Raw genomic sequence first — 109,049 nt, forward strand, 5'->3', positions numbered from 1 at the left:
GCTTCAAGTCCTTGGAGGACAGGGGCCAAGTCTTTATATGGTACGTGTTGTTGGTTGAACGGATTAATTCCTTCTCCAAGTGTCTGATACCCTTAGTTTGTTTAGTGATGTTAGTGAAATGTGATGACATACTTCAAATATAAGAAATGTTTCCCTCCTTGCATTTACAACTTTTCTTTAAATTGATCATTTTCGCCAAATGTTACAGAAGCAACATTAGCTTTGGGACCTCCAGAGCATCTTAGCTGCAGGGGGTCTCAGCAGTTAATCGGCCCATTTGGTTTTCGTACATGGGCTGGGAAGGGGCAGGCTGCTCCTCTGACTTCCAAATGCTGCCCATCCAGGGTGGATGCCAGTCACCTCTCCAGCAACCCTTCCCCTTCCCCGTGCCACTCGGACCTGGGATGGAGACAGCACCAGGACTCTTGCTACCTGAGGTGAGAAGCATCCCTGTTTAGCAGCTAGAGTAAGAGATACAAGCAAGAATTAGGCCTCTTATGCTGATAGAGAAAACAAGAACACAGTTCTTTGGAGAACTGGTATGAGAAGGCAGGAGAAGCGGTAACTCATGGTGCTCATTTACTGTCACAAAACACAGAGTCAAGAATTTCAGCATAGGGTCAGGTTTTGAAGGTGTATTCACTAAAGAGATGAAAAACTGGGTCTTGATTTCTGATTGATTCCAATTCTGGTGCTAAATGCTCAAGGACAGTCTCTTAGGAAGCAGGCTGGAAGATACTCAAATGCTTGACTCTAGGCATGTAGATTTGTCCCAGTTTTATAAAAGATTTTTCTCTGCTACTTTGTATGTGGCAACATCTTAACCCAGCTTGCTTAGAGAGAACCCTGTGACAGCAGGCCTTGCTCAGTATTTTCAGATAGACTGAATGAGACATCCATCTAGAGCTGGATTATGATCATTAAGACAAATGAGGCTGATTACCCTAAGGATTTATTTCTGGCTGAGGTGCTCCGAGTGTGACAGACAGGCGAAGGCTTAAAGACACGCCTCAGTTCTAGGAAGGTATTTCGGTACCGAAGATATTCCTTTTCCTCGTCTGTTTCCTTTGCTTCTTGTCTCAGAGGATCTTTTGCTGGTAGGACTCTTGGTTTCCCGAAAATTTTGTATGGAAACTCGGGCATTTTGCAAATGCGCGTTGATTCTATTCCTGAAATGTAAACAGAAAAACCCTTAGTAGGCCAAAGCTTCTGTAAACTGAGCTGTATTGGTTAAACTGGTTACAACAGTCTGGATGCTTCTTAACCCATTTATAGAAGTTCCTTTGTTTTGGGTCTTCTATTTTAAATGCACTTCTTGGTCTGCTCAGAGGATACATGGAATATATGTAATAAACAAGGAAAATTTCTAGGGTATCAACAAATCTAACCCATAGGAATTTTATTGCCTTTGCTTTCCTCTGTCACATAATGTACCAAGCACTTTAAATACATTATCCCTTTGAATTAAGTACCCTCATGAAGTGGGAACTCTTATTTTCACAATATCACAGATGAAGAAACTGATGTCCAGAGAGCCCAAAAACTTGCCCAAATTCACCCAGCTAGAAAGAGGCAAACCAGAATTTGAACAGCTCCATTTGATTCTGAAGATAGTGTTTTGAATCACCATGCTATAGGCCTATCTTTTTTTAATATGACCTAAAAAATTATAAACTGTAAGCCTTGTTGATTGTTATCATAGAAAATATGATGTGAAAAAGAAAAGATGATATATTTGTCTGGTACAGGGTAAATTTATGAGCCTGCTTTGTATGTGAAAGTGACTAACCCTGGAACTTGAAATGCCAGCTCAGGGGGCTGCCGGAATGCTGAGGAGTTCTGTTTTTTTATTGCCTGTAAAACATTTGTGGCACATTTTTGGGAATCTCTACTATATATCATAGTATGTACCAAACTCGAATGGAGAAACTTGCCTTTGGATTTACCATATTTTATCATTAGTCAAGAACTGAAGCTGTGATGGGCTCTGTAATCAAACATCAGCTGTGACCTGGCATTTCAATAGCATGTTCTCATGTGAAGACAGGCCCCTTCTCAACACAGCCGGGGAAGAGAAGACATTGGCAAGGATTGAGGCATTGGTGGGGGAGGTTGAGGGGTGGTGGTTGAGGGGTGAGAGTAGCTTCTGATCTGAAAAATGAATAGGGAAGCACTGCCCTTTGTAGAAATTGCAGAAGTGGCATTTTCCTTTCTCTTCTCCGAAAAGAGAAAAGAAATAAAATTAAGGTCAGCTTCTTCTCTTTTCCTGCTAAGACCAAACTCAGCACACTGTGGAAAATTTGGAAGGAAAAAGCAATTAAATTTTGGTCCTGAGTGATGGGAAGGGGTTATGTGGAGTGAGCAATGGGTTACAAAACTGACCAAAGGCAAATCTGTAGTGATCCAGCCAGTGAAGCAGAATGAGCTTGATCTTTCTCTGCAGGTTTCTTAATTTGATACTTGCTGCAACATCACTCATAAGGCTTATGTCCATTGTAGCAGATATATCCAGAGGGTCTGTTAAACTTGAAGGCTTTAAAACAGGAAATTCCGTATATATATAACAAATATAATATATATGTAATGTTATACACAAACACCTAGAGGTATGCATACAAACACACATAAACAGAGAATCTCCTTACTACATGATTGTTAAATATCAAGCAATTCCTTATTAACTCACTCATTTATCCATTCAGTAGGTCAACAAAGAAATTTTTGGGTACACAGGCACTAGCACTAAGGAGATATATGAAAGTCATGTTTCCTAACTCATAGTCAGTGGAAAAAATGGATGGCTAAACAATTACAGTACAACACAAGGACTATGTTAATGTAAGTACAGGGTATTGTTACAAAAGTAAAAATAGAAAATTTAGTGTTTGGCAAGTTGAGTTCCTATTTAGCAGAAAAGAAGTAGTACATCATGAGGACATTAGATATATAGCTATAGTAAATACGTGTCATCTAGTCACAATAAGTTGGGTACATAGAATAGTTATTTAGGTTTGGATGAGATACATATTATATATTTATTAAGTATACATAAGTATATACATATTTACATATAAAATATAGGTATAACTGCATACTTAATTCCTTGACTAGGTGTTATTTGCATGATTTTAGTGTACAGATAAAGATAGGAAAGGCATACAGGATACAGTAAAAATGTGAAGAGAATAGAGAATTCAATGAGCCATGAAGAAATTCATAAGTTTGTGTGTGTGTGTGGGGGGGGGGGGGTTGAGAAATTTGGTGTACAGAAACCAGGCAATAAAAAGTTGAGGTTTAAAAATAATTATATAGCACTGTAACTTAAATCCAGAAAAAAAACCAAACCCACCTGAAGGGCATGGGCTTGAAGTCACTTGTCGCAACGACTCTAAGTGACCCATCTGTGACACTAATAAAAATCACTGGTGGCAGTTTGAAATTATTTTGTGAATCCCAAAAAGCAAAAGATTTGTATTTTATACTAATCTATTCGTATGGGTGTAATGCCCTCTGATTGTACTCAGTTTGGTTAGAGGACATTCAATTAGATTGCTTGATAAGATTGCTTTAGGGCTTTTTAAAAAAGATTTATTTATTTATTTGTTTGTTTTCATTCTCCTCCTGCAGAGATGTCTCCCTTGTCTGTCTGCTTGCTGTGTCTGCTCATCTCTCTTGGAGGCACCAGGAACTGAACCTGGGGCCTCCTATGTGGGAGGCAGGCACCCAACTGCTTGAGCCACATCTGCTACCCGCTTTAGGGCTTTGCACTGGACTATGTCACTGAGGCATGAGCCAGCTTGAGTCTCTGCCCTCTTTCTGGGTCTGATATAAAGGGAGAGACAGACACACTGGAAAAGGGAGCTGCTGTGTTTGATGCTGCCATGTGAGAGAGGTTTCACCCACAGCCAAGCTGCCAAGAGAGAAGCCCTAATAGACAAGCTCTATGCCCAGTGAGAAACAGAAGATTCCTTAAGCACAAAGCTACCAAGGGGCCGGGCCCACAGAGCAGCTAGAGAGACAAGGCCTGCTATATGCCTGATAGCTTATGGCTGAATTCGGGAAGATAGTGGAACACCCTTGACTGATACTGGGGACCCAGAAAGAGATAAGCCCTCTGCCTGGTTGCCCTCAGCTGGGCTCAAAACCTTGCCAGAGATTGGTGGCCATCTTGCTTCAACACATGGCAACTGACTTTGGTGAGAAAGCACCTCTCATGGTGCCTTGAGTTGGACTTTTCATGACCTTGGAACTGTAAGCTTTTGCCCCAAATAAATCCCCTTTATAAAAACTAATCCATTTCTGGTACTTTGCATCAACAGTCCTTTGGCAGACCAAAAACTACCTGAAAATGTGTTAGGTCCTAAGTCTTAGCATCAAAACTGCGGTGGACACATAAATCTCAGAAAAACGGAATTTAAGTAGAGAGATAAAGTAAATTAATCTCACTGTAATGTTTATGAGTGAATTTGAATCACTAGGATAATCTTGCATATTTATTAGGTTTGAAATAGTAAAGAAATTTTGGTAAATTAGAGAATCTGACATTACCTATTGTATTAGTCAGCCAAAAGGGTACTGATGCAAATTACCAGAACTCTGTTGGCTTTGATAAAGATTTTTTATTTGGGGTAGAAGCTTACAGTCACAAGGCTGTAAAGAGTCCAACTCATGGACTCAAAAGAGGTACTTTCTCACCCAAAGTCTGTGACCATGTGTTGAAGCAAGATGGCAGGCGATGTCCATAAGGGCTCAGCTTTCCTCCTTTCTCTCTCTTTTTAAAAATATTTATTTATTTATTTATTTATTTAATTTCTCTCCCCATCCCCCACTCCCCAGTTGTCTGCCCTCTGTGTCCATTCACTGCATGTTTTGCCGTGTCCGCTTCCATTCTTTTCAGCGGTCTGGGAATCTGTGTTTCTTTTTGTTGCGTCATCTTGTTGTGTCAGCTCTCTGTGTGTGTGGCACCATTCCTGGGCAGGCTGGACTTTCTTTCACGCTGGGTGGCTCTCTTTACGGGGTGCACTTCTTGCATGTGGGGCTCCCCTATGTGAGGGACACCCCTGCATGGCATGGCACTCCTTGCGCGCATCAGCACTGCACGTGGGCCAGCTCCATGAGGGTCAAGGAAGTCCTGAGTTTGAACCTCGGGCCTCCCATGTGGTAGGCGGACACTCTATCCGTTGAGCCAAGTCAGCTTCCCCCTCCTTTCTCTTAAGGCTCCATGGTACCAGCCTCTTCTGATCTCAGCTGTAGGCTGGCATAAGACTTGTCACTTTCCCCAGCTGCTCTGGGCTCTCCACAAGGTCAGCTGTAGACTATCAGGCTCATCTCTCTTCCTGAGGCTGTATTTATGGAGCACTCTCTCTTCCTGCATATCTGATTCTGTGTTCTCCTTCTCCATGTATTTTTCCTGAATATCTGACCATCAAAGGTGTGGGGACTCAACATCCTATTGCCATGGCCAAATCAATGCCCCAATCTTAATTTAATCAACTAAAGGTGAAACCTCTAGAATCTAATAACAATTTAGTATGCCCAGATGAACAGACCAGATTACAAACATAATTCAGTATCTATTTTTGTAATTCAAAAATACCAAACAGCCATACCCATCACCTCTCAATTTAAATTGAGTAAACTGATTTTAGACTTGTAATTTTTTAAGTTTAAAAGTTTAAGGTCATTTAGCTCTGGTTGACCAAGATGGCAGCATAAGATGCCCCAGAGTGCTGTTCCCCTAAAGAATTTTTTAATAACTAGCAAAAACTGTCAAAGCCATCTTCCTCAAAACTCTGGAATACAATTAAATGATTGCAATAATTGGGCAGATGCTGAATCAAGAAAACACAGCTTTAAAAATGATAGGAGGCCCATGCACAGTGCTGATGCATGCAAGGAGCCCCACGCTCCTGAGTAGGGGAGCCCCACGCGCAAGGAGTGTGCCCCATAAGGAGAGCCACCCAGCACAAAAGAAAGTGCAGCCTGCCCAGGAATGGCGCCACACGTACCTCCGTGTGACACAACAAGACGATGCAACAAAAAGAAACACAGATTGCCGTGCCGCTGACAAAACAACAGAAGCAGACAAAGAAGATGCAGCAAATAGACACAGAGAACAGACAACTGGGGTGGGCGGGAAGGGGAGAGAAATAATCAAATAAATAAAATAAAATAAAATGATAGGAGGGAGCAGATGTGGCTTAAGCAGTTGAGCACCTGCTTCTCACATGGGAGGACCCAAGTTTGGTCCCTGGTGTCTCCTAAAAACAAAAAACAAAACAACAAGCAAAACAAATGAAAAAAATCAGGTTGAGCTGATGTGGCTTCGTGGTTGAATGCCGACTTCCCACATATGATGTTCCTGGTTCAATTCCCTGCCCTGGTACCTCAAAAAAAGAAAAAATGATAAGAAAAGCCCTTGGATCCCTTGCTGGCCCCTCACCACCCCCTCACCAGTCCACAAGGTGGAGCCAACCTGTGCTCATATATTGGGTCCCTGGCCCTGTTCTGGAGGGAGCAGAGTAACCCCTATGTGCATACTGGGGTGCCTATATGTTGGTGTCAATCTATAGGGCGGCAACCTGAAATACTGAACTGGGAAACTCCTCTCTGGATTATCCTCCCAGGATTTGCCTTGCAGGTGGAAGCAGCTTTCAGACAAGTATAGAAAACAATTAAGTCAATATGGCCAGGGGCAAAGGATTACTTGCTTTACGGAATAAAATATAGCGCAAGGAAAAAGCAGAAAGTCTATTTCATAGGGAGTAGAGGGGGTATTGGAATTCCTATAAATGGAGGACTTCCTAAGGCCATGAGTCAACAAAACCCAGGAAAGGAAACAGGTTCAGGATGTTGTATGTCCTCCCCTGGCCCACTGGATGGAACGTGGGAGAGTGTGGGCTATGGTGTGGAACACGGGACATGGGGTGCAGCGATGCCTGGAGATGTGCTCACCAGATGCAATGGATGTGACATGATGATGGGGGAGAGTGTTACTGTGGGGGGAGTGGTGGGGTGAATGGGGACCTCATATTTTTTTAATGTAATATCTTTTAAAAAATGAATAAATTGAGTAGAATTTGGGGAAAAAAATAAATAGAAAAAAAGAAGCAGGTTCAAAAGAGAGGGAGAGAAGCAGTGAACTTCCCTTTTACCTCAGGCTGATTTTGATAGGAAGGCTAAATTCTAAAGGAGAGCATCAACTAATGCAGGGCCGATTTGCAAGAATTTGAAAAGTACTTTTTGACTTGGGTTCTTTGTTTCTGTTAGCTTCTGGCACTCAAGGGAATTTCGTATTTCTAGCTGGATGGTAATTTAAAGAACAGAAAGCTGAGGGACTAAACTTCATAGTGAACACTCTAAAACATTAAAATGTATAGTGTGCAACATTATAAGACAAAGAATTCTTATAGGTATTCAAGGGAACAAGATAAAAATCTAGGTATCATCAATGAAGAAGATTGTACTTTCGACATACCCCCCAAAAATACTTCTAAAAAGTGATGCTCAAAAATAAATAAAATTTAAAAATAAAGAACAAAAAAAGAACTAAATAGACAAAAAATGATCCTTAATATGCATAATAAGATAAAAGGAAACAGAGAGAGAACTAAAGGACATCAGGAAAATGATGAATGAACAATGTGTGAACTCAGTAAAGAGATGAAAATTGTTAGAAAGATCCAAACAGAACTACTGGAGTTGAAGACTAAATTAAATGAAATGAAAAATTTCCTAAAGGGTTTCAACAGTAGATTGAGCTGGCAGAAGAAAGAATCAATGAGCACAAAGTCAAGACAATTAAAATGATTCAGGTTAAGTAGCAGAAAGAAAAGAGAGAGAAAAAAAGGGAACAGACCCTCAGAGACTTGTGGGACACCTTCAAGCATATTAATATATGCATCGTGGGAGTCCCAGAAGGAAGAATGAAAGAAAGAAAGGAGCAAAAGGAATATGCGAAGAAATAATGGGAGAAAACTTCCTAATTTTCATAAGACATGGATATACACATTCAAGAATCCCAATGACCCACAAACAGGATAAACTTGAAGAAAACCATGTTGAGACAAATAGTAGTAAAACTGTTGAAAGCCATGTGCAAGGAGAGAGTTCTGAAAGATGGAAGAGAAAAGCAGCATGTTCTGTACAAGGAATTCTCAATAAGATTAAGTGCTTATTTCTCATCAGAAATCATGGAGACAAGAAGATAGTGGGATGAAATATTTAATTATGACAGAACAAAATTGTCAACTAATAATTTTATACCCCTCAAGACCATCTTTTGAAAGTGAGGAAGAGATTGGGATGTTCCCAGATGTACGAAAGCTGAAGGAATTCATTACCACTGAATTTTCCCTACAGGCAACCCTAAAGGGAGTTCTTCAGATTGAAAGGAAAGAATACTGCACAGTGGACTGAAGTGGCATAAAGTAATAAAGATCTCCAGTAAAGGTATCCATAAAGGTAATTATAAATGCCAGAACTATCGTATTTTACTTTTGGTATGTAACTCCACTTATTACTTCTTATGGGTTCTACAGTGCAAATGCATAAAGAGCTATGTTAAATCTATGGTTGGTTTGGAGCACTTTATTTATATATGATTTGTAAACAAGAACAACAAAAGTGTGGGGGTGAGGAGGGTACAGGAACAATGTATGCATATGCTATTGAAGTTAAATTGGTATCAAATCAAACATAACTGTTAGAGATTTAGAATGTTAAGATTAAGCCCATGTTTACCACAAAGAATATACCTGAAAAATATATAAATAAGGAAATGAGAAGGGACTAAACATAGGGCACTACAAAAAATCAAATAAATATGAAAATAGACATCAATGGAGGAATTGAGGGACAAAAAAGGTTTTAAGACTTACAAAGACCAAAGAGCAAAATGTCAGAAGAAAGTCCTGCATTATTAGTAGTCACTTTAAATGTATATAGATTAAGCTCTCTAGCAAAAACACAGAGATTGGCAGAATGGATAAGAAAACTATATGCTGTTTACATAGGATTCACCCTAAATTCAAAGACACAAGTAGGTTGAGAGTAAAAGGAAAAAAATATATACCATGCAAAGATAGCTGAGGAAGATATACTAATATGTGATAAAATAGACTTTAAGTCAAAAGCCTTTACAAGGGACAAAGAAGTCATTATGTGTTGATAAAGGGGTCAATTCAAGAAGAAGACAACCCTGATAAATATTTATGCACCTAGAAGCAGAGCCTCAAAATATGTGAAGCAAATATTGAAAGATTGCAAGTGAGAGAGAGACTGTTCTACATTAAAAACAGGAGACTTTAATATATCACTTTCAATAATGGATAAAGCATCTAGATAGATTATCAATAAGGAATTTAACAGTACTATACACCTATATAGTCTTAACAGACATGCTTAAAACACTTCACCCAACAGCAGCAGGATATACATTCCTCTCTAGTACACATGGATCATTCTCCAGGACAGACAATATGTTTGGTCACAAAACTAGTCTCAGTAAACTTTAAAATATTGAAATCATAACATGTATCTTCTCTGACAACGATGGAATGAAGCAAGAAACCAAAGAAGTGCTGATATAAAATACCAGAAACTGTTGGCTTTTATGAAAGGTGTTTATATGGGGTAGAAACTCACAGTTACCATGCCATAAAGCATAAGTTACTCCCCTCACCAAAGTCTGTTGCCACATGTTAGAGCAAGATGGCTGCCGACATCTGTAAGGGTTCAGCCTCCCTCTTCCTCCTAAGGCTCTGTGGTCCCAGCTTCTTCCAATGTCAGCTGTAGGCTGGGCTAAGTCTCTTCTCTTTCCTGGGACTTGTTTTTCTCTGGGTTCAGTTGCTCTGCTTTCTCCACAAGGCCAGCTGTAGACTATCAGGCTAATGACTCTCTTCCTGGAGCCTCTGCTGTGTCTAATGGAGCCTTCTCCCTTTCCTCACATATCTGCTTCTCTATGTGCTTACTTTCCAGGATTCCAATATCAAAAAACTCCAACTCTCTTCTCTGTCGTGTGGTTTTCTCTGTGAGTCCCTGCCCACCAAGGGAGTGGGGACTCAACATTGTACTGACATGGCCCAATCAAAGCCCTAATCATAATTTAATCACGCTCAAGAGAACAGACCAGTTTATAAACATAATCCAATATCTATTTTTGGAATTCATAAACAATATGAAACTACTACACCGTGGCAGTGTGAAGCTGGCTGATGCTCCCTTTTTGGGTCCCTCCCCTCCTTCTGGTTGGGAAAGACTGACCTAGGAAACTTCTCTCTGGCTTAACCACACCTCCCAGAATTTGCTTTTCAGGCAAAATCAGCTTGGGACAGTTAAAGCAGGGAAGAAATAATTGATTTGGAAAGCCTGGGGCAAAGGCTTACCTGCTTTAAGTCCTGTAGTAGTGCACTAAGCAGAGGCTGGATGTCTATTTCTTAAGTAGTAGAGAGTACATTCAAACACCTGTATACAGGGACCTCTAAGGCCACTAGCAAGTACAAGCCCAGGATAAGACACAGATTCAAAAAAGTCAGGGAGGACCCTGCACTTTTTTTTATCCCCTCCTTGTGGCTGTTTATTTTTTTGCATGCTGTCTGCTCTCTGTGTCCATTTGCTGTGCATTCTTCTGTGTCTGTATTTATTTATTTCCCTTCCCCCCTTGTGGCTGCTTGCTGTCTGCTCTCTGTGTCTATTTGCTGCATGCTCTTCTGTGTTTTTTGCTTGTCTTCCCTTTCTGTTGCATCACCTTGCTGAGTCGGCTCACTGTGGTGCTTGCAGGCTGGGCAGTGCTCCGTGGCGCCTGAGGGCCGGGCACTTGTGGGCTGGGTGGTGCTCCGCATCATGTGGGTGAACTTGCCTTCACAGGAGGCCCTGGGACATCAACCCAGGGCCTCCCATATGGTGGACAGGGGCCCAACTGATTGAGCCACAGCCACTTTCTGGACCCTGCACTTTTTATTTGCCTGGACTTACCTTCTTGATAGGAGGACTGAACTCTGAAGGAGAACAGTGGCCAACACAAAGCCAATTTGCAAAGACTGTGAAAAGTGTTTTTTACATTTGTTTCGTTTTGTTAGCTCCTGACACTCAAGAAAATCTGTGTTATATCAGTAGGTAGATAAAAACCCAAGAAATAGAAAATCAGGGACTAACTCTCAGAGTTAACAATTTAAAACATTAAAATGTACAGTGTGCAACAGAGTACAAGACAAACAAAAAAACAGGAAATGAGGGCCCACCCAAAGGAAGAGGATAAAAGTCCACAAACATCACTGGAGACCAGACTGGAGATATACTGGATGAAAACTGAAAAATGATCTTCATTATGTTCAAGAAGATGAGGTAACATATATAGAAAGAACTAAAGGTTATCAGGAAAACAATGAATGAACAATATGAGAACTTAACAAAGAGAGAGAAATTATAAAAAGGAACTAAACAGAACTATTGGATTTGAAGAACACAAAAACTGAAATGAAAAATTCCCTCCAGGACTTCAATAACAGACTGGAGTGGCAGAAGAAAGAATCAGTTAGTTCAAAGACATGACAATTGAAATGAGCCAGGCTGAGGAACAAAAAGAAAAAAGAATTAGAAAAGGTGAAAATAGCCTAAGAGACTTCAGGGACACCATCAAGCATACCAATATATGCATTATGGAGGACCCAGAAGGAAAAGAAAAGGAGAAGAGGACAGAAGGAATATGCAAAGAAATAATGGGAGAAAAACTTCCAAAACTTAGCAAAAGACATGAATGTGAAAATCCAAGAGTCTCAAAGAATACCAAATAAGAAAAAATTGAAAAGAAATATGCCCAGACTCATAGGAGACAAACTATTGAAAGCCATGGACAAGGAGAGGGTTCTGAAAGCTGGAAGAGAAAAGCAATGTGCTCTGTACAAGGGAGTCCCAATTAGATTAAGAGTCAATTTCTCATCAGAAACCATGGAGGCAAGAAGGCAGTATGATGAAATACTTTGAGTGCTGAGGAAGAACAACTTCCAAACCAAGAACTTTATATCGGTGAGACTTCTTTCAAAATGAGGAAAAGATTGGGATATTCCCAAATGGATAAAAGCTGAGGAAGTTCACTTCCACTGGCCCTGCTCTATAGGCAGTGCTAAAGGTTCATTAGACTGAAAGGAAGAGACATTAGAGTGTGGATCAAAGAAGCATGAAGGAATGGGGACATCTGATAAAGGTGACCATTTAGATAAATGCCAGTATTAATGTATAATATTTTTTTATATGTAACTCCATTACTTATTCCCTACAGGTGCTAACATGCAAATTCATAAAAAGTGATTTTTTGGGGGACATACAATGCACAAAGGTGTAATCTGTAACAAGTACAAAAAAAAGCAGGGGGACTGAAGGGTGTAGGAATAGTGTGGCATAAATGATGAAAGAACATCATCATAATATTACTGCTATCTATAGTCCATAGCTTATATTTGGTGTATTTTTCCCACAAACTATCTGTGGTAATTTGGTATTGTTTATGAATTCCAAAAATCAATATTGGATTGTGTTTGTAAACTGATCTGTTCATCTGGGCATATTAGATCGTATTAAATTCAGAGTTTTCACTTTTACTTGGTTAAATTATGATTAGGGTTTTGATTCAACCAAGTCAGTAGGACTTTGAGTCCCTGTCCCCTTGGGGTAGCAAAGGAGGGAGTTTTAGTTTTTTTGCTGGAGTCCCAAAAAGTAAAGGCACAGAGAAGAAGAACACAGGCCCAGGGAAGAGAAATGAGCATGATAGTCTACAGCTGACCTTGTGAAAAGACCAAAGCAACTGAGTCTGGAAAGAAAAAAGCCCCAGGGAGAGAGATGAGCCTTATACCAGCCTACTGGAAAAAGCTGGGACCATGGAACCTTAAGAGGAAAAGGGAAGGCTGACTCACACAGACATTGCCCGCCATCTTGCTCCAACACATGGCCAATGACTTTGGGTGAGAAAGTACCTTTAATGGTACCTTGAGTTGGACTCTTTAGGGCCTTGTAACTGTAAATTTCTAACACAAATAAATACCCTTTATAAAAGTCAACAGAATTCTGGTACTTTGCATCAGCACCCTTTTGGCTAACTAATACACAATTTGGTACCAAGGCGTGGGGTAGTGCTTTTGCGATTACCAAAATGCTGGAATGGTTTTATAAATGGGAAAGGGGTATTTTTTTGAGGAATTGTGAGATGCTTGATGGAAAAGACCTAGATTGCTTTCAAGAGACTGCTGGGTGTGGAAGGGAAAGGTTTTGTGGTGGATGTATGGGAGTGCTGTATACTATATATATGCATTGCTGTGGTCTAGGGCTCCTGTGAAGAGAAGCTCAATAATTAGGGGGGGGAAAGATAGGATGTAGAATTTTTTCCAAGTCAACACGTATTCTTTATATAACCTTTAAACCCATAGCTATATGCCATTTCCTAGTAAGGGACCCTGACATTATATTGGGCTTCAAATTTCAGGGAGTTCTGGACCACAGAGTGGTTCAACAAAGGCAATGGAGGAATACTGGTATGGGATACCATTGACAGGGGATATATGGCTGACAGGGAGCTGTACAGAACATATGTCCAGGGTGCATGGCAATGTTTGGATATACTCATAGTGGCAACAATTAAAAACCACATCAGGGGGGGTACTGGGTTCCTGGCCAGTGGTGCTCTGTCGTGGTCCCTAGGGGAGCAGCGACAGTCTCCCAGGTGCAGCGGCGGGGACCGGGAGGGAGTGAGGGTTCAACAGTGAGCCCATGACGCTAATGACTATGCTTGGGAGCTGATAAGCCTAAAATAAGAACAAGGCCTAGAGCAGCATTGTGCCTGGGAATTTCCTCCTGTCAGCCTTCATGTTACTCAAATGTGGCCAGTCTCGAAGCCAAACTCAGCATGTGAATGCAATGCCTTCCCCCCAGCGTGGGACATGACACCCGGGGATGAGCCTCCCTGGCACTGAGGGACCACTATCAACTACCAACTGATGATGCAACTGGAAAATGACCTCATACGGAAGGTTCAACGCAGATCAGCGGAATATCCCTGTCTACATAAAATAACATGACTTTAAAATGCTGTTTGACCTAATGTAAGGGGGAAATGGAAAGGAGAAATGAGTTTATATGGCTACGAGTCTCTAAAAAAGAGTCTGGAGGCTGTCAGAAGGATTGCCCTTATGCACAACTGAGCAGAGTCAGAGAGACAGATAAAGCAGATACAACCCCCAGATATCGGTTCCTTCGAGGGCTAAAGAGACCCATGGGAGTTATGGTCATGGCCGATGGGGTTAACTACCAGGTCAGATGGCCCCTCTTTGGAACTGGTGTTTATGTGCGACGAATCTGGACTCAGATGGGATCTCTCTTCATAAGACTTTCATGCTAATGTGCTGGAGGTGCAGTTAGTGTTGGGGTTTAAGATATATTTAGGGGATTTGAATCTCTGGACTGACAATGTGATAGCCAGGTCCTGAGCCTCAACAGACTCCAGCACCTACAATCTGACTTATTGGGCTCACCACACTCAGCTAAGATGGAGTTGAAGAAGGACAACCACCACACCATGGAGCCTAGAGTGATTACAACTGAAAGTGGGAGGATTGCATCCAGCATCCAGGTGGAATCTGAGCCTCCTCTTGACATAGAGGTGCAACAGACACAACCAATCCAATGTCCACATAGAAAAGGTGGCATTGGATTGAGAAAAGTGGACATGATGGCTGATGGGTATGGGGAAAGGCAGGAAGAGATGAGAGGTGGAGGCGTCTTTGGGACATGGAGCTGCCCTGGATGGTGCTTCAGGGGCAATCACCGGACATTGTAAATCCTCACAGGGCCCACTGGATGGAATGGGGGAGAGTGTGGGCCATGGTGTGAACTGTTGACCATGGGGTGCGGGGGTGCCCAGAGATATACTTGCCAAATGCAATGGCTGTGTCATGATGATGGGAGGGAGTGTTGCTGAGGGCGGGGAGAGGTGGGGTGGGGGAGGTAGGGTTCAATGGGACCTCATATATATATTTTTTTAATGTAATATTATTACAAAGTAAATAAAAAAAAATGGGTCATAAAAAAAAAAAAAAGAGACTGCTGGTAGGAATATGGAGCCTAAAGTTATATTTGATAAGGTCTTAGATGGAAATAACTGTGAGATGTTTGACAGAAAAGGCCTAGAGTGCTTTGAAGAGACTGTTGGTAGGAATATGAACACTAAAGAGACTTTTTATGAGGCCTTAAAAGTAAATGATGGTGCTTGCTTCAGCAGCACATATACTAAAATTGGAATGATACAGAGAAGATTAGCATGATCCCTGTGCAAGATGACATGCAAATTCTTGAAGCATTCCATATTTTTCCAAGAAACTTGTATCTTTGGGCTGTCCATGTGCCAGCTAGGCCCTGAGCCTCAGCAGAGATGCAACACCTACTCTTCAGTTCTTTGGACTCATCCAGGACAACTAACAAGGAGGTAAGGATGGATATCCACCACACCAAGGAACTGAGAGAGTCTACAACTGCAAGCAAGAGAGTCCCATCCATCAGCCATATGGGATCGAGAGCCCCTCTCAATTAGAGGTGGAGTGGGCATCACCATCCCAGAATCCTCAGGATTGAGGAATAAAATATGGACTAGAGTGGACTTACTGGCATTCGACTATAGACTTATTGTGATTCTAGTAATAGAAGAAATTATATCATTGGTGTGGAGACAGTGGCCACTGGAGGTGCTGAAGGCAGGGAGAGGGGGCATTTTTGGGACTTGGAATTGTCCTGAATGACATTGCAACAAGCCATTATATATTCTGCCATGACCTACAGAACTGAGTGGGAGAGAGTGTAAACTGCAATGTAAACTATAATCCAAGCTTAGTGGCAGTGGTCCAAATGTGTTCATCAATTGCAATGAATGTACCACACTAAAGAAAGAAGTTGTTAATGTGGGGAAGGGTGGGAGGTGTAGGGATTGGGGCATATGGGAATCCTTATAGTTTTTTATGTAACATTTTGTGTAACCTAAGTATCTTTTTAAAAAATTAAAAAATAAATTAAAAAAAGGTAAACAATGAAACTGTTATTGGAAACTGGGGGAAAGGTGATCTGTGTTTAAAAATTGCAGCAAACTTAGCAAGATTGACTCCTCATGTTTTATGGAAGACAGAATTTGAAAATGGCAAGCCTGTGCATTTAGCTGACGAACTTTACAAAGTAAACATGGAGAATGTGACTTGGGTTCTCCTTGTAGCTTATAATAAATGCTAGATGAGGTAAGTTGAGCCCAGAAACAGATGAGTCCCAGCAAGAGAGACAAGCCTTATGCTAGCCTACAGCTGAGATCAGAAGGAGCGGGACTCAAGGAGCCTTAAGAGGAAGAGGAAGGCTGAACCCTTGCAGAAACTGACAGCCATTTTGCTCCAACACTTGGCAACAGACTTTGGTGAGGGAAGTAACTTACTCTTTATAGCCTTGTGACTGTAAGCTTCTACCCCAAATAAATACCCTTTATGAAAGCCAACAGATTTCTGGTACTTTACATCAGCACCCCTTTGGCTGACTGATACACCATCCTATTATTAACATCATGGATAAGTATTGTACATTTGTTAGAGTTCACGAGAGAATGTTCTCAGATTTGTACTATTAACCACAGTCCATCATTCACCATGGGGTTTGCAGTGTTATACAGTCCCCTGCCTTGTATAATTCTTTCAAATTGTACACTCAGTGGCTCTCAGTTTCATCACAGAGTTGGGCTGTCATCAGTTTCATTACTCCAAAAGGAAAAATCCCATACCTCCTTATATCCCCCCATTATTGACCCTTAGCACTGATATAGTACCTTCTTTGCAATTGCTGTAAAAAATTACAATATTACTGTTAACTATAGTCTATATGTTACATTAGCTGTATTTTCCCCATGTATCCCCACATTCTTAATACCTTGTAGTAGAGGAACCTTCTTGTATTTGTACTATTAACCACAATCATCATCCACCACTAAGATCACTATGTTATGCACTCCCTAGGTTATCCTCTACTTTCATTTTAACCATTTTTAAGTGTACAATTCAGTGATATTAATTACATTCACAATATTTTATTACCATCATGACCATTCATTACCAAAACTTTTTCATCACCCCAATCAGAAACCCTTTACCCATTAAGCAATAACTCTCCATTTCTCTTCCTTCTGGCCCCTGGTAATCTATAAAATACTTTGTCTCTATGGATTGGCTTATTATAGGTATTTCATATAAGTGGAATCATACAATATTTGTCCTATTGTGTTCAGTTTATTTTGTGCTGAAGGTTGTCTTTTCACTTTCTTGATGATGTCCTTTAATATAAAAACATTTTAATTAGGATGAAGCCCAGTGTATATTTTTCCCTTTATTGCTCAGGCATGGATTGTTTTTTTTTTTCTTTCCCCTTCCCTGCCTCCCCCGCCCCTGTTGTCTGCCCTCTATGTCCATTCACTGTGTGTTCTTCTGTGTCCGCCCACATTCTTGTCAGCAGCACCTGGAATCTGTGTCTCATTTTGTTGCATCATCTTGCTGCATCAGCTCTCTGTGTGTTCAGTGCCATTCCTGGGCAGGCTGCCCTTTTTTCCCCCCTGGGTGGCTCTCCTTATGGGGTATACTCCTTGTGCATGAGGCTCCCCTATGCGGGGGACACCCCTGAGTGGCACGGCACTTCCCATGCACATCAGCACTGCGTGTGGGCCAGCTCACCACATGGGTCAGGAGGCCCTGGGTTTGAGCCCTGGACCTCCCATGTGGTAGGTGGACGCCCTATCCATTGGGCCAAATCCGCTTCCCTGGGCATTTTTGAGTGATGACACAACTGGTATCCAGTTCATGGGGACTAGGGATGCATTATGCAACATTCAAGATAGTCCTTGATGATTAAGAATTATCCTGCCCTAAATGCTAATACTTCTCCCTTGAAAAACTTCTCCCTTGAAAAGTGGCATTAAACAAGGATTCTCTGCTTTGGGATTTCATTGACCACTAAATTTTTAAAATGTTGGTTACCAAAGCAAATTATCAACATTTAATTTCATTAAGCAAAATTACTACCATTTTCTACTATTAATGTTTTTTTTTTAAAAAAGATATTTTAATCCAAAACATCTTGTGCAATAATGTTCATAGCAGCTTTTTTCACAAAAGGAAAGGCTGGAAATCAAGTGATGAGTAGATAAAAAAAGTATGGCATGTCCATAACAGTGAAATGCCATCGACCCATAAAAAAGAAACTAGAGGTACATGCAATAAATGAATGATTTTCAAAGCCATTATGCTAAGCAAAAGCAGCCAGAGAGAAGAGAATAAGTATTGATTCTACTTATGTCAATGATTCTACTTATGTGAAACACTTGATAATACAAATCTAATTAATAGTGCCAAAAATCAGGTTTGTGGTTGCCTGGGGTGGGGAGTAAGGGGTTTGACTGGGAAGGGACACAAAGGAAACTTTTGGTGTAATGGAGATATCTATATCTTGATTGTGGTGGTAGTTACACAGGTACACATTTGTCAAAACTTATCAGGCTGGGAAATGGATTTGGCTCAACTGATAGAGCGTCTGTCTGCCACATGGGAGGTCCAGGGTTCAAACCCAGGGTCTCCTGACCCATGTGGTGAGCTGGCCCACATGCAGTGCTGATGTGCACAAGGAGTGCCGTGCCACTCAGGGGTGTCCCCTGCATAGGGGAACCCCCATACACAAGGAATGTGCCCTGCAAGAAGAGCTGCCCCATGTGAAAAAAGCACAGCCTGCCCAGGTGTGGCACCACCCACATGGAGAGCTGATGCAGCAAGATGACGCAACAAAAAGAGACACAGATTCCCAGTGTTGCTGACAGGAATGCAAGTGGACACAGAAGAACATACAGCAAATGGACACAGAGAGCAGAAAATGGGGGGGGTGGGGGGGTGGGGGGGTGGGAGAGAGAGAAATAAAGAAAAAATAAATGTTTAAAAAAAAAACAAAACTTATCAGACTGTACACTTAAAATGGGCATATTTTACCGTTTGTAAGTCATACTTCAATGAAGTTAATTTTTAAAAATATTAAATATTTTTTAAAAGTAATAAATTTCAGCTTATGCTCCTTCCAGTAATCATATAAATGGGCCTACATCTTGAAAAACTCTTTATGGAAAAGCATCATTTATTTGTGTTTAAAAGGCTGACATTTGACTCTCTTAAACAAGCCCAGTTTATGTATGGAGAGAAGAATAATTTAAAAATAACATGAAAACTAAAATCTGCCCTTACCTTACAATATCAAAATAATAACTATTTCTCACTTACGTCTTTTTTCTGGGTTGTGAATCCCATATGTTTATTCTTCATTTTATAGGCAGTGAATAGCTTTCTGGCTTCTCTGGATATGGGATTGACATCAGGGAATGACTGAGAAAGATGACATGGGACACAAGAAAGCTTGACACAAATATACTAAATATAGCAAAAAATTACTAACTTTAACCTATGTGAAACTACGGCGGTAATTCTAAAGAGTAACACTGTTTTGATGCCTGTCCATAAAACCAAAGATCTTTTTATATGTAATCATATACTCTCTGTAATATGTGTTCCATTCATGTAAGTGCGTTCCAAATATTAAATGCTTTGGAAATTTGCAAGCTAACTCACTATGGAACTACAGGAAAGTAGAGATACTAATGTATTCATGTCTTGTTTCTTGACAAACAAAAGGTTTTAACCTAGGATTCCTCAGTAGAGATTTAGTGAAAGTGTGAAATGATTATTTAGAGATGTTAATCTGACCCATAGTTTTCACAATGTTCTACAATCTTCAAGTTTCTTTGGGGTGTTATGTATGCCTTAAAAAGAGGAAGTTTAAGTTGATTTTCTTTCACTGTGGTTTAAAATATACATAGAAGACATACTTCCTTTATTTTTTTAAAGGAGGTACTGGGGATCAAACCCTGGACCTCATACATGGGAAGCAGGCACTCAACCACTTGAGCTACATCCACTCCCACCCTACTTCATTTTTAAGAGATCATAGATGACACAAGTTCATAGGAAATTAATTTTCCAAAGCTTAGGAATCAATGCCTTAGAAGAAATCAAGTATTCATTTTTCTCCCAACTCCACTTTCATCTTCTAATTTCTCATTGTTACAAATTTTCAGGCATTTCACAGGTAAAGTCCATAAATGGTCATTGCATTTAATTAGCCAAGATTCCAGCATCCTCACTGAAGAAATTACCAGAAGATGCAGAATGTTAAAAACCTGATACTGATCAACATTGCTCTTGCTTTGTCCCTGGTGAGGTGGTGCCATGAAGAAACTTCTGCACATACCGCCTCAGGTAAGCATGGAGGAAGAAGACTGCATTTGACAGGTGCCAGAGATAGCTTCAGGCTTTGGGGTTGCTGTTTGTAAATCAAGGTGATGGCAAAGCGCCCAGAAATCTTCACAGTGATGAACTTATTCACCTGGGACAATAGAAAGGATTGTCATTTCCTGCACGGAGTACTCATTTTCATGATTCACATGGAAGTCATAGACATTTGCATGATGCATGGAGGATATGTGAAACCAACATTTACAGGGTGCTTCAGTCTCTTGGGTTAAATTGGGAATGTTTTGGGTTTCGTGCTGCAGATTCTCATGTTGATATAATTTATTGAGGGTAGGGGAACGAGTAGGGAGAAACTATTTTGCAAATTAATGTGGCCATGTCTTAAAAAGAAAGTCAAATCCATTATAGATTGAGAAAATGTTATGTTGACTTGAAGGTACTTCTGAGCCCTAATTCTACCCTGAGACAGTCGCTCCTGTAAAATATGGTTGATAACATCTGTTTCCCATGGTGTGGAGGAAAGGTATTAAAAGCTGTCAAGTGCTTGGAGTTTAAAAACTATAGCATTACTATGACGTTCATTAAAGTTGGAGAGATTTGGTAAATGACAAGGAGAAAGGAAAGATAAACAACCTCAGTTGCTGAACTGAACAGACTGAATGTTGGCAGATTTGTAAAGCATATGTTAAAAGCTCTCTGTCGTTATAGCCTCTCATTAACTTAGCTGCTCTGAACACTCAAGGACTATTGTTTTGATCACAAATTACCCGTCCTTTCTTCCTGCAGGCTGCCATCTGAGGAATCTGAACTGAATAATCTACCCTATTAGTGATCCTGATGCTTCTAGATAAAGGGTGAAGAAACTGACTTCTGAGTGTCAGAAAATCAGCAAAGCTTTCCTGGTACAGTTTCTTTTGCCTACTATTTACTTCCCTAATCCTTCTGAGCAAAATTCTTTAAAAGAAAGAGCATCAGTAGGGCCCAAGGTCACCACCAATGACTTTATAACTTGTATAGAACACAGACCTAGAAGTTGTCTGTAACAGCCAACAGAACTATGTGAGCCACAAAAGCGAACCACTTTTAAATTTTCTAAGCCACATTAAAAAAAAGCAGATGAAACTAAATTTAATGAGATGTTTTATAACCAAATTTTAACATTTGAATAGGTAATGAGTATAAAACTTATTCATAAGATATTTTACACTTTCTTTTCATACTTAGTCTTCAAAATCTGGGCTGTATTTTATACTCACAACACATCTCAAGTGCTCAATAGCCACATGTGGCTAATGGGTGCTGTATTGGACTGTTGTAACCCTATAAAAATGGTGCCCCTAAAGTTGGTTGTGCATACACTGTCCACACAGTCATATACAATGAGGCCCTGCACAAGTGCAGCGCACAGATCACACATACACTTAAAGTCACTATATCTGAATTGAGAAAATAAGAAAGTCTAGCACAAAGGTTACGCACTGGTGGTAGCTCAGAAGTGTTTGGTTTAGTCTTACTTGAGTTTGAATTAATTGCAAACTTTTAAATATCATAACAATCTGAATTCCTGGCTTTAAAAAAATTCATAAAGTACAGCAACCCCAGGCCCATATTCTCATGAAAACAGTCTTCTGACCCTGAGTAGAGGCAGCCCCTTCAGGTGAGGCGCACTCTGCCGTTCACCCCAGACCCCACCTGATAAGCTCAGTCTTATGTATCTGTATTTGTGATACTTCATCCTATAGACATACCTACCAAACTATTAATGAGTAATTCTGCAGAGTGAGACTGAAAGGGAGGAGACTCTCCCTTTAAACATTGTATACTTGACTATTTAAAAATTTTTATAGTAGGCATGAGTGCTTTTCTAATATATATTTTTAAAATAATTGTTTAAAGCAAATGCTTCCATCAAGGAAGGATAATTTTCCAAGTGAAATGGAGGATTGAAATTAAATTGATCAGAACAATTAACTAGTATAAACAGCCAAATCAAATAATTCAGTCTTCTCTATCCTCTTTTCCTGTAATAGTATGTTTTAGAGAATCCAAAGTAAGTTATTGTTGCAACATAAGAAACAATCATAAAAATGATAAATGGTAAAGCAATACCCAAATTTCAACTGGGACATCAAGTTTCCCTTTTGAAGACCACATCCATTCCCTTATGATGTGTCCACTTTTGCTGGTCACCATGCCTCCGTCCTGATTAAACATCACTGCTATTATTTGCCTACAAAAAAAATAGAAACAGCTCATTTAGAACAAGAAAAATTCACAGACTCATGGATTTGGCTGAGGTGATGGAAGTCACTAATAACAGCCTTTAGGAGTGCAGGGATTACTCCTGTACACTCCTGGTGATGGTCATCCTGCCTCTGTCTGAACACCTTCCTATAAAAGAAGGGTGGTACATATACTCCCAGCTGACCAAGACAATCCTCTGAGAATGTCCTGCCCAATCCATAGGTTCATAGGAATGAGCCTTGTTGGCCATGATTATCATACCAAGTGGCCCTGCTACCTTGGCCATGGCTGATTTAATCAGGGATGGACATTTAACCCAAGGATGTATTCCAAATGGATGGAACAATATGTGCAAAAGGTTGTAAGGAAGGAGGAGAGCAAGGAGTATTCAAGGGACTGAAGAAGGTCAGAGAGGTTAGAGTCCAGAGTGGTGCAAATGAGGCTGGAGTGATTGGCAGGCAGGGGCCAGCTGTGCAGGCCTTCCTAGGCCATATCATGAATTTTGTCTTCGTTTACGAGCAACTTAAAGCCATAGAAGGGTTTTAAAAACACATCAAGGAGGTGACCTGATCCAATGGGTTGACAAGGGATCAGAGTGGATGCTAGGAGACCAGTTAAGAAGTCATGACAGTGGCCAAGGAGAAGATTGGACTAGGGTATGGGTGAGGGAGATGGAGACACATGCTTGGATTCAAGAACCATCTAGGACACAAAAATCAATCAGATTTGGATGGATGGGATTTGGGTAGTGAAGAATAGAGAGGTGTCAATTTTATCTTCCCTATATTTTATATGTCCATTAAAGCAGCCTAGAATTGCATTAGCTTCTCTGGAGCAGTAGCATCACTCTATGGGTTCATGTGCTCATCATCTTTGTCTTCTTCCTTCTTGGCAAGATCCTGGCACAGAGAAGGGGCTTTCACAGAATGGATTCAATACAACAATTACATACTTATTATTTGATGCACTCTAGGGATGCCCAAAGTGAGGTGGTCTCCCTGCTCCCAGGACACTTTGAGCCTTGTGATAATAGTTACTTTGATAGCTTACATTTATTGAGTGCCTGCTATGTGCCAAGCACTGTGCTAGTGCCAGAAAGGCATGCTCTAAATAGGCACTATGACTTTATGGTTACAAACACAGACAGTAGAGCCAGATTATTATTGTATTGCCCCTCCCATTTCCTCATTGTGTGAACTTGAACATATTTCTTTATCTTTCTGTGGCTCAGCATCCTTTTTTTTTTTTTTAAAGATTGATTTATTTATTTACTTCCCCCCCTCCCCCAGTTGTCTGTTCTCTGTGTCTATTGCTGCGTCTTGTTTATTTGTCCACTTCTGTTGTTGTCAGCGGCACGGGAAGTGTGGGCGGCGCCATTCCTGGGCAGGCTGCACTTTATATTGTGCTGGGCGGCTCTCCTTACGGGTGCACACCTTGCGCTTGGGCTCCCCTATGCGGGGGACACCCCTGCGTGGCAGGGCACACCTTGTGCGCATCAGCACTGCGCATGGGCCAGCTCCACACGGGTCAAGGAGGCCCGGGGTTTGAACCGCGGACCTCCCATGTGGTAGACGGACGCCCTAACCACTGGGCCAAGTCCGTTTCCCCCAGTGGCTCAGTATCCTTGTCTTAAAAAATAGTGATAACAACAGTTCAAACTCACAGGGTTGTTGTGAGGACTAAATGAGTTAATAAATGTAAAGTACTTAAAACAGAGCCAGGCACCTATTAAGTGCTATAAAAAAAGTTGGCTTTTAAATACAATTCCATCCATAGGTATTGTGAGTCGCATTCCACAGATCAGAAATGAAAATCAGGACAGGTTAGTTAATAGGGTAACCACCAACCTAATGTAAAGTTCAATAGAGTTTCATAGTCTAATGGAAGAATAGTGGCCTACAGCATAAAATGGGCACTTTTGGCTTATCCCGAGAATTTAGTCTACCATAACGACAAGTCAGTGAAAAGAGCAGACAGAAGTCCCAAGCTTTGACACTTGCAGGGCATTCCTTTTTAAACACCCTTTCACTCACCCTGGGCAGTACAGCTTCAGCTGTTCTCATTTCTGCAAGAAGCCCCAGGGAAGACTCCAATTATCCACTCAGGATTCCAGTAGGAGCTTTGGCTAAAACAGCTGTTTTCCTTGCCAGCACAATGTTACTCTCTACATTGGATCCTGGCAACAGGGGTCCCAATCCACGCCCTCTTTTATTGATCTTCCTACTGGCATGAGCCTTCTCACCATGGCTACCTTTGGTGGGATGGCAGATGCACAAAAGGAGGACAGTTTTAAAAGATCATCCACAGTTAAATAATGAAATTGTTTTGGAGGCAGCATTTTATTTCTGCCTTCTCTCTTTCAAAGTTTCAGTTCCTCTACCACAGAATGGTCTGTGGTGCCCCGGATGAAATTACAAAGGGGCAGGACTTTAGGGAGTGAGGTTGAGCATTTGAGGCTTCTGCAAAGTGTCCAAAATACTATCAACAGATGGTGAACCATTTATAAGTTTAGTTACTATTATCAAGGACAACGGGGGAAGGTGAGGAAGATATCACCCGAGGCAAATGGCGGGGTGTGTGGCAGGGATTTGTCACTTCCTATTTGTTTCATGGATATAATGCTTATTTTGGACATTTGATTTTACATAACAAATAATCAAGGGGACAATTTCCCAGGATAAACTTAAATTTGCAGCAGTATTATATAGTCTGACCAGGGCACTGAATATTCTGGCTTCTACTGAGTAGTAAAAGTTGGGGACGTACTTTTACTTCAATTTTGTTGAATTATAATTCAATAAATTTGTTGAATAGCAATTTTCTTTTTCTTTTTTTTAAAGGCATCTGAAAAATGTACTTCTTTTTTTTTTTTTAAGATTTATTTATTTATTTATTCCTCCCCACTTCCCCCCTCCCCAGTTGTCTGTTCTCTGTGTCTGTTCGCTGCGTCTTCTTTGTCCGCTTCTGTTGTTGACAGCGGCACGAGAATCTGTGTTTCTTTTTGCTGCGTCATCTTGTTGTGTCATTTCTCCGTGTGTGCGGTGCCATTCCTGGGCAGGCTGCACTTTGTTTGGCGCTGGGCGGCTCTCCTTACGGAGCTCACTCCTTACACGTGGGTGTCCCCTACACGGGGGACACCCCTGCGTGGAATGGCTCTCCTTGTGCACATCAGCACTGTGCATGGGCCAGCTCCACATGGGTCAAGGAGGCCCGGGGTTTGAACCATGGACCTCCCATGTGGTAGACAGATGCCCTAACCACTAGGCCAAGTCTGCCACCGAATAACAATTTTCTAAGTCTGTCTTTAAATTTCTATTTTTGGAGATATCAAGGATCATGTTGCCTGACCATTGCATCAGCTACCATTTATTATTACTTTTATATATAGCTTTTATTTTTAATTTAATATTGTTTCGATGGCAAGAGAAATTTTATAAATTTTCTTAACTTGTAGGGAACAAAGAATAACAGGTTAAAGCGCAATTTTCACATATGTAAAAGGGAAATAGCAATCCAACTTCAATCATGCAATACAGTACAGCAAATTATATACCAATGTCCCTCTCCTCCAGCTTTCTTTTTATATAACAGCTTTATTGAGATACAATTCACATGCCATTCATTCATTTAAAGTATACAATTTAATGGATTCTAGTATATTCACAGAGTTGTGCAACTATTACCACAGTCAATTTTAGAAGATTCTTACCACCCCAAAAAGAAATCTCATACCCATTAGCAGTCATTTGCCACTCCCCAACCCTACCCCCAGGCCTAAGCAACGACTAATTGACTTTCTGTCATAGAGATTTGTCTATTCTGGAAATTTCATATAAATGGAATTCTACAATATATGGTGTTTTGTGTTTGGTTTCTTTCTCTTATAATGCATTCAAGCTTCATTCATGTTGTAGCATGTATCAGGACTTCATTCCTTTTTATTACTGAATAATATTCCATCATATGGCTATATACCACATTTTATTTATTCATTCATCAGTTAAGCTTTCTTTTTGAAAATGTATTCATGCAACAGAATTATAGTGGAGTCTCACAAATGAGGGCTCTGTTTTTACTCAGACTCCAGGAAAGAAGTGATTTTTTTTTCACTAGAAATTTAAAATGCTATCTTATAAAAACAAAGAAAAGGAACACTTCCTAAGTCATTCTAAGAGGCCAACATCATCCTACTACCAAAGCCAGATAAAGTTACCACAAAACTAAAGACCAATATCTCTTATGAATTTAGACACAAGTATCCTCAGCAAAATACTAGCAAGCCGAATCCAAAAGCATATGAAAAAGAATCACACATCATGATCAAGTGGGATTTATCCATGGTATGCAAGTGTGGTTCAACATAAGAAAATCATTAATGTAATACACCACATTAACAGAATGAAGGGGAAAAAAAGCACAATCATCTCAATCAATGCAGAAAAGGCATTTGACAAAATACAGCACTCTTTCTTAATAAAAACACTTAGAACACCAGGAATAGAAGGAAACTTCCTCAACATGATGACAGGCATATATGAAAAACCCACAGCTCACATCCTACTTAATAGTGAAAGACTGAAAGCTTTCCCTCTAACATCTAAGACAAGGATGCCTACTGTTACCACTGTTATTCAGCATTGTACGGGAAGTTCTTGGCAGAGCAAATTAGGAAAGAAAAAAGAAATAAAAGGCACCCAAACTGCAAAGGAAGAAGTAAAACTTTCCCTATTTGCAGATGATAGGATCCTATATACAGAAAATCCTGAAAAATCTACAACATAGCTATTAGAGCTAATGAATGAATTCATCAAAGAGGTAGGGTACAAGGTCAACACACTAAAATCAGTAGTGTTTTTGTACACAAGCAATGAAAATCTGAAGAGGGAATCAAGAAAAAAGTTCTATTTTTAATAGTAACTGAAAGACTCAAATACATAGGAAAAAACTAACCAAGGATGTAAAAAACTTGTACATAGAAAACTACAAAACATTGCTAAAAGAAATTAAAGGGGAGCTCAATAAACAGGATATTCTGTGTTTATGGATTGGAAAATGAAATATCATTAAGATGTAATACTATCCTGGGTGGTGCCCCAGGGACAATTGCTGGATGTTGTATGTCCTCCCATGGCCCACTGGATGAAATGTGGGAAAGTGTGGGTTATGGTGTGGAACACGGGACATGGGGTGCAGCGATGCCCGGAGATGTACTCACCAGACGCAATGGATGTGACATGATGATGGGGGAGAGTGTTATTGTGAGGGGAGTGGTGGGGTGGGGTGGGGGGGCGAATGGAGACCTCATATTTTTTTAATGTAATATCTTTTTAAAAAATGAATTGAGTAAAATTTGAAAAAAAATAATGTGAAATAAAAGTAAAACATTGGGTGTAAAAAAAAAAAGTTGCTTATTCTATGTATTTACTATAAGAAAAAAAAAAAAAGATGTAATACTACCCAAAGCAATCTATAGTTTCAATGCAAATCCAATCAAATTTTCAACAACTTTCTGTGTAGAAATGGGAAAACCAATCATCAAATTTATATAGAACGGTTAAGGGGCCCCAAATAACTAAAGCCATCTTGAAAAACAAGAATGAAGTTGGAAGACTCACACTTCTGGATCTTAAAACTTATTACCAAGCCACAGTAATCAAAATTAGCATGTAATGACATAAAGGCAGACATATAGGCCAATGGAATAGAATTGATAATTCATCAATCAACCCTCACATTCATGGCCAAATAATTTTGACAAGGTGGAAAAGACCTCTCTGGGAAAGAATAGTGTCTTCAACAAGGTGCTGGGAAACCTGGATCTCCATTTGAAAATCCTACCTCACACCATATACAAAAATCAATGCAAAATAAACAAAGACCTAGAACTATCAAATTCCCAGAAGAAAACATAGGAAGGAATTTTGAGGACCTTGTTTTAGGCAATGGTTTCTTAGACTTTACACACAAAGCACAAGCAACAAAAGAAAAAATAGATAAATGGGACCACATCAAAATCACAAACTTTTGTTCCTCAAAGTACTTTTTCTAAAAAGTAAATGGGACAACCAGCAAGATGGTGGCAGAGTAAGATGCTCCTAGAGTCAGTTTTTGCTACAGGGCAGTTAGTAAATACCCAGAGCTATCTGGAACTAGCTGAAGCACCTGCTTGGGGGCTCCAGGAGACTAGAAGAGCATCCTGCAACATCCTTGAAGGAATGGAAGGAGAAAACTGCCCATCTACAGAGAAGATTCATAAGTAGAGTGCTCCATGCACTGGAGGCCAGTGCCCATCCTCCACTGGAGACACAAACCATTGGGAGCTGTTCTGTGGCTGAAATTGAAAGCTCCACTTCCCAAAAATGGGGGAGGAAGAGACGGTTGGGCACCAACTTCAAATACTGATGAGTAAATTCAGTAGGTTAAAGTACAATCCTAAAAACAGGCGAAGTTTGAACCTGACCAAGCCAGAAAGAGGCCAGTAGCTGCCATCTTAACTCCATGCCTGGCATGAGGGGAAGTGGGGCACACTGAAAATCACAGTGCTGGTGGGGATGGGGTTCTTTCCATCCAGGTCAGATTGCAGCTCTTGCCTAAACCCCAGCCCCACCTCTGGGAGGGATAAAGCTGGGGGAACCTGCCAGCCTCTCTGGGAAATTACTGGCCAAGCCACTGAGGCGGGTGATTGTCCTACTTTGGCAGTGCAAGCAACCCCAGGAGCTATTCTGTGGCTGGAATTGGAAGCTTCATTTCCCAAAAGCAGGGAAGGAAGAAACAGTTGGCCACTGATTTCAGCTATTGATTAGTAAATTTGGCTGGCTAAAGTATAACCCTAAGAACAGCTAAAGTTTGAACCTGTCCAAGTCAGGCCAGTGGCTGCCATTTTGACTCTGCCCCTAGCATGAGGGGATGCCCAGTCAACTGAAAATCACAGTGACAGTAGCAACTGGTTTCTTTCACCCAGATCAGCCTGCAGCCCTAGTCTAGGCTTCAGCCCTACTTCTGACAGGAAGGAGGCTGGTGGGCCCTGCACCAGCCTATCCAGGTAACTGTGGTACCTTTGGCTGGCACAGACTGAATAATCAGAAGTCTACTGGGGCAACTGTGGTCATTCACTGCATAGATTGTTGTCCATGCCTGCAGCTCTATCCCTGCCCCAGGCAGGGAAGAAAAGGGTTTGAAGTTTAATCAGTCTCTCTGGGCATCTATAGTCTAGGCCTACATGACTTGGATTATTACACACAGCTGTGACTCTGTCCCTACCCCTGACAAAGGAGAAAGTTGGGAGAAGTTTCATTGGTCCCTGGGGCAATGAGGGCAGCTTGAACCTCCACAGTTTATAGCACCAACTACATCCTTGGCTCTACTGTACAACCAGAAGGGAGGAAGGGCAGGAAGCCCTAAATTAAAGAGAAAAACTGCACCCAGAATAAATACTCTAGTAAGCCAGATGCCAAGATACCAACAAAAAATTAAAACCCACACCAAGAAATAGGAAGCTATGGCCCAGTTAAAGGAACGAGATAAGTCTCCAGATGTCATAAAAGAGTTGAGACAACTAATCATAGATGTTCAAATAAATCTTAATAAATTCAAGGAAATGGCTAAAGAGCTTAAGGATGTTAAGAAGACAATGGATGAGCACAAAGAAGAATTTGAAAGCATACATAGAAAATAGATCTTACAGGAATGAAAGGTGCAATAAATGAAATAAAAAATCATTGGAGTCATATAATAGCAGATTTCAGGAGGCAGAATAAAGGATTGGTGAGCTTGAAGAAATGGCCTCTGAAAGTGAACCTACAAAAGAACAGATGAAAAAAAGAATGGAAAAAATTGAGCAAGGTCTCAGAGAACTAAATGACACCAAAAAAACATGCAAACATACATGTCATAGGTGTTCCAGAAAAAGAAGAGGAGGAAAAAGAGGCAGAAGGAATATTTGAAGAAATAGTGGTAGAAAATTTCCCAACCCTACTGAAGGACATAGATATCCATGTCCAAGAAGCACAAAGTTCACCCATCTGAAAAAATTCAAATAGACCAACTTTGAGACACATACTAATCAGAATGTCAAATGCCAAAGACAAAGAGAGATTTCTGAGAACAGCAAGAGAGAAGCAATGCATAACATACAAGGGATATCCAATAAGATTAAGTGCTGATTTCTCACCAGAAACCATGGAGGCAAGAAGACAGTAGTCTGATATATTTAAGATACTATAAGAGAAAAACTTCCAGCCAAGAACTTTGTATCTGGCAAGGTTGTCTTTAAAAAATGAGGGCGAGTTTAGAATATTCACGGATAAACAGAAACTGAGAGAATTTCTAAGCAAAAGACCAGATTTTCAGGAAGTACTAAAGGGTGTGCCAGAGCCTGAAAAGAAAAGACAGGAGAGAGAGGCCTGGAAGAGAGTTTAGAAATGAAGATTATATCAATAAAAGTAACAAAGTATCAAAAGAGTGGTGAAAATAAAATATGACAGATAAAACTGAAATAGTCAGGAATAAACTTAACTGATGACATAAAGCACTTGTATTTAGAAAACCGCAACTCAATGTGAGAAGAAATAAAAAAGGACCTAAGTAAACTGGAAGAATGGTCTATGCTGATGGACTGGAAGACTAAATATCATTAAGATGTCAATTCTACTCAAGTTGATATACAGACGCAGTGCAATCCCAATAAAAATTCCACCAGCATTTTTTTAAAAAATTGAAAACACAATTATCAAATTTATTGGAAGGGTAAGTGTCCTGAATAGCCAGAAACATTTATAAAGGAAAAGTGAAATCTCATCTCCAGACTTTAAATCATATTACCTAGCTATAGTGGTAAAAACAGCATGATACCAGCATAAAAACAGACATGTAGACCAATGGAACCAAATTAATGGTTCAGAAACAGACCCTCACATGTATGGTCAAATGATTTTGATATCCATAGCCAAAAGAAGGAGAGAGGACCCCTATCTCACACCTTATCTAAAAATTAACTCAAAATGGATCAAAAACCAAAAAATAAAAGCATAAACCATAAAGCTTCTAGAAGAAGTTGTAGGAAAATATATTCAAGACCTGGTGGTAGGTGGTGGATTTTTAAAGGAGATAAGAGGTGGATTGAGATGGACTACTGAAGAAGTTTTATTAGTGTGTAGAAGTTTTAATTAGCTTTACTGTAAAAGTGTAGAAATGTATAGATTGCATGGTAACAAATAGTGAGTAACAGCTAGTTTATAAATGGAGATGTGGCTGGAAATGGCAGTCTACGTATGTAAATGCCAGTTGACAGAATGCTAGAGAATAATCTAGGAACTGAATAGCACCATAAACCAACAGGAGGATGAGAATTGTGGTTGATGGTACAGATGCAAGAGCAGCCTTTGTTAGCTAGAGCAAATGTACATCACTATTGCAGGGTTGTGGGAATGTGGAAAAGCATGGGAAAAATACAACTATGGACAATGGTTAGTAGTAATAATATAATATTCTTGCATCTATGCCAAAGAGGTACTGTGTTGATAATATAGCAGTATGGAAAATGTGTCATAAGTACACTATGGATATGGTAACAATCAGATAATGATATCTCATCTGTAAAAAATGTTCCACCACAACGTGGTATGTTGATAGAAGACTTTTGTTTGGGAATTCTGCACATGTGCATAATTGTTTTATAAGTTTACAATTTCTGTCATTAAAACATATTTAAAAAATAATAGAATGGGTTGGGGGAAAATATACCAAATGGAAGATAAGGACTATAGTTAGTAGTAATATTTTGACAATATTCTTTCATAATTGTAACAAATGTCTCATGACAGTACAAGGTGTTGGTGGAGGGTTAATGTATGGGACCCCTGTATGATGTTATGAATGTTTGCTTTGTAAGTTCACAACTTTTACTATACACTTATTGTTTATGTATTGTCATATATAAATGATATAAAGGTGATGATAATAGAGTGGGTGGGGGAAAATACTTTGGTTAGTAGTAATATTTTGACAATGCTTTTTAATAATCAGTTAAAATTGTTTAACAACAATGTAAGGAATTGGTGATAGGGTGAGTATGAGAGTCCTGTATGATGTTATATACATTTGTTTTGTAAGTTCACAACTATTACTATATACCTATTGTTTATGTATGTTTATGTATGAGTGATATATTTTAATAAAATTTTTTTAAAAAGAAAATGGGAGAAAATATTTGAAAACTATATATCCAAAAAAGGAATAATATCTTGTATATAGGAAGAAATCCTTCAACTTAACAACAAAAGGACAAATAACCCAGTTAAAAAATGGGCAAAAGACTTAAACAGACCTCTCTTGAAAGCAGATATACAAATGGCCAGAAAGCACATGAAAGTTGCTCAACATTATAGCTATCAGGGAAATGCAAGTCAAAGCCACAGTGATGATCCTGGGGCTGAGGGAATTAAAAACAGTAAGCCTCCCTCTTTACTCCCTATTACATGAAAATACCTGCTTATTTATCAGATTTATCAAGGTCCTTTTCCCGTCTCTTTCCCAAGAGTTCAAAATACAGCGTTTGTTTTAGAAGCCCCATTTGCCCAGGTTTTCAGTGACTTGGAAAGTTCTACTGCCCTTTCTTTAAGAATGGATTGAAATACACTTCTGTGAAATATCCCTTCTTCCCTCACAATTCCTGCTTGTGTTTGTGTGGATCCTCAATCCCCAAAACCACATTGTTGAGATGGACACACTCTCTGTAAAAACCCCTGGGTGACTGTCAAATCATGTTGCAGACTTCAGGTTGTTCTGTATAGAATGCAAAATAAATGTTTTTATTAACAAAAACTAAACAAAGCAACCCACAATGAGATATAATTTCACACACACTAGAAAGGTTGCTATTTTTAAAAAGTTGAAAATAACAAGAGTTGAAGAGGATGCAGAGAAATAGGAATATTCATTCATTGCTGGTGGCAAGGTATTACTAAAATGGGGCAGTTGCTGAGGAAGACAGTTTGGAGGTTCCTCAGAAAGCTAAATAAAGGACTACCATATGACTCAGCAATCCCGTTATTAGGTATAGTAATTGAAAGTAGGGACTCTTAACAGATATTTGCTCGTCAATGTTCATAGTGGCATTATTCACAATTGCCAAAAGATATGGTATACACATACAATGGAATTTATTCAGCCATAAAAGGAATGAAGTCCTGATATATGGAACAACATATATGAACCTTGAAGACATCATGTTGAGTGAAATAAACTAGGCACAAAAGGGCAAATACTGAATGATCTCACTGATATGAAACAATTAGAATAACAAACTCATAGAGTCAGGATCAAGAATATAGGCACCAGGAGATGGGATGGGGATAAGGAATGGGAAGTTAAGTCTCAAATATACAGAGTTCCATGGTCATGGCAGATGGGGTTTACTGCCATATCAGATGGCCCTTCTTTGGAGCTGGTGTTTCTGTGTGATGGAGCTGGACTCAGATGGGATCTCTTTGCACAAGACTTTCTTGCGACTTTACTGGAATTGTAGTTGGTGCTGGGGTTTAAGATATATCTAGGGGATTTGAATCTCTGGACTGACAACATGATAGCCAGGCCCTGAGCCCCAACAGACTTCAGCTCCTACAATCTGATTTATTGGACTCACCTCACTCAGCTAAGATGGAGTTGAAGAAGGACAACCACCACACCATGGAGTCTAGAGGGCCTACAACTGAAAGCAAGAGGATTGCATCCAGTATCCATGTGGAATCTGAGCCTCCTCTTGACATAGAGGTGCAACAGACACAACCAATCCAAGGTCCACAGAGAAAAGGTGGCATTGGAGTGGGAAAAGTGGACATGGTGGCTGATGGGTATGGGGAATGGCAGGAAGAGATGAGAGGTGGAGGCGCCTTTGGGACTTAGAGTTGCCCTGGATGGTGCTTCAGGGGCAATCACCGGACATTGTAAATCCTCCCAGGGCCCACTGGATGGAATGTGGGAGAGTATGGGCCATGATGTGGACCATTGACCATGGGGTGCAGAGATGCCCAGAGATGTACTTACCAGGTGCAATGGATATGTCATGATGATGGGAGTGAGGGTTGCTGGGGGGGGGGAGTGGTGGGGTGGGGGTGGTAGGGTTGAATGGGACCTCATATTTTTTTAATGTAATATTTTTACAAAATCAATAAAAAATATATATATACAGAGTTCCTATTTGGAATGATGGAAATGTTTAGACAATGGATGGTTGTGATGGTAGCACAACATTGTGAATATAATTACTGTACTCAAATATAATCTGAATGTGATTAAAAGGAGAAATGTTACATTGTATATATAGTAGCAATAAATTTTTTTTTAAATCCATGGAACTATACTACACAAAGAGTGAATCCTAAGTTAAACCATGGACTCTAATCAATAGTACAATTATAAACAAGTGTTATCATCAATTGTAACATATTCACACTAATGCAAAGTGTTGGTGGTGGGGTGGTATATGAGAATCCTGCATTTTATGCATGATTGTTCTGTAAATCCATAACTTCTCTAATAAAGAAAAAAAATTCAAAGGAAAGAAAGAAAGAAAGAAAGAAAGAAAGAAAGAAAGAAAGAAAGAAAGAAAGAAAGAAAGAAAGAAAGAAAGAAAGAAAGAAAGAAAGAAAGAAAGAAAGAAAAGAAAACTTGTGTATGGCTGTGTGTATGGATGGATGTAAACTCCACTGTATTTTGAAGAATATGCAAAACACTCTTTAATGTGGGTACATTCAGAAAAAGGAAAAGAGATTGAGAGGAAGGGAAGATTTAAGTTTCCATGTTATACTTCACAGTTTAATTGTTTTTACCATCTGCATGAATTACTTTTATTTAAGCAATGATACAAACATCAAAATACCCACACTCCTACATAATAGCAGGCAGCATCATTGAGAAGCTCAAAATAGTAAATGCTCTGCTTAGCAATGCAGAGAGCTAAGTAATCCTCAACCAAAGCCACATTTGTATCCTGTGTTGGAAGAAAGTGGAAACTTCCATAGGAATAGATCAAGAGGGCCTCCACACTAATAAATGGCACTTAAGCAAATACTCAGACCCATAAGGGTGTTGAAGGAAGAAGCGGGTAACTTAGTAGAGACCAGTACTCCAGAATCTGAGGTAGTATGATCCAGCTGCACAGAACTCGGACCTCAGTTCTGCCAGGTAGACATTTTCACCTTATTTCTTAGTGGGCTGAAACCAAACACCAATCTCAGATGCCTGTGAACATCTTTGGCAGTTCATTTTATATTAGTACATAGTAGATGATTATATGGAGTTTATCACTATTGATTGTGGGACTGTCTCAACAAATCCTTTGCTATTTCAACACTGTCCCAAGTGTCACTGATACCTGATACTGATACCTCAATTAGGTGGATGCTACCATACCATTAGAATTAAGATTCAGGCAGCGGACTTGGCCCAGTGGTTAGGGCGTCCGTCTGCCACATGGGAGGTCTGCGGTTCAAACCCTGGGCCTCCTTGACCCGAGTGCAGCTGGCCCATGCGCAGTGCTGATGCACACAAGGAGTGCTGTGCCACTCAGGAGTGTCCCTGCATAGGGGAGCCCCACGCGCAAGGAGTGTACCCCATAAGGACAGCCGCCAGTGCGAAAGAAAGTTCAGCCTGCCCAGGAATGGCGCTGCACACATGGATAGCTGACACACAAGATGACGCAACAAAAAGAAACACAGATTCCTGTGCTGCTGAGAACAACAGAAGCGGCCAAAGAAGAACATGAAGCAAATGGACACAGAGCAGACAATGGGGGGAGCTGGGGAGAAGGGGAGAGAAATAAATAAATAAATAAATAAATAAATAAATAAATAAATAAATAAATAAAAGAATTAAGATTCAGAGCCAAGATAGTTCTGTTATAGGTTGAATTGTGTTCCACATAAAGACATGTTCAAGTCCTAACCCTTAATATGACTGGCGTCCATACAAGAAGAGGAAATGTGGACAGAGAATCAGATGGACACAAGGGAGAAGGCCAGTTACTAGGGAGACAGAAATTGGAGTTCTGCTGCCACAAACCAAGGAACATCAAAGATTACTGGTAACCACCAGAAGCTAAGAAGAGCCAGGAAAGGGCTCTATAGTTTCAGAGGTAGCATGGTCCTGGTGGCACTTTGATTTTAGACTTCTAGCCTCCAAAACTGTGAAACAATAAATTTCTGTTGCTTCACGCCACCTGGCTTGTGGTATTGTTATATCAGCCTTAAGAAACTAAGACAGGCTCCCAGGAGAGAATTCTCACTTAAAAGGGTTTTTTGTCTGTGCAGGTTATACTTTACATTACTTCACATTGGCAAAATTAAATAAGATGGACTTACGGAACTGAGGAGATCAGAACCCAGATTTGTTGCAATATATTATCTAAAACATCCAGTTTTCAACAAAAAAATGTGAGAGATGCAAAGAAACAGGAAAGTATGATCCATACACAGGTGGGAATAAGCAGGAAGTAGAATTCTCTTTAAGGAGGCCCAGATGTTGAAATTACTAGACAAAAACTTAAAACTTCTACTATAAATATGTTTTAAAAAAACTACAGGAAATCATTTTTTAAAAATTAAAGGAAAGTATAGTAATGATTCATCAAATAGAGATTATCAATAAAGGGAGAGAAATTTTAAAAAATCAAATGGATATTCTGAAATTTAAAAGTACAATGGAAATGAAATATCAACAGTAGCTTTGAGCTGGCAGAGGAAAGAATCAGTGAACTTGAAGATAGCTCAGTAGAGATGATCCAATCTGAAGAACAAAAAGATAAAAGAACAAAGAAAATTGATTGGAGCTTCAGAAACCTGAGGGGCATCAAGTACACCAACATACATATGATGGGAGTTCCAGAAGAAGAGGAGAGAAAGAGACAAAACATATTTAAAGAAATAATGGCCTAAAACTCCCCAAATTTGATGAAAAACATTAATATATGTATGAAAGATCAATAAACTCCAAGCAGAAAAATTTCAGAGATCCATGCCTACACATATTATAGTTCAAACTGTTGAAAAACAGAAAATCTTGAAATCAAGAAGAGAAAATTAGATTAAAAAACATAAATGCAAATGAGCTTGACATATAGTAGGTGCTCAATAAATGTTAGTTATTTGTGAATTGAGCCTGCATACTTAGACTATAGTAGAACAACGTGGCAGTTTGAAATTATTTTATGAATCCCCAAAATAAAAATATTGTTTGTAAACTAATTATTTCTCTGGGTGTGATACCCTTTGATTGCATCAAAGTCAGTTGTGGGGTCTTTGATTAGATTATTTGATAAGATTGATTTAGGGCTTTTGATTGGTCTATGCCAGTGAGGCATGACTCAGGTTGAGTCTCTGCTCCCTTGATGGTCCTTGCATAAAAGGAAAAACAGAAGGACTCACTCAAATAGACACAGGAAATGGAAGTCACTATGTTTGATCCTGTCATATAAGAGCAAGGACTACAGGATCACTTAAGCATGAAGTTGCAAGAGGCTGGGCCCATGGAGTAACTCAAGCATTGACGGTGGGAAGTGGATGTGGCTCAGGAGACTGGGCCCCTTCCTACCATATGCTGGTTCGGATCCTGGTGCCTCCTAAAGAAGACAGTGAACTGATGGGCAGGCATAGCAAGCTAACACAACAAGAGACACAAGAAGAAAAAACATAATGAAAGACACAACAAAGCAGGAAGCAGAGGTTCCTGGTGCCTCCTAAAGAAGACAGTGAGCTGACATGACCAGCAGGCATGGTGAGCTGACACAACAAGATGACACATCAAGAGATGCAGGGAGGGAAAACATCATGAGAAACACAACAAAGCAAGGAGCAGAGGTGGCTCAAGTGATTAGGCACCTCCTTCCCACATCAGAGGTCCCAGGTATGGCTCCCAGTGCCTCCTAAAGAAACAAAGACAAACAGACACACAAATTTTTTAAAAAAAGGGGGGGTGGGGTGGGGTGAGGAGAAATAAATAAAATAAATCTTAGAAAAAAAGATATCAAGACTCATGAGGTAAAAATAAAAGATGGTGAGGGGAGCAGATGTAGCTCAAGAGGTTGAGCACCTACTTCCCTTGAACAGGATCTCAGTTTTGATACCCAGTACCTCCTTAAAACAAACAAACAAAAAACCATTTTCATTGAAGAGTGGATATAGCTCAGTGGTTGAGTGCCTGCTTCCCATGTACAAGGTCCTGGGTTCAATACCTGGTACTTCCCCCCAACTACCCCAAAAAACAAAGAGGAGATAGTGAGCATAGAGAGGAAGGCTGAAACCTTGGCAGAGATCGGTGGCCATCTTGCTTCACCATGTGGCAGCACACTGGAATCAACAGTAGCTGACTTTGGTGAGAAAGCATCTCTGATGGTGCCTTGGTTTGGACTTTTCACAGTCTTGGAACTGTAAGCTTTTAGCCCAGATGAAGTCCCTTTATAAAAGCCATCCCATTTCTGGTACTTTGCATGGGCACCCCTTTTGCAAACTAAAACAACCAATAGGTGGGTGGATGTGGCTTGAGCAGTAGAATGCCTACATCCTGCATTGGTGGTCCTGGGTTCAGTTCCCAGTGTCTCCTAAGAACAAAAACAAACAATAAGCAAACAAACGTAAAAACCAATTCAGGGAAACCAATATGGCTCAGTGGTTGAGCCCTGGCTTCCCACTTACGAGGTCCCCAGTACCTCAACAAACAAACAAGCAAGCAAACACCAATATCCCAGGATACAAGGATATATACAAGAATGAAAATGCTTCAGGAAAGCATGGTTTCTGAGCTGCTTTCCAACAGTGAGAGTAACTATGTGATATTAGTCATATTCTAGGACAGATAGGCAAACTGCGACCTGTAGGCCAAGCCCAGCCTGTTGTCTGTTTCTGTAAATAAAGTTGTCTTCATTAGTATACATTTTGGCAACGGCTGCTTTCTTGCCGCAATGCAGAGTTGAGTAGTTACAAGGGAGATTGTCCAGCCTATTAAGCCTAAAATATTTACTATCTGACCCTTCACAGAAATAGTTTGCTGGCTTTCATCTAGGTGCTTCACCTTCATTCCCACCACTGACTCTCACAACAGTTTCAGAAATCCTGCTACCACCAAGCCCCCACCTACCTGAATTCGTTGTTGGTTTTTTTGGTGATTTGAAGCTGTATACACCCCAGAAAAACATATTTTTACATTTAGTCCATTCCTTTGGGTGTGAGTCCATTGTAAGTGGGACCTTTTAATGAAGCTGCTTCAGTTAAGGCATGTGTGGCCCAGTCCAATTAGGATGGGTCTTAATCCTATTATTAGAGTCTTTTATAAATGGGATGAATTCAGACATGAGCGAGAGAAAGCCACAGGAAACAAGACATTACACCAATGGAACCCAGAAGAGAAGGGAGAGATGAAGAGACACTGCCATGTGCCTTGTGATGTGACCAAGGAACTAAGGATGGCCAGCAGCCCGCCCCAGAACGCAGCAGTCTGCAGGGAGAAAACATTGCCTTGATGATGCCTTGATTTGGACTTTCTTTTAGCCTCAAAACCGTAAGCTAATAAACCACCATTGTTTAAGCCAACCAATAAATCAATCTTTTAAAAAAATACTAAATATATTAAAAACCATTGAATTGTATACTTTAAATAAGTACATTTTATGGAATATCAATTATACCCCAATAAAGCAGTTTAAAACAAAAATAAAATGAAAAGAAAAGGTTTCTTTGAGGAAGTGATATTTAAACTGAGACCTGAAAGATAAGAAGAAGTCAGTCATGCCAAGAGTTCGGATAAGAACTTTCAGTCACAGGGAGCAATATGTGCGAAAGCCACCAAGGAGGACATAAGGCCAGTGTGGTCGGAGCACAGTAAACAAGGGAGTGAGTCATAAGAAATGAGGCTGGAAAGAGACCAGAGTTGGCAGGGCCTTTGGAGACTCACAAAGTCACCAAGCTCCATTTGTATGTACTCTCTCACCAAGCAGTATAATCTATATGAAAATAGGCATGAAATATTTAACAGCTAAACTCCAGTAAGGCCGTAAGTGGAGAGCTGTTAACCCCAAAAGCTACAGCTGTAAAAGACCTGATTGTGGAGAAAAAAAGAAGCTTCAACAAGTTTTAAAAGGTAAAAGTCTTAGAGGCAACACTTAGCCCATACCTGAGCAAGTCCATTAAATTACTTCTACCATGCCAGGAAGATCAATTTCTAGGAAATGTTTACAGACATTCTGGAGAACATGTGAAGAGTTCCTATCTACAGCAGGTTCAGAACGTGTAGGAACAGAAATCACTAAGGCAATATAAATGCAGATTTCATAGTGTCTGAACATTGTGAGCAATCGTAGGAGACATGCCCTAGCTTTGAGATGGAAAGAAGTGACTAATCCAGGTTGGACTAGCACAGGATGTAGAAAAGAATCAGAGGATGACAGAGAATTCCAAGTGAGAATATAAGACTATCTGAACCAGGAGAGCAGGTATGGGTCAAGCAGTTGAGCACCTGCTTCCCACATATGAGGTCTCAGGATCAATCCCTGGTAACTCAAAAGAAAAAAAGAATATCTGAACCAGAATCGGGAGGGAGAAGATGATAAAAGTCTTGTAAGCTTTCTTCAATACCTTTGAGAGAAAGACTTGGTGGTTAACAGATTAACACTAGCCTGATCATCCATAATGTTTGTATTTAAATGTCTCAAATTCATATTACATGATCAATCAAAATAAAATTGGGGGTGGAAAGAGAGAGATAGACAATAAGTAGTAATTTAGATTCAGTGGTTGTCCCTGTGGTCAACTGCAAAAAATGGCTACAATATTTTGCAGTTTCTCCCAAGAAGAGACGGAATCTATTTATCTGTTTTAAGTTTGGCCATGTGACCTGCTTTGATCAATGAGAGATTAGCAAACTTGATTCGAGCAGAGGTTTGAAGAGCACTTGTGCACTGGGTTTCCCCTTCTCTCTTGCAGCTTTTGGAACCCAGGCACAGTGTGAAGAAACCTGAGTTAGCCAGCTAGATATTGGAGACAAATATCCCAGTAGCCCTGTTGCTTCAGCCAACTGCCAGGCATGTGAGTGAGTTGTCTAGTCCCAAGACCCCTATTCATAACCACATTATTATTAGTATCACATACTTTTATTTTTTTAAGATTTATTTTATTTATTTCTCTCTCCCATCCCCCCGTTGTCTGTTCCCTGTGTCCATTTGCTGTGTGTTCTTCTGTGTCTGCTTGTTTTCTCATTAGGTGGCTCTGGGAACCAATCCTGGGATCTTCCAGAGTGGGAGAGAGGCAATTATCCTCTTGCACCACCTCAGCTCCCTGTTCTGTTACATCTTCTTATTTTCTCTCCTCTGTGTCTCTTGTTGCATCATCTTGCTGCACCAGCTCTCTGCGTTGGCTGGCACTCCTGCACGGGGAGGCTTTCCTGCACTGGGTGGCTTTCCCACACAGGGCGGCACTCCTGCACAGGGCGGCACTCCACCTGGGCCAGCTCGCTGCGTGGGCCAGCTTGTCCTCACTGGGAAGCCCTGGGCATCAAATTCTGGACCTCCTATAAGGTAGATAGGAGCCCAGTGGTTGAGTCACATCTATTTGCCAACTTGTACTTTTATTATTACTCATTTACTGTGTACTTAGCTCTAGACCTTTCTTTCTCTCAACATAATAAGGGTTTGAAAGGGAAAGAAGCATTGGAATTAGAGTCTGAAAACTTAGTTCAATGCTTTTCTCTACCATGCTTAAGTCAAGTGTCTTTGGAAAGACATCTATTTTCTCTGAGCCTCAGTTTTCTCAGTTGGGAATTACACCTTATCATAGGGTTCCTGGAAAAATTAAATAACACGTAAAAATGCTCTGTCAACTTACAGTGATATATATTAGCAATTAATAGGGGTGGTATATTTTAATCAAACACACCAGAAACCATTTTCAAAGAGCCTAGCTTTAGCAACCAAGAGAAAATCAAGTGAAAATCCTAGTTCTTCATGAAAGAAATGGTTATTTTTTCCACCTTGTTTGTGTCACACAATAAGATGTTCAATTAAAATAGCATAGAATTTTATAGTATTTCCTAATCTTACTTTCAAAACTGTTGAACAACTAGGGTTGGGAGATGAAAAGACTTTGGAAGTAAATGCTTTCTCAACCTTTGGAAGGCTTCCAGATTCTGTCATCTTCTTTTCATCTCAACATCAAAGTTGGGAAAATGTCTTCCACACATGGCTCACCCAGGTACTTTGCTACTCCTATTAATCTTTCTCTCTATTTGCATCTTGAGAATCAAGCATTAGTCTTTTATATCTTTGGGTTTTTGCTGACCTGTTCTCTTTTTGCTGGCAAGCTGCTGGTTCATTTAGACAGGTGACTCCACTCATAAAAACAGCCAGGGAAGGGATGTGGTGAGTCAGCACCTATGAAATGCTGAACACGACAGCATACAAAAGCATGTTTATAAGCCTAGTTTTTAAAAAATGGATCTTGCTCTCTGGATGACCTAATTCTTAACTCCCATCATCTTGAAGTCCAAAGTAAAAATACATTATTGATAAAAATCATGACTGGGGATCATTGAAAAAATTCTGATTTAGCAAATCTGGAGGTTGAGTTGTAGTTTACCCATAGGGTGCCTTAATTCACTGAGAGGCTGCCTTATGAATAATCTGGATCGCTTCTCAGCCTTTTGGCTAAGATCAATTGTAGCATGAGTAATCTGGAACAATACCAATCTCTTCTGAAAGTTCCAAGGTCCATAAAATATTTCCTAAGCTCACATTTCCCACCTTTTTATTTGCTGCATTTATATACTTGAGATGCCTTTGTTCCAAAGTTTCTTTCTGTGGTGCTTTAAATATGAGTCACCAATTTAATTGAAATTGAGCACATGGAAGAAAAGTAGAGAGAGGTGTGGGGATAAATAATATCTCCAAATAATGGTAAATACAGAGGAACAGTAATGTAACACCTGCTGCAGAAGGCTATCTAGATTTCTGACTCTGTCAAGCCCATCTCTGGCCTAACCCCAATCCTCTTGGACACTTAATGCCATCCCTTACACTCCTCTTTCTGAGGCTCTGAGGTGTGAGATGGGGAGGAATTAGAGTTGGGAAGGCTGCAGGTAAATCAGGAGGAACTTTCGATCAGGCATGGGTTAGGTTCTATGCTGGTACTGGGATAGGGGGTTGCGGTCAAGCACTGGGCAAGGAAGTCTGAGCACACATTAGTTGGTAATTTTGTTTAAAGCCAAAAGTTTAATGATAATAAGGGCATTCTTTGAAGCATAGTCATCTAATTGTCCTCATTTGTAGTGTCAGGTAGGCAGAATAATGGCTCCCAAAGATGTCCATTTTCTAATTTCCATAATCCATTAATATTTTACCTTATATGGCCAAAGGGACTTTGCAGATGTGATTAAGTAAAAGATATTAAGGTGGGGAGAGTATCCTGGATAATCTGGGTGGGCCTAATATAATCACAAGAGTTCTTAAAGGGGGAGGCAGAAGAGTCAGAATCAGAGGAGGAGATGTGATGATGGGCACAGAAAAAGAGAAATTTGAAGATGTTATGCTGCTGGCTTTGAGATGGAGGAAAGGCCCACAAATCAAGGAATGTGGGCCCAGAAACTAGAAAAAGTAAGGGTACACATTTTTCCCTAGAGCCTCCAGAAGGAACACAGCCTTGCCAATGTCTCTATTTTAGCCCAGTGAGACCCATTTTGGACCCTTGACCTCCAGCAATTGGAAACTTATACACTTGGCTTCTTTGGGGCCATCACTGCTTCGCTTGTGGGAGGGGGCTGCTCACTGTTTCTTAGGCTTCACTTCCAGAAAGATGCCTGTGGGTAATTCCCAAAGACGGACAGAAACTACTGGTGTTGTAGAGAATAGGACAGGTCTCTCTGGTTAGTCTTCACCCTTGGGCACGTAACCATCTCTGGCTTCACGGAGAAACTTTTATGTTGTGGCATGTTTCCTAATGCAGTGTAGAGCCACAGAACTTTAAAATACCAATTTTCATGCTCCCTATGGCAGTGTCTCTCAATCTTGTTCCTATCCCTACAGATCACTTTACAACATTCTCAGCCTAGCTGTTACACTTACGCATTTTCCAATCTTCCCTATTCTGCATGCCCTCCTCCCCTTTTTCCTGCCACTCAGAATTATTGCTTCATGAACTCTAGAAATCTTTACCTAACTATCATCTCCACATCTATCTATCTCTATCTTACCCTATCTCTCAATCTTAGAACACGCAAAAACCTTCCATGGTAATTTGTCTCATTCAGGTCTCACAATTATACTATGGGATAGGTACAACAAATATATGTGGACTTTAAAAATAATATTTAAGCCCTAGATGGCTCAAGAGTAATGGAAAAGATAGTTGGGTGAGGTTTCTATGCAGATGGGGGGGGGCAGTCTCACTGAGTTTCCCCACATTTGGCAAAGCACAGGAACAGACAAATGTTTCCCATGTGCCCAGGAAGGATGCAGAAGCCCTCAAGAGAGAGCCTGACCTGGAGGCCTTGAAGCAGGTGCATCAGAGACCAATGTCTGCAGCCCATTCGGAATGAGGGCAGACAACTATAACCTAGGACCAGATGACATTCCCCTCAGTTCCAATGCTTTGGCATTTCATCAGCTCATAGAACTGAGAGGAAGGATAGCAGGGCTGAAGGTTTCTGCCACCCAGTGAAAGGATCTTTGCCTAGAAATCAGATTGAATTATAGAAAATTAGAAAAAGTTGTATTTCCTGCTCATCTGAATGTGTGTACTGATACGTTTCCCTGATAATAGCACCCTGCAGCTCACTCAATCATTCCTCAAACACTGGGTGCTCTAAGAAGATAGGTCAAGGTGGTGCTCTCCCTTTCCTTGGTCAGGATAAAATAAACTTTGTCTTATCAATGGATGATTTTGGTGATCTTCTCAGGAGCCGGCATTCCAGAAATCATTGTTTTGTTTGGCTATATCAAGCATGCTCCTACCCAGGGGCCCGTGCTCTGGCTTTTTCCTCTATTTAGAACACTTTCTTCCATGACAGCATGGTTTGCCCTTCACTTTTTAAAGTTTTGGCACAAATGTCATGTTATCTAAGTGGCCTTCCTTGGCCATCCAACAACAAATAGCAACTCCCAATTTCCACCACTCTCTAATCCCCCTTTCCTACTTTATTTTCCTTTTCAGCACTTTTCACCACCTAATAGTACATATATTTGTTTATTCAGTCTCACTCCACAAAAATGGAAGCTATACAAGGGCAAGGACTTTGTTTAGTTCTCTGCTGTGGATAGGTTTTGTTTCAACTTCCTCTATTTTTTCTTTTTTGGTATTGCCTTTAAGGTTCCCTGTAACATAAGCTCCTGACATGCAGGAACCATATTTTATATTACTCCTTATTCTGGTGTCTGTCATGTAATAGATACATACTAAAGGAAGGAAGGAAAGAGAATAGAAGCAAATGAATAAAAAACTGCCACAGCAATGGCATGGATGAAGGCAGTGTGAGGGAGAAAGTGAACTGCACTCCCTTTCCTTGATCTCTCACCTCTGTCCTCCACCTAGGATATCTCATCCAAACCGTGGGCAAAGTATTTGGATACACAAAAGTCAGCTGACTGGGGCAGTTGGATTTCTCTTCCACAAGAAAATGGAAGGATTTGGGGAGGACAGGAGGAGAGGGCCTCCTAAGACAGCAAGGGAGAGAAAAGAAAGAAAATCCAGAAGAGGAAAATGTGAAATACTGGGCAACACTGTAAGGCAGTTGAAGCACTTTTAAGGACACTCTAACCCATTTTCCCTTCCATTTAGGTTGTTTGCATTACTATGCAGTAAACTTCTCATCAGCCAAACCTTCAGGAAATTCTTCTGTCTTCACGGAGGCCTCAGATAAGTTGCTTTTCATGCATGAAACTCAAGAAAAAGGAACAAATTCCCTAATTGGTTCAAATTTAAAATAAAGCCAAAAATGAAGATGCAAAGTATAGAACAAGATTCAGAGGAGGGAAGATGTCAGAGCCAGGGGATGCCACAAGATGGTTAACCCTTAAAACTTCCAGAAATCTTGAGGAGAATGTGAAGCTTTCCACAGGCATGCAGTGGAGGTCCTGCAAATGTTATCTAGTTCTTAAGGGGAGGAGACGCAGCTGACATGTGGCTCACCTAAATAGCAGCCTTCCTATTTCAGTCCCCCCAGGTGTGCATTCCTGGGGCTTTGTAGCAGTTTGATATGATTATGAATTCCAAAAATAGATATTGGATTATGTTTGTAACCTGGTCTTTATCTGGGCGTGACTGAGTTATGATTGGGGCTTTGATAGGGCCACATCATTAGGGCATTGAACCTTCCCCCTTGGTGGGTGGAGACTCACAGATAAAAGGCATGGCCTAGGACAGAGTGGGGGGGTTCTTAATGTTGGAGTTTTGATGTTGGAGTCTGATGCTGAAGTCTTAAGCTGGAGCCCTGGGGAAAGAGACAGAGCCTGATAGTCTATAGCTGACCTTGTGGAAAAAACAGAGGAGCTGAGCCCTGAGGAACCCAGGAAGCCTGAATCGTTGCAGATGTCAGCAGCCATCTTACTCCAACACGTGAAAATAGACTTCGGTGAGGGAAGTAACTTATGCTTTATGGCCTGGCATCTGTCTTCTCCTACCTCAAATAAATACCCTTTATTTATTTATTTATTTATATATTTTTTAAAGATTTATTTTTATTTATTTAATTCCCCTCCCCTCCCCCGGTTGTCTGTTTTCTGTGTCTTTTTGCTGCGTCTTGTTTCTTTGTCCGCTTCTGTTGTCGTCAGCAGCACGGGAAGTGTGAGCGGAGCCATTCCTGGGCAGGCTGCTCCCTCCTTCGCGCTCAGCGGCTCTCCTTATGGGTGCACTCCTTGCGTGTGGGGCTCCCCTACACGGGGGACACCCCTGTGTAGCACGGCACTCTTTGCGCGCATCAGCACTGCACATGGGCCAGCTCCACCCGGGTCAAGGAGGCCCGGGGCTTGAACCACGGACCTCCCTTGTGGTAGACGGACGCCCTAACCACTGGGCCAAAGTCCGTTTCCCTAAATACCCTTTATAAGAACCAACCGATTTCTGGTGCATCACCACAGGAATGGTGCAATCTGATTCTTTGAGATCTGCGGTCTCATGGACTGTGCTAATTTGCAAGTCTGTATAAGGAACAACCATGATTGCATGTATATGCTCCATTTTCTTTACCTGCTTTTCCAATTAGATTGACACTTAAAAAGATTCTTTCCTCTGCTTCCCTGTTGAGAGTTAGCTCTTCCCCCACTCCAAAAGTAACCCCCAAGTTCTAGTTTGTCTGGATTCTCACAAACCTGTTAGGAATAGAAATGCTACCACATCCAAAAGGTGTAAAGGTTCCAAGGATTACTGCCTTTGGCAGGTCACTGAATATGTTGGTGTACACACCACCCCAAGGGAGGTCAGAATAGCTTTGGCAGATGGCTAGGCGGCCAGAGGGATAGATAAAATTCAGGTTAAGGAACTGATTTGACAAAAACAACAATAATGTTAATAATTATTCTTATATAGAATGATGCCAGCTCTCACACACTTATCCTATTGTATTTTATTTTTATTCAGTTATTTACAGATAAGGCATTGGAGTTCCAGAGAGGGTGACTCAATTTCCCAGTCACTGAGCATGATAATGGCAGTGCCAGAACAGCACATGGGTTCCCTGACTCCTGGCTGCATATTTTTGCCATCTATTCACTTTACCTGCACCCTCATTTCAGCCCCAAGTTCATTGAAACCAATCTTGTGACTAATAACATGAATGTCTGGCCAGACTGTCCTCTTAATGGAAACCAAAGCTGCCCAGTGGTGACTAGCATTGCTCAACAAGATCATTCCAGCACAGAGCAGGAGGATCAGGTCTCCCCACCAACATCTGTGGGATGGATATACCAGGGGTGAAGGAGGGCTGATGGATAATTAAGGATATGTGAACAATTTCACATAACTTATCTGTTCCAATCTCTACAGAATGACTTTGATAGACTTTTGTGGCTTTTTCCATTTTGGATTTGTAGAAATTTATCATAAAACCCCTCTCTTCTCTTAACTAAACTCTCTAGATGCTAAATGCCCTTGTAGTTCTCTCCAATAATCAGGAAAATGAATCAAGGAGAACACATTTTCTCAGAAATACATGAGCCTTCAGGTACTTAATATTGGCTACAGTGGTTCCTTCAAATAAATGTGAGGTATGTAAACCAAAGGACTTGCCCCAACCCCTTTTTCAGACTTCTGCCTCCAAAATGAGGGAATGTGAACCTTTCAGAGAAAGGGGTTAAACAGAAGGCATCGAACCTCCTCAGAGCTGGTGCATTTTCCCAGTGTTTCCTGGGATTTACTGCTGAAATAGAAATGCCCTACCTGTCAGCCCCTTCCATCACTCCCTACTTCCTCCATTTTCCTTTCCCCTTGAGAATTTCACAAGGATATTAGGTCAGAGAGGAACCATCCATCAGGGCGTAATGGAATTTTTTCATTGCGGGGTCAGCCTCTTGGGTCTTTGGCATCTGAGGCTTCCTCTTCAGCAGCTCAAACCAGAAACACTGGGACCCATGCCCATCCGTGCTCACCTCTTCAGGGTCGTTATAGTGGCGTAGGATAAGTTGTTTATTGAATCCCTCCTTTTTTAGCTTAGCTTCTTCTGTTTTTCTGTTCAAATAAAAGAATTCAAGATTTGGATAATTTCTTGGTCTTTGACAATTGGAAGACAGTCAATGGCTCTGTCTGAGTTCTTTGTAGCCCCCTCTTCACCACTGATCTAATAAACTTCCTTTAAATTGCAAGAACCATTATTCTGAAACCCTCCAGTCGTTAGCCAAGCCTTTACTAAGTGCATACCATTGTTTGAAACCATTACTGAGCACCTCCTGCGTGTGAAGCCCTATACCAGGGGCTGTAGGAAATGTAACAATTAGTGAAGGAACAGCATGATGTATGACAGGTTTTGGATGAGATCCAAGTTTGGATCCTCTGCTACTTGCTAACTAGAAATTAGGCAAATTGATAAACTCTCCTGAGTCTTGGTTTCTTTATTGGCAAAATGGGTAAATCAATACCTCACAGAAGTGTTGGAAGGATTCTCTGATTCATGCACATGAAGCTCAGAGCTTGGTACCAGTATGCACTCTATAAATACTGGAGATTACTGTTACAGTTTGGTGGAAACATTAATAATAAGGTGGGAAAGTGTAGGTAAATATGAAAGTCCCTAGTTTCTAGGTTTCAGACTGAGATCCTGATATCGAGGTAGCCTCTTAGAACATTCATTTACTCATTCATAAATATTCATTATTCATTCCACAGGTAAAATTCATAGCCTTTTTGTAAGAAAGGTACTATTTATCCTCATTCAAAAGAAAAGGTTTGAGTTTTAGGTTACAGGGTAAAGCCAGGATTCAACCCCAGGCATACCAACTCCAAACTCCCACCTTGACTGTCTCCACTCCACAGTACTGCTTCTTAGGTGCTGTATCAGGTGCTACAGGAGCAGTGGGCATAGTTTTGATAGAATACAAACTTACCAGGGCTCTGTATCTCAGGATCAGCCAATGGAGGAGAACTTCCTGGTTCTTGTCCATCTTCCTACCTGCCCTGCCCCCACTCAGGCACACATTCATGTACCAAGCATGCCAGGCAGTGGCTGTTAGGATATGCTATTAGAAGACTCCACCAGTAGTCAGGCTGGCAAGCAGAGATAGTATCCCGAGGACTCATCCTTAGCTTTCTAGGAGACTACCACCACCTGTTTGATGTCCATATAGATTTGCTGGCTTGCCTCTAAATTCATGGTTCCAGTCACCAAAGGTGGGCTGTTGGGTTTCTTGGTTATTAATACAGAATTGGGGATGGAACTGGATCAATGACCAGCATTTGAGAATAATCAGAAATGCCTGGACTCTCATTAGGAGAAACAGGAGCCACTTACTCTGAGCAGAGTCAGCAATTTGGGCATTTCCAACTTGGACATTTTTGGGGGCTCAAAAAACAACAAAAACAACACCCCCCCCCAAAAAAAAAAAAAAACACAAAAATCCTCAGCACCAACCTGAAAGAATGCCTAAGGTGACCCTCAGCAAGTCCATAATTCACAGCAGATTCGAAAAGGAATCCCCAAAGTTTTTCATTTTAAGTTGCATTTGAAAATTCCTAAATTTGAGCTTGCATCTCTCTAGGAGGGTCTTGGCGTGTTTGGAGAAATGGGTTGTCTGTGTGCATGTGTGTAGTATGTGTGTGTGCGTGTGTGTGTACATGTATTGGTTTGTTGAGGGGCATGGGGAATAAGAAGAGCTGTGCTGAAAAGATTAGAAAATTATTAAAAATAAGTAATTGGAGATTATATATTATATAGACGATTACTGGATGAAGGAAGGAGAGGTACAATAGTCACACCACTGTTGGATGGGAGTACTGGGGATGGAGACCCTGGCAATAAGGCAAGGGTCATGAGGTCTTTTTGGAGAAGAGGGGGGAGATGCTTATCAGTAAGTCCTGTGGGGAAGGAGCCAGAGCCAGAAGGGTGGGCAAGGGCCAGTAGTAGCTGGAAAATGGAAACGTTCTATTAAAACAATGCCTTTCTCTCTCTTCCCCTTTGTCTCTTCAGTGGCTTACTCTTCTGCCTCTCCCTCCTTCTTTCCTCATTCTTATGTAAATGTACCCCACTGTCAAAAATGAGGTGAGAGGGCAGGATTTTTAAACAATACAACAAAAGCACAGCACTCATAGATTTCCACTCTTCCCCACACAACACACCCGTGCCACTCCATTTATAAACACTGAAGGCTGGCAGAATGTCAGCTTAACAATACACATTTATAAACCCAGCAGGAAACCTAAGTCTAATTATCATTCTCCAAGTTCATACCTCAGCCCTTTCATTCAATGCCTAGACATGGCTCTATTTTTCTGTGACTTGCACAAATGGACCTTTTGGATTATTCTTAAAAGAAAGCTTTAAAAAAAAAGAAAGAAAGAAAAGAAAGAAAGAAAAAAAAAGCTAAATATGCCTATAAAGTGTAAATACCTATAATCATTGGGAGAAAAAAAGCACTCTCCTTACAAAAGCTCTATTGCAAAAACTCCAACATATCTCTTAACATTATATAAATGCCACTTTAATCAAGAGTAGTCAGCTATAATTCAGAAAAGTTTCCCCATGACTCTTTTAAAAGCCATGCTTCCTTTTCTAACCCCTGTAGCAGGACCCTAGAGAAACAGACTTTTCATGAATGTATAAAGACCAATCTACCTCACACGCCAATATCTGCCTTTTCTCCAAGTGTTGGCAGCAACTGGACTTGCTCTTCTCCTGCCTGAGGACCAGAAGTTGACCTCTGATTCTCCAGCAGGTGATAAATATTACCTAGTAGATTCATTCAACAAAAAGGACCTAATAATTGCACGGAACATTTCAACAAGTTTCAACTCGTTGGTCATTCCCAGGAAAAATCATTGTCAGGACTGAGGAAACAGTTCTTCTCCAAGTCATAAACTGAACTATCCCAGAGCTTCGGTCAGCTGGACCACTCCAAGAAAGAGGATGGAATAGGAGAGGAACAACATCTCAAATCATATTGGCCTAAGAATTTATAGTAAGCAAAATTCAAAAGGTGGGGGGCATTCATTGAATATAAGACCAGAAGGATGCTTGGAAAATATCTCATTTCATTTTACGGACAAGGGAGCCAAAGTACAGAGAAGGAAACAATACATGCTAATCAATAATTATTCTTTATTGGGTGTTTATGATATCCTACAGACTATGTAAATTATTTGGTTGCATTATTTTAATATTTTCAACAACTCTATAAGATTGATTCTATTAGGATCCACATTTTCCATGAGGAAAGCAAGACTTTGAGAAGTACCCCAAATTCCATGGTTGACAAATGGGAGCATGAGAGTCATGTAGAACTCCGCAGCCTGGCCTCTAAATTTTTACATTATAAAAGACCATTTTTACATTATAAGGACCATTGTACTCCTCAACATTCAACTAGGAAATGGCAGTGTCAGGACTAGAAGCTACCCTGGAGATCCCAGAAGAGCACTTTTCTTGCACCACCATATTGTAACAGCAAATATTAATAAAATCAGAGGAACAGCTCTTTATCAGCTACAGTACAGAGATCTGATTCAGGCCTAGACAACAGACACAGGTGGACCCTGTTGGGGAATTTGCTCTACTGGATGGAGCACCTTGGGGTCTGGCCTGGGATAGGAGGGTTCACTATTTTTCTAAGACCAGCCTCCAGTGATAAATCCACAGAGTTTATTCCAGTTTGGACTTGTCATTATGGTTAGAGAAGACTGAGTTTCTTCCTGCTCTTAAATTCTCTGGGTCTAATTCAATATTAAACTTCTATGCTGTTCTATGTTGAGCCAAATGCAAGGGAATTTGGTAGGATAAAGAGGCTGATTTGTCTAAAATTGGATTTCATAAAGCAAGCATTCATTTAATCCCCATGGTGTCTCTAACACCAATAACCAGGGAAGTTAGGATTTTTTCTGCTTTTCTTGCCGAAATATTTGTAGTAACGTATTTTTTAAATTGCCGGTCTTCTTATTTAAGCTTTGGTTCTGCATATGACAAATCTCTTGGAAACAAATCCTAGCAACTTTAGCAATTCCCATTGTTAAAAAACCACTCCCTTGACACAGTTTATTATGATGGGTCATGTATAATAGCACCTTACTCATCTCTGCTGCATGTCAGCTAAATTGCTCTCCTCCACCTTCTCTGCCAAACCATTTCTTCTTGGTTCTAAACTCACTCTGATGGTGCTGAGTTATTATTAAAAAAGCTTTTTATTTGCTTAGCGCTTTAGTGCCTACAAAGCATTCATACATATTGTGCTGATTTCAGCTTCACAACAACCTGCTGTGATAAGTAGAAGCCGTGTTATTTTCCCAAAATGACTGAAGAAGCTGAGGAGCAGGGAGTCTGAATGATTTGCGCAAGATCCCATACCCATTTACTAATGAACCCGGGAGTTCTGGCTCCAAGTTTTGTTTTGTTTTCATTAAAATATATTACCTGGTCCACATCACTGTGAGGACATTTTTCAACTTTAAAAACAGATTCTATTTTTACCTGGATGAATAAATTAGTGAGATTAAGATGCTTTAAAGTAGACAGAGTAACCAGAGGCTATTTGCTGTGCCAGATATTAAGAAATAATAACTAGCTTTACTGAATGCTTACTTGTATTAGGAATCTTTTATAATAACTCTATAAGGTAGTTATTATTATTATCCCCATTTTACAGATGAGGAAAACGAGGCACAGGGAAATTAGGTGATGTTCCCTAGTTCACATGAATGGATGGAACTGGGGCATGGATTTTAATCCACCAGCTGGGCTCCAAGGTCTCTTTCTTAACCACCATACTCTAACTACCTCTCTCATATTATATAATCTAAATAATTAAAATAGCTAAAGACCTAACAGGCAGATCAGTGGAACAGAATAGACAGTTCAAAAGCAGATTCTGATGTATGCAAGAATGCAGATAGGATTAAATTAAGAATTCAAATCAGTGGATAATAGTAAGTGTATTCAGAAATGGTGCCAGAGAGATAAAAAAGGGTTGTAGTTAAATACACAGGGGAAGGAGACTTGGCCCAGTGGTTAGGGCATCTGTCTACCACATGGGAGGTCCACAGTTCTAAACCCCGGGCCTCCTTGACCCGTGTGGAGCCGACCCATGTGCGGTGCTGATGTGCGCAAGGAGTGCCCTGCCACACAGGGGTGTCCCCACATAGGGAAACCCCACGTGCAAGGAGTGCGCCCCGTAAGGAGAGCCACCCAGCACGAAAGAAAGTTCAGCCTGCCCAGGAATGGTGCCGCACACACGGAGATGACGCAACAAAAAGAAACACAGATTTCCGTGCCGCTGACAACAGAAGCAGACAAAGAAAAACACGCAGCAAATAGACACAGAGAACAGACAGCTGGGGTGGGGTGGGGGGGAAAAGGTGGGGGAGGAAGGGTGGGGGCGGAGGGGAAGTGAAGAGAAAAAAAAAAAATTTTAAAAATAAATAAAATAAATACACAGGCTTTGGTACCAAACAGAGCTAAATTTGTACTTATTATCTCCCTGACCTTGGCATAGCAACAGTAACTAACTCATGGAAGTATATAACGTGTTTCACATAGTTACTTACACAAAAGAAGCATTCAATAAGTATTAGCTATCATTATTATTGGAGTGGCATGAATAAAGCTAGAATCTCACTGTCTTACATGACATACAACAAAATTTTTAGTTAAATGTAGAAGAAAGAAAAAGAAAGGTGATGAGTCTAATTAATCTCAGAAAGAGGCAAGATTTTTCCAGTTATAAAAACAATAGAAGAGATCTTAAAACATGGATAGTTGGGTAATAATAAAAGCTAAAACACCTAGGTCTTAATTATAAAATTAAAAAGCAAACAGGAAAATGAAGAGGTAAATATTTACCACAAATAATAAAGGATTAATGGCTTTAATACATAGAAAGATGAATAGATAGAAAGACACTAAAACTCACAGGAAAAAATGGGGATCTTCTTATCCTTTCATCCAGTGGTTCCAATTCTAGGAATCTAGCCTTAGAAAGGTATCAAGGAAACAAAAAAATGACTATAGGGTTGTTATTTACAATAGAGAAAAATTGGAAAAATGTAAATGTTTATTAATAGGAGAATGGTGCAAAAAAACCTCATGGAACATCCATGTAATGGAATTCAGAGTTTGTTTCCAAAGAATGCAAAGGCATGGAAGCTGTTACTGGCACAAGGGCAGACATATAGACCAACAGAATTGAATTGAGAGTTCAGAAATAAACCTTCACACCTTTGGCCAACTGATCTTCGACAAAGGTGCCAAGTCTACTCAGTGGGGAAAGAATATTCTCTCCAACAAATGATGTTTAGAGAACTGGATAGCCATATGCTAAAGACTGAAGGTGGACCCCTACATCACACCATATAAAAATTTAACTCAAATGGATCAAAAACCTAAATATAAGGACTAAAACTATAAAGTTCTTAGAATAAAACATAAGGAAACATCTTCAGGAACTTGTGTTAGATGACGATTGCTTAGCATGAGCCTCAAAAGAAAAATTAGATAAATAGGACTGAATCAAAATTTAAAACTTTTGTACATCAAAGAACTTTATCAAGAAAGCAAAAGGGCAACCTATAAAATGGGAGAAATATTTGGAAACTGATAAGGGTTTAATATCTAGAATTTATAAAGAACTCCTACAATTCAATAACAAAAAAGATACATGAGTGAGCTTAGAAAGGGATGGTGTGAAGATGTCAGGTTAGGAAACGCCAGGAATCAGGCTCTCCACCAAAACAACTATTGAACTGCCAAGAATTTTCTGAATAAACTATTTTGCATCTCTGGTGTCTAGTGGAACACTGTGCAGCATCCAGGGAGGAGCAGGAGGAAGAGGCTGGCAAATTGTGTTAAATACTGCTGAGTTCCTTCAGCAACTGTGATTTTCCCTGCCCCAGCCTCAGGGCATGTAGCAGTGGGGACTGCACTTCCGGCCCCTGGTGCAGCTTACTGGCAACAGGGTGGGACATGAAGACTGGTCTTGAAACTCCAGGGGTGTGTACTCGCTCTGATCACTGATCTTGGTTTTTTTTTAATTATTTTTTTTTATTCCTCCCCTTCCCCCCCCACCCCACCCCCGGTTGTCTGCTTTCTGTGTCCGTTTGCTGTGCGTCCTTCTGTGACTGCTTCTATCCTTATCAGCGGCACCAGGGAATCTGTGTTTCTTTTTGTTGTGTCAGCTCTCCATGTGTGCGGCGCCATCCTTGGGCAGGTTGCACTTTCTTTCTCCTTACAGGGTGCACTCCTTGCGCGTGGGGCTTCCCTACGCAGGGGACACCCCTGTGTGGCACGTTACTCCGTGCATCAGCACTGTGCATGGGCCAGCTCCACACAGGTCAAGGAGGCCCGGGGTTTGAACCACGGACCTCCCATGTGGTAGACGGATGCCCTATCCATTGAGCCAAGTCTGCTTCCCCTGATCACTGCTTTTGATTAGCTATTTCAGATCATTGGGAGCTGGCTCTGAGGGCAGCCATTGTTCCAACCCTCCTTGGGCAAGGCAGCAAAGGAATTTTAAAGACAGTAGCTTCCCTTAAAACTGAGAAAAACAATTAAAGGGCTATATTAATTTGGCAAGTGCTCAATCAATAAATTGCAATTGCAGAGTCACATCATCAATATGGAGACTTAAGAAGACATCCCCTGGAAAAGACTCCCTTCAGAATCAACTAATAAATGGACAAAGACCACTTGCTTGGATCTCTCAAGTATGATAGAGCCAGAGAAGGATCCCACAAATGCTGAACTGAAAGAAAAGAAAAACAAACACCAAAAGCAGATAGGAGATTTCCATCCCAGATCTGCCAGTACTGACCCTTCTCTCTCTCAGTCCCACACAACTTGGGAGTAGCACAAGGCAAAATGGCCCATTCCCTCCTGCCACACAAACCATAGAGCCATTCACAGCAGTGAGTTAGAACCCAAGCATATCAAGGAACAGGGACCCAACTCTGCAGAGTTCCAGGGTAGAACACAAAAGGCTGAGAAGTACTACATACAAAAGTACCCCCCAGGGAAAAAAGAGACCATGGCAGAACTGTTGGCCGAGGTGCACGCTCTTAATCCAGTCTCTGTTTGCTGGAACACCTAAACACAAAACAGACTTTTCTGGATTGGCCTTATCTGGTTCCCCAGGGTGCAATACTCCAATTGGGGGGGGGGGGGGTCGGTAGGCAGGAAGGTCAGGGAAGACTGAATTGCTGTAAGACAGAATGGGTCCCCAAATGAAAAAGTGTAAGGAGAATGGGAAACTGAGTAAGGGAGAGAATTTAAACAAATAATAAGAGTTGGGGAGAAATTTCTGCACAAAAACAAACAGTAGATCAAGAGTCCCAGAGCAGGGATAGAGGAAAGGAAGCTTTCTCCTGGAGGTGAAACAATTGCATGCAGAAAGGGCAATCTTAAAAATTTGACCACATACCCAGGGCAAGAGCCATGTATAGAAGAGCTAGAAAATTTGAACAGTTAAACACAAGTTCCTTCAAAGGTCCAGAATAAGTTGGATCAAACATCAAAGAAAAGCCTTAACACAAAGCCAATCAACAATAAAATCCTAGGCAAGTGGGAGAAACTGACATTCTAAGTTAACATCAAAATAATCAGATGCCCAGACACTAGGAAAAATTACAAGCCATACTAAAAAACAGGAAAATATGGCTCAGTTAAGGAAACAAATTAAAACTCCAGAGGATGGGAAGCGGATGTGGCTCAACTGATAGAGCGTCCATCTACCATATGGAGTGTCCAGGGTTCAATACCCAGGGCCTCCTGACCCATGTGGTGAGCTGGCCCATGCACAGAGCTGCCACATGCAAGGAGTGCCCTGCCACCCAGGGCACACCTGCGTAGGGATGACCCACGCACAAGGAGTGTGCCCCACAAGGAGAGTCACCCTGCATGAAAAGAAGTGCAGCTTGCCCAGGATTGGTGCTGTACACACAGAGAGCTGACACAGCAAGATGACACAACAAAAGAAGAGACACAGTTTCCCAGTGCACCAGATAAAGCAAGTGGATGCAGAAGAATACCCAGTGAATGGACACAGAGAGCAGACAATGGAGGGGGAAGGAGAGAAAAATAAATAAAATAAATCTTAAAAAAAAAAACTCCAGAGGAGACACAGAATTTGGAACAACTGATCAAAGAAGTTCAAACAAATCTTCTAAATCAATTCAAAGAGATGAAGGAAAATATGAATAGAAATAAACTAATGTAGAATATACAGGTAACGGATATTAAGAAGACAATATATGAGCATAAAGAAGAAGATGAAAGTCTAGAAAGAAACATATCAGAAATGATGGGGATGAAAGGCACAATAATGGACATTAAAAATACACTAAAAATATGAATATGATAGTGGTTTTGTTGTTGTTTTTGAGTAATGAAAATGCTCTAATATTAATTGAAATGATGAATGTGCAACTCAGTGATCAGATCAAATGCCCCTGATTGTACACCTTAGATAAATTGCATAGCTTATAAACAAAAACCTACTAGAGTGGGTTGGAGGGAAAATACATCAAATGTAAAATATAAAACCATAATTAGTAATACTTTGATGATGCTCTTTCATCATTTCTTACGAATATTTCTCAAAATTTCAAGGTATTGGTGGTAGGATGATATATAGGAGCCCTGTATGATGTTAGGCCTGTTTGTTTTGTAAGTTCATAAGTTTTACTATACACTTATTTTTATGTATGTTCATGTATGAATGATATACTTAAATAAATTGTTTTTAAAATGAATAAAAAATATACTACAGATATACAACAGCAGATTTGAACAGGTTGAAGAATGAATCAGAAAACTAAAAGACAGGACTATATAAATCATATAATCAGAACAACAGAGAAAAAAATAGAAAAATTGAGAAGTGTCACAGGGACTTGAGTGACAGCATGAAGCATATGAACATACTCATCATGGGTATCTCAGAAGGCAAAGCAAAGAGAAAAGGAACATAAAGAATATTTGAGGAAATAATAACCAAAAATTTCTCAACTCTTATGAAAGACATAAGTACACATCCAAAAGAAGTACAACATACTCCAAATAGAATAAACCCTAATAGCCCTAGTCTAAGACACATTCTAATCAGAATGCCAAATGCCAAAGATAAAGAGAGAATTCTGAAAGCAGTAAGAGAAAAGCGATTTGTCACATAAAAGGGATCCTCAGTAAGACTAAGTGCCAATTTTCTCATCAGAAACCATGGAGATGAGAAGGCAGTGATATGATATATTTAAGGTATTAAAAGAGAAAAACTGCTAGCCCCCAATTTTTTTATCTGGCAAAACTGTCCTTCAAAAATGAAGGAGACTTTAAAATACAGATAAACAGAAACAGAGAGTTTATAAACAAAAAGGATTGGCCGTGTCTGTAAGCTGGTTTCTGGGCATCGTAGAGCCTAGACTTGAGTCTTGGATTGGAAGATAGAGCTGGATGGCACACTAAATGCCCTCAGCCTGGGATGCAAACTGATGTGCCCGCAGGGCTGGTTCCAGTGCTATCAGGCATTGAGGACAACCTGCTCACTGACATCACCCACACTCTGACCTTTGGAGCTGGAGGATAAGGAAGAGCTATCAGAGGATTCAGAAGATGATAAGTTGCAGATAGAAGAGTTTCCCACACTGAAAACACTTGATCCCCAAAACTAGAAGAACCAGGATCATTATGAAGTTCTTGGACTTGGCCATGTAAGATGCAAAGCTACACAGAGATCAAAAGCAGATTATAAAACAATGGTTTTAAAACATCATTCAGACAAATGGAAAGTAGCTGGTGAACCAATAAAAGAAGAGGATAATGACTATTTAACTTACGTAATTAAAGCTTATGAAATTTTGTCTGATCCAGTGAAAAGACGAATATTTAACAGTGTAGAGCCTACTTTTGATAACTCAGTTCCTCCCAAAAGTGAGGCAAAGGACAATTTCTTCAAAGTGTGTTCCAGTGTTTGAAAGGAATTCCAGGTGGTCAAATAAGAAAAATGTTTCTAAACTTGGTGATATGAACTCATCATTTGAAGACATAGATGTATTTTATTCCTTTTGGTATAATTTCGATTCTTAGAAGGAATTTCCTTATTCAGATGAAGAAGGAAAAGAAAAACTAGAATGTTGTGATGAGAGGAGATGGATTGAAAAGCAAAATAGAGCAACAAGGAAAAGGAAATGAACAGAATAAGGACATTAGTTGATAATGTATATAGCTGTGATCCAAGGATTTAAAAAATTCAAGGAAGAGGAAAAAGCCAGGAAAGAAGCAGAGAAGAAACAAAAACAGAAGGAAAATGAAAATAACAAGAAACTAAAGAGGGAAACGGACTTTGGCCCAGTGGTTAGGGCATCCGTCTACCACATGGGAGGTCCGCGGTTCAAGCCCCGGGCCTCCTTGACCCGTGTGGAGCTGGGCTCAAGGAGTGCCCTGCTACACAGGGGTGTCCCCCGCGTAGGGGAGCCCCACACGCAAGGAGTGCACCCATAAGGAGAGCCGCCCAGGGCGAAGGAGGGAGCAGCCTGCCGAGGAATGGCGCCGCCCACACTTCCCGTGCCGCTGACGACAACAGAAGCGGACAAAGAAACAAGACCCAGCAAAAGGGGAGGGGAATTAAATAAATAAAAATAAATCTTTAAAAAAAAAAAAGAAACTAAAGAAAAACAGACAAGTTGAATTAAAAGCTGCTCAGTTAGCTAAGGAAAAAGACGAGGAAATCAGACAGCAAGCATTGTTGGCAAAGAAGGAAAAAGATCCAGAAAAAAAGCCATTAAAAAGGAAAGACAAAAAACTTCAAAATTCAAGCAAGACCTGGAATCATATTCCTGACAATGAGGCAAAGAAGGTAAAAATGAAAAACTTTGTGATCAGCTTGAACTAGCAGGCTTACAGTGCCTGAACATTCACACCATCTACAAAAAAAGTAAGAAAGACTCCTCTGGAAAAACAAGCCATATTAACAGTTTGGGGGATAATTTGTTCTTTTCTAATGAGCAAATTAGAAAAAAGAAAGAGGAAGCTGAGGCTTGTATTCAACGAGCATCTAGGAATGCAGAGAAATCAATTGGTGGAGGTGGAAATGGCAGTAAAAACTCGTCCAAAGATGATCTAAAATTACTAATTAAATTTATGAATCTCTTCCCTGCCAGAACAAATTCTAGATGGGAAGTTATTGCCACTACATGAACGTACATTCATCTTCTGGATGCCAAAGATGTCAATGGCAAACCAAAGAGTCTCCAAAGACTTGACCCTCATAAAAAAATGATACTAAAAAAAGGTTTTTGATAAATTTTAAAAAGAACATGTAGTGATGCCACAAGCAGATAATGCCACACCTTTAGAAAAATTTGAAGGACCATGCACAGGTTCTATTCCTTGGACAGCAGAACAGAAGCCTTGGAACAAGCTTTCCAGTAAATACACCTGAAAGATGGGAAAAAATAGCAGAAACAGTGCCTGGCAGGACAAAGCAGGACTGCATGAAATGATATAAGGAACTCACTGAAATGGTAAAAGCGAAGAAAGCTGCTCAAGAGCAAGTGCTGAATGCAAGTAGAGCCAAGAAATGACAATCTTTGTTGTGTGTGCACTTTTATAATAAAAGTGAAAATATTGTTAAAAAAAAAAAAGAATTACTAAAGGGGGTTCTTCAGGTCAAAAGGAAAAGACAGGAAAAAGTGGGTTAAAGTAGTGTGAAGTGAAGATCTTCAGTAAAAGTAACTAAAAAGGTAAACCCCAATAGTACTGTATCCTCAATATAATACTCTACTCTTTAACTCCTGTAAGAGTCAGAATAAATTGAAATGGAAAAAGTCATATTTTCTGATAATGGACATACAAAATATAAAGCGATAATGTGGGACAAAAACAATATACCAACTGGAAATGGAGGGATATGGGAACAGAAAAATGTGTATGCTAGTGAAGCTAAGTTGGTATCTTCTCAAATTAGGTTACAGTTGTAGGTGATATGATACAAACCCTAGGGTAACAATAAAGAGAGTGTTTTTAAAATACGTAGAAACATAAATGAGAAAGGTATGTCAGCTACATCACAAAGGATCAACTATACAGAACAGGGGGTTGCAATAATGGAAAAGGGAGACAGAGAATATATGACATATAAAAACCAAAAGACAAAATGGCAGAAGTAAGTACTGCCTTTACAGTATTAACACTGAATGTAATAGATTAAATTCCCAAATCAAAAGACACAGATTGGTAGAATGGATAAAAAGCATGAACCAACTATATGTTGTTCACAAGATACTCTCCTTAAACCCAAAGACACAAATAGGTTGAAAGTGAAAGTTTGAAAAGCGATAATCCTGCAAACAATACCAAAAAACCTGGGGTAGCTATACTAATATTGGACAAAACAGACTTTAAGCCAAAAGCTATGAAGAAGGAAAAACAAAGATTAGAGCAGAGATAAATGAAATACAGAATTAAAAAAAAAACAAAACAATAGAGAAAACAAAACCAAAAGTTGGTTCTTTGAAAAGATAAAAAAATCAACAAACATTTAGCTAGACTGACAGAAAGAAAGAGGATGCAAAAACTAAAATAAGAAATGAAAGGGAGGACCTTACTACTGACCCCACAAAAATAGAAAAGACTATAAGAAAATACTATAAACAACTGTACACCAATAAACAGGTAACCTAGATGAAATGGACAAATTCCTAGAAACACACAAAGTACTTATACTGACTCAAAAGAAATAGAAGAAATCAACAAACCAATAACTAGTAAAAAGATTAAATCAGTAATAAAAAACTTTCCCAAAAAGAAAACCCAAGACCAGATGACTTCACAAGTGAATTTCACCAAACATTCCAAGAAAACATAATACCAATCCTGCTGAAACTTTTCTAAAAAATTAAGGAGAGAATGCTCCCTAACTCATTCTATGAGGCTAACATCACCACTCAAAGCCAGATAAAGATACCACAAGAAAAAAACATTAAAGACCAATATTCCTTATGGATATGGATACAAAAATCCTCTACAAAGGATTATCAGACTGAATCCAACAGCACATTAAAAGAATTATACAGCATGACCAAGTGGATAAAGTATCCAAGGGTGGTTCAATATTTAAAAATTCATTCATGTAAAGCACCACATTAACAGAACAAAGGAAAAAGCCACATGATCATCTGAATTCATGCAGAAAAGGCATTTGACAAAATTCAGCACTCTTCTTCACAAAACACTTAGAAAAAAAAGAATAGGAGGAAACTTCCTCAACATGATAAAAGGCATATATGAAAAACCCACTATTAACATCAGACTCAGTGGTGAAAGTCTGTTAGCTTCCCCTCTAAGTGAGAAAAAAGAAAAGGATGCCTACTGCCATTACTGGAGGTTCTAGCCAGAGTAATTAGGCAAGAAAAAGAAATAAAAGGCACCCAAATTAGAACAGAAGAAGTAAAACTTCCCTATTTCAGATGACATAACCCTATATAAAGAAAATCCTGAATTATCCACAACGAAGTTATTAGAGCTAATAAATGAGTTCAGCAAAGTGTCAGGGTATAAGATCAACATGCAAAATTCAGTAGTGTTTCTATACACTAAAAATAAACAATCTGGAGAGGACATGAAAAAAACTTACATTTACAACAACTAAAAGAACCAAATATCTAGGAATAAAACTGTATAGAATCTACAAAACATTGCTAAAAAAAAATTAAAGATGACTTGAATAAATGGAAACAATCCATGTTCATGAATTGGAAGACAAAATGTTGTTAAGATGTCAATTCTACCCAAAGCAATTTCCAGATTCAACACAATCCCATAGAAATTTCAATAGCCTTCTTTGCAGAAATGGAAAATCCAACCATCAGATTTATCTGGAAGTGTAAAAGGCCCCCAGTAACCAAATCCATCTTGAAAAAGAAATTGGTGGACTTACACTTACTGATCTTAAAACCTATTGCAAAGCTATAGTAATCAAAACAGTATGGTACTAGCACAAGGACAGACATATAGATTAATGGAATCAAATTGAGAGTTCAGAAATAAACGCTCATATTTATGGCTAACTGAGTTGTTTTTTTTAAAGATTATTTATTCATTTATTTCTCTACCCACCCCCCCAGTTGTCTGCTCTCTGTGTCCATTCACTGTATATTATTCTGTGACCACTTCTGTCCTTATCAGCAGAACCAGGAATCTGTGTTTCTTTTTGTTGCGTCATCTTGCTGTGTCAGCTCTCCATGTGTACGGTGTCATTCTTGGGCAGGCTGCACTTTCTTTCGCACTGGGTAGCTCTCCTTATGGGGTGCACTCCTTGCGTGTGGGGCTTCCCTACTGGGGGACACCCCTACACAGGGGACACCCCTGCGAGGCACAGCACAGCACTCCTTGCGCACATCAGCACTGTGCATGGGCCAGCTCCACATGGGTCAAAGAGGCCCAGGGTTTGAACCGCGGACCTCCCATGTGGTAGGCAGACACCCTATCCATTGGGCCAAGTTCGCTTCCCCCAACTGAGTTTTGAGAGTGGTGCCATTTCCACTCAAAGGAAAGAATAGTCTCTTCAACAAATGGTGCTGGGAAAACTGGATGTCCATACCTAAAAGAATGAAGGTAGACCCCAACCTCACAGCATTTACTAAGTTCAACTCAGAATGGAAGAAAGACCTAAATACCATGACCACAACTATAAAACTCCTAACAAAAAATCTACAAAAGCATCTTCAAGACCTTATGTTAGGCAATGTTTTTTTTTTTTTTACTTTACTCCCCAAAGCATTAAGCAACAAAAGAAAAAGATAAATAGGACCTCTTCAAAATTTAAAATTTTTGTGCATCAAAGGACTTTCTCATGAAAATAAAAAGCTAACCAACACAATGGGAAAAGATATTTGGAAACCACCTATCTGATAAGGGTTTAATATCCAAAATCCATAAAGAAATCCTGTAACTCAATAACAAAAAGATGAACAACCCAATTTAAAAATGGGCAAAAGACTTGAATAGCCATTTGTCCAAAGAAGAAATACAAATGACCAGAAAGCACATGGAAAGATGATCAACATCATTAGCCATTAGGGAATTGCAAATCAAAACACAATGAGATACCATTTCATACCTGAGAGAATGGCTGCTATTTAAAAATAAAATAGAAAATTATAAGTTTTTGGAGAGGATGTGGAGAAATAGGAACACTCCTTCATTGTTGGTAGGAATGGAAAATGGTGCAGCAGCTGTGAAAGGCAGTTTGGCATTTCCTCAGAAAGTCAAGTATAGAAACACCACATGACCCAGCAATCCCACTCCCAGGTATATACCCCAAAGAATTGAAAACAGGGACTTGAACAGACATTTGCACACCAATGTTCAAAACAGCATTATTCACAGTTGCCAAAAGGTGGAAGCAACCCAAGTGTCCATCAACAGATGACTGGATAAACAAAATGTGCTATATTCATACAATGGAATATTATTCAGCCACAAAAAGGATTGAAGTTCTGATGCGCAACACAACATGAATGAACCTTGAAGATGTGATCACATTGCATGAAATAAGCCAGACACAAAGGGACAAATACTGCATGATCTCACTTATATGAAATAAGCAGGAAAAAGACATATTCGTGAAGTCAGAAGCTAGAATACAGGTTACCAGAAGACAAATGGGGGAGGGGAGTGGGGAGTTAACTTCTAATTGGTATGGAGTTAATATTTGGGGTGATGGAAAGGTTTGTCAATGGATGATGGGGGATGGAGGCTTAACTTTGTTTATATTATTTACACCACCAAATTGTATATGCAAAAAGGGAAAAAAGGGAAATTTCAGGTTGCATGTTACGACACACACCCATAGAATTGTACATTACACTAATATTAATATAATTAAAATACTATTGTTTCATGAGGTGTAACAACACAAATATTAATATTAAGGAAAACTGTGTATGAGGGGGGTATATGGGAATTCTGTACTGCCTGCATGATGTTTCTATGAACATACAACGCCTCTTAAAAAGATTAAACACAAATATGTATAAAAAATACGTAGTACAAAATACGTATTTACTCTATGTGCATATGTATATTAGAAAAAAAACTGGAAGGAAATATGCCAAGATGTCAAAAATAGATTCTCTTTTTGAAAAGATGATGTGATTTTAATTTTTCTCACACTTCGCTAAATTTTTGAAAATTTTAAATAATGACCATGTATTATATTTAAAATATATCTTCTAAAACAATAAGTGGCTATTTTCATACCAGAGTAGAAACAAGACATAGTGGGACACAAGTGAACTTTGGAGTACGAGCTGGGTTTGGCCCCTGACTCTGCTTCTTTCTAGATAAATGTCTATGAACAAATTGCCACAGTTGTAGGAACATTAGTTTCCTCTTCTGTAAAATGGGATGATAATCGTACCTCCTTCACAGGGTCACTGTGAGGAATATCAATGATACACGTAAAAAGTCAGGTCCACTATCTAGTATTCTTTCAACACTTGCTATCATTATCATCACATCCTAATTATTTGACATGTCCTCTGATGATTCAACAGGCAATAATGACTTGCTGAGATGTTTTCTCCTAAACCTTCTCATGTACATTTGTTTAGTTTCCCTTTTTAGGTGATAGTTACTTGAACACGGGGACTGGTTTTTTGTTTTCTTAGAACAATGCTTTGCCTACAGCTGGCTTTTCTTTCCCTGACTTCCTCTCTTCTCTCGCTCCTCACTGCCCTGCTTTCACATATAACCCTGCAATAGTCACCTGATAATGCTGATTGGTTGTAAGTCTCGCACCATATAGTGAATCTTCCGTGAGTTACCAGAAAGAGAAAGGTTTATGTGTGTCTATGTCTATATACATATATATAGATAGATGTATATATATATTTTTTTATATTACAGAAGCAAAAGGAAGATGATAGGATGACTTGTCTAGAGTCACAGAGGATCTGCATCTCTTCTTGCCTTTCAACCACATATGCCTCAAAAATAATATGATTCTAGACTGCAGAAGGTTACTTACATTTGAATTATGGCTACTTGTAGTCTCTTCACAGCAATACTGAGGATTTTCTTCCATTCCAAAATTTCCGATGTTGAGTAAGGATGGTGAAAGATCCAACCTTTAAAAATAAAACACCCATATTGAATACAAAAGGGATATTTCAAAATTGATGCCAAGTCAATACTCACTAGGTAAATCCTGCCCAGCCATCAGTCTACAAAAGTCTACTTCAAAAAGAACCAAAGTCCATTCACATTAAAGTATAAATAGTAACCAGCTTAAGAATTACCTCTCAAGGGGATTTCATTGAAATGGTATCAAGGCTCCAACCTCAAGGGAGTAAAGCTCTTTGACGGCGTAGGAGGTCTGCAAGGTTTTTCAGAATCCCTACACACCATATGGACTGACAGATGCAATTTTTCAGGCATTCTCCAGTCTAGGGACAGAATCCCATGTAACAGAAAGAACATTTTATCAGTGGTCAGTAGACTTGGGTTCTGTTCCTGACTCCCACAAACAGCTTGGGCATTGAACCTCTCTGGGTTTCCATTTTCTCATCTGAAAAATGGAATAATTAAATGAAATGGTCTCTAAGGCCCCTCTCGACTCTAATATTCTTTTCTTGTAAAACTTCTACCCTTGTAGTGAACATATGGAAAGACCCAAGAATAGCTTTCAGGAGAATGGGAGAAGATGAAAAGCTGCTGTTTCTTTACTTCATCCCACCAAGTCTAGTTCATTCAACAAACCAGTAACTTACGTATAGAAGAAAATTTGGAAAATAAAGAAATGAAAGGGGGCAAGGTGAAAGGACATGGAATCTAATCACACAAGCACCATTAACAATCTGGTGTTTCTCCTTCCAAAATTTCTTCTGATGCATAGGTGCCTTTAAATATTATTTGTACTTAGAAGGTGGTACAGTGGTTGCTCTGACCTTCAGGTCTTAGCCGTGATCTCTTCATTTTAGCCACATCTCCAGGTAGAACTTTGAATCAGGACACCTGGCTCCTCTATTTTTCCCCCTTCTATTACCTCTCCCCGCCCCCCCCCCACTCCCACCCCCACCCCCAGTGCTACTTGAAAGAAGGGCTTTACCTTCTTTTCCAAAAATATGGAACTACTTGACTTCTCTTCCTTTGGAGCATTACTCCATCCACATTCTACGTGGCCCATGTTGGGTGGATAATTACACTTCTTTGTCACTCATGCCCAGAGGGAGAGCCAATGACCCAGATTTGACCAATCATTATTTGCCATTTCCAGGCAACTAAGATTAGCTCGCAGAGTGGGCACATGACTCAAATAAAGTTCATTAGAGTCATTACCTGAGATTGACACAGAGACACTGGGAAGCTCTTCCTTCCTAAGCAGGGAGCATGTGAATCTCAGGATGGCAGTGGCCATCTTCTTTACCAAGTGGAGAGAGCCTGACATAGAATGCAGCCAAGCAGAGACCTGCAGGGCAGAGGTGTCCCAGCGGTGTTGCCGAGGGCCCTGTTCCTGCAGTTCTTCCTTTAACCTTGTGAGCTACCCCCAATATATGAGCAAATAATTCTCTTGTTGCTAGAACTACCGTGAGCTTGGTTCCTGCCGTCTACTACCAAGAGTCCTGACTAATATACCACATTCAGGTCCTTCTCCATTGGATCATAAGAATCACCTTAACCTTAGACTGGCAGGATTTAACAAGCTGGATTATAGTCGCTTTGGGATTGGATAATGTAGTAATTGTTCCTAGCCTCTATGCTGGGATTTAAGTCCTGCCCTCCAATGACCAAGGCCTTGCTTCTTGCTCACAGACTACCTAGTGGGCTGACCACCTGCCTGCCTTCCAAATACCTTCTCAGAGATGTCCTCTCACTGGATTTTACCCATCGGATTCCTGGATATTTGCATGCCAAACTCTCTGGATACTATATGCTTTGTTTTACCCCCACCTACTGTTACGCTACATCAACCAGGCTTGTTCTCAGCAAATGTTTCTGGGTCTATTTCCTCAACCTCTATCCAGGTCTAAATTTGTGACCTAGGCACATTCTCCCAAAATAGAACCATTTTAACCATCTTTAAGTCTACGATGGAAAGGCCCTGAAGAACAAGTCCATGAGTCCCACAGGAGCCAGCCCCACCGCCTACTCACTCTCTAGGCCACAGAGCAGTAAGCCACGTTATGCCTGTGTTCCAAGGGATGGCAAGGGTCTCTCTTCCCAACAGCCCATATCTTATCTCTTTTATAACCTTGGTCAGGGATATACAACATTCTTTCTATATTTATGCAATCATAATCTTTTCTGGGAGGTATACTTTATAACATTTAAACAATGTAAGAACTAATTTTTGCCTTTTAGCACAGAAATCTTAGTTTCAGGCCAGAGTGGTTTACTTTTGATATGAAAGAGCCCTTGTTCACTCTTTCAGGGGCCTTAATATCACTGTCACCAAAGCTGGCTTCTCAAGACCATGAAGGGAAAAAATCCCAGGGTATGAGGCATGACAGTTTTGGATCAAAGGGAATGCCTTTGAAAATTTTGACTTGAAAAAATAAAAATAAAAATTTGACTTGGAATCTATGTCTGTCTCTGACTGGCATTAGAGTAAGAGGATTGCTGGGAGAAAGGTTTCAAATTCAGAGAATGGAAATGACTCTCACTCTGGCAACCATTGTTTGGAATGGGCAAAGGAATCTTACCATTTTCTAAACACATCTTAGATGTCAGTGAGAAATGGATGACTGTTGATAAACTGCTATCTTGGGAGAGCAGGGAAGGCTGGGGATGGTTGACAGAAGCTATAAAAAAAGGAAGAATGAGTAAGATTAGGGGACAGAGAGGAAGAAGAAAAAAAAGAGCATATTGCTAGTCCATTATCAACAGAAAATCGAATTGTCAATATTTTAATCACCGCACCAGGAATTAGCAAAATTTTCCATAAATATCAACATTTACCCATAAAATATTTTCATCATTTGCTCTGGAAATGAATCAGCTTTATAAATTAAAACTCCTCTGTATCATCTCTTTATTGATTGTGCTTCACTTGCACTTTTGCTCTAAGAACTGTGCTTCCATATGAGAACTATGAAAAAGCATTCATGTTTTATTTTCATTTCTTCTCTTAGCAACTGGATAACAGTAAAAAACCTGTTGCTGATAAAGAGGCTGCTGGGACACAAGTTATCTCTGTATAACTGTTATCTCTGTAAAACTGTCTGTTTTGAGCTTTATGCTAAAATGAACATCTAAAACGAGAAAATTTATGAAGTGTATAAATGCATGTGAAAGAAAAAATCTCTTTTAAAAGCTATCTAAAAGCAAAGAAGATGGGGAGAACTTTAAAAAGAAAGCAAAATTCATGGGAGTTTCTGAAACTTTGTATATGAATTAGGATGTTCACAAGACCAGGATCTCATAACAATCAGGATGCACTTAAAAGAAATAGACAAAAAATTATGTTAATAAAAAAGTAAAAGAAGAAAGGCTACAGGTAATAATTTGTACAATCATCATGACTAGTCTTTACTGAGCACTTACTACATTCCAGGCACTATGCTAAGCTCTTTACATGCATTTTATTACCTAATTCTCTCAACAAGAGGTTCTACAATTATCTTCATTTTACAGATGAGGAAGTCAAAACTTAGATTTCCTCAATATTACAGAAAAGGTTAGTGGCAGAGCTGGGATTCAAAGCCAAGTCTTTCTAACTCCAGTGACTGTGGTTCCACCCACTATACCATATGGCTGTTATTAAATTAAAAACATAATCCACAGCAAATACTCAGTGCTTCTTCAGCTCACTGAAGTTCATAGCTATCAAGCTCATTATTGCTATGATGGAATTGGTGTGGGGGGAAGGACTGGTCACAGTTTTTGTTGGCTGACAAGTCTTTTGGGATCCTCTGAGTGGTAGCTCAGGCCTTCAAAGAACTAGATATGAATATGGGACTAGAAATATAAGAGATTTATTAGGGGAAATGCCTGTGAGAAAAAATAGGGAGGGAGGTGGGTCAGGCTGAAAAAGCTGTCAGACTGTGATGCAAGTCTGACCTCGAGTGAAGGAGAAAGGGGAAGAAGGAAGGTTGGCTACAGCATCTTTAATTTCAGCGTAATCTAAGAGAGTTTGTAAGGCCCTTGGGGAGTCCCCAAGCTAAGGTTGCTCATCAGAGGAGTCTTGTGTCTCCCAGGAATGAGCCTGCCTCAGTATCCCTGCTGTGTTCAGTCATTACCTGGAAGTAGCCTGTGGGAAACATGGCCTTGGGAAAAACTTCTGAATATTTTTCTGGTTCCTAAATTCAGAACTCTGACCATCAGATATAAGAAGACACATGCTGGTATTTATAGTTTGAAACCCTGGTCACATTGTATTTTTGGGAAAGTTACTTAATCTCTCTAAAACTACTTTTTCCATTTAAATATGGGTAAAATAAAATTTATCTAATAGGGTTCTTGAGAGGATTAAGTGATATAATCCATATAACAGTCTAGCATAGTGGCTAGCACAATAATAGTTAGCTAAAGAATTGATATCATCGTTATTGTTACTACTAGAATTAACCTGATGCATCCACATTTGTTATCTTATCTTTATTCCAGGCTTGTACATAAGAGCATGATTAGAAATGCTGACCCAAAAGTTCTAACACAGCTACATGCACAGCGACTCTTGGAAACAGTTTTGAGAGATTTGTGATCATTCATCAGGTGAGTCAGTCAATCATTCAGCAAACATTGAGCATCTACTATTTGTTTAAGGAATAGCAGCATTGAACAAAAGAGACAAAAATCTCTGCCATGGCAGAAGCTTACATCTAACTCAAACTGGGAAATGACCACTGGAGAGATAGCTGCTTGCTGGGACCCACCTCCTTCTGATCCACAGCACGAGGCCTGAGAATCTGCTGTTCTGACAAGTTCCCAGATGCTGCTGATGTGGCTGCTTTGGGAGCCACCCTTTGAGAGTCACTGTTGTCAAGCATCTTGACCCCCATGATAACAGCAATCACTCGCTCTTAAAATGTGAAAAAGTAATGCTGGAATTATCTTTTTAAGCAAATGTATCGGATCTCATGAAGCAATAATGTCTCAAATATAAAGTTTCATTCTGGAGGTAAAAGTTGAGTCTTACCAACTGGGTGAGGTGCTAATCTCCAGTAAGGTTCCTCATCCTTCTTTAACTGCAGGACTAGGCCATTCAGTTATGTTTCCAGGAACCATTATTTTCTGAAATTATCACCAGTGATGTTTCAGATCCCTAAGCCTTTGTTTTTTACAAATATATATATCCTTGTGTTTGATACTTGTGTTTGCAACATCTGAGAACAGCATTGATTTCTTGGGGAAAAAACAACAGTAAACTTCATTTTAACTGTGAAAAACTTAGAGGCCAAGACAAGGCAAAGATCAAGTGGAGGGGTGGAACAACGTTCTAAGTGAGGAAAGCAATTCCTTAGAGGCAAGTGACAAAGGGAGCAAGGCAGAGTTCTCCATTAGGTTCCATGTCTAGGTTCCACAGTACTTTTGATAGCCTACAAAATGTTTTAATTTTTAATTTCTTTTTAAAAATAGAAGAAAAATGAATACAACAATAATGACTATATAGTAATGACTCAAACCTGGATTATATTTGTCTTTATACAAACTCAGCCACAATATCTATTTTTAACACTTTTTTTTGGAGGAAGGGACCCATGAAGGCAAAAGTGACCAGCGCCCATGAAAGGGAATGAGGGAATACAGGTGCAGTTGTGGGCAGAAAGGGGTTGTGGAAGTGGCATTGACTTGGGTGACTTAAAAACAGGGTAGTTTGCCTGTTTCACACATATCATATATCATAAGTTCTTGACCCTAGGCGTACAGGCTCAAATCGTCAGTCCTCACTCTGACATTAAATGTCCTTCACCACATTGTATATACCGGCCCTGCCTTTCCACTCTTATTTTTTTTCATTTACCCTTTTCTGCAGTCAACCTGGCTTTTTCTCCATTTCCTTTTTCTTTTGAGGTACTGGGGGCTGGGGATTGAACCCAGGACTTCATATATGTGAAGCTGGTGCTGGGAAGCCAGTACTCAAACACTGAGCCACATTGGCTCCCCTGAGTTCGATTTTTCATTTGTTTTTAGGAGGCGCCACAAATTGAACCCAGGTCTCCCAGGTGGGAGGCAGGTGCTCAACTGCTTGAGCCACATCTGCTCCCTGGTTTCCTCATTATTTTTTTTAAAGATGTACTTATTTTTATTTATTTCACTCCCCTCCCACCCATTTGTCTGTTCTCTGTGTCTATTTGCTGAATGTTCTTCTTTGTCTGCTTGTTGTTGTCAGTGGCATAGGAATCTGTGTTTCTTTTTGTTGCATCATCTTGCTGTGTCAGCTCTCCATGTGTGTGTGTGGCACCATTCCTGGGCAGGCTGCACTTTCTTTCACACTGGGCGGCTCTCCTAACGGGGTGCACTCCTTGTGCGTGGGGCTCCCCTATGCATGGGACACCCTGCGTGGCAGGGCACTCCTTGCGCGCATCAGCACTGCGTGTGGGTCACCTCCACACGGGTCAAGGAGGCCTGGGGTTTGAACCGTGGACCTCCCATGTGGTAGACGGATGCCCTAACCACTGGGCGAAGTCCACTTGCCAGTTTCCTTATTTTTAGTCAGTGATAATACTGTGCTCCTCTTCCCATTACAATCTCCTGGACCCATTTCCTTTGCTCCAATCAAACTGTACCCATTTTTTAAGGCTCAGATAGCTCTCCTCTAAACTTTTCCTGACTGCTGTAGCCCAGAGAAATCCTCCTTAAGAAACTGTTTCAGTTTGAAGCTTATGCACCCCCAGAAAAACATGTTCTTAAATTTAATCCTTTCCTGTGGGTGTGAACCCTTTGTAAGTAGGACTTTCTGGAGAGATTCCTTCATTTAAGAAGGTGTGTCCCACCTCAGTCATGATGGTCCTGTATTACTGGAGTCCTTTATAAGTGGAGTGAAAGTCAGACAGACGGAAAGCCACAGGAAATAAGAAATCAACAAAATGTGGAAGAGAATGGAGAAGCCGGGAGAGGCTGTCATGTGCCTTGCCATGTGACAAGCTGAGGACCAAGAATTGCCAACAGCCAGCCCCAAAATGCCATAGTCTTCAGGGAGAAAGCACTGCCTTGATGATGCCTTCATTTGGACTTTCTTTTAGCCTTGTAAATGTAAGCAAATAAATCCCCACTGTTTAAGCCAATCCATTTCATAGTATTTGTTTGAGCAGCCTAGGAAATCAAAACAAGAACTGTGGTAGTTTGAGGCTTTTGTGGCCCCCTCCCAAAATTGTTTTTAAATTAATCCATTCCTGTGGATATAAACCTATTGCAGTGAGACTCTGATTGGATTACTTCAAGTGGGGGCCTTTGATTAGATTACTTCAGTAAGGCATGACCCAGGGTATGTCTTGATCCTCTTTCTGGAGTCGTTTATAAACAGGATGAATTGGGAGAGATAGGAGAAAGAAAAGACCTGAGGGTTCATAGAGGAACCCACAGAAGCTGCCAGAGAAAGCCAGGAGAGCAAGAAGCTAAAATTAATGGAACCTGGGAGAGACAAAACCACAGAAGCAGCAGCAGAAGCTGAAAGCAACAGAGCAGAAGACAGAGACCAGCAGATGCCACCACTGTGCCCTGCCATGTGATAAAGATGTCCAGGATTGCCCACAGCCATGTCTTCAGGGAGAGGGCTTCACCTGCTGCCTTGACTTAGAAATTTTTTTCAGCCTCAAAACTGTAAGCTTGCAAGTTAATAAATCCTCATTGTAAAAGCCAAGTCATTTCTGTTATGTTGCCTTGGCAGCCTTTAGCAAGGAAAAACATATTTTTGTACCATAAGTTACTTGGTGGCAGATGGATTACTGTAGCAGTTTGATATTGTTTATGAATTCCAAAAACAGATATTTGACTGTGTTTGTGAACTGGGCTGTCCCTCTAGGTATACTAGATTGAATTGGATTCAGAGGTTTCACTTTTACTTGATTAAATAATTATTAAGGCTTTGATTGGGTCACATCAGTAGAAACTACACCACAGAGAAGGGAGGTTGGAGTTTTGATCCTGGAGCCCAGGAAGTAAACACGCAGAAGCAGATATGTGGGCAAAGAGAGAAGGTTCCATTACATGGCAGAGACCCCAGGAAGATTGACAAGTTATTTGCCTGATAGTCTACAGTTGGCCTTGTAGAGAGAGCAGAGCAGTTGAGCCTGAAGAGAAATGAGCCCCGGGAAAGAGAAGAGACTTATCCCAGCCTACAGTCAATATTGGAAGATGGGACCATGGATCCTTAAGAGGACGCGGAAGACTGAACCCTTGCAGACTTTGGCAGCCATCTTGCTCCAACATGTGTCAACAGACTTATGTGAGGAAAGTAACTTATACTTTATGGCCTGATAACTGTAAGCTTCTAACCCAAATAAATACCCTTTTATAAAAGCCAACAGGTTTCTGGTATTTTGCATCAGCACCCCTTTGGCTGACTAATACAATTACATTGGACCACTTCCATCATGGAAGGGGCAGCAATTTGTTCTAAATGGAATAGAAACATCTTCTGGATATGGGTTTGTCTTCCCTGCACACAATACTTCTGCCAAAACTACCATCCACGGACTTACAAAATACCCTATCCACCATCATGTTATTTCATGTAGCATTGCTTCTAATCAAGGAATACACTTCACAGCAAATGCTGTGCAAGAATGGGTATGTGCTCATGGAATGCACTGGTCTTACCAGGTTCCCCATCATCCTGAAGCAGCTGGATTGATAGAACAATGGAATGGCCTTTTGATAGAACAATGGAATGGCCTTTTGAAGACTCAATTATGTAGTATTGCCAACTACATGGCAATACCTTCAGAGCTGAGGCAATGTTCCCCAGGAGGCTGTGTATGCTCTAAATCAGTGTCCATTCTGTGGCGCTGTTCCTCCCATAGCCAGGATTTATGGGTCCAGGAATCAAGGGGTGGAGATGGGAGTGACACCACTCACTATTACCCCATGCAATCTACCAGGAAAAAAATTGCTTCCTGTCCCTGAAAACTTAAGTTCTGCTGGTCTACAGGTCTTAGTTCCAAAAGGAGGAGCACTTTCACCAGGAGACACAACAACTTCATTGATCTGGAAGTTAAGACTACCACCTGGCCACTTTGGGCTCCTCATGCCTCTGAATCAACAGGAAAAGAAGATTACTGTACTGGCTGGGGTTATTGATCCTGTCAAGGGGAATTAGGGCTACACAATGGAGGTAAAGAAGAGGTTGCCTGGAATATAGGAGATCCTCTAGGGTGTCTCAGAATACTATCATGGCCTGTAATTAAAGTCAGTGGAAAACGACAACAACCCAATCCAGGAAGGACTACCATTGGCCCAAAAACTTCAGGAATGAATGTTTGGTCACCCCACTAGGTAAAGAACCATGACCAGCTGAGGTGCTTGTTGAGAGTAAAGGGAACACAGTAGTGGAAGAAGGTAGTGATAAATACAAACTACAACCATGTGACCAGTTACAGAAATGAGGACTGTAAAGGTTATGAGTATTTCTTCCTTGTTTTGTTATGATTGTGTTTATATACATATATAAAGAAAATGTTTTTCCCTATCTTAACCTCTTATCAAATGACGTAAGTTGTATTTGTTTCATGTCACAATATTTAAGTTACAGGATATTAAGTTTAAGAGTGAATATTAACCAAGGACTTGTACCCTATTCTGGAGAGATTAGTTCATTTCTGGTTATACAAAAGGGCATTGGAGTACTGTTAGGTGAAAAATATGTCTGGTTTTTTTGTTGTCGTTGTTTGTTTTAGTTTGCGATTAAGTATGGTTTAAGGTCATGTGTATAGCTGCCAAGTTGACAAGGGGTGGACTGAGATGGTTAGGTTCATGGGTCAACTTGGCCAGGTAATGGTGCCCAGTTGTTTGGTCAAGCAAGAACTGGCCTAATTGTTACTGGGAGGACATTTCATGGACTTAAATCATCAGTAAGTTGTTTGCATCTGTGGCTGATTACATCTATAATCAACTGAGGAGATTGCCTGCAGCAATGAGAGACATCTCATCCAATCAGTTGGAGGCTTTAAAAGGAGAAGTGATTGGGAAGCAGCTGTGGCTCAATCAGTTGGGCTCCTGTCTACCATATGGGAGGCCCTGGGTTCACATTCCAGAGCCTCCTTGTGAAGTCAGGCTCACCCGCACTCTGCAGAGAGCCACCCGGCCCACAAGCACTGCAGAGAACCTACTCAGCAAGGTGACACAACAAAAAAGGGAGACAAGCAAAAACACAGAAAAGCATGCAGCGAATGGACACAGAGAGCAGACAGCAAGCAAGCTGCAAGGGGGGAGGGGAAATTAAATAAATACAGACTCAGAAGAACACACAGTGAATGGACACAGAAAGCAGACAGCATGCAAAAAGCCACAAGGGGAGGGATTAAAAAAAAAGAGAGAAAAGGGGAAGTGATTATTTCAGCAGTCAGAGAATTTTCATTCTACTTCAGTCAGCTGGCATGTCCTGGGGAGTTCATCAGAAACCTTCATCAGAGTTGCCAGCTTGCAGCCTTCCTGATGGAATTTGGACTTGTGCAAACCCATAGTTGCATGAGACAATTTTATAAATTCTTATAATATTTACAGATATCTCCTTTCAGTTCTGTTTTCCTAGAGAGCCCTGACTAACTGGATTTTTCATTTGCTGCTTACTTTCTGAGAGCAAATGAGAATATACATCCTTTATTAACTGTATAGCATGTCACATGAAAGCTGGCTATTTTTATATGAATAGCCAGTTTTTCACTGTTTATCTCATAAACTAGATTGTAACTCTTGGACTATTTTTTCCATCTTTTATAGCAACTAATTAGAGTTCTAAGCATGTAATAGGTGCTTAATAAACTTTGGTGGAATAAAAACAACAACTTTTGTTAAACAAGGACCAGTCAATAAAATGTTGTAAGCTTCACTGTACAATGTTGCCATTACATACATAGCTATTGAGTACTTAAAATGTAGCTCATGTGATTTGAGAAGTGCCGTAAGTATAAAATACATAGCAGACTGAAAAAAATTATTTCAGTAACATTTTTTAATTGATTGCATGTTGAAATGATAATTTTGATATATTGAGTCAAATAAAATATGGTTTAAATAGAATATTAGTTCCACCCATTTCTTTTTATTTATTTATTTTTAATGTGGCTACCAGAAATTCTAAATTGCACAAGCAGGAAATTTATACTTCCAACAGGATGGAGTATACCTTCTTTTTGCTATTCCTCCTGTTAAGTACAACAAAAACCCCTGGACATTATAGTAAAACAAACTTATATAAGATGACTCTGAAAGATGGAGAGAAAACAGTAGACCAACTAGGGACCTTGGCACCCAAGGATTGACAGAGTGATGAGTTGTATGGGTTTCTTTTTTGCCTCATATATTCCTGTCTTGGAGTTGACAGAGCCAGCAAACTTGAAAACACCAACAGGAGCAGACAAAATGCTCTAATAAAAGCCTGCTCTCTGTAGCCAAAGGACCAGGAAAGGGGAAGCCTAGTAAGAGAAAACTTTTAGATAACTGACCTACTCCAGTAAACGACACAGGAAAAACTGTGAGCCACTCTCACCCATCCCAAACAGGGAGCCTGAACATCAAACCCTAACTGACAGTAAATGAGACACCTACTCTCCCCCCACTCCACTGGGTGGTGTTGGAGAAGGTCTAGTAGGTTTTCACTAGAGACGGGGTTTTCAAAAGTACCCAGAAGTAATGAGGGCATGCCCTCTACCTGTGGTGTTAGTGGAGGTCACAAGGGAAACAGTAATGAGACACCCCATCACTCTAAGCGAGGGAGGCATCAGTGGAGACCTAGTGAGGGGAGGAAACTCACACCCCCACCTGGTAATAATGAGGTGCTACCCTCCTTTCCCTGCTGTAGTGATGTTAGAAGAAGCTTTGTAAAATAGAATATTTAAATAAGATACAGACTCTCCTAGCATAATACCTAAAAAATCTATTTTTCCCAGGGTCTCCTGACCCGTGTGGTGAGTTGGTCCATGAGCAGTGGTGTTGTGCACAGGGAGCGCTGTGCCATGCAGGGGTGTCCCCCATGTAGGGGAGCCCCACGTGAAACCCTGCAAGGAGAGCCACCTTATGAGAAAAAAGCGCAGCCTGCCCAGGAGTGGCACTGCTGACAAGAATGCAAGTAGACACAAGAACACACAGTGAATGGACACAGAGAGCAGACAATGGCGGGGGGGGGGGGGGGCGGGGGGGGGAGGAGAAGAGATAAATAAATAAAAAATAAATCTTTAAATAAGAAAATCTAGGTTTCCATCAGGTCAGTCATTATACCAAGAACCAGGAAGATATTAAATTAAATGAAAAAAGACAGTCAATGAATGAGAACACCAAGAACAGAGATGTTAGAATTACCTGACATAGACTTTAAAGCTGCCATCATAAAACGTTTTAATGGACAATTATAAACATTTTTTTAAAGAGTTAATTTATATATTTCTCCCCCCACCTCTCCGTTCCCCTCATTGTCTGCTCTCTGTGTCCATTCGCTGTTTGTTCTTTTGTGTCTGCTTGTGTTCTCATTAGGCAGCTCCAGGAACCAATCCTGAGACTTTCCAGAGAGGGAGAGAGATGATTACTCTCTTGTGCCACCTCAACTCCCTGTTCTGCTGCATCTTCTTACTTTCTCTCCTCTGGGTCTCTAGTTGCATCATCTTGCTGAGCCAGCTCTCAGTGCTGGCCAGCACTCCTGCAAGGGGCAGCTTTACTACCACCCTGGGTGGCATTCCCAATGCTCCAGGCAGCATTCCAGCATGGGCCGGCACTCTGTGTGTGCCAGTTGCCATGTGGGCTAGCTTGCCCTCACCAGAAGGCCCTGGGCATCGAACTCTGGATCTCCTATATGGTAGACGGGAGCCAAATTGGTTGAGCCACATCCTATTCCCAATTACAAACATTTTAATTAAATGAAAAAATAGAAAGTCTCAGAAAAGAAAAAGAGGATATTAAGAAGAACCAAATGGAAGTTTTAGAATTGAAAAATACAATAAACAAAAAAAAAGCTCAATGAAGGAAGTGGATATGGCTCAAGTAATGGAGCTCCTGCCTACCACACGGGAGGTACAGGGTTCAGTTCCTGAGGACTCCTGGAAAAGGTGAGCTGGTGTGATGGGCAGGTACAGCAAGCTGACACAACAAGATGATGCAACAAAGAGATACAAAGAGGAAAGACAATAAGAGACACAACAAACCAGGGAACTGAAGTGGGTCAAGTGGCTGAGCACCTCTCTCCCACATGGGAGGTCCCAGATTCGGTTCCTGGTGTCTCCTAAAGAGAAGACGAGCAGACAGTGAGCATACACAATGAGGTGGAGGGGGAGCAGGGAATAAATCAATTAATTAAATTAATCTTTTTAAAAAACTCAACAGATGGGCTTAATGGCAGAATGGAGGAGCAGAGGAAAAATTCAGTGAACTTAAAGAACAACAGAAAGTAACCAATCTAAAACAAATAAAAAAGAAAGTAACCAATCTGAACAACAATAAGAAAACATAATGAAAAAACTAACATTCCCTGGGACATGTGATCTTATAAGAAAGGTCTAAAATGCCCATTCTCAGAGTCCCAGAAGAAGAGGAGGAAGAGAATGGGGCTGAAAAAGTACTCAAATAAATAACAGCTGAAAACTTGGATAACCCCAAAGAAATCCACATTAAGACATCATATCAAACATATGAAAACTAAGGAAAATAAAAACTCTTGAAGGCAACAAGCAATAAACAACACTCTATAACTATAAGGAAAAAGAATTCAAATGACAGCAGATTTTTCATCAGAATCTGTAGACACCAGAAGGAAGTAGTGAAAGCTTTTTTTAAGTGCTGAAAAAGATAACTGGTAACTCCAAATCCTCCAAGATATCCTTCAGGAATGAAGAGAAACCAAGATATTTACAAATGAAGGAAAATTAAGAGAATGTATCACCAACACATCTACCCAAAAAGAATGTCTAGAGGGAGTTTTCTAAACAGAAAGGCAACAATAAAAGAAGCAACCTTGGCACATCAGGATGGAAGAAGAAACACAATAAGTAAACATATGGATAAATACAATAGACTATCATTCTCCACTTGAGTTTTCTAAATTATATCTTATGGTTGAAGCAAAAATGATAACACTGGCTAATGTAGTTCTAAATGTATGTAGAAGAAGTAGGCGGGGCAAGATGTCGTCTGAATAAGTACACCATTGTCATCTCTTTTACAAAAGACCAACTGTGTGGTTAGGGAGTCCTACCAGAGCAGGCTGTTTCGGGAAGGTGGGAGGTGTCTGGATATCAATCTGGCAAGACTGAAGGAGAAGTGGTGTTTGTTCAAGGTAGAACTGCGGGTTTCTAATACTGAACTCGGAAGCTGTGGGAAGGTAAATCCCTTCTCCCCTAGGGCAAAGAGCCGTGGTGTTAACTGAGAACTGCAGGATGTGGGGTGGAATTTCCAAGCCCTGTGTTTCCCAAATGCGTGAACCCCAAGCCTGTGTCCCCTGAACCCCCACAGCCCACATTTCATAGACCTACATACCCCGAGTCCACATTCTCCTGTGCCTCTGTTTCCAGAGCCCAACACTCCCAGAAATCTGGCATTGCCCTACCCCTCCTGTCATGGACTAACTCCAGGAGTGGGAGGGTTTAGGTGAGAGGTACAGAGGGACCCAAGGAGTGTAGGTTTAATTTTCTGGTCCCCCTCTTTTATTGAGTTTTTAAAATCAGTTTTATCAGCTGACTTGGGGAGAGACTAGGAAGAGAGGAGAGGTGAATCTGGTGAGAGAGCCCAATTTACCTAAATGCCCTGGGATAGGAAACTTGGTCTGGGAGAAGGTGGAGTCAGAAAATTAACTAGCCCCCTTGTAGCACACCTAAGAGAGAGGGACAGTAGCACGTGCTTTACAGGCTTCCAATAGCATATTTAGGGTTCCTGGCAAGGAGCGGGTGCTCTCTCAAGAAATTAAGAGTCATTATTTTCTCAGGTGAGTTGGTTCACCAGGGACCCATTTGAGTTTCCTACAGGAGCCCTCACACAGCCTTCCTATTGCCTTGGGAGAGAAGAAAATGAGGAAGGGAGAAAGGGGGAAGGTCAGACTCCTAAGCAGTTTATTCAATTGCAAAGAGGATTCTTTGCCTGAGGCTTTGTCTGTTTTTTTTTGTTGGTTTGTTTTCTTGAGTTTTTCTTCCTCTTTATCCCCACCACCACCCCCTTTTTTTTTCCATTTTCTTTTCTCTCCCTACTCTTTTTCTTGCTCTGCTTTCCCCCCACCCCTTCTTTCTTTTTCCTTTTTTTCTTTTTTTATATTAGTGCTGCAGGCACTTATTTGTTGCGCTTCCTCATCTTCAATTTTCTCTTTTCTGTGTGTACTGATTTTGGCTACCAATGCTATCCCCTTTCCTTTACATCATCCTCTCCTCCATCATTTATTGTTTCTCTTACATTCCACCTCTCTCTGTTTAGCCCCCAATATTCCTGACTTTTTATCTCTAATACCTCTAATCTGTTTTCTATAATTTATTCACTCTTTATTATTGTCCTCTCCTTTCTTTTTCCCTCTCTCCTGACCACACTGACCTTTTAATTCATAGTATATTCCTCCCCATATTCAGTTTAATACCTCATTATAGGTACTCCACTTTTTTATGGTTATAACTATACACAACTTCCATAAGTTCTATATCCATTCTCCTAGATCTCACATGGTTATTCTGCTAAAATTCACTATCAATACTACTATTATATTTTTCTTTTCTTACCCCTTTTGCTTTATCTGGACCTAATATTTTCCTTCAAGGGAACTTAGCCAACAACAAGGAAATAGAATAAAAAGAAAAAAGTGACAAAGGGAAGACTTAGCACATATTCAAAAACTACAACTAATTAAACCCCAAGACTAGAATAAGAAGATTAATCAACAGAATAAACACAACAAGATAAAATGATGACCAGACAACAACAAAAAACCACAGGCCACACCAATAATCAGGAAAACATGGCCCAATCCAATAAACAAACTAAAAACCAGGAAGAGAAGTGGAACATTGAACTAGTAATTAAGGCTCTCAAAACATGTATCATGGATCAATTCAATGAAGTGAAGGAAGAGATTAAGCATATTAAGAAAACACTTGGAGAGCATACAGAAGAAATTGTGGTCAAGCACAAAAAGATCATGGAGATGATGGGGATCAATAGCACAATCCAAGAAATCAAAAATACACTCCCAGAAAATGACAGCAGATTTGAAGAGGCAGAGGAAAGAATTAGTGATGTGGAAGACAGTGCATCTGAAATCACACAGATAGTAGAATTAATTGATAAAAAGATAGAAAAAATCCAGCAGGGACTTAGGGACCTGAATGACAAGGCAAAATGCACAAACATATGCCTTATAGGCATCCCAGAAGGAGAAGAGAAGGGAAAGGGGACAGAAGGGGTGTTGGAGGAAATAATGGCTGAAAACTTCCCAAACCTATTGAAGGAGATGCATGTACATGTCCAGGAAGCACAACGCACCCTGAACAGCATAAATCCCAACAGGCCTACCACAAGACATATACTTGTCAAATTATCCAATGCACAAGGCAAAGAGAAAATACTAAAAGCAGCAAGAGAAAAGAGAGCCATCACATACAACGGAGGCTCCATAAGATTAAGTGCTGATTACTCATCTGAAACCATGGAAGCCAGGTGGCACTAAAAGAAAATAATTTCCAACCAAGAATACTCTATCCAGCAAAGCTAGCATTCAAAAATGATGGTGAGTTCAAAATATTCACAGATAAACAGAAACTAAGAGAGTATGCCAACAAGAAACCTGCCCTTCAAGAAATACTAAAGGGAGTTCTGCAGGAGGAAAGAAACAAACAGGAGAGACAGAGTTGGAGGAGAGTGTAAGAACAACTAAAACTACAAAAAGGAAAAAAAATCAAACAACATAAGACAAACACAAACCCAAAGAAAATATGGCTAATATAAGTAATTCCTTGAAAGTAATAACACTAAATGTCAATGGATTAAACTCACCTGTTAAGAGATACAGATTGGAAGATTGGATAAGAAAATATGACCCGTCTATATGTTGTCTACAAGAAACTCATCTTAGACCCAGGGATTCAAGGAGATTGAAAATGAATGGCTGGAAAACAATCTTACAAGCAAACAATAACCAAAAAAAGGCAGGTGTCGCTATATTAATATCAGACAAAATAGACTTTAACTGCAAAACAATTGTGAGAGACAAAGATGGACATTATGTGTTAGTGAAAGGGATAATCTTTCAAGAAGAAAGAACAATTATAAACATTTATGCCCCTAACAAGGGTACCTCCAAATACTGGAGAAACTAAGGGAAGGAATAGATGCCTCTACAATTATAGTGGGGGACTTTAACACATACTGTCACCATTGGACAGATCATCTCAAAAGAGAATCAATAAAGAAACAAAGACTTTGAACAATATATTAGAGGATCTAGACCTAATAGACATATACAGAACAATACACCCAAATACAACAGGATATATATTTTTCTCAAGTGCACATGGATCACTCTCCAAGATAGACCACATGCTAGGCCGCACAGAAAGTCTCAATGAATTAAGAAAGATTAAAATCATACAAAATAATTTCTCTGACCACAGTGGAATGAAACTGGAAATATGTAAGGGCCAGAGGCCCAGATTTAGCAACAAGATATGGAAATTAAATAGCACACACTTAGAAAAACAGTGGACCAAGGAGGAAATCTCAAAAGAAATTAATAATTACCTTGAAACTAATGAAAATGATAACACAACATACCAAAACTTATGGTATGCAGCAAAAGCAGTCAGACGACCCAAGGAATTGGGGGGAGGGCTGGGGGAAACTGATGAATATGGGAGAATGTCAGGTATATGGTTGAAACTACACTGTTGAGAAAACTCTTTAGAAAATATAGTATGGAAGGATCACATGTTTAAAGTGCTTAAGGGGGGGCATCTGGTACAGGAGAAAGCTTCTAGGGAGTGTGTAAGTGCTCATTTTGTCATAGTGTGTTATATCATTGGATGGAGACCCATACAATGAGTGTGAAGGTGTACCCACATCCTGGGGAGACCTGATGTACCCAAAGAGAGGGAATTTGTCTCTCGAGAGGATTGCTGGCTCCCAATTAGTTAGGGCAGGCTAGTATGTCAAGCCCTCAGCATTGTTGCAGTGGCAGTATCTGTAAATCTGGTTCCTCAATTAATGGAGATTGAGTGTCATGGTGTGCCCTGAGGGGAGGGAGAGTGAGGTATAGCATGGATGGAAGCAGGGAACTGGTGGACAATGGAAGTGCTCCACAAGATCATGCAAGGATGGACATGTCAACTTACATCTAAAGTGTATAAGAGTCTATAAACTAAAATGTAAACTCTAATGCAAAACATAAGGAAACTAAAAATTTAGAAATTTGTACAGTCTAAAATATAAACAATAATGTAAACCAAAATGGAACTATGTTTGATTGCTATGTTTCAAAATTTGTACATCAGCTGCAGCAAATATAACATGAACATGTAAAGAGATCATTGTTGGGGAAAGGGGAAAAGGGTTTGATGTTGGGTATCTGGGTGTCCCCTATATTGTGTATGTGAATTACTGTGATCTAAAACTTTTTTGAAGACAAAATTAAAAAGAAGAAAAAAAATAGAAAAGATGTAGACACTGAAGAAGAAATGAAAGTGTCTTGCCACTGTACATACAGGGCAACACCTATTACAGTGATGAAAGGCAAAATGTTAGAAACAAAGCTTTATAATATTTTTCATTTTATTAATATACCAATTTATTTTTACTCTATGTTAGTATTTCTAAATTCCTATGTATTCTATTTCTAAACTTTAAACCATCGCTGTATTTCAATTTCCTGTTAATTTAATTTGGCAATATTTTAGGATTCATTGTTGAAGAAGTTTTGGATCACAGAGAGGTTCAACTATGGCAGGGGAGGAACTCTGGTGTGGGATGTTATTGATGGAGGGCACATGGATGTGGGGGAGTTCTTCAAGGAAATTATGTAGGGAACATAAATATGTTAGGATATATGTTGGGTATTTTTATAGTAGTTACAGTTACAAACATCAACTGAAGGAGCACTGAGTTCCCACCCAGGGGAGCTCTGTCACATTCCCCAATGGAACAATAATCCCCCAAGTGCAACGGCAAAGATCAACAAGGAAGGATGGTCCAATAATGAGCCCTTGATACTGATGACTATGCTTAGGTGCCTGTGTGCCTGAAATATGAACTAGGTCTAGAGTTGTAGGGTGCCTAAGAGTTACCTCCTGAGAGCCTCCATGTTGCTCAAATGTGGCAACTCTCTAAGCCAAACTCAGTATGTAAATGCATTACCTTCACCCCAACGTGGGACATGACTCCTGGGTATGAGCCTCCCTAGTGCCAGGGGATTACTACCAGTCATTAACTGGAGAAGCAACTAGAAAGAGACCTCAAATAAAAGGGTCAATTCAGACCAGCAGAATATCTCAGCCTACATGTTGGATCAAGTGCTAAAAACTGCTCTTGGACCTTGAATAAAAGGGGGAAATGGCAAAGACAAATGAGTTGATATGGCTAAGAGTCTTCCAAAAAGAGTCGGGAGGTCATCAGAGGGGTCGCGCTTACGCACTCCTCAGCAGGACCCCAGAAAAAGCCAAAATAGATACAACCCTAGGTACTGTTTATCCTGAAGGCTACAGAGATCCACAAGGTATATAATCATGCCAGATGGATTTAGAGTTCTGTGCCATGTCAGAGGGCCCTACTTTGGAATTTGTGCTCCTAAGTGTGATGGAGCTGGACTCAGATGTGAACTTTCTACACATGACTCTTCTGTCACTTTTACTGAAACTACGGTTGGCGCTAGGGATGGTCCATGCTAAGGAGACTTGAATCTCTGGACTGCCCATGTGCCAGCTGGGCTCTGAGCCTCAGCAGAGTGGCAACTCCTACTCTCTGGTTCATTGGTCTTACCCAGGTTAGCTAACAGGGAGGTGAAGATGGTCAACCAGGGAATAAAGAGTGCCTACAACTGTAAGCAGAGGAATTGCATCCATCATCCATGTGAAATCTAAGCCCCCTCTTGATCTAGAGGTGGAGGGGCATCACCATCCCAGGGTCCACAGAATGGAGGAATAAAATATGGACTAGAGTGGACTAACTGATATTCTACCATAAAACTATTGTGACGAGTAATAGAAGAAATTTTAGCATCAAGGTGGAGAAAGTCACCACAGTAGTTGCTGAGGGCAGGGAGAGGGTAGAAGAGATGTGATGTGGGGACATTTTTGGGATTTTGAGTTGCTTTAATGATATTGCAGGGTCAGATGCTGGACTTTATATATCCTGCCATAACCCACTGAATGTACTGGGAGAGAGTGCGAACTACAGGGTAAACTATTATCTTTGTAGTGCAGCAGTGCCCCAAAATGTGTTCACTGAGTGCGATGAGGGTGCCGCAATGATGAGGGAGGTTGTTGGAGTGGGAGGAGTGGGGTGGGGGGTGGAGGGTATACAGGAACCTCTTATATTTTTTAGTGTAACATTTTTTTTGCCATGTATCTATCTTTAAAAAAAATACAATTTACAAAAATGATGTGGTGGGGAGTGGGGAGTGGGTTATATGGGAACCTCTTATGTTTTTTGTTTTTTCATGTTTTTTAATGTAACATTCCTTGTGATCTATTAATTAAAAAATTTTTTTAAATAAAGGGAAAAAAATAAATGTATGTAGAAGAAATATTTAGAATAATTATATTATACATGGGAAAGGGTAAAGGGACGTAGAGGAAGGTAAGGTTTTTACACTTCACTTGTAGTGGAGAAAGTGGTACACTATATAAACTGGTAAAAAGATGACATCAGTAGACTGGGATAAGTTATGTATATGTTATATAATCTAGAGCAACCACTAAAATATCTATACAGGGAAGTGGACTTGGCCCAACTGATAGAGCATCTGTCTACCATATGGAGGGTCCAGGGTTCGATCCCCAGGGCCTCCTGACCTGTGTGGTAAGCTGGCCCATGCGCAGTGCTGCTGTGTGCAAGGAGTGCTATGCCATGCAGGGGCACCCCTGCGTAGGGGTGTCCCATGCACAAGCATGCACCCCGCAAAGAGAGCTGTGTGAAAAAAGTGCAGCCCACCCAGGGGTGGTGCTGCACACATGGAGAGGCAATGCAGTGAGATGATGCAACAAAAAAGAGACAGTTTTCCAGTGCCACCAGATAATGCAAGCAGACAGTGAATGGACATACGGCAAAGAACACACAGTGAATGGACACAGAGAGAAGACAATGGGGGGACAGGAAAGAGAAATAAAATAAAAAATAAATCTTTAAAAAAATCTATACAAGGAGATACATGTGAAAACACTATAGACAAATCAAAATATATATTTTTTAAATGTTTAAGTAACCCATAGGAAGGCCGGAAAAAGAAAGCAGAGAAATGAAAAACAGAACAAACAGAAAACAAAAAATAAAATGGCAGACTTAAGCTTTAACATACCAATCATTACATTAAATGTAAATGGTCTAAATACACCAATTAAAAGACAGAGGTTGATAGTGACCCATTGTATGCATAATGATATAGTAAAGTGAAAGCAAAAGGATGGAAAAAGAGATAGCTTCTAAACATTAATCAAAAGAAATTAGCAACATCTATGTTAACATTAGATAAAATAGGCTTCAGGACAAAGAAAATTAGAGACAGAGAAGGACATTATATAATGATAAAAGAGTCAAGACAGAGAAATATTAAATGTATATTCATTGAACAATAGAGTTGTAAAATATATGATACAAAAATTGATAGAGGAAACGGACTTGGTCCAGTGGTTAGGGCGTCCGTCTACCACATGGGAGGTCCACGGTTCAAACCCCGGGCCTCCTTGACCCGTGTGCAGCTGGCCCATGCGCAGTGCTGATGCGCGCAAGGAGTGCCGCGCCACGCAGGGTTCCCCCATGTAGGGGAGCCCCACGCACAAGGAGTGCACCCATAAGGAGAGCCGCCCAGCACGAAAGAAAGTGCAGCCTGCCCAGGGATGGCACCGCCCACACTTCCCGTGCTGCTGACAACAGAAGTGGACAAAGAAACAAGATGCAGCAAATAGACACAGAGAACAGACAACCAGGGAAGGTGGGGGGAATTGAATAAATAAATCTTTAAAAAAAAAAATTGATAGAAATGAAAGGAGAAACAGACAAATCCACGATTATATTTGGGGACTTCAACATCCTTCTCTCAGTAATTGATAGAAACAATAGAGAGAAAATCAGCAAAGATATAGAACTCAACACCACCATCAACCACCAGGATCTAATCAACATTTATAGAACATTCCACCCAACAATGGCAGAATATATATTCTTTTTAAGTGCCCACAGAACATATACCAAGATAGATCATATCCTGGGCCATAAAACAAAACTCGACAAATTTGAAAGACTTGAAATGAAACAGAATGTGTTCTCTGACAACAATGGAATCAAATTAGAAATCAGAAACAAAAATGTAACTATTGATACACACAACAACCTGGATTAATCTCTGGAGATTTATGCTGAGTGAAAAAAAGCCAATCATAGAAAGTTATATATTAATGATTCTACTTACCTAACATTTTTGAAATGACAAAAATGTAGAAATGAAGGACAGACTGGTGTTTCCCAGATGCTAAAGAGAGGAGTGGGGTAGGAGGGAGGTGGGTGTGGCTATATAAGAACAACATGAATAATCCTTGTGGAGACAGAAATGTTTTAATTGACTATATTAATTTGAATATCCTGGTTGCAATATTATAACATAGTGTTGAGACACATTGCCATTGGGGAAAATGGGTAAAGGGTACACAGGATCTATCTGTGGTATTTCTTACAATTGCACATAAATCTATAATAATCTTGAAATAAAAGTTTAAGTATTTGTGGTTTACATATTTCTGTTGGATTATGCTGCTCTAAGAGAATTTGTAGGACACACTAAGGCAGAGACGTCATATCATACAGAGTCTAGTAAATGCTTTATTTAATTGAAAGCACTAAAAATTCTCATATCTTTCTCTTTACAGTCACTAACTATTAAAATGATTAACACAAACCAAATATCACTAATACAAAGTTTTATCAATATCTTACTTATTTGCTGTTACTTATTTATTTTAACCCTGGAGCATTAATTGTAAATCTAACCAGTTACTTTTACTTACATAAGTTTTGCATAGATTTACTCATTCCAACATGGTTTTCTTTTTCTCCCTTATTCAGATGATTTCTCTTATACCACTTTTTTCTTGAATAGTTGGTGATTTTGTAGCCATTTAAATCAACTATGGTCTTGGACTTTGGATCTTTTTGCAAGGCTTTGCTCTGCTTCAACACTGGATTTTTGAATGTACACTTCTTCTTATAAGAACCTTCAGTCAGATCTTTCCAACTATAATTCACAAGATTTGCAATTCCCATAGGGAAAGTAATGTTACCCTCAGCATATTTCTGCAATGTCTCCCCAAGTTCATACAATATTTCAGGAGCAATGAATTTGTATTCTTTAAATAGCTTCTTTTTCAGTCCTTTTTGGGAGAATTTAAAGGTTGTAGGACGTTTGGTGGAACTAGAAGATTGTGAGGAGCTGAAGGAATGGAGCTCTACTTTCTCAAAAGATGTAGCTATGGTTGATAGGCTTGCTAGTCCTTTAGAGTCTATGCTCTCCTTACAACTGTAAAAAAAAAAAAAAGAGAGTCTTAAATAATTAAAAAGATGTATAACATCTATTCACAAAAATACTTACTGAAACATTTTGATATTAGAACAAATTGAAAATAACCTAATTGCTCAAAGAAATATGTCTAAGTTAATAATGCAATAGCCCTTACAATGACTATGAAAAATTATGTTTGCAAAATTGTTTTAAATAATTTGAGGACATGCTTATGCTATAATATTATATAAAAATATATACAATTATATATATGGAATGACCGCAAATGTGTGTGTGAGTGTGTGTGGTATGAGGTATATACAAAAACAGAAACAAGAAGCAAAACAAATGATAAAACCAACTTAGGAAAGCTGATGTGGTTCAATGGTGAGCACCATCTTCCCACATACCAGATCCCAGGTTCATCCCCAGCCCCCGGTACCTCAAAAAAAAAAAAAAAAAATTGGCAAAGAACTGACATCATTCACTCAAAAATTATCTATTGAACAAGAAACCAGAACTGATTTCATTGCACTCTCAGAGACACAAACAAATGTACTTAACCAAGCTATCCTCTGTAATGTTCTCCTCAAAACCAGTTGCTCAGAGAATTCTAAGTAGAATAGCTGCTCCAGCAATTACTGTTCCAAAGTGTTTTCTTTCACCAAGTCAGTGTGGTGAAACAGATCAATACACATTGGAGTTTCATCTGAATAAAGTTTTTTGTTTTTTGTCTTTGTTTGTTTGTTTTTTGAGGTACTGGGGCTGGGGATTGGTCTCATATGTGGGAAGCCAGCACTCAACCACTGAGCCACATTGGCTCCACTGTGTTGATTTTACTGTTTGTTTGCTTGTTGTTTGTTTGTTTTTAGGACGCACCAGGAACCAAACTGAGGACCTCCCATGCAGGAAGCGGGCGTTCAACCACCTGAGACATATCTGCTCCACTGAATAAAGTTTTTATAAACTAGTACACAATACTAAAAAGCCACATGTATTTTTCTTCTAAATGGTAGTTCCATCAGCAGATTGGAAAACCACACATTTCCCAACTAAGTGTTTAATGTGAAATAAAAAGTAAATTATTTAAGATCAAAAGGTATTTGAGTTGGTATAGAGTTCTAAATCTAGATCTTAACTCTTTCATCTTTGGGCACTGATAATATTAGCATGTTGATATTTCAAAAAATGGGAGTCCCATTTTTTATCTATTACAAGAGTAACAACTCAATTAACTTGTATATCCTTTATAGCTTTCTAAATTGATCACACGAATGTCATTTCACCAAACCATAATACTAACCCTATGAGACAGATATTGTTTTATCTTCATTTTATGGTATTTTCTTTGTAACAGCCAGCAAGTATGCATTCATAAGTGTAAGATTTATCCATTTCTCAAATAAAAAGATAAAGACTGTACTTATTACAATAATAATAGTAATACATACCACTTATTAATTGACTCTGTTTTATTATCTGTAAAACGGTGTCAATAACTATACATCTTTCAGAGGGTTGTTGAAAAGACAACAACAATATTATGAAAATAATATTTATGTCTGGTTTATTTTTCAGACAGAAAACTCAAATGATGGACTTCTAACTCAAAACCAGACTTAATATTTTTGTGTTTTTAGGAGGTACTGGGGCTTCCACCCTGGACCTCCTATGTGCAAACTAGGTACTCAACCATTGAACCATACCCACTCTGCATAACCAGACTTAATCCTTTTTTTTTTAAAGATTTATTTATTTATTTAATTCCCCCCTCCCCCAGTTTTCTGTTCTCTGTGTCTATTTGCTGCGTCTTGTTTCTTTGTCTGCTTCTGTTGTTGTCAGTGGCATGGGAAGTGTGGGCGGTGCCATTCCTGGGCAGGCTGCACTTTCTTTCGTGCTGGGTGGCTCTCCGTACGGGTGCACTCCTTGCGCGTGGGGCTCCCCTACGCAAGGGACACTCCTGCGTGGAAGGGCACTCCTTGTGCGCATCAGCGCTGTGCATGGGCCAGCTCCACATGGGTCAAGGAGGCCCGGGGTTTGAACCGCGGACTTCCCATGTGGTAGAGGGACACCCTAACCACTGGGCCAAGTCCGTTTCCCCAGACTTAATCTTAAAAAGACATCATGAACAATGAAGTTCTTGGCACCCAGCCTAGTCTTAAAGTAGCCCCACTCCTCTAGCACATGTGGAAAAAGGATACATTCATTCAAAAATACTCATTAGGCACAGTTCTAGGTGCTGGGTGACATGATGAAGAGGAAAGACCTCTGTCCTCATGGACCTTAAATTCTAACTGGGAAAAGATAGATAAGAAAGAAAGACAGGAAGGAAAGAAGTTAGGGAGAAAAGAGAGGAAAGAGGTAAGGGATGGTGATCACTATGAGGAAAATAAAAGAGGACACTGGAAGAGAATAATGGGGGTCATATGTGAGGCTTCTTGGATTGGGAGGTCAGGGGAGGCCTCTCTGAGGAGGCAACATTGAGTTGAGAGCCAAATGATGATGAGGAGCCAATCATAAAATAATGCAGCAGAAAAATATTAAAAGTGGAGTGCAGAGCAAATGCAAACAATCTAAAGCAGGATTGGGCTGGGCTGTTAAAGGTGCCTGATAGGCCAAAATATATGGGAGTGGTGAGTGATGTGGACAGCGGTATGCACGGATGTCACAAAGCAGGAGGAGAGGAGATCACAGAGGGCCTTGCAGATCATGGTAAGAAGTGCAGATTTTATTCGTTGGGCAATGGTAGTGGCAGGACACAAGCAGAAACAATGCTTTAGGCATATCCTGAGAAGAGCTTTGAATGAGAGAGCTGAGAAGCCAATAGATCCCTGGGGCCCTATGATAACTAGACCTAACTTATTACTCATGTGATATACTGTTCATTAGAGATGCAAAATGACCAAGTTATGTTGAATTGCTTTTCGAGCAGAAAGAGTTGGAAATGTGGAGACAATGGACTTCTGTAAACCACCATGGTTTTGAGAAAAGCTATAGCAGATTCAAGAAAAATATATAGATTCCTATAAACCAGGGTTTCTCAACCTCGACATGATGGACAATTTGGACCAGATAGCTAATTCTCTGTTTTGGGGTGTTATCTTGAGCACTGTAGGAAGTTTAATAGCATTTCTGGTCTCTAACCACTAGATGACAATGGCACCGGGCGGTAGCCTGTCCTGTCCAAGTCATGATGACCAAAAAGGTCCCAGCATACCAAATATTGCCAAATGTACCCTGTGGGACAAAATCCCCCTTGGATGAGAACCTACTGGTAAAATTGACAACTTTGAACCTCGTGATATATATTCTTTTTTTTTTAAAGATTTATTTAATTTTTTAAAATTTATTTCTCTCCCCTCCCTGCCCCAGTTGTCTGCTCTCTCTGTCCATTTGCTGTGTGTTCTTCCGTAACTGCTTCTATCCTTATCCGTGGCACCAGGAATCTGTGTTTCTTTTTGTTGCATCATCTTGCTGTGTCAGGTCTCCGTGGGTGCGGCGCCGTTCTTGGGCAGGCTGCACTTTCTTTTGCGCTAGGCGACTCTCCTTATGGGGCGCACTCCTTGCACATGGGGCTCCCCTACGCAGGGGACACCCCTGCATGGCATGGCACTCCTTGTGCGCATCAGCACTGCGTGTGGGCCAGCTCCACAGAGGTCAAGGAGGTGGTAGGTGGTAGGTGGACGTGCTATCCATTGGGCCAAGTCTGCGTCCCTCGTGATATATATTCTGAAGACAGGTTGGGGTTTTATTTTGGTTTTTGTTTTGTTTTGTTTTAGGAGGTACTGGAGATTGAACCTAGGACCTCAAACATGGGAAGCAGGCACTCAACCACTGAGTTTGATCTGCTCCCCTGGCAGGGGTATTTTATTTATTTGTTTGTTTGTTTATTTTATTTATTTATTTATTTAAATTTAATCTCCTATGTTCAAATGTTCCCCCCACTCTCCCCCAATTTCTTAGGCCATCTGACTCATCCTCCCATCCTTAGCCCCCCTCAGGCCCACAAAGCCCCACCCAAAGGTATACCTATGCCCCCATTTTATCCCTTCCCTGTACAAATACTTACCTCCAGCTTATCATAGATTTCAACCATGTAGGTGTCAGCTGGCAACCTTCCTCTACTCCCCATCTTCCTTTAAGCCTATCATCCAGTCTCTAACTCTCTGATGCAGCTTGGTTTACTTATTTCATATCAGAGAGGTAATGTAGTATTTGTCCTTCAATGCCTGGGTTGCTTCACTCAACATAAGATCCTCAAGATTCATCCATGTTATCACATGTGTTTGTAATGTATTCATTCTTGTAGCTGAGTAGTATTCCACTGTATGTATATATACCACATTTTATTTATCCATTCATCTGTTGATGGGCATTTGGGTTGATTCCAACTTTTGGCAATAGTGAATAGTGCTGTTATGAACATTGGTGTGCATATATCAATTTGTGTTCTTGTTTTCAATTCTATTGGGTATATACCAAGCAGTGGAATTGTTGGGTCATATGGCAAATCTGTAGCCAATTTTTTTGAGAAACCACCGAAATGTCCTCCAGAATGACTGGATCCTTTGCATTCCCACCAGCAGTGGATGAGTGTTCCCATTCCTCCACATCCTCTCCAACAGTTGTAGTCTTCTGATTTTTTGATAGGTGCCAGTCTTATGGGAGTAAGATGGTATCTCACTGTAGTTTTGATTTGCATTTCCCTAATAGCTAGTGATTTTGAGCATTTGATCATGTGATTTTGAGCCATTTGTATATCTTCTTGGGAGAGGTGTCTGTTCAAATCTTTTTCCCATTTTTTAAATGGGCTGTTTGTCTTTTTATTTTCAAGATATTGGAGTTCTTTATATATGCAAGATATAAGTCTCCTATCAGATATATGGTTACAAAATATTTTCTCCCATTGTGTAGGCTCTCTCTTTACTTTCTTGACAAACTCCTTTGAGGTGCAGAAGGCTTTAATTTTGAGGAAGCCCTATTTATCTATTTGTTCTTTTGCTGCTCGTGCTTTTGGTGTGAAGTTCATGAAGCTGTTTTCTATTACAAGGTCCTGTAGATGCTTCCCTACATTGCTTTCCAAGGTCTTTATGGTCTTGGCTCTTATATTTAGGTCTTTCATCCATCTTGAGTTGATTTTTTGTACCAGGTGTGAGATGGTAATCCTCTTTCATTCTTTTACATATGGATATCCAGTTCTGCAGGCACCATTTGTTGAAGAGGCCATTCTCTCCCAGTTGAGAGGGTTTGAGGGCCTTGTCAAATACCATATGGTTGTATATATGAGGATCTATATCAGAACTCTCAGTTCGGTTCCAGTGGTCAGTGTGTCTATCCTTGTGCCAATACCACGACATTTTCACTACTGTAGATTTGTAGTATGTTTTGAAGTCAGGTAGTGTGAGTCCTCCAATTTCATTTTTCTTTTTCAATATGTCTTTGCCTATTTGGGACCTCTTTCTTTCTAAATAAATTTCATAGTTTCTCTAGTTCATTAAAGAATGCTGTGTTGATTTTTATTGAGATTACATTGAATGTGTAGATCAGTTTTGGTAGGATAGACATCTTAATAATAGTCTTCCTATCCATGAACAGGGAATATTCTTCAATTTATTTAGGTCTTCTTGAATTCCTTGAATAATGTGCAGTTTTCTTTGTATAAGTCTTTTACATCTTTAGTTAAATTTATTCCTAGGTATTTGATTTTTTAATTTACTATTGTGAATGGTATTTGATTCCTGATTTCCTCCTCAGATTGCTCATTATTGGTGTACAGAAATGCTACTGATTTTTGCGCATTGATTTTTGCAACTTTACTGAACTTATTTATAAATTCTGGAAGCTTTGTGGTAGACTTCTCAGGGTTTTTTATGTATAGGATCATATCATCTGCAAATAGTGAAATTCTGACTTGTTAATTTCCAATTTGGATGCCTTTTATTGCTGGTTCTTGCCTCAGTGCTCAAGCAAGTACTTCTAAGACTATGTTAAATTGAATGGGTGATAATGGGCTTCCTTGTCTTGTTTCTGATCTTAGAGGGAAAGATTTTAGGATTTCATCATTGTAAATGATGTTAGCTGTGGGTTTCTCATATATACTCTTTATCATGTTCAGAAAGTTTCCTTCTATTCCGATCTTTTGCAGTGTTTGTATCAAGAAAGGGTGCTGTATTTTGTCAAATGCTTTTTCTGCATCTATAGATATGATTATGTGATTTTTTCCCTCCAATCTGTTTATATGGTGTATTACATTAATTGATTTTCTTATGTTGAACTATCCTTGCATACCAGGAATGAATCCCACTTGGTCGTGGTGTATAATTTGTTTAATATGTTGTTGAATATGATTAGCAAGTATTTTGTTGAGGATTTTTGCATCTAGATTCATTAGAGAGATTGGTCTGTAATTTTCCTTTCTTGTGGTATCTTTGTTTGGCTTTGGTACTAGAGTAATGTTGGCATCATAGAATGACTTAGGCACTATTCTTTCTGTTTAGATTTTTTGGATGAGTTTAAGCAAGATTGGTGTTAGTTCTTTCTGGAATGTTTGGTAGAATTCACCTGTGAAGCCGTCTGGCCCAGGGCTCTTCTTAGTTGGGAGGTTTTTAATGACTGATTCTATCTCTTTACTCGTGATTGGCTTGTTGAGATCGTAAATTTCCTCTTTTGTCAATGTAGGCTGCTTCTGTGTTTCTAGGAATTTGTCCATTTCCTCTAAATTGTCTTTCTTATTGTAATACAGTTTTTCAAGGTATCCTTTTATGATAGTCTTTATTTCTGTGGGGTCAGTGGTGATATCTCCTCTCTCATTTCTTATTTTGTGTATTTGCATCTTCTCTCTTTTTTTCTTTGTTAGTCTAGCTAAGGGTTTGTCAATTTTATTGATCTTCTCAAAGAACTAGCTCTTGGTTTTGTTTATTTTTTTCAAGTGCTTTCTTACTTTCTATTTCATTTAGTTCTGCTCTGATCTTTGTTATTTCTTTATTCTTCCTTTGGAGTTAGTTTGTTTTTTTATTATAATTCCTCCAAATATGCAGTTAGCTCCTCAATTTTAGCTCTTTCTTCATTTTTGATGTATGAATTTATGGTTATAAATTTTCCTCTCAGTACTGCTTTTGCTGCATCCCATAAGTTTGGATATGTTGTGTTATCATTTTCATTAGTTTCAAGGTAGTTATTAATTTCTTTTGAGATTTCCTCCTTGACCCATTGTTTTTCTAAGAGTGTTTTGTTTAACTTCATATCTTGGTGCCAAATCTGGGTCTCTGGCCCTTGCAGATTTCCAGCTTCATTCCACTGTGGTCAGAGAAATTATTTTGTATGATTTCAATCTTTCTGAATTCACTGAGACTTTTTCTGTGGCCTAGCATGTGGTCTATCTTGGAGAATGATCCATGTGCACTTGAGAAGAATATATATCCAGATGTATTTGGGTGTAATGTTCTGTATATGTCTATTAAGTCCAGCGCCTCTAATATGTTGCTTATTCTCCACTTAGCTTGCAGTAATTAGAGGCTAAAAAAAAAGTTCTGGAATAACTAGTTTCCTTATTTCTTTCATCTTTGAGGACTGCACACAATTTCATTGTTGTTAATCATAAATCTTTATTGAGCATATTTTATATGCCAGAAATTGTTCTTGGGACTAGGGAATTGATCAAGAAGATAGAAAGTCCTGCCTTTGCAGATATTATACTCTCATGAGGAGAGAGAGAGAATAAATAAATAAAAAGTAAATAATTTAGAATGTTAGAAAGTGATAAATGCACCAGAAAAATGTAGTTAGGAAGGGGGACAGGATTGAAATTTTTGAAATTGGGTAGTTGAGAAAAATCTCACCTTCAAAGAATTAAAGGGAAAAGGCAGGAAGCAATGTAGAAAGCAGAGTGAACAGCAAAGTGCAAAAGCAAGAACAGACCTGGGTTTGTGAAGGAATAACAAGGAAACCAGTATGACTGGGTGGGAAATGATCAATTATGCCCAAATTTATCACTTACCTGACTAAAACAAAGTCTCTGAATGACTTGACAGATTTGAAGCGGCAATTCCCTGATGTAGTTTCTTTGAGGGGTGAGAGATAGGGGAGGTTTGGTCCTGAGCACCTTATAAGACTTTGAAATATAAAGTAACCCCAGCAATTGAAAAGTAATTCCAAATGTTTTACCTTAACTTAGCTGTTGAGGTGTCCCTCGAACCCGAGAACAAGTCTTCACATTGTCTCTTCATCCACTTTTCCCTTTTGGGTTTCAACTAAAATGAAAGAAATCTTTCAGATTAAAAAGCAGGGCATTTTAATTACTCAAAAACAAAACAAAACAAAACCAACCCTCAAAAACAAAAAATAAAAGCAAAAACAAACAAGAAGTAGGGGGGGGAGAAAACCAGCAAGATGGTGGCAGAGTAAGGAGCTCCTAGAGTCAGTTCATACTGCAGGGTGATTATTAATCACCCAGAGCTATCTAAAGCATCTGTTTTGGGAGCTTCAGGAGACCAGAAAAGCATCCTGCAACATCCTTAAAAGAATGGAAGAAGGAGATTTGCCCAGATACAGAGGATTTGTCAGTAGAGCACTCCATGCCCCAGAGGCCAGTGCCCATACCCCACTGGTGGCACAAGCTGCTTTGGGAGCTATTCTGTGGCTGGAATAGGAAGGTCCACTTCTCAAAAACAGAGGAGGAAGAGATTGTTGGGCACCAACTTCAGCTACTGATTAGTAAATTCAGCAGGCTAAAGTATAATCCCAAGAACAGCTAAAGTTTGAAGTTGTCCAAGTTGGAAATAGGCTGGTAGCCGCCATTTTGGCTCTGCTCCTGGCATGAGGGGAAGCCTGGCTGATTGAAAATCAGAGTGATAGTAGGGACCAGCTTCTTTCCACCCAGATCTGACTGCAGCCCTAGCCTGGGTTACAGCGCCACCTCTGGCAGGCAGGAGGCTGACAGGCCCTGTACCAGGCTCTCCATGTAACAGCAGGTACATTCAGCTGGCACAGACTAAATAGTCAGGAGTCTACTGGGACAACTGAAGTCATTTTGGACCTACACAGCATAGACTGCTTCCCATATCTGCAACTCCACCCCTGCCCCAGTCAGGGAAGGAAATAGCATGGAGCTTCATCAGTCTTTCTGGGGAATTACAATCTGGGCCTGCAATATTTGGATTATTACACATGGCTGTGGCTCTGACCCTATCCCTGGCAAAGGAGAAAAGTGGGAGAAGCTTCATCAGTACCTGTGGCAGCTTGAGCCAACACAGCTTACAGCACTAACTACATTCTTGGCTCGTACTACACAACCAGCAAGGGACAAAGGGGAAGAAAGCCCTAAACTAAAAAGAGAAACTGCACCCAGAATAAACACATCTAGTAAGCCAGATGCCAAGACACCAACAAAAAAATTATAACTCATACCAAGAAACAGGAAGATATGGCCCAGTTAAAGTAACAAGATGAGCCTCCAGATGACATAAAGGAGTTGTGACAACTAATTACAGTTGTTCAAACAAATCTCCTTAATAAATTTGATAAGATGGCTAAAGATGTTAAGGATGTTAAGAAGACAATGGATGATCACAGAGAAGAATTTAAAAGCATGCATAGAAAAATAGACCTTATGGGAATGAAAGGCACAATAAGTGAAATTAAAAACACACTGGTATTATATAACAGCAAATTTGAGGATGCAGAAGAAAGAATTGGTGAGCTTGAAGACATGGCCTCTGAAAGCAAACATACAAAAGAACAGATGAAGAAAAGAATGGAAAAAATTGAACAAGGCATCAGGGTACTAAAGGACAGCAAGAGACATGCAAAGATAGGTGTCATGGGTGTCCCAGAAATAGAAGAGAAGGGAAAAGGGGCAGAAGGAATATTTGAAGAAATAATCGTAGAAAATTTCCTAACCCTAATGAAGGACATTGATATCTGTGTCCAAGAAGCACAACATACTCCCATCCAAATTAATCCAAATAGACCAACTCCGAGACACACAATAATCAGAATGTCAAATGCCAAAGATGAAGAGAATTCTGAGACCAGGAAGAGAAGAGTAGTGTATAATGTATAAGGTATACCCAATAAGATTAAGTGCCAATTTCTCATGAGAAACCATGGGGGCAAGAAGACAGTGGTATGATATATTTAAGATACTGAAAGAGAAAAACTGCCAGCCAAGAATCTTATGTCCAGTAAGGTTGTTTTTCAAAAATGAGAGCGAGTTTAGAATATTCACAGATAAACAGAAACTGAGAGAGCTTATAACAAAGAGACCAGCCTTGCAGACAACAGTAAAGGGTGTGCTACAGTCTGAAAAAAAAGACAGGAGAAAGAAGCTTGGAAGAGAATCTAGAAATGAAGATTATATCAGTTAAAGTAACTAAAAGTTTCAAAATAGTGGTGAAAATAAAATATGACATATAAAACCCAAAGGCCAAAATCAGTAAAATAAGAACTGCCTTTACAGTAATAACATTGAATGTAAAGGCATTAAACTCCCCAATCAAAAGACACAAACTGGTGGAATGGATAAGAAAATATGAGCCATCTATATGCTGCCTGCAAGAAACTCATCTTAGACCCAAGGATAGATTGAAAGTGAAAGTCTGGAAAAAGATATTCCATGGGTGCCATAACCAAAAAAAAAAAAAAAAAAAAAAAAGAGCCAGAGTAGCTATACTTATATCACATGAAATAGACTTTAAAAGACACTAGTAATGTGCAATCTGAGGAAGAAGTCAGGAAAAAGTTCCATTTACATTAGTGACTAAAAGAATCAAATATTTAGGAATAAACTTAACCAACATGTAAAGCACATGTATTCAGGAAACTACAATGCATTGATAAAAGAAATCAATAAATACCTAAATAATTGTAAGAACATTCCAATACATTGATAAAATAAATCAATAAAGACCTAAATAATTGTGAGAACATTCTATGCTCACAGATTGGAAGACTAAATATCATTAAGGTGTCACTTCTACCCAAACTGATATACAATTTCAATGCAATCCCAATAAAAATTCCACCAACATTTTTTAAATAAATGGAGAACACAATTATTAATTTATTTGGGGGAAACGGACTTTGGCCCAGTGGTTAGGGCGTCCGTCTACCATATGGGAGGTCCGTGGTTCAAACCCCGGGCCTCCTTGACCCGTGTGGAACTGGCCATGTGCAGTGCTGATGCACGCAAGGAGTGCAGTGCCACACAAGGGTGTCTCCCGCGTGGGGGAGCCCCACGCGCAAGGAGTGCGCCCGTGAGGAAAAGCCGCCCAGCGTGAAATGAAAGAGCAGCCTGCCGAGGAATGGCGCCGCCCACACTTCCTGTGCCGCTGACTGACAACAGAAGCGGACAAAGAAACAAGACGCAGCAAATAGACACCAAGAACAGACAACCAGGGGAGGGGGGGAAATTAAATAAATACATGAATCTTTAAAAAAAAAAAAAATTTATTTGGAAGGGTAAGGGATCCTGAATAGCACAAAACATCTTAAAAAGGAAAAGTGAAGTTCAAGGATTCTCATTTCTGGACTTTAAATCATATTACATAGCTACAGTGGTAAAAAACAGCATGGTACTGGCATAAAGAGAGACATACAGACCAATGGAACTGAATTGATGGTTCAGAAACAAACCTTCACATTTTTGGTCAAGTGATTTTTTTACAAGCCTGTCAAACCCACCCAGCTTGGGCAGAACAGCCCATTCAACAAATGGTGCTGGGAGAACCAAATATCCATAGCTAAATAAAGAAAGAGGACCTCTATCTCACACCTTATACAAAAATTAACTCAAAATGGATCAAAAACCTAAATATAAAAGCAAGAACATAAAGCCTCTAGAAGAAAATTTTGGAAAACATTTTCAAGACCTGGTGTTAGGTGGTGGATTGTTAAAGAAGATAAGAAAAGGACTGAGATGGACTACTGATGCTTAATGTATATAGAAGTTTTAATTAACTTTACTGTAAGAGTGTGAAAATGTAGAGTTGATGGTAACACATTAGAGTGAGTAGCAGCTGATTTATAATTGGGAATGTAGCTGAAAAGGGTAGTATAGGGATGTAAATGTCAATTGAAAGAAAGCTAAAGAATAATAATATAGTAAACCCAGAGGTGGATGAGAGTTTTGGCTGATGGTACAGATGCAAGAATGTCCTTTGTGAACCAGAGTAGATGTGCATCACTATTGTGGGGTGGTGGAAATATGGAGAAGCATGGGAAAAATACAACAGTGGTTAACAGTAATAATGTAATATTCATGCATTGATGCCAAAGACATACTGTGCTAATAATGGAGGAGTATGGAAAAAGTGTGCCAAATGATGCAATGGATCATGATTGGTGGCAGTAGTCTGATGATATTATCTCATCATCTGTAACAAATGTTCTACCATGGTGTGGTATGTTAATGGAGGGGTGTGGTATGGGAATTCTGCACATGAGCATGATTGTTTTGTAAGTTCACAACTTCTGTAATAAAAATATATTTGAAAAAATAACAATAGTGGGAAGTGGATGTGACTCAAGTGATTGGGCTCCCACCTACCATATGGGAGGTCCCTAGCTCAGTTCCCAGTATCTCCTAAAGAAGACAGCAAGCTGACATGACAGGCAGGCATGGGAAGCGGATGCAACAAGATAATGCAACAAGAGACCCAAGAAGAAAAACATAATAAGAGACACAAAGCAGGGACTGGATGTGGCTCTAGTGATTAGGCGCCTCCTTCCTACACTGGAGGTCCTCGGTTCGGTTCCTGGTGCCTCCCAAAGAAACAAGGAAGATGAACAGACACAGTGTGTGAAAACAACAAGGGGGTGGGGAGAAATAAATAAAATAAATCTTTAAATATAATAATAATAATAATAGGGTGGTATAGCAGTTTGATATAGTTATGAATTCCAAAAATAGATATTGGATTATGTTTGTAATCTGGTCTATTACTGGGCATGATTGAGTTATGATTAGGGCTTTGATTGGGCCACATCTCTAGGGCATTGGCCTAAAAGGCATGGCAAAGGACAGAGCTGGAGCTTTGGAGGTGAGGGTTTTTGATGTTGGAGTTTGATGCCAAAGCCTTAAGCTGGAGCCCCAGGAAGTAAGCTCACAGAGGAAAAAGAAGCCAGCCATAGGAAGAGAGGAATCCTGAGCCCAGGAAGAAGTAAGCCCTGGGAAGGAAGGAACCTTGAACCCCAGAGAGAAGCAAGACCCTGGAAGGGAGGAACCCAGGAAGCCTGAACCCTCACAGACATTAGCAACCGTCTTGCTCCAACACATGAAAGTAGGCTTTGCTGAGGGAAGTAACATATGCCTTATGGCCTGGTATCTGTAAACTCCTACTCCAAATAAATATCCTTTTATAAAAACCAACCAATTTCTGGTATTTTGCATCAGCACCCCTTTGGCTGACTAATACAGGTGGGTTGGGGAGAAAATACACCAAATTTAAGATATAGGCTATAGTCGGTAGTAAGATTTTGATGATATTTTCAAAATTTGTAACAAATGTCTCACAACAATGCCAGGTGCTGATGGTGGTGTGATGCATGGGACCCCTGTATGATGTTATGCATGTTTGCTTTGTAAGTTCACAACTTTAAATTACTGTTTATGTATATTCATGTATAAGTGATTTTAAAAAAGTAGTAATGGGGTGGGTTGGAGGGAAAATATACCAAATATAAGATACTTTGGTTAGTAGTGATTTTTTTTTAAATTAGGTCAGTAAAAAGAACTTATTGGGAAATAGGGGAAAGAACAGAGCTTGCTGAGAAATGGGAGAGGATGGAAATACACACTGACATTTGGTGCGGGTTCCTCTAGGCAGAGTGAGCCTAGTAGTGATATTTTGAGGATGCTCTTTCATCATTAGTCAAAAACGTTTCACAACAATGCAAGGTATTGGTGGTAGGGTGAGGTATGAGAGCCCTGTATGATGTTATGTATGTTTTGTAAGTTCACAACTATTACTATACACTTACTGTTTATGTATGTTCATGTCTGAGTGACATATTATACTTCAATAAATTTTTTTTAAATATATTAAATTTTTTTTTAATGTAGAGGGAAACACTCGGAAAAATTGAATTTTTTAAAAAGTGAATATATATAATTTGATGAGACTGCGCTATAATATTACCTGGTCAAAGAAATAGAGGGGCCCAGTGTCCATAGGTGTGGCTTGAGTGAAATCTTCCCTTCTGCCAAAAGACCTAAAAAAAGGAGAAATTGGAAATTTGAAAACAAATTATGTTAAGAGGCAGTATTTCAAAGCACTTGACAGCCTTAAAGTTTAGATGTTTCATTTTCAATGAAGTATTTAAAAAAAATGGTGTGGGAGATTGTAAGAGTAAATACAAATTGAAAAAGGAAAAAATATATATTAAATTTTCCCTGGTGCAAAAGGGAAAGAGACCCCACCCTTCTCTTCTCTTAGAGCATTTAGATAATTTATTGTAATTCTTTCTCTGGCCCTTTGAGGCATATGTAAATCATTTTAAGAACTAAATAAATCTTTTGCCTGCTTTACAATCTAGGGATGTCTTTCTCAAGGACCTAGGAGCCATCTCCCTGATCCATATTATCAAGGAAATTAGCACCCCTGTCTCCCCATTTCCACAGGAGTTTAACTTAGGCATCTGGTTCTAAGTGGTAACTAACTGTCATAGAGATAAGGGAAGTTTTATTATTCCTTCGGATAAAGGCAATTAGCAAATACAAAAACCAACCCAATTCCCAGATGAAGTAAGATGAACTATGGGTGGCAAATGATGTTGTCAAGTCTCTTGCTTGAGGATTAGTTACCATTTATCTTGAGAACCTATATGCACTGGGTAGCATCTGCTTAGCTATGTAAAAGGGTGAGATTTCTTTCTTTATTTTCAATGTCTTTAGCAGATTAGCTGTAATGTATTCAAGAATAAAACTTAGTGCTTATTCGATGTAGCAGTTTAGCACTGTTTATGAATTCCAAAAATAGATATTGGATTATGTTTGTAAACTGGTCTATTCCTCTGGGCATGATTAAACAAATTATGATTAGGGCTTTGATTGGGCCACATCAGTAGGTCATTGAGTCCTTGCACTCTTAGTGGGTGGGGACTCACAGAGAAATCGCGCCACACAGAAGAGAGGTTAGAGTTTTGATCCTGGAGCATGGGAAGTAAACACACAAGAGAAGCATATACGTGAGGAAAGAGAGAAGGTTTCATTAGACACGGCAGGGGTCCTGGGGAAAGAGACAAGATGTTTGCCTGAGAATTTACAGCAGACTTTATGGAGAGAGGACAGTAGCTGAGCCCAGAGAGAAATGAGCTCTGGGAGAGATGAGACTTATCCCAGCTTACAGCTGATATTGGAAGAAGCTGGGACCGTGGAGTCCCAAAAGGAAGAGGAAGGCTGAATGTTGGCAGCCATCTTGCTCCAATACACGGCAACAGACTCTGGAGAGGGAATTAACTTATGCTTTATGGCCTGGTAACTGTAAGCTTCTACCCCAAATAAATGCCCTTTATAAAAGCCAAACAGATTTCTGGTATTTTGCATTAGCACCCCTTTGGCTGACTACTACATTTGATAGTAAAATTTTTTCCTTACTCTTCTACCTTTGTGGAGAGGTATTCGGGGTTGGGAGAAGAGTTTGTGTTTCATTATATTGCCCTAATAGGATACAACTCTTCCTCTATTTCCATCTTCATTTCATAGGCTATCAGATGCAATTAGAATGATTGAATGCTTTTGGCAAACAAATGACTATCTTAACCTCAGCTCTATTGACTTTTTGGGCTGGGTAATTCTATGTGGCAAGAAGCTGTCCTGTGCACTGTAGAACATTTAGCAGTATCCCTAGCCATTACCTACAGGATGCCACTAACAATCTACCTCATCCAAATGTAACAACCAAAAATGTCCCCTGACATTGCCAAATGTCCCTTTCCTGGGGTGGGGCAAGATTGCCCCTCATTGAGAATAACTATATCAAGACTATGTCCCCTCCTCCCAATAAAAAAGTTTTGACAGAGAAAGAACTGGTGCCCATGAGGATGAGTGATACTGCAAATGGCAAATCATTAGAGCAGTGCCACTCAAAATGTGATCCCTCAACCAGCAGCAGTAGCATTGCCTGGAGGTTTATTATTAGAAGTGCAAATCCTCAGGCTGTAACCAGACTTAATGTATAAGGCTCTCTAGAGGTTGGACCCAGGAATCTGGTTGAACAAGCCTTCCAGGTGATTCTGATGAATGCTCAAGTTTGGAAGCACAGCCTGAGAGGACACATTTTCCTAAGCAGGTTGTGAAAACCCCACTATTATGAATGGAAGGAAAGGCTGGTGCTAACTGAGCCAAAGTTAATTGGATTTGGTGGTGTATGATAAAAAAAATGACCATCCAATGGAGGATTGAGCAGCAGCAATAGCAACCAAGATCTGAGACACCAGGTGAACTGTGGATCATTAACTATTATTGTTATTAACAAAGAAAACTTTCTGAGACTCAGACTGGACTAGCCCTTCCTTAAAGAAGAATAAGAAAATGCCTTTAAAATGAGAGTTGATGTATACCAGAAGCTCGTGCTTGTCTAAACATCTCTCCCTCACTGTCCTGCCACTGTAACTAGAGATCCACTTTGAGTGAACGCAGTGGCTCCAAAATCCATGGTTAAAATATAAGCACAGGCTTTTCTGCTGTAACATGATATATGCATTCTTGAAAAGCCCCCATGTGCTACAAAATTGTGAACTAAAATAATAGGGTTTATTGGAAAAATATGGTTTGGGCAGACCATTTAAAACCTATGCAATTTTGAAATCACAGCACTAAAATAAAATAATACTTAGCTAGCCAGGTAGCCAGTTCATTTTGGTCAGAAGCTGCTTCAGAGGATATTTTAAAAAACAAGAGTGGAAAAGCACACTTGTGGGTACTGAGCTAATATAGACAAAAGGTGTTACCTTTAAGGTAGGCCTAGAAGAAAAGGTAACATGCCAGAAGCTGAAAACCACAAAAGTCTGGGGGTGTGCCTCTCTGAGGAGGGAGCCCTTGTATTAATGCTCCTTTTTACTGATTTTTTAGAAAGAACTGAAATAGCTCTTGCCTATGCAGCAGTTGAATTGATGGCCTTTCCTGATAAAGGTCATATTTCTACTCCCTCTAATGTGGCCCCCTGTTGTAGGTTAAACTGTGCCACCCAAAAAGATATGTTCAAGTCCCAACTCCTGGTACCTGTGAATGTGACCATATTTGGAAACTGGGTAGAATCAAGTTAAGATGAGGTTGTACTGGACTACTCTAGTCCAATGACTGATGTCCTTATAAGAAGAGGAAAATCTGGACACAGAGACAGAGAAACACAGGGAGAATGCCACGTGAAGATGGGAGCAGAGATTAGAGTGATGCAAACACAAATGAGGGAATGCTAAGGATTGTTTGCAACCATCAGAAGCTAGAAATAAACAAGGAAGGATCTTCCTCCATAAACTTTGGAGGGAACATGGCCTGCTGATACCTTGATTTCAGACTTTTAGCCTCCAAAACTATGAGAGAATAAATTTCTGCTGTTTTAAGCCACCTAGTTTGTGGTAATTACTCAAGACAACCCTAAAAAACTAATATATCCCCCTTTAGCTGGAAAAAACAAGTATAAAAAATCAAGGATGGCAACGTCCTCATTTTACTGACATTTCTTTATTTGACAACCATGAGCTAATTTGCATTTTACGAACATAACTTGTGGCAAAACAGACCGTATATTTCTTTGGCAGGAAAGAAGAGTAACATAAATCAATATATATACTATCTCAAATGAGGTCATCATCACATTGAAACATAGGGATCAGACACCGAGGAAATTAGGGAGGTAACATGGCAAGAAGAATGTAGTACATTGAATTATGTCCCCTACAAAGACATGTTCAAGTCCTAACTCTAGTCCTGTTGGTGTGAACTCTTTTGTGGACAGGATCTTTGAAGATCCTATTTAGATGAGGCCAAATTGAATCAGAGTGGG

At 39.9% G+C, this 109,049-nt stretch overlaps 2 protein-coding genes, 1 non-coding gene and 1 pseudogene across 3 annotated transcripts; 2 read left to right on the forward strand and 2 right to left on the reverse strand.

Moving 5' to 3' along the window:
- Positions 1–939: 939 nt before the first annotated feature.
- LOC131280707 (uncharacterized) lies at positions 940–48,069 on the reverse strand. Its single transcript, XM_058309119.2, has 6 exons — positions 47,926–48,069; positions 22,455–22,575; positions 20,344–20,478; positions 19,320–19,421; positions 2,383–2,533; positions 940–1,169 (listed from the first exon to the last, which is right to left on the reverse strand). The coding sequence occupies exons 2-6, from the start codon at positions 22,557–22,559 to the stop codon at positions 940–942; spliced, it is 723 nt and encodes a 240-aa protein (XP_058165102.2). The 5' UTR covers positions 22,560–22,575; positions 47,926–48,069.
- Positions 15,250–15,355, forward strand: LOC111762568 (U6 spliceosomal RNA). Its single transcript, XR_002795660.1, has one exon. It is a non-coding gene; the product is annotated as a U6 spliceosomal RNA (small nuclear RNA).
- Positions 48,070–49,055: 986 nt separating the features above from the next.
- On the reverse strand, positions 49,056–105,250 carry LOC131280760 (uncharacterized). The gene is made up of 6 exons (XM_058309242.2): positions 105,183–105,250; positions 99,211–99,296; positions 90,557–91,065; positions 69,938–70,036; positions 67,264–67,363; positions 49,056–49,279 (listed from the first exon to the last, which is right to left on the reverse strand). Exons 1-6 carry the CDS (start codon positions 105,213–105,215, stop codon positions 49,060–49,062), a joined length of 1,047 nt encoding a protein of 348 aa, XP_058165225.1. The 5' UTR covers positions 105,216–105,250; the 3' UTR covers positions 49,056–49,059.
- On the forward strand, positions 59,345–61,816 carry LOC139440203 (dnaJ homolog subfamily C member 2-like; annotated as a pseudogene).
- Positions 105,251–109,049: the final 3,799 nt, after the last annotated feature.

Source organism: Dasypus novemcinctus, chromosome 12 (genome assembly GCF_030445035.2).
Source record: "Dasypus novemcinctus isolate mDasNov1 chromosome 12, mDasNov1.1.hap2, whole genome shotgun sequence".
Taxonomy (NCBI): Eukaryota; Metazoa; Chordata; class Mammalia; order Cingulata; family Dasypodidae; genus Dasypus; species Dasypus novemcinctus.

Coding starts and splice junctions, on each gene's coding strand:
- LOC131280707 (XM_058309119.2), bottom strand. CDS start 22,559: ATGTTTAATCAGGACGGAGGCATGGTGACCAGCAAAAGTGGACACATC. Junction 20,479..22,454: donor ATGTCCCAGTTGAAATTTGG/GTATTGCTTTAC, acceptor CTATTGTCCCAG/GTGAATAAGTTCATCACTGT. Junction 2,534..19,319: donor TCACAACCCAGAAAAAAGAC/GTAAGTGAGAAA, acceptor CCTGTTTTAAAG/CCTTCAAGTTTAACAGACCC.
- LOC131280760 (XM_058309242.2), bottom strand. CDS start 105,215: ATGGACACTGGGCCCCTCTATTTCTTTGACCAG. Junction 91,066..99,210: donor ACCTCAACAGCTAAGTTAAG/GTAAAACATTTG, acceptor TTTTTTTTACAG/TTGTAAGGAGAGCATAGACT. Junction 70,037..90,556: donor TAAATCTATGCAAAACTTAT/GTAAGTAAAAGT, acceptor CTTTTTTTATAG/CTTCTGTCAACCATCCCCAG.